This window comes from Emydura macquarii, unplaced genomic scaffold (assembly GCF_026122565.2).
Source record: "Emydura macquarii macquarii isolate MOO-44397 ecotype Brisbane River unplaced genomic scaffold, CSIRO-AGI_Emac_v2 contig_2676, whole genome shotgun sequence".
Lineage (NCBI taxonomy): Eukaryota > Metazoa > Chordata > Testudines > Chelidae > Emydura > Emydura macquarii.
In genome coordinates this window covers 14,152,847-14,297,025 of record NW_027132813.1, presented here as the reverse complement: position 1 = coordinate 14,297,025, position 144,179 = coordinate 14,152,847, and the positions used below count along the sequence as shown (strand labels likewise).

General features: G+C 40.5%; 1 long non-coding RNA gene across 2 annotated transcripts; it reads right to left on the bottom strand.

Moving 5' to 3' along the window:
- Positions 1-60,338: 60,338 nt before the first annotated feature.
- Positions 60,339-131,347, bottom strand: LOC137164511 (uncharacterized). 2 transcript variants are annotated; one of them, XR_010923064.1, is made up of 2 exons: positions 131,245-131,347; positions 60,339-60,996 (listed from the first exon to the last, which is right to left on the bottom strand). It is a non-coding gene; the product is annotated as an uncharacterized lncRNA (long non-coding RNA). The 2 variants fall into 2 exon arrangements; XR_010923065.1 differs by lacking the exon at positions 60,339-60,996 and adding an exon at positions 122,454-122,648 and having other exon boundaries at positions 131,245-131,346.
- Between the last annotated feature and the right edge of the window lie 12,832 nt (positions 131,348-144,179).

Below are 144,179 nucleotides of genomic sequence, written 5' to 3'. Positions count from 1 at the left end.
CTAGTCTACAAAGTTCAGATCAGGAACTGATCTTCTGTAAAGTACGGAAAGACTGAGGGAGACTCTGGCAAAAGCAGAGAGAGACCTAAGCCACAAAAGTTCAGATCCAAATGCTAATTTCCCCAAATGTTGAGAGTGTTCAGCTTAATGCCCATTTCTAGATAAATGACTCCAGTTTTGGCCCATCTTCATTAAAAATAATCATTTTTTCTGCTTTACTCCTCAAAAAAAAAAAATCAGCCTAATTATTCCGGTTGCTATGGCAGCATTAACAATATGTTAGCTGATGTTGTTTTGATAAACTGCTACTTGGCCTCATTTTGCATCTTTGCAGACTGCCAGGTCCGCACTGCACATCTTTTGCAATTATTGAGAGCATTGCCTTTCACCAGCAGGTGGGTAGGGTTTGATAGAATGACCGCTGTGAAAGACTTCCATTGATTTCAATGGCAATTGGACTAAGATCAGAAAATGTGCCTAGATCCATTAAAGGAAGATTTTTTTCCCTATTTAAAAAAAAAAAAAAAAAAAAAAAAAAATTTTTTTTTGTTTGTATTTTTTGTTCAAAAAGGAAGACAGAGGGAAACAAGTGAGGAAAGGGTTTATTGGAAATATAGCTATCTATAAACTATCTGCTACTTATGTCATATTTTACCATGTGTCTTATTACTGATTATATAATTTTATTGTCACACATTCAAATATCTCTAAGAAATAAGATAAATTTATCGCTATTGTACCTTCACTGAAGTAGGAGTAAAATAGGCCTTGTATTCCTAAATATATGTACCTTGTCATTTATTTGGAAAAATATTTCGCAAAATTAGCCAGATCACTATAATCCTCATACAGTACAAGTCAACAGTGTGATAAGGCCTTTCATATTTTTCCATTTTTTTCAATAGTCATGTTTATAGTCACCAGACTGTATATAAATCGGGTATGGGAGTTACATTCAATAGTCTTCCATAGAAGTTGCAAAGGTATAGTCGAAGATCTTATTTGAAGACAATGATGATGCACTGTTGTAAGTGAGGGAATCATTTGGCCTATAAAACCTCTATTGATGTTGATGCATGAGAAGAAAAGAATTCAGCTTGATTTTTAAGCCTAGCTTCTGTTTGCTGAGTTAGCAGTTAGAGAAAACTTCATATTAATTGGAAACACTGAAAATTTTATATGGAAACAATGACAATAAAGAGGTACCCTGCAATGCCATTTTTACAGTCACTTTTCAGAGCAGACTCACACCTTAGCAGTACCTAATAGTGGCTTTAGTGAATTATCAGAGCAAGAAGATTCCAAAGCCGAGGGCCCTCTACTGAGTGCTGAGATACTGGTTCTAGACAAATTCTGTCCTGGGGTGAATATGTGGGAAGTTAACGCCTCTGAATCTTTAATATATGTTGCCTGTTCATTCACCCATTCTGATCTTTCTATATAATACATATTCCAGAATCTGAATCCTCTTTTTACTCTCCGTTAATCTTAGTTTATTAATTTTTGTGCAAAAAAAAAAAAAATCTAGTTTTGTTAAATGTAAGTATTAACTTGTAATTTGGATTGTCTTCATAAAAAATATTCACAGACTCTCCTTTTTGATCAGCTCCTTTGGCTTTGTAAGCGGTTGGCAATAACCCTTCTGCCAACACACTGCCGGAAATGGGAAAAATAGAAGGGAAAAATAGTGCAATACTACTGACCAGGTAATAGGATCCAGCTGGCTACCTCAAAGCATAGATGGTTTCTAATATTTCCACAAATACAGACCACCCTAAAGAAAGATATATCCATCATTTAAACATGTTTTCCAAAAGTGTTGTGTACCTGTAGCTCTCACAGACATCAATAAGGTACTCAGCATGTCTGAAAATCAGTCCCAGGTGTGGTATTACCATTGGCTATAGTAATACAACAGGACAATTCGTTATGATTCTTTGGTTCATACATTTACATTTTGCATGGGGGACTCATGTTCTGCATGCAGGACACTCCAGGGTTTTTCTTGATTTTATTTCTTTTCTTAAATGTAATTAATTTTTCATGACTGTTTTCCACACTTCGTCTGTTTCTGCTCTTCAAACTGTTGTTCTGATCCTTGAATTTGGGGGTAGACTAAAATCCCTAAGACACGGAACTCTGGGTTTCATGAGGCTTATGTGAAATGAGCTGGTGGCGACATCCCAGTTCCTAGTGCCACTTATGATGTTTGTTGTGGTAGCAAGGGACTTATGTCAACACCACTTGGCATTGAATTCAGAGCACCACCTCTTTTCATATGGGCCACAGAACAGTGTCAATTGGTAATAACTCTGGGTGACCCAGGCTGGGTTTGAGCTGGTGATCTAGATGTGAAAAATCTCCTTATCCCTTTTACAGTTTCCTGAACTCTTCTTTATTTGAAGTGTACAGCTGCATCCCTTCTGTCTTGATGTCAGCTGGCATATGCTGTCCAAGAACTTGATCTGGGCAGAGAAAGCAAGACTCTGAATGAGGGAATAGTTACAGTGTGTTTCTGTTCGCTCAGACCAGAACAGCAGGCAGCCTGGGAGCTTTTAGACATGCAGTATGTGCTAAAATTCTGTTCGGGATTGGTTTGTTTGTAAGAAGGAGTTAGGAACGTGATAGAAGTTGGATGATATCAGAGGGAGGATAAGCTTACAGAAACTGGAAAAGTACCCAAAAATATAATTTCTCTCTCTCTATACAACAGCAAGAGTGCCACCCCAAGGCCAGAAGGATGCACATTAGCATCACTTCCCTTCCCTGCAGAAAATCACTTGTTCTCAAGCATGTTTTCAGAAGTTGGAAAGACCCAGGATACTGTCAAGTTCTTTAACTCACATATATCAGCATGCTCATCTTAACAATTATTGCGGAATGACTCTGTATTACTTATAGCAGGTCATGCATGTGCATAGTGCTTCATAAAACAAATAGAAATAAAGTCCCTGCTCCAAAGATCCTAAAAATTTCCCCACGCTGCATGGCCTGTACAAAGGCCTTTCCCAACTCCAGTCTTTGTGGTCCTCCTTGCGTGTCCCTCCCCTGTCACATAGCTTCCCAGTGGGGCAGAGATGGGCAAGAAGAAGTCAATACCCAGCAGCTTAGGCAGTTTTCCTGTGCATTTCAAGTGTAACTCCCCAAGGTACAGACATTGCAGTATGGGGTGGAACTTGCAGTATGGAACCAGTGATGTTCTTGAAGTCTGATTCTCCTCTCACACTGGTATAACTCCAGTGAAGCCAATGGAATTTTACTATGGTAAAATCAGCATAAGAGCATGTCTACACTGCAATAAGCAGTGTGACTGCAGCAGTGTGACTGAGCCAGCTTTGATTTAGATAGCAGCAGCCATAGGGACAGCATGGGCTAGCCAATCACTTGAGTGTATACCCAGGGTCCCAAGTGGGCTTATACAGTTAAGACACTCGGAAGCACCAGCCACTGTTGGAAATCTTGGCTAGGGTTTTAGTTTGTTCCATTATAGAGAAAAGGACAAGTTATGACTCTTGTAAGCTAAATCTAAATATTCTCAATGCTCAGGGATATCCAGTTCCAAGGGTTTCTGGACAATTTCTACTATAGATCAATGAATATTGACTCTAGAGGCCACATTAAATTATCATCCACAGTTGTTATAAATCCTACATGATCATACAGATAATAATGAGTATGTGTAACTGGTAGTTGCCCAGCTGGAAAACATAAAGGTTCAGTATATCTCTGCCAATCGGATTTTTAATGACAAAACCACAGAGGTTTGGACTATTTTAAATGGGCCAAATGGAATAAAAACACACTATCACTAAGAGAAACCATTTGATTTGTAAACTGCAGCATTGTAAAACTAATGTTCTATAAACAGACAAGAAAGTGGAAACAGTTATTGACCACACAAGGAAAAGGCTTTTTGGAGTTTTAGTACTTACTGCAATAACATTTATTAAAAATTTGAAGGCAGAAATATTTGTGTTGTTTTACTATTTTTTTTTTAATGTCCTTCCAAAAGAAATTCCAAGTTTTTTTGGGCAAATTTTTTCATTTTTGATCTAAACTGGTACCAAAGCTCTTTGAAAAAGCTCGGCCTAAGGGTGGTTCAAGCAGCTGCCTGAATTCCACACCAATATATATATATATATATATATATATATATATATATATATAAAATCCATTCTGAGTGCTATACTTTTCCATAATGGAATCCAGATGCTTTAGCCATTCAAACATTACCTTTTACAGTGTGAACAGAAGCATGGATAAGTGTTACGTTAAAAAGTAGTTAGATGCCAAATGTTGCTAAGCTTTTCTAGTGTAAGTCTAAGAGATGAGTTAGAAAAAGTCAGCAAAAAGTACATGTTATGGACCTCATAATATTTTAATCAGACAATCTCTCGAGAAGATTGAAATTAGATTAGGCTGTTGTATGTTGAAAATAATTGATATTAAAAAGAATGGAACAACACTAGGGAGAAGGAATGTGTTATAAAGGCCCAGTCATGCAGTCCTTACTCCAACGCCCATCATTTCCCACCTGCTTTCCCCTCCATAACCACTACCCTTTATTTTGTGTTGAGAAAAATCCAAGCTACTTACAATGCTAATGCATCTACCTTTGAATTTCAGGATACATGTTTATATTTTGTAAGGAGGTAATTATATTAAGGGAAGGATGATTTTATCTGTCCTCAGCACTAGCATTATTGTCTTATCATGCTTCCCTGAAACTGAGAGAGAATGTGGAGAGCAGCATGATTTGCAGTTCATACAGTTAAGGCGTGATCCAAAGCCTATGGTAGACTTTCCCTTGTCTTCAGTGGGCTTTGTATCAGGCCTAAAATTAAAGATGATCCAAAGAAGGGGTTTTTTCTTCCACGGAGGGGAGGGGGGGGGGGGGGGGGTTTGTCAAAACTTTCCTCAGAAAATTTCAACTTTTTTGTGAAAACCAAACATTGTAATTAGAAATTTCAACTGCAGTGCTTCATGGGAGTTTGGGGGCAAGAGATAAGCAAACTATTCTACCCTTTGGATTGGGCTTCCTGGCCAGATATGATGCCCGATGGATCGCCTCTCTGCTGAGCCATGCACTCTAGCCATGGTGCATCATGGGAGATGAAGTCTGACTGGGGAACCTGACCCACCAATGAGAATGAGGCATAAGGTTCCCAAACTACAACTACAAATCAAAATGTATTACATTTCTACCAAAATCTGAAAGCTTGTTGGGTTTTTGGGTATTGAGCTTTTTGATGAAAAGCTGAAATTTTCCACAGAAAGCAGACACTTTTCACCAAAAAGCTTGTTTACTTGAAACCCTAATTTTCTGTCAAACAACAGTTTAGATGGAAAAGCTTCAACCTACCCAAAGTGCTGCAGTTGCAGGCGAGAAATCTATTTTTGGGTGCCATTTACTATTTTAAGGTAGGGATGAGGGGTAGGGGGCACAAGGTGGGGAAGAAACAGGGTCATCCTCCACTAACAGAACTGGTCTGGAGGTCTGGGTATCATAGAAATAGTTCAGTTCAGGTCTTCTCAATACCACTCAGTTTCAATGAAACATCATGCTAGTGCAGACAGGTGGTTCTGCCCCAATTGGTTTAGGAATATTATTATGCTAACTCAAAGGGACGCTGTCAGGATAAGGGATCTCATATTAGATCCAATTTACTGCACAGTTCGAAGTTCCCTGGGATATACAGTATTACTTTATAAAAAAGAGCTACTATTCTATTTACAAAGAAATTAAAAGAAAACAACTGACCTCCTAGGCCTCCCAAAATACAAAAGGCCAGATCCTCAGTTGGTGTAAAATTGCCATAGCTGCATTGAAATCAACCTCCCCACCTGCCAGCCGTAGCACAGTGTCCCTTGAAGTGAATGGAGCTAAGATGACTCGCATCCTCTGAGGATCTGTCTGAGGATTTTATCTCTTGTTTCTCAATATTTGATATTTTTCTTAAAGCCCCAGCTGCTGAAATCAGACTATTACCAGAAAATCTCAGCTTTTATTTAAAAACAAGCAAGTTCCTACCCCTTATGGTTATGGAGGGAAGCTTGAAAATGTGAACTCTAAAGGTGCCAATACCAGAAGGCAAATAAAAAAGAATGTGAAATGTATTATCTTTCAAATGTAATGATTTTAACCAATGTGGTGATTTTTTGTTGTTGTCTGACTCATGATTTTTGAATACTGCAGGTTGGCAATACTGGTGGTGAATGCTTAAGCTGGTTTTGTGTTTGCATACACTGTTCCCGAGAACTACACATTAATATCAAATCGAGTACACAATAGTATGAAAACACAAAAGCACAATATGCAGTTCAATGAAATTGTTGCTCACTATTAAAACAATTGTGTTAATTGTAGCTCCATTCAAATCACAGGCAGGGAAAATAAAATCAATGAAAAGACAAATGGAAAGATACAACTTTAGTCAGAGGAGAAAAATACTTTGGCCAGCTGAAATATTTCAAAGCAAGAAAAGGAAATCCCCCAAATTAAAAAGTATAAAATGCTAATTAACAATAAAAATGCTGATCACTTATATACAACACTTCTTAACGATTGTTCTTAAAGTGCTTTACAAAGGTAGTGAAAAAATACTATCCGCATTTTAAGATGGGTATACTTAAGCACAGAGAGGTCAAGTGACTTTCCTATGACCCACAGAGGGGGAAGAAGTGGATCACTAATGCTCAGTAAAAGATGCTGTTCACTTAGAGGTAGAGGTCTTAGTGGAGATGGTCACAAAACACTTTATTTTTTATCTGGAAGGGGATCACCAACCGTGAAAGGCTGGGAAAGATTGGTCTATATATAATGCAGTACTGACCTCCCGCTGGTCATTTTTATGTTTTGGGGTTTTTTTTCACCCTACCTCATTGTCATGTATTTTTCCTAACGTTCTGATCCAGCAAAACACATCCGCTCATGATTAACTTTAAGCACATGGGTATTCCTATTGGAAATATACAAACACACACAAACCATTGGGATTAGTCACATGCTTAAAGTTATGCACATGCTAAAGGGCTTTGCTGGCATCTAGTTTGCATGCAGTGAAAATCATAGTGGTATAAACCCCAAGCATTCAAAAATCATGTCAGCCCTCCTCCCCCCCGAGTCGAGATTAGCTTTAAAATTATGAGATTTTAAAATAATACATTTGTTATATTTTAATCTTTTTTTGAGACTTTAAGGTTCACATTTTCAAGCTTTTGTCCGCAAGCATGAGGACTAGAAAATTACTTTTTGTTTTAAATAAAGCCTAAGATTCTCATGTAATCAAACTAAAAGAAGCAAGGGTTTTATGAAACAAAGCAAATGTCACAGACCCTGCAATAAAATCAGAAGTGTTAGCAACTGAAATCACTCCACCCACACACAACCCAAGTATTCAGACTCTGAAGACTCTGAGGTAAATTGCAGAGGGTCTGAGAGATGAAATCATCCCTTTCTAACCTGGGCTTAGAGTACAAGGATACTGTGCTGTCCCTAGTGGCTGCTATTCCAGCTGATGGCATTGGAGCACACCTATACCAAAAACAGTTTGGAGTCCCTCTGTGCCCCCTGCTTAGCCTCAGCCCACCACCTTCGTAATCTTGACTAATGCAGAGCCAATGTGGAGACCGTTTCCTTGGCATACAGTGGGTGTGCAGGCACCCTATGTGACTGCTCCACCCACATTTCATCCTATGCAAGGTTTAAGCGGTGCATGCAACCCCTTCATACCATGGATGGATTTTGTGTGCGTGTTTGTGTATTATATTTTGTTTTATTTTGTGTGTATTTATTATAGTTTCTAAGAGTCCCAACCCCATATATTTTTAAAGGAAAAAAACTGCAACTGTTGGCCTCTGTTATTTAACAGGGTGAATTTTACAGTACAGGGCATGCCTTACTCCACTGCTTTATGTATCTGGAAAGACGTGTCACACCAGCTGTGTAAAAACTTTATCTTCAAAGAACAGGCTGTACATCTTGTGCCATAAAAGTACTGCCTACTTGAGTCCCTTCAGTGCCTTCTTTCATGCAGTTCTTTATACCCAGAAAACCCTCTATGGGCCCCCTCTTCTTTCACGTCCCTTCTCAAAACTCTCTTTCTGAGGCAGCACTGAATCTATTATATTTAAAAATGAAGAAAATCATAAGGTGCAAACACTCCCCCAAACAACTGCATGGTCTCATTGCCTTCACCGACACTTAACTCCCCACTTGTGCTTTGTGGCATTTTGCTATTGGCCCAAGTATTAAGTGGGGTGGAACTTGCAGTATGGGGTGGAACTTACAGACTTGCAGTATGGAAAATCACTGGTCCATATTGTGGCTTAAAAGTATTTTGCTGAATCCAGGTCCCACGAAGGAGCAGGAGAGGATGCAGATGTTATAAGTCCCAATGAGCAGCTGGGTGGTTTAGGACCTTATTGCCCAGTCACTCTCCATCCTGACTGCAGTCCACCTCACACTTGTAAGGGCAAAATTTTGAGAAATATGATTGGATTATGATGATACTTTAATTATTTTAGATCATCAGTTTGCTTCCAGTTCAAATGTATTATCGTCCTTTAGGTCAATATACCGTAGTTTGTGTTCTCAACTCAGAAAAATGTACAAGACATTTCGGATGGAGTTCTTGGCAATTCTTTTGATTACCTTCCCTGATATTCAACAGATGTCTGCAGCCCACATGGCAAACAGATCCATCCAGTCAGTAGTTCACCATAACTTTTGATATGACGGAGCCATATATAATATTTAATAAAAATGAACTATTATGTACCTAGTACTCCCACCGCTTAGTGCTGTACAAAAATTGTCTCTTTGGGATAGCTTATAGTGCAATGACCAAGTCAATTTGTATTCCTCATCACTTTTCATCTCAATCTTTGGCATTTCAATTTCAGGGACCTTCAGAATTTATGGAAAGTGAAATGATTTAGAGGATCATTTTTGTTTGCAGATAGTTTAATCATGCTGTAGCAACAGCCCTCACCACAAGTGGAATTTTTAATCTTATCTTAAAACCAAGGTCCTGACCAGAACTGGGCGAGTAGTGGGAAATACTATCCACAAAGATTTCAGTGCCTTCTAAACAGATTTTTCACTTCAGCTCCATTTGCAGCCCTTTTTGTTGTTGACACCTAAGCTAGGCCAAGAAAGATTTTAAGGCTTGCTAGGAGCAAGACTCTGATGATTCTTCATAGTTAAGATGAAGCTAACTTTAGAGAAAGAAGAATTTTACCGAGCAGTAACCTTTAGCATACTTTGAAAATTGTTGTAGGAGGTATCTTAGCAATGCACTAACCGCAAGATATGAAATGACTTGCAGAGGAACAGGGAATCTTATAAATAGCCTAAGATAAGAAGTGTGTACCAAAAAGAGGAAATAGATAAGGACCAGAATGATGCACAATAAGCGTAACGATGGTATAATTGACCTTAAAACACAGGGGGAGTAAGTCCATCTGCAGGCTGGATGCAAACTGTCAGAAAACTACAGGGAAGGTCTTTTGCAGCTGTTGGTAACTGTATGCCCCTGTGCAAGGAGAGGTACCATGCAGCTCCATAGGAGCACACTGACCCATCCCCACCTCCCAAGGAAAGCCCCAGCATTTGGACTGCATCCTCACTCCCCACCACGTCCTCTCCCAGCCTGGGGTGCCAGGGCTGTGGTAGAGGTTCCCCCATTGGAAGGGGATGCTGGTGCCCCTGTTACCTCCTGTGTGGGCAGGGAGTCCCCGGGTGCAGACAATTTTGCAGGGCTGCAGCCAGGGAAGACTTGTCCTAGCACTTTCTTCCCTGGATGCACCCCGCAAATCTGCCTGCAGCCAGGGCCTTTCTTCCAAAAAAAAGTTCTGAATAAGCTGCATGCTGTTGCCAAGATCCGAATCCTATTAACATGAAGGTCAGTGGATAGGATTGGTTCCCAGCAAAATGTTGCTATTAACTGGACATTGTTAAGATTCGGAAAGCTATTAAGCAGAATTTCCTCTATGTGCCTAGTAGAGCTATGCAAACAAAGGTACTTCCATTTCACAGAGGATTTTAGTATTTCAAAATTTGTTCTTTCTGATTTGGAACAAACCCCCAAACTCTCAAAATTCTCTGCGAAAGGAAGAGAGCCCTCCTGCTGAAGCAGTCCACGTGATGGACTGCCTTGGAGCCATAGGCCCAGGAAGCCCTAAGGTCCCAGGTCAGGTGCAGTCCACGTGGCACTTGTATCAAAATTCATGGACCTTGGTAGCCCTGAGAGTCCGCCTTTCATCCTGCCTGGTGGGCTGAAGGAAAACTGTGAGCCAGGAACCCCTAAGTTCCTCACCCTGCAGCAACCCACACAGTAAGCTATGGAGGAGCCAAGGAGCCTGGAAGATTATGATCTTGGCAGCTAGTGCTCCCAGGACTTCACTAGGTGGGCTGCCAAAGAGCAGGGAGCCTGGAAGCTTGGGCTCCCAGGAAGCCCACTAGACAGATTGATGAGAAGCATGTTAGGTGAGCGGCCAGGAAATCAGGCAGGTTTCCGGAGTTCTGTCACAATTTCATCAAGATCAAACCATCTCTGCAAAATGTTTCAATTTCAATAAATCAGCCGTCTCCAACAGAAAACGTTCTGGTGTAGAATTTCTAACCAGCGCTATTGGCTAGACCTTGCATGCTAGGAAACATGGCTATCTGGACCTCACTATCCCCATAAGGTTTCCTCACAGTAGTTTTGTTGTGTAAAGAGCAAAAGACAACACAGGTCTCCAACCAGTATTTGCTGAATTGGGATAAAAAATTGTGCTTTTGAACAAGTGAAATTCATTTTGGGAAGAAACCGAAGTCATCTGTAAGGCCAAGTCATGGAATCAGGTACCAAAACACCACCATGTCACTTAGGTCCTAATCAAATAGCTCAGATATTGAATCACAAATACAAAATACTTGAAGTGATACTCTCAGCCAACAGTTTGTGAAAACCCCCAAAAAACGATATTGTTGACAATCGAATAAAACAAATTGTAGAACAATTATGAATACTGAATGAATTAATAATAACTGAAGTCTATTAACAGACAATTCATGAATATAAAAACAAATACTGTTGGCGCTGACTGATAAGGTCAACCAAATAGGCATGGAGCTAACTGCAAAAAAAAATTCCATCCTTGACCAGATTGTACTATCTGCCCCATCATGCATGCTGAAGTTCAAAACATCCTAGATCCACAGCTTGTGAAACAAATCCATGCCCCTTCAGACTGGTAAAAGCAAGTTAAGAACAATGACATCCACTTCTTATGGAACTATCAATAGCTTACTCCAAGCTACTCAATTCCTTAAAATGCAAATTGCCCAATTTTCAAGAAGCTAGCACTCGACCCTGAAGATATATCCAAATACCATCCTGTCTTCAACCTCCCATTCCTGGGCAAACTAACCAAGAAAGCAGTAACTGCCAAGCTCAAACATCATGGGACATCAGCCAGCATCCTGGATGCCTTACAATCAGGGTTTAGACCAGGACACAGCACAGAGATAGCTCTAGTGGCAGTAACAGACAACTTCCTCATGGCCATGGAGACAGGAAAGCTCTCCATGCTCATACTGTTGGACCTTTCTACAGCCTTTGACACAGTGAACTATAGATTCAACTAATGCACCTAAATGACGTAGCAGGAGTAAATGCTTCAGCACTACAATGGCTCCAATCATTCCTTTCAAGAAAGACTCAGAGAGTGGTGATGGGTAACTGCTTTCCTTCCCCTAAGGTCTTCATCTCCTCATTAAGCCAAATTCCAGTTAGTGCAATCACATCCTGACTACCAAAAATGTACAGTCACTAATATTTTTTTTTCATTTCCTGTCCTTACCAGTTGGTTCATATATAAGATTCAGTAGCAGCTGGAATTCCTGATGATTCTCAAATAACAATGATAGGGTAACTGTTGGCAAAAGGTACTTTTTTAATGACAACCTCTGTGTGGTTAGTTTTCTTATTTGACGGTTTTTTTATGACATACACTTGAATTGTGTATGTCATAAGCTGGCGCATATAATGATCCAGAACTGCTGAAGAAATTTCTAAAGCAATCTGACTTTGAAAATAAATCATAAAAAAGCAAGAAAGACTTGGAAGGCTGATGATTTCAATATGGCAGAACCCATGCCAAAAGGCTCCAGTTTTTCTGTCAACAAAATAATTCAAGAGCTCACCAAATATCTTTCTAACTTTTAGAAGTCAAAGATGAAAAATGTTACAATATTCGTAAGCAACTTTAGTGACAACTTTCCAAGCATACCTTAGAGTTTTCATTAATGGAGTAGAAGGCACACTGGAAAACATAGTCCAGGACTTGAGGAGATAAACAAATACGACTACAGTGTAGTGAACAGATAATTGAGAAATCACATCAATATTTGTAAATTTCAGAAAGACAGTAACACAGATCTACTAGCTACCTAAAATTGTAAGACATCTTTATTTATCATACATAATTTCTTACTAGATTCTGTCCTATTAGTGTGGTAGTTGTAGGCAATTGTTAGCTTTTTATTGGTGACCACATTAAAGCTCAATCAATATGTGTACCTATATACTTCTGTGATGTCAGATGGCAGTGCCCTTAAACTTGGCTAACTATTCTAAAGAAAAATAGCATTTTCTGAATCATTGTTTAATGCAGTGTTGATAAAAAATCAGAATTTGCAGTGAATTTTTTTTGTTAAAAATGTATCTTTCATTCAAAACATTTTGACTAGCTCTAGTGTAAATAAAACTTTTTTTCATTTTTCATTTGAACTTTATTTCTAACAGCCAATAGAATCAAATATAATTCTGATGCTAAACAAGATCGACAGACTGAAGAACTCTCAGGATCCATTAACATAATAAAGGGGTCGTATTGTAGGACTTTGAATTTATTCAGACTACATGCTAATAACTAACTCCATCATCTTTGACCTGCTCTTCTAGTCAAATCCATTTCAGTAAATTGGCAGAAGCTGAGTGGCAGAAACACAGGGCCGAATTTATTCCTGCTGTTACTTTATTTTCTTCACTCAATTAAGTTACATCAGTGATGGAATTTGGCCAATTATTTCAGAATGAACATTTGAAGAGATTCATATTTCTCCAATTTTGAGGGCTTAAGATGTAGATGTGTCTTGTGCCGGGCCTCTGCACATAATGAATTTCAATCTACTAAGAATGAATCTTTATGATGAGTGTATTTGACATGTATGGAAGTCAATTATAATTTGAATGTAGCTTTGTCCTTTCATTGGCATCCTACCTATCTGGTATCATGGACTATTTTTGAATCAGCATAGAGTCAGGACCTCAGTTTTCCTTTTTGTGTGAAAGAAGGCACTCCTAGATCCATACTTTTTATCAGCATGCACATAAGGCCTGATCCAAAGCCCACTGAAATCCAAGAAAAGAGTCTGTAACTGACTTCAAAGGGCTTTGGATGAGGTCCATACTATTAGGATATTGAATTTTAGTATATATTTGTGTTGGAAGACAAGCATAATTCATCTGAGTGTATTGAATCATAAAAATGTAGGGTTGGAAGGGATCTTGAGAAGTCATCAAGTCCAGTCCCCTGAGCTGTGGCAGGACCATGGAAACCTAGACCATCCCTGAGAGGTGGTTCAACTTGGTTTTAAAAACTTCCAATGATGGGGACCCCACAATGTTCCTTGGAAACCTATTTTAGATCCTAACTACCCTTATAGTTAGAAAACTTTTCCTAATATCTAACCAAAATCTGCCTTGCTGTAGATTAAGCCCAGATTAATATCTGTTGCTATTTATTCTTATTGAAGATTGTCTGTATAAAAGAATCAGTTTGCATGAAATATACCCAGCCATCTTAAAATGTACAGTAATCAGAAGTCTTAGACACGTTAGTTTCTGAGTCTATGTATTACCATGTGGGTACTGAATGTGATGTCTAGGAATGTTTCTATAGCCATCGCGAGGGAGGGTGCGGTGGGGAAGGGGGGGGAATGTAATAAGTATCTCTAGTTCATTCTTTATCAGTATTTTGGCTTCAGCTATCGTACTGGGGGAGAGTAATGGAACACTAACTACAGTTTCCTCTCTCCAGTCATTATAAAAAGTCTAATTCTGTAACCAGAACACTTTTATGGCCTGACAGTCATGTGAGCAATGATATACAGAGGCATTTGGTTCTTGACAGTCGCAACTTGAGACAGGCAACTTTTCCCCAGCTCTGCTTGCTATTGAAGATGACTGGTACATCCTGTGGGTAACATAATATAGCATTTGTATACATTTATTAAACACAGATATTTTAGGGATTAAATTTAGCACCTTTTGCCAGTCTTTGTCTTTGATAGTTATACCACTCCCCCCAATTTCTCAGCTCTAAACATGTTTGGCGACTTGTTTTTCCTTTTTTTTCTTGGGATCACACTTAGAATATTGTGAAAGGTCAAGACCAAATGTTTGAGGAGTTTGGTCATTACCAGCTGTGGTTCTCTATTAGCATTTCAAAAGCTTAAAATACGTAGGCATATTAATCAAATATCTTAACTGAAAGTACATAAGAAATTCTGTATGAATGAAACCATATTTCACTCCGATTTCTTCAAAATATACCAATCCTCTAGGGAGCTTTATGTAGGACTTTTGTTATCTAATCTTTTTACTACCTGTTTTCATTCCTGGTTGTAATTGGGACAGGATAACTCCAATTTGACCTCCTATAGTAAGATCTACATGTTACGCCCAGGACTTTTCAAATGCAATGTCAATTTTAAAAAGTAGTGATGTGGATCAGGTTAGAGAAGGTGAATCTGTGTTCAGATATGTTATACTGGTATGTAGTAAATTTGTGTGTCCCATTTATTATTATTAGTGAACTATAATACTATGTTTGAGCCTGATTCTGAGAATCCCCTATATGCTTAGATGTGTGAAGGGTCACCATGTACATCATAATATAAATAGACTTATTAAACACTGATAATGAAAAGATTTGAGCAATAGTATCTATCCCAGATCCTTGCTGCTTATATCGAGTTCAGATAGAGGTCTCACCTTACTGTTTATATTGTAGAAAGTTTGAATATTGGTGAGGAAGAGGGCAAGTTGTTGTAAACTCACCAGGTCACAGACCATGGGCCTGAACCTGGACTGTTGCCATTGATTTCAGTGGGAGCAGTATTGAGTTCCATTGACTCCTTTGTCTGACCTGTGTGTTTACACAGCACCTAGGACTTGATCTTGCACCAATGAAGTCAATGGGAAATTTTTCAATGATTTGAATGGGAGCAGGATCAAGCTCATGGTGCACTGAGGCCAAGATCCTGATATGAACCTCCAGGTGCTATCACAATACAAATAATAAATAATATGGAGCAAAGGGGTGGGAGTCTACGGACATCAAAGAGACTAACTTGTCTCCCTGAGATAACTACTCCTCTCAGAGCAAGACTCCTCATTGCCCCTGACACCTAGACTCATATAAAGGCAGAGAGAAAAATACCACCAGAACACAAGCAATATGATCTTCTCCAGAACTAGAGACCAAATCAAAAATAATACTGGTGGCTATTGCTATTCTTATTTATGTATAAATTAAAAGCAAGTCAGCCAGGTGTACTGACTGAAAACCCATTCATAGGGGCTTGCAGTAAACAAGCTCCCCCAGCAACACTAGCTCCTCAAAAGTGGATTATGCTCACCAGGAAAATGGATGGCCAATGAGTCCAGAAGATGAACTGATTTAACACATCCCTTGGGTATTTCTCTGGAGCCCCAGTTGCTAATTAGATTGTTCTCCCTAGCAGAACTGCTAACAGAGTAGTAGCACACATGCCCCCTACACTCCGCTTAGGGCGATCCGTCCCTCCCGAAGGAGACCTATCTGCACCTGCTAGCACAGTTGACCAAGAATGGTGAAGCTACTCCTATGTCTGTACAGTGTACTGGCAACATATCAGAATAAAATATTACTTAAAGACTGAATGGAATTCAATATGGGTTACATTTTAAATATGCAGTTGCTTATGAGGCACCATGAGGCATCAAGTTAACTGGAACATGGAGAACCCTTAAAGGAATATGTTTACTGTCAAAAATATTTCCACTCAATTCCACCTATTCTTTATAGTTGATAGACATGGCTTTAGGAACTGTAACGTGATCTTGTTACCCATGTTACATAGTTTGCCTTTAATTGTTATGATGCAGAAGTTTCCAAAAATCACACATATGAAACAAAGTTGTATTTTTCTCTCTCTCTCATAGGTTTTACAGATTTTTCTTCTGTGGTACAACCTTAAATTAAAAAAATATAATTTTCTTGCATTCACACTGAAATGATATGGTCTGTCCTGTGGCAGCAGTAGACATGAATGACTGAGTGGCGCTGTTAGCTATTAAAATACCACAGTGATAGGTGCAGAATAATAACCTACAGAGACAGACAATGGACATTTTATTTTATAGAAACCTGTCTAGGCAAACTCCTGAGCTGAAATCTAGCCCCTCTGTGTTGTTCTGGTGGTGAAAAGGGGCTAAAATGCAGCCAGATTTGCCAGGCTCTTTTGCACACAGATTACACCCATTGACTCCCTTTCATGCCAGGGAGAGGAACCTATGAATGCTAGCCATTAATCTGCATTAATCCAATTTCATTTGCCATATCAGGTGTTGTGCAGCTTTGCTACAAACTCAAACAGTTGCCATGTTTCACACCAGAAATGACTGCTCTTCACTGGTGGATGAAATGATGCCTTCCATATTTCATACACTAAGTAAAGTTGGTAAAGCACTTTGGGATTAATCAACGTGAAAGGTTAACTCTAATATTGTTATCATCACCACTTTTCTCATTGCTTCCTTGTCTTTAATCCAGAACAAGAGCACAGTGCTTCTTACAGAATAATCTTGCAACCTAACGTGAACAGCTTTGACTAAGGTCTTAGCAAATGCCTTAGAAAATTTACTATTTTGATTACTACTGCCCAGAGTTTGCTTTGGCAGATCCTAGACACGTGATATTGACAGATTACTAAAAGTCTGTTTATATTGATGGGGATCATATTAGTGCATTTTCCTTTGATACAGTCAAAGCAAAAAGTTTTTCTTAGTCCTTTACATTAAATAGATATAAACTTTGAGGCAATTTCTGCTCTTCATTTCACTGCTCTAAGTTTGTTGTATCCCCACTGATTAGAATGGAGTTTGAAGTGGGAGAAAAATAGATACATCTGTATGCTGTTTTCCTGCCAGTTAAGTTCAGAATTCAATTCAAGCTCCTGATGATGACCCATATCTCAGCAACTGACTCTTCATGTCTAGCATGACAGCTGCAATCTATGGGGTGGCTTCAAGGATAGTTCTCAGGATAGAACTGACAAGAATTTGGAGGCTCTTTGGTTATAAAATACATACCCCTACTGGAGATCAGGCTGACATCTTTGGTTCCCAGTGCAAGAACCATTTGGTCATGCATGGCTTTGCCTAATGAAGTTGAGATCTCCATGCAATGCTCTCCTGAGACGCACCATTTAGATTTGCACCTTCTGTCCTTACCATGGTCATCCCTGCTGGGAAGAGATGTGGCCCAGTGATAAGTGAAGATTGGGAGTCAGGTCTCTTCCACTGGCAGTGCGTATGTAGTTAGCAGAGAGGGGCTTTCTGAACAAGGGATACAGCTGTAGCCTTACTTTTTATATTGCTTATCTCCATCTGGATTTACGCAGAGCCTCTTTTTCCCACTTGGCTCTGTCTCTTACATTTACTTTTCTGAGTGGTGCCGGGCTTCTAAAACCATAATGTGCATTCATCTGGGTCCACAACTTCTATTGGCACATGAATGAAGGTGCCCGAAGTCCCTAAAACAAATTTTGCTTTTGATTATATTATAGTGGTATGAAAAATATTTAATATATTTACTGACAAATAAGTTGTACTGTACACACAAAATGGTCTACCAGCATTGTCACATTCAACAAATGAAGTGAGCAGGTGATGGGGTGTAATTTTTGTTGCAGGGAATACTGTGCCTTCCACACATTTAGTTTTTTAATCACTCAGCCTATGTCTATTATGCTTTGAGGCTGGGAAACAAATTTCTTTTTTTAATGGAAAGGAATAAAAATACAAAATTAGATCTTTTTCAGCTCTTTGAGTTTAACCTTTGTTCTGTGATTTCTATTTGGAAAATGTGAAATGCCAACCTTTTAGGCAGTGAGGTCACTGTTATAAAAATCATTGAAAAGTGTTTGAGTTTGGTTGGTTACTTGGGCATCTGAATCTGAGGACTAGCAGAAAGACCCCAGACTATCCATCACCTTTAACGCTAGCTGAAATTCTTTATCTTTCAGCAACAGACTGTTATGACATGATAGTTTTACTGTATATTTCAAGTCCTCAGAGGTCTGAGAATTTTACCTAAAAATAGGAGGAGATTTCTCTAAGTGTTGTGTGTTATTTACTCGCCTGAAAGTTTGGATTTTATCTAGGCTCACAAAGAATTTAACATGTACAGGAGATTCAAAGAAGGTTGAAACAGAAAACCCATCATCCTCCAACTATTTCCGCTCCTCTCAAAATGGATGCAAGTTGCAGAGGTTTGGACAAAGAGGGAGCATGTTCCAGAGCCAAAGGACACTCAAAGAGAACATGCGGTTTTCAGTTTCCTTACAAAAGAAAGGAAAAGAGCTCCTACTGGTGGCCACAGCTGTGGCAATATGGCACAGGGAGTGAGGTAGACTAGACTCTTGGGGAGGAAGGTCCCAAGTCATTTAGGATTAGAAGGATGGTTACAAAGCTGAACCCCTTCTAAGAGGAACTATTCTAGGGGAACCAATTGACTAATGATAAAACATTTTTTTTTTCCATTTTGGAAATTTCTAGGGAACTAGCTGTCTCATCACCAGCCTTTTATGAGTAGAGCTGTTTTCTGAAATATAACTGATGTGGCACAGGAACATATAAAACAAAACCACTTGTTCATTTCAGGTTCTTTTTAAAACAAAGGCAAAGATTCCAGTTTGTCTAGAGATGGGCCAGGATGCAGGGCAGTTTAAATCAGTTGGTCCAATACAGTGTTGAAAAAGGCATGAGTCACAGAATTCTGATTCAGATCGGGATTCAAACATCACAAGGCTTTGAGAGAGTTTTCAATTCCAGGGTTTTGTTTCAGACCCGTCTCTGTGCTTAGCACATTCATTATTTACAGGTGACCAAAATACAGAACAACACATCCAAACTACAATAAAATAAATAATAATAAAATAACAGAGAGACCGCGATCTCCTTTGTCCTCCGTTTGGTTTGTGCTATGATCCTTTAATACCTGGGAGAGGCCATTCCAGCTACTCCCTCTGCTAGGTCTTGCTCTCTCCCTTCACACACGGCATGAAGTCAGCTAATGCTCAGCTTCTTTATTTAATTCCTGCTCCTGGCTGGGAGATGGAGTGAGAAGCCGTGGGTGGCTGGGCCCAGCTCAGAGCTGGGAGCCATGGTGAGAAGCCCGGATGGCTTCTCTCAGGTTCCAAGCTGGGAATGTTGGCTGTTCTGTCAATTTCACAGCTCCAGCCCAGAGCTGTGAAATTGACAAGGCTGCCCCACTCCCTGCAGGGAACAGGCAGGGAGAGGGGCGAGAAGCCAGGGCAGCTAGAGCCCACTTGCCAGGAATGTGAGAAGCCTGGGCAGCTTCCCTCACTCCCTGTGGGGAACTGGGACCGGAGGGGGGTGGGTGCAGCCTGCTGCTAGCCCGTGAACCTGTGGGGCTGCCAGAAGAGCTGAGAAACTGGGCTCTCAGCTCCCCACACTGCCCCTTAGATCCTGGTGAGGAGGCACAGCAGCGTCCAAAGGAAGGTAGTGTGGATATCAGCCACTGCAGTAGTTACTGCCTAATACCTAATATAGGTTGACTTATGTTTCTAGTGTAGACATACCCAATGGAAAAGTTACAATCTATCAAGTACGATTATCCTGGATAAATCCAGGCATCACCTTTGTATCTAAAGTTATGAATATTGGCTATGTATTTGGATCTGAAACCTATGTTGTATTTCTGGGTGATGCCCACCAGATGGATTTACATCAAGCCTAGACAGCTATGTATTGATGGCCCATCAAGGACACTTAGCTCTCACAATGGACCACAGAAGAAACTCATCCCACCCACATAGCATTTCCTGCTGATGCCTCAGTCTCCAAGTGGCCCCTGTGCTTCAATAAACTATATAAGAACTTGTGATATGCTCATGTGATCCTGGACTCCATCTTAGGCCAGTGCAGCTAGGTTATGGGCTTTGTTTGAGACAGTAAAATTCCATGCACGTGGCAAAGGATATAAAAAAGGCACCTGAGACTTCTCCATTTTGTCTTCATTTCCTGCTTTGTTTCTCTAAACTGGATTTCTAACAAGGAAGCTTTAAACAAGGACTGATGACCCACAACCTGGTTGGGTAATTTCAGAGAGAGACTTTTGCAAGCTAGCAGTTTATCGCATTACTGTTATGATCCTGATCTATGAACACTGAAAAAATCGCCTGTATGTATACGATCTATTAACCAATATTAACTCTCTTCTTTTCTTTTATTATTAAACCTTTAGTTTTTAGTTACTAAAGGATTGGCATCAGTGTGATCACAGGGTACGATTTGAGTTATATTATTGACCTGGCCAAGTGGCTGATCCCTCAGGATTAGAAGGACCCTGTATTTGATTAAATTGGTTTTCAGTAACCACTCATCATGAAGTCTAGTGTCTGAATGGTGAGCCAAGGGCTGGAATGCCTAAGGAGACTGTGTTTCTAACTTCTTGCTAACTAGTGTGGTGAGACAGAAGTTCACTTTTGTTACTGCTTGGTATAATCTAAGGATAGAATAACCACCAGTTTGGGGTGAGTCTGCTCTATTTCTCAGCAGTTTGTCCTGAATTTGGCACTCTCAGTTGTGACCCACTGATGCAGGTGATATCTGGCATAATGAAACTCTCTTTTTCCCCAGTAAATGCCAGGTCATGGAAACAAACTTCCTGCAGGAACATGTCAGGCTTGACAATTTTTTTGTTTTGAAAAAAGAAGTGTCAAAAATGTCATAATGCCCCCTTTTAGCATTTTTGGAACAAAATATTTTCATTTTTCAGTTAGAAACAACTTTTTGTTTCAAAATATATGATACTTTATATTTTTAAAAAATTAAAGATGTCAAAATTTGAAGAAACATTTTGAATTTATCAAACCAAAATGATTATTTTTTTCAGCTCAAAAAATTGGTTGAGATTTTAGCTTTTTGGCCTGATTTTGGGGAGGATGGGAAATCTGTTTCCTGAACAACTTTTCGTCAATATCAGTATAAAACCACGCTCTCCAATGACATGCTTGACAGTTTTCCTTGGTTCATTGAAATAGTATCTGTTCTGCAAATCTTAATATCAAGGGTTTGTTATTCCTGAAAGGAAGACAAAATTTGATCTTTTTGAATATAAAAAGGTTTCAATATTGTTTCTACAAAAATAGTTGTTCTGCCGAAATATACCCAAACAGAGGCCATCAAAGATCTTTCCAAACAAAGCAATATACAGTGCACACCAATTATGATTGAATAGTCTAAGGATAGGTTTGTACGGGGATTTAAACCTTCATATCTGGGTTTGAAGGCAAGAACACTGCCCTTTGAGTTAATGAGGCGTTTTTTTTCAGGGTCTGCCTAGAAGAGGGTCTTTATATCTTTACATTCAGCTCCTTATACAGTGTTTCCTTTCACTTTTGTAACAGGAGAATTCTCAGTGGAGCTTTCTCTGAAACATTAACATTCTCCAAGAAGTTCCCGGAACAGCACATTACTATAACTTGACACCAAGTTAGAAGCTGCCCAATAAATGTTTGCAAGTCTGCAATAAACTGTATTTCTAATAGTGTGCTTCATGCTGTGCTAGCAAAGTGCAGAGGAAATGACCGAGCGGAAAGCTCATATACAGTACTCAAAAACTGCACCAACAGCATTCCAAGTATAGTACCTCTCGGTAGATTCTGACTCTCTGCTTATTCTTTTCCACACTGAATATTTTGCTCAGCTTACACGACTGTAAAGCACACAGAACTTGACTAGAATACTGAAACATTCCACAAGGCAAATTGGGAGCAGTTGTGCTATTTGTTGTAGTTTAGGATGGGTTTTAGGTGACTGAGTTGGTTTTAGGAGGTTAGATAACTTTAAGATCCTCAAAAGGCCATAAAAATTGTATAAAATAACTTTTTCCTAAGAACCAATTGAAAGTACTGTGCACCCCCTGTGAAGTGAGCCTAATCAGACTACTGGGCCATTCGGTCTCCCTGCCTACCCTGTCTATCTGCATTCTGATCCTGCAAAGAGAACCATGCAGCAAGACCCTCTCCCATTAAAGTCATCAGGGCGCTTGAGGGGCACAGGAGTCTTCCCACGCAAAGCCCAACTGACTAATAAGGTTCCTTAATGGCACTGGAATCATCTGCACATTTCTCTTTGCAGAACTGGAGCCTGATACGGTCCTCATCAACATGATACCTGAGCACCTCAAAATGATTAGTTAATTCATTATTTACCTGTTTAGATATATCAGACACTTACAAATTCCATAACAAAAGGCACCCCTCCAAAGCTCTAGGCACCCTTAGCATGCAAAATTAAAAAATAACGAAAGTAGCAGTACTCAGGGAGGGGGCAAAATGGGGCCCAGCCAGAGCCATCCCTCTCCCCAGCACCTGCAGGAGCCAGAATTGTGCAGGGGACATACCCTGAACTCAGGGTACTAGGACCCAGGTGGTGCCTCCTATCCCTGCCATGTAGGGACAAAATCAGAAAGGCTAAGGCACAAAACAAGTTACAACTGGCAAGATCCATAAAAGGCATTAAAAAGAGATTCTTTAAATGAATTAAGAGCAAGACAAAGACAAAGACAAAGGAAAGTGTAGGTCCTTCAGCTAGCGGAGAAGGAGAACTAATAACTGATGACAACAAAAAGACTGAGATGTTCAATGCCTATTTTGCTTTAGTCTTCACTGAAAGGTTAAGGTTGATCAAATACTTAACACAATAATACAACAACAAGAGAGAAGGAACTCAAGCCAAAATAGGGAAAGAACAGTTTAAAGAATATTTAGATAAATTAAACGTATTTAAGTCTGAAGAGTTTTGAAGAAATTCATCGCAGGATACTTAAAACTAGCTGAAACAATCTCAGAACCATTTGCAATTATCTTTATGATCTCCAAAGGAATGAAGAAGGGCAGACTTAGTATCTACCTTTAAAAAGGGGAGCAGAGAGGACCTGGGAAATTATAGACCAGTCAGTCTATACTTCAATACCTGGAAAGATGCTGGAATAAATTAGTAAACAATCAACTTGTAAACAAATAGGGTTATAAGGAATCAGCATGCATTGATCAAGAACAACTCATATCAAAACAACCTAATTTCCTTCTTTGATAGGGTTACTATCCTAGTGGATAGAAGGGAAGGAATAGACCTCATATCTTGATTTTAGTAAGGTTTTTGACATAGTCTCACATGACATTCTCATAAGTAAACTAGGGAAATGTGATCTATGTGAAAATATTATAATTGGGTCCACAAGTGATTGAAAACCCATATTGAAAGAGTATTTATCAATGGTTCACTGTCAAACCGGGCGGGCATATCTAGAGGTCCCCCATGTGCGTCCAGTGCTATTCACTGTCTTCATTAATGGCTTTGATAATGGAATGGAAAGTATGTTTATAAAATTTACAGATGACACCAAGCTTGGAGAAGTTGCTAGGACTTTGGAGGACAGGATTAGAATTAAAAACAACTTTGGCAAATTGGAAACTTAGATTGCATTCAAGAAGATGAAATCCAATACAAATAAGTGCAAAGGAAGGAAAAATCAAATGCACAACTACAAAATGGGCAATAATTAGCTAGGTGATAGCTCTGCTGAAAAGTATCTGGGGATTATAGTGAATCACAAGCTGAATATAAACCACCAATATGAGGCAGCTGCAAAAAGGTTAATATCATTTTGGGGTGTATTAACAGGAGTGTTTGGATGTGAGACACAGGAGGTAATTGTCCTGCTCTATTCACTGCTGGTGAGGCTCAGCTAGAGTACTGTCTCCAGTTCTGGGCACCACACTTCAGAAAAGATGTGGACAAATTGGAGAGAGTCCAGAGTAGAGCAACAAAAATGATAAAAGGTTTAGAAAAACTGATGTATGAGGAAAGGTTAAAGAACTGGGCATGTTTAGTCTTTGGAAAAGAAGACTAACGGAGGACCTGAGAATAGTCTTCAAAAGTGTTTAGGGCTGTTCTAAAGAGGACAGTGATCATTTGTTCTTATGTCCATTGAAGGTAGGACAAGAAGTAATTCAAAGTTTTAATCTGTAGCAAGGGAGATTTATGTTTGATATTAGGAAAAAATGTCAAACTACAAGGATAGTTGAGTTCTGGAACAGGCTTCTAAGGAAAGTTGTGGAATCCCCATCATGGAGGTGTATAAGAACAAGTTGGACAAACACCTGTGAGGGGTGGTCTAGATTTATTTGGTGCTGTCTCAATGCAGGAGGCTGGACTTCATGATTTCTCGCGTTCCCTCCAAGTTCTACATTTCTATGATTCTATAAGGCCTTATGGGAATGCTGTAGGGAGCAGCCAGCCAGAGACTCCAGCTGGTGGGAGCATATGCCAGATACAGGGACCTTTGGACATTCCGAGAACTTTCTACAGTTTTGATTGGACTTTTGCGCAGATAGGATGTTTGCTCCAACCCTACCCATTTCCGCTTCCCTTATCCCTCCCTCACAGTCTATTTACCTCAGCTTCACTCCCTTCTCAGCTTCACACTTGCCCTTCTTACACTCTTCTCATCTTCCCCCTTTTCTCTCCAATTAGTGGATACCCTCCTAACTAAAAAAAAAAAAATTGTGGGACTATCATCACATTTTCTGCTATTTCATTTTTCTTTCTGCTTGCGTGTTCTACCCTTTCCTCCAATCTGTGTCTGTCTTGTCTATTCAGATGATAAGAAGATCTTTGGGGCAGTGACCAATCACATACTAGTGTGTTTGTACACTGCCTAGCACAAGGGAGTCCCATTCTTAGTTGGACCTTAGACACTACCATAATAAATATGATTAATACTAATAATTCTCTCATACATCACCGGATCACCAGCCATGTGACAAGTAAAGCTTAACCAACCCATCCACCCCCTTGCACTTTCCCTTTAGAGAGAAATCCCACCCATCACTGCCTCAGCTCACCATGAATTCCCACCCAAATAGCTGGGCTTTGCAGCATGCCTAGAAGGTCCACAAATTTAGGCTATTTCAAACCTGGGGGAGCAGAGAACTCCAGAAGAAAAGAGCCATTAATTAATTTATCCTCACAGTGGCTCAACGAGGTAAGGGTGTATTATGCTCATTTTACTGAGCCACAATGTGGAGGGCAACACAGCATTTTAAAAAACACACGGCAGTGAGTCCCAGAGCCCAGGTCTACAGACTTGGGCTTGCGCCATGGCGCTAAAAGCAGCTGGGTTAACATTTGGCCTCAGGCTGGATCTCAGGCTCTGAAGTTCAGGGAAGAGGGTGAGTTTCAGAGCCTGAGCCCAAACATCTGCAGGCTATTTAGTGGTGTAGCACGAGCCTCAGTCTGTAGACCCAGGCCCTGAGCTGTGCTACTGTGGGGACAGGGGAGGTTACCCTAAAACTCACTGCAGTAGGGTTTGGAAATACAGTGTAGCCATACCCAATGAGCACAAACGGTCTCACAGGCAGCCTGTAGTCAAGCAAGAACTTGAACCCCACTTTCCAGAGTCAGGGAATAGTGTCTTAACAACCACACCATCCTTCCTTCTTCGCCCTCTCGTGCTCAGTTTCAAGCTATCCCCTTTCTTTAACTTTAATAAGCACACATCTACATCCTTAAAATAAAAAAGTAGTTACATAACATATATAGCCCTTCAGCTGAGGCCAGCACATTCAAATCAATTATAGTTGTTTAAAAAGTTTTTTAAAAATACAGCCTACCTTCTATTCGGGAAAATGAAGCTTTGAAATGGAGACAGAAATCTGATCTTGTTAGCATGGTTATAATGCTTAGAAAAACAAACTGCACCTGACTCAGTACAGTTTATCGCTGTGTTCAAAGGTATGCACCAGTCAAAGACAAATGACTCTGCTTCACATTCATGCATGAGAAGTTTCTGCTTCAGTAACCATGTTAAATAAGTTCAAGCAACAAGGCTACCATAGCCTATTGTCTAGCTTTCAAAAATACCCCACCAGTATGCTTTCAGATAAAACCAAAAAATACCTTTTTTTTTTTTTTTAAAAAAGGCCATTGATTTGAATTTGGCTAGAAGCATCATTCATTAACTGTTATTGGATATTTTAAATGAAAATAATGCTAACTGATTTCTTTACTTTAATCAATAAAATATACTTTTAAAGATTATTGTTGGTGTTTACAGAAGTGAATAATGGAGAACTAGTTAATAGGCCACATTTTCCAAAGTATTTAGGCACCTAAAGATGCAGATACGCAATCCCATTGAGAATCAGGCTCCTAACCTGTTTAGGTTTTTTTGAAAATCCCACTAGGTGCCTATCTGCATTTTTAGGTGACAATCTGTCTCAGTATGCTTACCAATGAAAAGTATTCCCAGGTTATGCATACCAATGCATATTCTGTTTAAGTCAGTGAAATCTAACTGGAAATTGCTTTCCTGATCAAGGCCTTTTTGCTTTAATTTCTTGGTAAATTTGCATTTCTTACTATGAGCAGGAGCACAGAATCAGCATGAAGAATAATCTGATTAATGTAATTATTGTAAAAATACCACACAGTTAGCAACTATTTACCCATTTAGAACAGTTCCAGAGGGGTAGCCGTGTTAGTCTGTATACAGCAAAAACGAGAGTTCTGTGGCACTTTAAAGACTAACAAATTTAATTTTTGTAGGCATAAGGTTGCACCTACAAAAATTAAATTTGTTAGTCTTTAAAGTGCCACAGAACTCTCGTTGTTTTTACTACTTACCCTTTGAGTATCACTGGGTCAAGAGATATGGTTAAGCAGTTGTTTCTGACCTGGTTACAATACAATTCTATTTTGTAGTACAGATGAGGCCTTAATCATATTTCATAACACAGACTATAATCTTCAACACCTCCTAGTTGGAACACTGTCCACTCTACAGCATTGCATCTATTGTAACCAGATCAGAGGACAACACTTGGTAACTGACCCTTGAAACTGTTGGATTTGCATTGTAGTTATACCATTACAGTATGTATTTCTAATACCTGAATAACTGTTCTTCCAAGTATTCAGAACTCCTCATATTAGATTATAAACTAAGACCCTACAATTTTCTTTTGAAATGAAGTCTTTTTAAGAGCACTAGAAAGCATCTTCATGTCCGCAAATGAACATATATGTTTTCCAGAATTCATCCTGGCACATTTGTATGGTTTAATTCAACATCCACCAGAATACTTTGTAGCCCACATTATCCCCCATGGAGGTAAACTACACATAGCAGACTGATCACTTACAAAAGATTCCACTTGCAGAGTTCCCTTATAGATTCTTCTGTATTAATGGCTCTGTTGCATCAGTATGTAATGCAATACATATGCAAAATGTTATATTAAGTAAATACATATTACGTATTAATAACTGCATTACCTGTGAAGTCAGCTTGGAAAACTACACATGAAATCCCAAGGCATTAGCCTAGTATTTGTAATATGTCTAGGCCACTATCTGGTATCTGACTGAGCTAAGAAAATTAAACTAGAGGAAATTTAGACAAAAATGTGAAAAGTGAATGCATTGCCACTTTTTCATTTTATAACTCAACCAGCTACGACACAACTGTTCATACAAGCTTTATTGTGATTAGAAGAATATTTTTCTTTCAATGAACTTTAAAATGTTCAATGTCTGAGTATTTTCACTTTTGCCGATTTCAAACTGGTCTCAGATTTGTGAATCTCCATGCTATAATGACAACATTGTTAGTGGAGATAGCTGTTCTTTACTGAAACATTGCTTTCAGTGGGCAAACATGGACAATGACAAGATTCCTCATGTTTTCACAATCAAATTTCCATTTTTTGCAAAATTTCCCAAAAATGTGACATTTGAGCCACTAAACTGAGGATTTACATTTTTAAAAAAGTCATGCAAAAAATCTGCATTTTCTGTGTGAACAGATTAAGTGTTTTGAGATTTCAGCACTGAACCAGGAAATCTCCTTAAAGCTACAGAATGCGATTCTGGTAGAATGCTATTTTGTCATTGGTTTGTTTCAGTTTGGCAGCAGGGAGGAGGGGTTGGAGAATAGGGATGGCTGGTTTCATTTTCCCTTTTAAAATGTTTGGATGTATTTGCATGAGAGGGATGATCCGGGCTGCAGCAATATGAATTCAGCTGCTAATATAGAATATTGAAGCTGCCACTTCAAACATATATGGAGTACTAGTAGTCCCCTCAAATCCTCCTAATAATCTCTTAGAATGAAATTCATCCCTGGGTAAAGGGCCAGCACAGGACCATGCACCTCTTAAGTCTCACACACATCCCTGGAGCTGGCCTTTAGTAAGGAGTGAATTTCACCCTGAGGGAGTTGTCAGGCTTTCCTCTTTTTAATACTCTCGGAGAATCTACTAGGGTAGGGACAGGAAACTTTCCACTGGATTGGGAAGTTCAGTCAGAATTCTATTCTCAACACCATTATTTATTTCACTTACTGTAAAATGAATCGATCATTAGATGACCATGACTGTGCAGAAGAGTTTACCAGAAATTCACAATGACTGTTAGATGTTGGAGATAATGATTACCAGACGTGGTCTGGCCTTGGCGGAGATCATTCGGGAGACTCCAGTGTAATTTATTTCAGAGTTTGGTTGGGTTTCACTCTTGGCCCTCCTGTCCTCTTGCTATGCATTCAACTGACATTTTGGTTACGACTGGGAAAAATGAATAATGAAAATACTGAACATGGATTTTATTGCTATTCAGGCAAGTGAACATTACTTAGTCATCACTTGGGTGATAGCCAGTAGGCAAATGTACACCTACTCCACTCCTACTCTCTCCGCAGGATATCCCTATAACAGATAACCCCTGAACCTAGTAGGCCTAGAACTAGAATCAAGTGAAATGGTCATGGCAAATAATTATCTTCACAAATTCCGCCTTTTTCTTTTGGCAGATGATCCAATACCATGTTACTCCATTTTAAAGGTTTGTTACTCTGTTCACAGTTCTCTTTATTCGCTTTTCCATGCACATTCACAAGAGTGATTTTATTTTGTTCATAGAGAACGAAAATCTCAAATATGTGTGTGCGCGTACATATACGCATAAATATTCACACTGGAGGTATTTGTGCAGCCATCTTGAAAATTCCTCCAATTTATCAAAGTAACAGTTATCCAATCGGGGATGTTGTGACTCAGGTGGCCAGTCTCATACCACAAATAATGAAAGGTGAGAAAGTGAATAAACAATAGTCTGAAATATTATTCAATAATTATATTTAGAATTTTTTTGATTTTCAGCTGAAAATGTTTTGATTTTCAGGTGTTCGGTTTTTCAACAAGAAACAAAACGTTCCTGCAGAAAACAGATACTTTTAATGAAAAATTCATTTTGTTAAAAACCAAATTTTCTTCAAAAACCAGTTTCCATGGAAAATTTTTCAGCCTACCCTAGTTGTGTTACAACAGCATTTAGAGACCCCATCAGATGTGTAACTGCATTGTGCTAACCCCTGTAATCCACATCATATTAGTAATATGCTCCCATAAACATGTTTGCTGAACAGTTTCACATAACAAATAAACACATACATGAAAATCAAAGGGCTTGACTCATCACTGCATAATTCCATGTTTATGATTGTGTAACTCTATTGATTTCAAGGAGGAGCACTGTGCATGTATGGGGGGTAGAGAGGAGGATGTAGCAGTAGTAGTGAAGAGACAGATTTGAGAGTAATCAGCACAGAGTGGATTCTTGAAGCTGTGTCATGGAAGCAATTGCCTGCAGGCAGGATGTAAAGTAAGAAGAGCAAATGAGCAACTAAGAACAGAGCCCTGGAAACCCCTCAGGCAGTGAGAAAGGGGAAGAGAAGGATGCACTGAAGGAAGTTTGGAAAAGTGATAGGAGAGTGTCTCAAAATCCCAGTGAGAATAAGATGTCAAGGAGAGGAAGGCCAACTTTGTCAGACAAAGTTGTGGAAGTTCTGATAGGCAGGTTTATAGAACATACGGAACATGGGAGGAGAAGGAAAGTTCCCTGTCAAGAATGATGCCAATACCACAGGCAGTGGAGGCCAAGGGCAGGTCTGAGTCAAAGGGGATTTATAAGGTAGAGTCCTGTTTGAGGATTTCCCTTCTGACCAACAGCAGCATCTCTGTCTTTGAGACATTTAGCTGAAGGAAGATAAAATGAAGACTCAAGTTCAATATATTCAGTCTAGGAGTGTGAACACCATTTAGCTGCATAAATAAATGTCTGAAACTAACAGCTTACTTACAAACAGCTCTTTATCATCCAGAAGCAGTAGTGGTTCCAAAACACCAGACAGCAAGGTATGAATGTGAAGCATTCACAATGTAGAAGCAGTTATTGGAGTGAAGCGATTCTAGCATGTCATCCTTTGACTCATTTGATCTCTGCGCAATGTTATTTTTAATGTCATTTTTTCTGTTGAATATGCATTACTGTTATGCAATGCTTATTGAGTTGGTTATGTAAAATTCTGGAGATGAAACCTCAATCCAAGGCCCCCGCTAAAGATTTCCAAATTTCCTGAGGGCTCTGGGAACACATCCAAGGATTTTTATTGTTCCCAGAAGATCTGTGGAGATTATTTGCCATTTGGAGAATGTGTGTATTGGGGAAGAAAGGGGAGCATAGTATTTTGTTCCTTTTCTCAATAGAAACTGGGATTCAAGGAAGTCCCAAAATGGATGTCAAGAAGGGAGGCAAAATAAAATAAATAAATGAGCAAACACAAACATACATACATATATACATAAAAGAAACCCCTGAGATATGCTGAAGGATTATTAACCATATTATGCATTTAGGGTGCCATCAATATTACTCATCCACAGTAAGTTTCCTTAGACCTTATAGGATTTCTTTTTGTTGCACATATTAACAATACAGCAACATGGAGCTGACATTCGTTTTCCATACCGAGCAAGGTTTTATAGCCTTTTTTTTTTTTTTCCTGGCTCTCACCTTTATCTAAGTTTTACACTAAATAGTAATTCCATTTTTATGGACACTATCAAATACTTTTTATAATCACACAAAATGTTAGGGCCTTTTATTTTTAGGACTTATTTTGTTTTTTGAACCCACAGAATTACAGATGCAAATAGTGAAAACCTGGCCCCACTGAAGTTTTGTCATTTTGTCATGAGTTTTGTCATTTACTTTAATGTGACCAGACATCTAAGTACCTATACGTGTCTACCACTGCCCCCAACAAGTAGTCTGTGCCTACAAACTGTGGGTGCAAAAAGGCAGCTATATTTTAAAAAATCCTTAACCACCACTTTTCGTGATACCCACTTAGGTGCTTATAAGTAACATTTATCTCTCTGGGGTTTTGTATGTTTTTATCTAGCAAACATTGATTTAATCTCATTGTTCTGCAGTACACACCAACACGACTTTTCCTCATTTACTACCTTGATGCAATGGATATAAATCCGCATCAGCATCACAACAGTTTGGAGTTAGGATTTGCTATTTAGGCTCCCCCTGTTAGCTAGATGGCTGCTTCTCTGACTGCCTATGAACAGATCAACATAATTAAAAAGAGGATGCAAGGCTTTAATAAATTTGTCAGTGGAACAGTGGTAATTTTTGTTCTGAACGAATATATTTAGAACCCGGAAGAACATGTGAAACAAATTCTCATCATTTCAAGACTTTTGGCCTGAACAACTTGACAGCATCCCTTTAAATCTAAGTTTACAGTGCAATTGTTGACTGAAATTATTATAATTTACTAATGTATTTAAAATAGTCATTTGGTTTCATTAAAAGGCCAGTTAGATCTCAGCATTGGCCCAGTCAGTCCACCCAGATTGTCTTTTTAAACGTCGGGTAAGGAACCCATTTAGTACAAAAGAGGAAATCATGGGAGAAATACAGAGAGGTAATAAGTCATAAATTCCTATTTCAGGATGTTTCCAGTAACAATATATTATTGTGGATCTGCAATAAGTTCCACAGTTGTACATCAGAACAGATGTAAATAGAGTCTGTACCACTTCAGTTTCTGAGCTATTTGAGGGTGAGCACCATGGAAATTATAAGTTTTTTGAATATGCTTTGTTTTTGGGTCATTGCTGCTAATCACTGTAAACACACACACACACACACACACACACACACACACACACACACACACACACACACTGTCAAGACATATACTGTAAAGTTACAGGTCCAAATCCCCTGTGGCCTGCTCATTTATAAAGCAGTGTCATCATTAGCATCAACATCAGGAGGCTGCAGAAAAGAAGGTTAAAACGTCTTCTTTTTTTGTTTTTGTATTATTGAAATTGAAGGTTAGGATTCTGGGAAAAATCACAATATTCAAAAACTAAGTTAGGATCCAAGAAAATCCTTGTCTCTGGGCTACAATTTCTAGGTTCAGGTTAATATTTCTAAAACATTGACCTTGTAAAAGTTTGCTCTTTATACATTTCACTGAAAAAAAAATCCCCACCATCTCAGTATCTGGCTGAGAATTTGCATTCATAGAGCTCACTAGGTTTAATCTTGTCCACAGCTGATAAATGAGGTTTGGTTCATATTGGAAACTATATACATCTCACAAATACTGTGTGTTCCCCATAATAAATGCACATAGTTTGCTCAGCACAGCATGGCATTTAAAAGAAAAGAGCTTCATTTACATGTACGTGTCCCATGGACATGATTTTGGCCAAAACATTTTTCTTTCTTTTGCAAAAGAATGGTATTTATCAGAGACACATCAGTGACAGCAAATGACCAATGCAGTACTGGAATAAATATTTGGCTCATTGCATTCCCCACTCTCACCCGAGTTGCTCCAAAAATGCTGATTCATCAACACCTTTTTTGCCTATAGCCCCTTCCAGTAGATTTTTTCTCCATGCAATCATTTGCTTTTCCTTAACCACACAAATTTCATTGTGTTCTGCATTCCTTTGGTTTTCAGGGATCATGATACCAAATTCTTCACAAGTGAATTTAAAAGATAATTTAAATTATAGTGTGCGGAAGGGAAAACACATGGCTGTAGATTTAAGCCACTTTCACAAAGATATTGTTTTATTCTATGGAGAATTTTTTAATCATGATATATTATTTGTATTGGGTAACCTCTACATTCCCCAGTCATGGACAAGGGCCCCATTGTTCTAGGTACTGTACAAATGCAGAACACAAAAAGCTTACACTCTAAGTCTGAGAAGAGAGAGAACAGGTGGAGACTGACAAGCAGAAACTGGAGTGCAAGGAAACAATGAGACAGTACTTGTTGGCATGGTAGGCTTTGGTCTTAGCACACCAGCTGCCTAATCGTCATGATGTTTTTTGTAAGCATCACAATAAAAGAGGGACTTGAAAGTAGATAATGAGTTAGCTTTGTGGATGTTTATATGGAGCTCCTTTTAAGCATGAGGGGCAGCATGGGAAAGCAAGACGGTGCTTGCTTGAAAATTTAACAAATGGGCCAAAAAGGCGGACATCACTGACACAGCGAGGGTAGGGGCTGACATCTCAATAGTGAATGAAAGATAAGTAGGGTAAGGGTAGGCCAGGAAGGTCCTTGAAAGAGATGAGACATAGTTTGTATTTGTTGAGATGAAGGAGGAGCCAGTGAAGAGATGCAGAGAGAGGAGCTGGCGCAGTCATCCATGAGCCAGGAAAATGGTCTTTGCAGCAGCATTCTGAATGGAAATAAGTGGCAAAGTCAGAGAAGAGGGTGGTGCAGTAGCTGATTTCACCTTCATACTTGAGAACTAGTGAAACCATTCCTTTGGATCCCCTTTTAGAACTGATACCATTCTGTGTAAGTACATACATTGGTTGCTGTGGTTGGTCTGATCCTTGCATGTCTTATAATAGTAGAGATTAGGCAGAACTGGAACTTCAACACCCCAAACTCCCAAAGTTTATTGATTTTATTTGGGTCGAAGTGGAGGAGACAAGGGGCATGAAGCAGCCAGTCACTTTGCCAGAGAAGTACTGAAAAGTGAATTGACTCTGATGCATCTCATGTCCACTGTTTCACTCCTTGCTTGTGTTACACCATCTGCACAGACAGCATGATACATTTTTAACAAAAGTGACTCTCTTTAACCTCAGTTCGCTCCTTACAGCACGTGTTACAGAAACTGATGGATTTTAAAACTGTGTCCTGCACAAATGTGCATGCAGATAAATGACAAACCAATCATTCCCTTTCCCTATATGTAGTACTACTGTAACAATGAAAATGTTTTTTCAAGATCTGAGCACAATGTTGACTCTCACTCTTTCACCACACCCTGTTAATGGGAATCTTTGCTTTTAAAATGTTTGGCCAAGATTTGGACTTGACAAAGCCCTGGCTGGGATGATTTAGTTGGGGTTGTCCTGCTTTGAGTAGGAGTTTGGACTAGCTGACCTCCTGAGGTCCATTCCAACCCTAATCTTCTCTGATTCTATTATTCTAATGGGAGCAAGCTGGTTGATGGAGCAAGATGGAGGTGATGCTCCTCGGTGAGATATGGATCTTTATGGTGTAATAAGGACCATTCCTGGTACCAAAATCAAGGGTTTGTCCACCATTTATTCAAGAAGTTAATAATTCAGGGTGTTTTTAAATTTCCTTCAATTACTGTAATCTTAGGGCACATCAGTGATCAAGAGCATCTTTTTCTGATCTGCCACTGGAAAGGATTTGTCACTCTCTCTCAGGCATGGACCTTGCTACACTAGTTCCGGCTTTTCTGCTCTCTTCTTTGGATTTATGCAATGTGCTCTACATGGGATTACCCTTTATTATCATGGGGAAGCTTCAACAAGGTAGGATGTGCCTGTCTGCCTGCTTAGCAGATACAACCACAAGCTCTTCACTGAAAGTGCTACCTTCTCAGTGTCATCCAGTGCAATTTGAGGTGTAGATTTGTCTCCTATAAAGCTCTATATGGCTCGTACATCAACAAGAGAAACCACCTTTGTCCTCCTGGCTGAGAGAAGCTTGAACAAATTAACAGTCCCAAGATTGAAACATTGAAACATCAGCTCTGGCAGTCACTTTTCTTGCTGGCTTGACAAAGCCTAAATTTGCTGATTGTTAGGGCATGGAACAAGGACAATCTCTCTGGTCAGGTCTTCGTGTGGCAAGTGTATATTGGTTGGGGAAATTCTTTAGATTTTTTTAAATCATTTTTTAGAAGTCCTTCATTGCATCATGCCCCCTGAGACTTTTTATATCAGGCACATTTTATACATTAAAATATAGTCAAAGAGATCGATATTATCATTGTTATGGTCAGACACACCAGATGGTGCTGTGACACACAGACTGACAAGTTCTTTTTCTAACCGGAAAGCAAATTTTTAGTCATTGAAAAAAATGCTGTATTCTTCGTTTTGTTACGCAGTGGTCCTTGGACAGTGGTGGTGGCAGATTGCAAACTCTTCTCTCTGCATTATTCTCTATATCTGGGACAATTTTGGGGACACAGAAGTTTCATGGGAACAGATATTGGTGCGTGAGCTATGATTTCTGAAAGGGGAACTGCCTGCATGCTGTTTATTTTCATATCTTTATCACTCCAAATAGACAAAGGAAGTTATAGTTAGAACACACAAAGACTTCAGTCAAATTCCAAGTCCCTGATTTCTCCTCTACTGAGAAGCTAGTGAACAAGGCTCCAGAGTCTGGCTGCTGCTCAGCAGAGAAGCAATGCTGGTGTCGGAAACAGAATGCTAGTGTTGAAAGAAAGAACACTGGTATTCATTTAAACATCCAATCCTACAAACATGATTGAACATTTATAGTATGATAAGACACACAATTTTACATACATGAGTTATTCCACTGACCTCATTGCAATTACTCATGTGCATAAAGTTGTTGACTGTTGATCCCTGACCTGATTCTGGAGGGTTGTCTGATGTAGTTTATCAGTATTCATGATTAAAGACATAGTTTTGGAAAACTGGAATGCCACATATGGATAATGGGCAGGTATTAATCTTGTTTCGGTCACAGAAATTGATCAAATATGGTTGTGTATCTGATAATTTACATATGAAGATGCATAAGTGTTTACAGGACTGGGACCTTATTTTGTATAAATGGTATCTAAATCTGTCCTCTGAAAGACAAAAAAGGCTATGCACTGCATATGTAAAGTGAATTTTCAAATAATCAAATACTGTTTAACTTTCAGAACACTGTAAACTGCTTTACAACATTTGGCTCTTACAAAACGACTCAAGAACGCTGGGTAACAATGGAGATTCCTGATTGGCTACCAGTGATGTAATACATGTGTCAATATTTCCCACTAAAAGTGAAGGTATGACCTTTTTACCTTGGAGTTTCCATATCATAATAGCTATAAGGCACTCGTGGTTAATAGATTTTTGAGGGATTACTGCACTTTTTGAGTAGCTGAAGTCACTTGACTTTTGGCTGGTGCCTCATGCTGCACCTGAGTTGTGTGATAATCCCTCAGAAATGCACTGCTTGTCAAGTCTTATGGCTTAATTATTAACATTAACTGAAGTCAGATATAGATTAGCTGGCGTGCCCAGGTGTTTTTGTGCTGGATGGATAGATGTGATGACTGATGAAAAGAAATCCAAATCATAGAGAAAGCCCAGTCCTGAGGAGTTCTTCTGCCACAGTGAGAAAGAAAGCGATAGCAACAGAGAGCGTGGAAAGTGACTGCACTTTCCATTAACAGGACAACAGAGATCTTTCCAATATGTACAGTGCAATAAACAGCCAATTTAACCTTGATTATTCCATTACTATGGGATTGTGAAGAGATTATACAAAATTCAATAGACCTTAGTAGTTTAAAAAGCATAGGGCCCAATCATGCTACTGTGGAAGCCACTTGCACACCAGAATCCCCTCTTAAAGCTCTTCTCCTGAGAACCTAAGATCTGTGGCAATGAAGCCCCCCTCCTGCACAACTTTTACTAGAGGCCAAAAATGCCCATGAAGGAAGTCCTTTTCCATAGATTCCTAAGGTCCTCAGGAGAGAAGTTTGCACCCCTTTTGCACACACTCGTGAAGACTGGAGCATGTTTGTGTTTTGCAGAGCTTGTAGCCCCAAAAGGCAGGAGCCTTCCTCTGTATTTGGCATACCTGTTCCCTAACTGTGCTTTAAAAGGGCCAATTTTCCAAAGCTCAGAGTAATTGTTGGCATAATTGATGGGGAACTCGATGCTACTGGATGCACAAAAGCCACAATTCCATAGATAAAAATCCAAAAAGAATAAAGTTACATTGGGTAACCATACTGGTTTAAAGGAGATATATAAAGGAGATAAAACAACAAAAAATAATATATAAAGGATGGGAAAAAGGAGGAGGAAAGGGCAATGAATGTAGGTTACAATTTTAAAACTGTAGGCAATTGATAAAGGAACCCAAAGGGATTAGTGAACTATCAATGGCCAATAGGATTAGAGATAAGATGTCATATTTAAAAACATATTAGGCACAAGAAATATCCTAACTAATTCAACAGAAATTTCTCTTCTGTATTTGGAATGAAGCAGAAGATTTGGAAGATGTATCTACAACGTTGTGGATAGAACAGAAAGTTTGCCAACTGCAAAAAAGAAAAATGTGAAGCAGCATGTGCTAAAATTAAACATTTTCAAATCAACAAATCCAGATAACTTACACCAAGAGTCTTATAGGAAGTAGCTGAGGAGCTGTCCAAACCACTAAATGTTAATTTTTAACAAATCTTGGAGGACAGCCAATGTGGTTCTAATATTTTAAAATGGTAAAAGGGATGACCCAGGGAACTCTAGATTGATTAGCCCATGTAAAATAATTGAATGGTTAATTCAGAACTCTATTAACAAAAAATTAGATGTTAAAAATATAATTCATGCCAGACAACATGGTTTCATGGAAAGTAGGTCTTGTCAAACAAACCTGATGGTGTTGTTTGTTTGTTTGTTTGAAAATTGGATTACATGTCTGGTTAATAAAGGCAACTGTATTAATATATAGTACTTGGATTTCACATGGAGCACCACATTTCTCCATACCTTATTACCACATGGTGTTTTGATTATAAAACCTGCATTATATGGACATAATAGGACACACATTAGATGGATTAAAAACCTCACACAACCTGAGTGTCCCTAGGCCTCTGACTGCCAGATGCTTGATCTGGATGACAGGGGATGGATCACTTGATGGTTGTCCTGTTCTGTTCATTCCCTTGGAAGCATCTGGCATTGACCACTGTCGAAAGACAGGTACTGGGCTAAATGGACCATTGGTCTGACCCAGGATGGCTATTCTTATGTTATATATAAGAGAAATTTCATGACCTGTGTTTGCAGGGCCTCAGGCTGCATTGATGTAATGATCCCTTCTGGCCTTGGAACAACCTGTATCTCTCTAAATCTCTGAGTGATCCTGTTCATTCCCTTCCTTCGTGGGCCATGGAGAGAATAGGATCACCTGCATTATCCTTAACGTGCTCATAACAGCAGGAACTCTGCATTAAGAGAATAACTATAATCAGAACTCATGCTTCAGGACTTTAGCCAGTCACCTGTAGGGGTCAGGAAGGAATACTTTTCCTGATGCAGAATTGGCTAGTTGCATTCTGTTTTTGGTTGCTTTGGTTATTTCCTTCTTCCGAAGTATCAGAGATTGGCCATAGCTGGAGACACAACACCAGATGGGGTGGACTGGTATTCTGAGATTCTATAGAGAATCCTCTTTCAGAATGCCTACTGGTGTGTGTTGCTCACATGCTCAGGATTATACTGGTCACTAGATTTGGGGTCAGGAAGGAATTTTTCCCCAGATCAAAATGTCTTGGGTCATGAGGGGTTTTTGTCTTCTTCTGTAGCATGAGGTGTGGTTTGTCTGCCAGGATCACTTGGACATCTCTCACCTAATCAGTTCCTTGCCATTGCAGGTGGCACTTTGGTTTCTCCCATTCTCTCCCTGTGGCACACAAATTTAGTTTCTAAGGACTGCAGTACTTTGGTCTAACTAATATTGGGCTTAATATTGGAGTATCTGGGTAAGCACTTGTCATTTGTGATATACAAGGCAGCCAGGTACTAACATTTTAGCATCTCTCCAGCTATCCCTGAAGCAGATCAGGTACCAGATGTATTGATTCTCTCTCTCCTCTGGACTTTACCGGAGATGCCAAGAGGGGGACCTGATGCTTAGGCAACTCAGGACCTCCATATTATTTGCCCAGGCTTGCGCTTTGGAGAGGTACCCCAGCTTCACCTTGAGCATCAACACATCATGGGAGGCAGCAGTCACTAGTTTTAAGCTCTTATTTAATTGGCATAGAGTTGAGCACCAGTGGCTATCTCTGACAGTGGGAGAGATCTTTGTATCTGACTGGACAGCTACTGCGCACAATAAAACTGGGCAACTCCCAGACAATAAGGTGTTGTCCCAACACAGTCTGCCTGCTTCAATGGGTGCTTGTAGCTTATAATTTTATAACTTAACAAGTGGACTGAAATCAAATGCACCAAGCAAATTAAGAAAATGAAAACATCTTTAAAGATAAGGTGCTGGAATGTTCTCACCATGACAACTGGATTATCTGAAATCCTCCAATTAATAAATGATGCACATAAAACTGCCATGATCAATGACAAGTTGAAACAACTCAATGTGGATAGTGTATTCCCCCAAGAAACATGGCTAGCATCAAGTGGATCTCTTAGGGAAAAAGACTACACATTTTTCTGGCAAGGGAAAATCATTGAAGAAACGCGAGAGCACAGAGTGGGATTTGCTACCAAGAACTAACTACTGGGGATGGTTGATCCACCTACAAATTGATCATAGAGAATTCTGGGACTATGCTTCTTCACATCTGTGGGCCCATTCAATCTTGTGAGTGTGTATGCTCCAACACTCTCCTCATCTTTTGATATCGAGGACCAGTTTTCCGACCAGTTGAATACCACTATCAGCAGGATTTCGAAACACCAATATGTTTTCCTGCTAGGGGACTTCAACACAAGTGTGGGAGCTGATCAGGATGCATGGACCAGCAGTCTTGGTCAATATGGAACTAATAAAATGAATGGAAATGGTCAGAGACTGCTAGAATTTTGTTCCTACCACGACCTCTGAGTAACAAACTCATTCTTCCAGACAAAGCCACAAAACAAAGTATCTTGGAAACATCCTGATCTGGCCACTGGCAACAACTGGATCTTTTCATCACAAGGCATATCAACCTTAATAGTGTCCTTATTAACCACACTTATCAAGGTGCTGCTTGACGTTGTGCCAATGACTATTGGATGCTTTCACATAGATGCAGCCAAGTAGCAGCCAACACAGGCAACATCAAGAGAATCTTGGGTCCAACTTAAAAGAAAACAGCTCCATTGAAATCAACAACAGAGGAAACAATTAACAACTGCACCAAGCAGACGACTCGCTGGTAGAACACTCTTCCAAGCTTTACTCGCGTGAAAATATTTTTACATATGCAGCCAATGCCATTGAAAGCTTGCCTGTTGGGAACCAACTCAATGATGAACCAACTGTTGGGGTGGTTAGCTTTGCCATAGATGGCCTTCCCAATGGAAAGGCCCCTGGAAAAGCCTGCATATCATCAAAGGTCATAAAATGTGGGAAATCTATCTTATTGCAGCATCTTTATGAATTGCTCTGTCTGTGCTGGAAAGAAGGCAAAGTGCCACTAGAAATGAGAGCTATCATCTTCATTCTCTATAAAAACACGGCAACAGGAGTGACTGTAACAAATATCATGGCATTTCCCTTCTTAGCATCATAGGAAAAGCTTTTGCCAGAGTTGTCCTGAATAAACTTCAGATCCTGGAGGACAGCATTTATCCTGAATCATAATGCGGCTTCAGAGCCGAAAGGTCTACTATGGACAGGAACTCCTCCCTGAAACAACTATAAGAGAAATGCAGAGAACAAAAAAAGCCCCTTTAAGTAGCCTTTATCGATATCACAAAGGCTTTTGACCTTGTCAGTAGAAGCAGAATATTTGTGCTTCTAGAAAAGATTGGATGTTTCCCAAGCTCCTAGGCATGATTTGGTGCTTCCATGAAAACATGTACGGCACAGTGCAATATGATGGCTCAGGTACCAAGGCTTTCCAGATTTGTAATGGGATCAAGCAAGGCTGTGTACTTGCCCCAACTTTGTTCTGGATATTCTTCTCCTTGCTCCTGAAAAAAGCTTTTGGTTTGGCAACTTGCACACAAGATCTGATGGAAATCTGTTCAATCTTGCAAGACTTAGATCTAAAACCAAGACTCGGGAAGCCCTTATCCAACATCTCCTTTTTACTGATGTGGCAACTGTGAAAACCCACATAGAAGTCCACCCTCAAAACCTCATGGACCATTTTTCCAAAGCCTGCCAAGACTTCGGGCTCATAAGAAGTCTAAAAAAGACTAAATGTGCCAAGGAGTTGAAGAAGCACCTTCCATCAACATCAATAATGATGAACTTGAAGTGGTGAATGAGTTCACATACTTGGGATCTACTATCACAGTCAGCCTTTCACTTGAGAAGGAATTCAACAGCTGCATCATAAAAGCTGCCACAGCAATATCTAGACTGAGCAAAAGAGCATGACAAAACAACAAACTGCATTTCAAGGATGTGCGCAAGTGAGACCTCAAAGAAATGGACATGGATATGGATAACTGGGAAGGTCACTTTCAGAACTGCAGCCATTGGAAACAAGAGCTCAATAAAAGGTCTTCAAAACTATGAGAGGAAGCAATCCAGCTTAGCTGAGGAAAAAAGAGTTCGCAGAAGGCAGAGCCCAAAAGATCAAAACACCACCTTTAAATGTGAGAAATGTGATAGAGATTGTCTCTTTTGAATGGGTCTCTTCAGCCACAGCTGCCATAAAACCAACTGGGCAAATTTTGTACCTCTCAGGGACGCATACCCATGGTCTCAAGACTGAAGGATGCCAAAGAAAAGAATTGGGGTATCTGGGTAAACACTAGTGGCCTGTGATATACAAGAAGTCAAATTAGATTATGTATGGTCCTTCGGGCCTCAAACAAACAGAAACAAGAGTTATTATCCCATTTCTTATTAATGCTTCTGCATCATAGTTTCATAGAGTAATATTTATATCTCAAGGCTAACCTATGCATAAGATTCTGGTTAACGCTACATTTTCCAAAAGTCTGAACTCTTAGAAAGCCAGGCAGGAGGGATCTGGAAAAAAGAAAAAGCTGTACAACAGCTCCTAATAGCAAGGGCCAAATTTTCAGCTGTGTTGAGTTCTAAGCCATCTTTCTGCCCCTTCAATTCTGGGGCTCACCGGGACCTAACAGCTGCTCTGAATTATGCTGGCTGCAGCAGTTCCATGGGGTCCACTTCACCAAATGAGGATTGGCCAGTGCTGTGCGTGCAGGCACTGATCTTACATCTGACCTGCCTCTGGGAGTTTTTCCAGATGCTTTGGTCTGCCTGAGAAGCACAAAGTAGTTGGAACAGGGGCTGAAGACCTAGCTCTAACTGTTAACTTTGGTTTCAAATTAATATTTGTTTTCATGCCTAATTAAACACAACCTTAATTATGGAGTTGCTATCAGTGCCTCTATAATAATAAATATGTATGATTATTCTACCTAAGATTAAACTTTTATTAAAGGATACAAATCCTCATGCTTCAAAGTATAAGCCAACCACTAACGGTCTCAGGTTAGGAAGAAATATTCCCCACAGGCATTTTATTGTATAGTTGCCCAAAAAAAGTGTACTTAAATCTTCTTCACAAGCATAGTTCCTTTTGAAACAGGATATGAACTAAATAAAACCACAAGTCCGAGCTGATATAGCAAATCTTATGCCTCTTTGGTCCTATAGCTCAGTCTCAATTGCACAAACTAGACCACAGTGTTTGGAAAACATTGCTATTGGGCACACATGAGATGTATTAGCTTTCTTATATTAACATAAACAGCAAGAACCAAATTCATACCTGGTAGACTGCCACTGACTTTAGTGGGGTTACACCAGGAATGAAATCTTCCCCCAAGGTTTTGAATAAAGGGAACATGCACTGTTTTGTTCTAAAGAGGCAGCACAAAGGCTATTTAGGAAGTTGAAGAGCTAGTTGTATTTCATATCATGAGAAGAATGCAGTAAAAATTCAGTAATTTTGCATAATATTCATAAAGACAAGGTGCTGGTGTGCCTTCTTCCCACGAATGGGATCAGATAGAATGGCCTGAGGCAGTGAACAGCAATGTAACTAGGGGTGCTGGAACAATTGTATAGTGACAGTACTGAGAGCCATTGAACCAAACAGTAAACCCTTTATATAATGGAAACCACTTCAAGTCAGAAGCACCCCACACACCCCCAGTTCCAGCACCTATGAATGTAGCTAGATTAAAAAACAGCAATTTGCATGTTTCTCTCTGCCTCTGCAGACAATCATAGGATTGCTGATACCTCCAAATGGAGAGATATTAAAGGAACTATGTCATTACCATAACCACAGGATGGGCATTTCTTTTATTGCAAGTTTCTTTGATGGATTTACAGTATGCTGTGGGTAGCTGATCTCATGAGCATGCAAAAAGATTCCACCCTCTCCGATGTTTATCTTTGAACTTGAATAGTGACACATACTTAGAGAAATTGTTATGCACTAAGTTACATTATCCAGGGCTGTTCAGCTCCCCGGTTTAGAAGTATTCATTTCGGTCACTACAGTTCCTTTCTTCTCACAGGGGGAAGAAATCTCTACAGGAGGTTCCTCCTGCATTGTTCCACGTGGGCAGAGGCAATCAGACCCATAGTACAGGCTGCAGGCCCAGGACTCAAACTTTACACATCCCAAGGGAACCATGTGGGGAGTCATTCACATAGATGCCCTTTGCCTTTGCACTGATTTTGGAGCTCACCCTTCCTGCGCTCAGCCAGTATGGCTCTATTCAAGGTGCATGAAGAGGACCACCACAAGGGGCAGCTGCCAATGGGAAACTGCTTCAAGATTTAATCACTGCTGGGTACACTCTGCAGGAAAATTAATACAGCTTAGGACTTCAATGCCCTTACCAGGGGAACTCCACAGGAGTAGTTGGTTGAAACATTCATCCATCCAGCATACCAATACCCAACTCCTCTCCTCTTATGTATCTTGGATCATGAGTCATCTGCACAGTGGATGAAAAGGGGCATGATTAGGTCCCCTGTAATTAACGGGCTAATGTGCATATGAATCATGACCCCCCAGAAGCTTCATACTGATCTATCCTGTGCCCCAACCATCACTTCAATTTCTATACGAAACCACATGAGAAGCAACCTGGGCTGCAGAAAAACAGAATGCAACAGCATGCCATTGACATATTTCTTTCTCAGCAGGTACAATGAATATAATCACAGAGATGTCCCAGTTCCTACGAGTATCTGGATGAAAAACAACTGGTTTAAACTGAATCCAGGCAAAACGTAAGCAATGTTAGCAGGAAAGAGGAACCTTTTAAAGAAATTAGTCAGGTCAGAACCTCTCCTGCCATTAAGGGCATCTGACCTCCTCCAGGTTCTGCTGCATTTATCGCTATTCCCAAATGCCCAGGTATTATCAATGGTCTTCTTCTTCTTCTTCTCCATTTTTCTGGAAGACTTTGTCCCTTCTGCTTAGGCAAATGTGTGGCTCAATGAATGACATATTCACCAGCCCCAGACTGGATTTTATAATTCACTCTATTTGGGAATGAATTTAGAAGCAACACTGAGGTTCCCACATGGCCAGAACCCAGTAGCTTGACTCCTCAGCAGGATGAGTTGACAAGAATAGATCATTACTTGCCCTGCACCCTCCACTGACTCCTAGTTATCTTCTAATGGCATTTCAATGGACTGATCATCATCTGCAAGGCAAGGAATGGATCTGGACCCACCTACACAAAAGACCATCCTATGAATTACCAAAATAGCTGTGTTTCTCTGGCACAATGCAGTTTACAAAAGCCAGGAGGAGGTAGGCAAGGCATGAAGATACAGCATTCTTGGTCAAGGCATCTTGTTTCACAAAGCAGAAGGGATAACACTAATCCAGTGTGGGTCCGTTGTTAGAGCAAACTGCAATACCCACCTACTTGATGCATATTTTTTCCCAGAATCACCAACATTATGAACAGACAAAAACCAAGTAGAGCTTCTTATAACCCATGTAGGGCAAAGAGCAGAAACTTGTATGAAGTCTACTATGGAGAGTGTCACACTTGAAGGCAACTGCACCTGTCTTCCCCTTCCATGGTCCAGCAAGGGCACCCATTTTTAGGTTCTCGGATTCTCAGCCATCTCCTTTCTTGGGTGGAGACCACATCTCTCCCCCTCCTGACTGGGCTTTTTCCAGACTGCCCAGTTCCCTGCCCCCACTTCACTGTGAATCTCCCAACATGCAACACTGCCTAAGCAGGCCTGCTTTGCTTTCTCCTCAGAAGCCATAAACAGCATAATCGCCCACAGTTACAAGTTACCACACAGCCCTTTCTAAGCAAGCAAATTTATTCTTAAGGTGAAAACATTACAGAGAAAGCATATTAAAAACCAATAAAAGAACCCACATGCATGATAATAAGCTTACCACCTCCCCGCAACTCTAGCAGGGTTTGTTGGTAGGAATTAGTCCTTCAAAACAACTGTGATGGGAGGATACAAACCCCACACTGGACAACAAAGGAGTTGCTCTGGGCTCAACCAGCCCCACTGTACTTGCGAGAGGAGTTAAAAGGGAACAGAACAGCTTAGTTATGAGCAAACTAGGGAAGAGACAGGATCTTTACCTTGCAGCTCCTGCGGAAAGGACTGAGGGAAGGCAGGATCTTTCCCCTCAACAACTGCCTGAAGGTTGGCTCTGCTTCTGATAGACCCTGAAAGGGAAGCATTTCCCCCCTCACATACTAACCCAGGTTCTTTGTGTAGATTCCCCATGTTTTGTTTATGGACTTCCCCTGAAGGGGAGAGATTTAGGAATGACCTGGCCCACGGGCCTAAGTATGAGAAGAGGCAGCCACTGCCCTGAGAGAGAGTGTGAACTACCATGCCACACCTGGCCATGAAGAGGCACCAGGTGGTGAGCTAATCCACTTAATACTTTCCTGATGCAGACTGCAAGCTATGGGCAATAGAGGGGTGGTAGGAAGTGACCAAGGGAGGGCATCTTTAAGGAGCTCCTGGTGTCAATCCTTTTTGTTCCCCTCCCAGGGCCCTGGGCTGGAGCCTGGTGGAGTGGGAGAGTCCAGGCTTCCCTATCAAAAACTCCCCTCTGCATGTTGAAGGGCCTAAGCCTCTGACCACTAAGAAATGTTCCTCCTGAGCAAAGACCATCATGCCCATCAAGGGAGTTTTCCATGGTCATGAGTTCATAACAGCTTTTGTTATGAATAAGAACCTCCATGAAACTAAGAGTCACCCCTTAATTCAGTTTGGGTCTTTGATCTTGGGACCATGGGAACAGATAATCAACAGATAAAAATCCCCTGCTCAGGGCAAAGTTTCTAAAGGCTGACTTCTTGCCTAACCAGAAGTAGTGCATTTGCATATACCTTCCCCCAAGCAATTTCCTGAGAAAAACCCTTGACTTTGTTTATCCCATGAGTTTGTTCTTGTCTAGCACATTGTTTCAAATAGTCTGGTGAAGCACATGACTTTTCCCAGGATTCACATTGGCCTCATCTCTCACCACAGAAGTGACATACAATTCCACAAAAATACATAAGCTTTGCATGTTTAATACAATGGACTCCAAAATTCATAGAATCATAGAGTTGGAAGGGACCTCAGGAGGTCATCTAGTCCAACCCCCTGCTCAGAGCAGGACTAACCTCAGCTATATCATCCCAACCAAGGCTTTGTCAAGCCTAAGCTTAAAAACCTCTAAGGATGGAGATTCCACCACCTCCCTAGGTAACCCATTCCAGTGCTTCACCATCCTGCTAGTAAAAAACTTTTTCCTAATGTCCAACCTAGACCTCTCGCCCTGCAACTTGAGACCGTTGCTCCTTGTTCTGTCAACTGCCACCACCGAGAACAACCTAGCCCCATCCTCCCTGGAACCCCCTTTCAGGTAGTTAAAGGCCGCTATCAAATCCCCCCCCACTCTTCTCTTTTGCAGACTAAACAAGCCCAGTTCCCTCAGTCTCTCCTCATAAGTCCTGTGCTCCAGCCCCCTAATCATTTTTGTTGCCCTCCACTGGACTCTCTCCAACTTGTCCACATCCCTTTTGTAGTGGGGGGCCCAAAACTGGACACAATATTCTAAATGCGGCCTCACCAATGCCGAATAGAGGGGAATAATCACTTCCCGTGACCTGCTGGCAATGCCCCTCCTAATGCAGCCCAATATGTTATTAGCCTTCTTGACAACCAGGGCACACTGCTGACTCATATCCAGCTTTTTATCCACTGTTACCCCCAGGTCCTTTTCTGCAGAGCTGCTGCCCAGCTCGTCGGTCCTCAGTCTATAGCTGTGCATGGGATTTTTCCTTCCTAAGTGGAGGACTCTGCACTTATCTTTGTTGAACCTCATTAGATTTCTTTTGGCCCAATCCTCCAGTTTGTTTAGGTCACTCTGTATCCTATCCCTACCTTGCAGGGTATCTACCACTCCCCCCAGCTTAGTGTCGTCCGCAAACTTGCTGAGGGTGCAATCTACCCCATCCTCCAGATCATTAATAAAGATGTTGAACAAAACCGGCCCCAGGACCCACCCCTGGGGCACTCCACTTGTGACCGGTTGCCAGCTAGACATGGAGCCATTGATCACTACTCATTGAGCCCTATGCTCTAGCCAGTTCTCTATCCATTTTATAGTCCATTCATCCAACCCATACTTCCTTAACTTGCTGATAAGAATACTGAGAGAGACAGTAACAAAAGCTTTGCTAAAGTCGAGGTATATCACATCCACCGCCTTCCCTACATCCACAGAGCCAGTCACCTCATCATAGAATTCCTTATATTTAATTTGACAAGGTTTTTCCAGGATGCTGCAGGAAATTGCCATATTTGTCACAGAGCTCACCACTGCAGATATAATGTACCTGTTCACTTGGATACTATGGTCATATTCGCCACAGAAAACCCTGGAGCTCTTACAAGATCTCTGATTTATTACACGAATAATAATTTAAAAAACAATTATATAGTGCTTATAGGGTGAGCTTTTCAAACGTGCTCAGTACTGGACCAAGCCAATGTGAGTTTTACATCTGATTTCATGGGGAGTAGAGCTAGGCCAATGCCGGAGCACACACGAAAATCTGACCCTGTATCTTCAGAGCACTTGACCAACATTAAACAATCAATGAGCTAAGTAAATATTACTGAAGCCGTGTAGACGAGTCACACAATGCAAAACTAAGTTTTACAAATTTCTTCACAGACCCGATCATGGGCCCATTTTCACAGAAGTCCATCTACAGCAAAAATGGACCCTTTTTCTAGGGATGAGACAACTTTTCATTAAAAAGATGCGTGTTTCTGAGTGAAACAGAATACTAGCTACCCACTGGGGCCTGAGGGTCATCAATCCTTTGTGGCAGAAAAAAGAAAATGCTTCCCAGCCTCAGCTTTGGAAAAACATCCAAACACCACTGAGGCAGCTTCCATGTCTCAGCTGAAATAAAGCAATTGGGAAGCAGCTTCCTTCCATCTTGTTCAAGTGTCCATGAGCAACAAACAAATAATTTTACTATAGCTTTTTAGTCTCCAGCAATAATGTGGTCCTCCTTAGTTCCAGCAGGCCATGAATTCACTAAATTACTCCTTGTCAAGCCTGGCCCACTCCAGGAGTCCCGAGTCAGAAGGTGACGGTGTAGGAGCAGACACAGCATCAACAGCTCTCCCTTCCTAGGAGCATCCCTCAGAACTGGCATTTCCTTTTTATTGGATTCTTCTATTCAGGAGGGAAAGCTGTAGATTCTTCCTTCCAACAGCTGAATAATCCACAGCTGCCACCTCTTCCCATCAGGACTGGCAGCTTACAAAGTCTCGAGGGCCAACCTCCTAATTTTGAGTCATGCAGGCAAGATGCACGAAAATCCCATAACAGCGGCAATGCACAAAAATGGGCCTGTTTTCCAAGGACAGAGAGCTTTGGCATCAAATGTGGGCTTTCACATTATCCGTTAGAAAAGTGCCATTTTGTTGATATTGCCCATAAATCTATATCTGGAAAGGGTGAATTGCAGGAAGCAAAATGGTGAATATTTTATGCAAAAATTAAAATTGTGAGAAACCCATAGTTCAAATTATTATCTCCATTTTACAATTGGGAAGTTGGGGTGGCTCCATTTTTGTTTGTCCAGTTTAAGATGTCAAGTGGGGAATTGAAAAATTGCAGCACCCAAAATTAATGGATAAAATTTGTGTCTAAGTTACTTGTCACAGCTATATAGCAAGTCCGTATCTGACTTGGGGTTATATGGTACCTCAGCATCGTCCAGTGCATACTCAGACAATGTTACCTCAACAGAGTTTCATTGTATTACTTTATTGTTGGACATTTGTAAAAGCTCTTTTATCAATCTATTTGGTTGAAATAAGAACAAAGCACTAAATAAATTCTTTATCACAGTGTAAAAAAAAAAAAAAAAAAAAAAAAAAAAAAAAAAAAGAGACCACCAGCCCTTTCAAGTTATCAAATGCATCAATGCGCTTCTCTCAACATTCTTAGCACCTGCTCATTATGTTGGGGTGGGAAAATAAACTAATCTGCTTACACAATGTTTGAAATAGTATTTTTCAAATAAATCCTCTATTTTGAAATTCGGCTTTTGGCACCCATTTATTTCCCAACCAGCTGCAGCATTTCACCGTCTGAAGAGCATAACTGACATCTGAAAGTCCAGTGTCCTTGTGCTAAAGACTCCATAAACAACCCCACCAAATCCTGTATGATAAATTTCCCTGTGATTAGTTAAACAGATATTGTAAAGCACCAGCAGGAGGAGGTTTTGTTGACACAGCATCTCTGGAGACATCTGTATGTTTTCTTTTAGTATTTTAGCATTCAACACTGGAGCAGTAAGAATGACAGAAAATCAGACAGTATTATTCACTCCTGATCATTTTTCTTTCTTTCTTTCTCTTTCTTTTTCTGGTTTTCATTACACTGCCAGATAAAATTCTATCTTGTGGAACTGAAATCGAGTTGAGCTTTTGAAAGGCAGAATGTGAAAATATTGTTTTCTCCAATCACAATATGGTTTTTAGACTATAATCCATAAAGTCACTTGTGTATTATGAATAAAAACAAAAAATATGTATTTAGCGATTCTTTTATGGTCCTTGATTTTACAGTTACTGCATCACTGAGTCACTTTTCTGCATTCTTTTAAAGTCTTTAGAGTACTACATGTTGGCTTTATTTTGGAGTTTCCACTTAAGGCTGTTCGTAAATCTTTCCACAGAATGGCAGCTTTTTGTAATTGGCCATTGTTAAAAAAACGTTACTAGCTATAATGGGCGTGACAATAAATGTGGGAAAGATCTGGCTTTTGGTTAAGGCTGTTGTATCAGCTTTCCCAGTCTGGAGGAAAGGGATAATTGTGTGTGTGTGTGTCCGTGCCACCTCTACACTTTCATTCAGACAGTGGTTATATGAGTGCTTTTCAGGGGGAAACAAATGAAGCATGGCTGAGTGTAATCACTGTGGCCTGTTCATACATAAAATATGGACTCATTGGATCAATTTTCAGCAGGGTATGACGTACTCCAGATTAACGGCAATTTACAGTAAAGTGTATGTGAATTCAGTATGAAATGTCTTTGGTTCCTTATATAGTAATTTTCCATTAGATGAAAGGAATATTTTTGTAGTTAGTTAACCAGAAAAAAGAAAGTCCATGTATGTGAGTGTGTGATCAACTGGATATTCTGCTACCATGTCATATGAGGTTCTAATTACCATGTTTTGAATACTAAATGAGAAGAATGCAACACTATTTTAATCAATCTCATGGGGTCTGCTATTTCCATTACTTAGTTTAAATCCCATTAAAAGACCAGTACAGAGAATTTGTTTCATATGCTTATGGAATCCTTAAGTTTGCTACCTCTGAAAGCAGGAGCTCGCATTGAATCTGGATAGTTTATGTCTATTCATAATGAAGACAGATGAACAATGGAACGATCATGAGAAATTACAACATACTGCTGATTCAATAGGTAATCAGACTTTTAGACTTCAGCTGTATCTTAAATTACAATATTTATTTATTTGCATTATTTATGATGGAGTGCATAGAATTCATACATCACCCTCTTTATGGGGGGAGGGAAAGCGACTTGAACACAATCTATGGGGTGAATCCTGCTCCCATACTGAAATCAATTGGTATGTATTCCCATATTTTATTGATCTGTTCTGTTGAAACAGATTGGAGCAGACCTTAAATCATATTAAACATGCTTTACTAGGTAGAGGGAAATGAAACAAGTGAAAGATTAAAATGCAGAAAGGGGCAGAACTGCCACTGGGGGAGTAGATGGGGGGCATTTCATCTGAGCACAAATTTGAGCAGCCTTAAGGCTGTTCTAAGTGTGCAAGGTGGTGTCCAGCCATTTTGCCCCCTCCCTTCCACCTCAGATCAAGAACCAAGCAGAACTTAACTGAACTCAAGGATCCAACTCTTTGTGTATTATGGTTAGGGCTCACTAGATGGTGTTGTTACACAGTTTTACAAACTTCTTTTTCTTAGGGTGCAATCAAGTTTTTAGTTTTGGAAGAAAATGCTGTCTTGTTTTTACTTTTCTAATGTGGTTCTTCGGGGACTGTTATAAATAGCAGAAGCATTTGTTCTCTGCCTTAATTTCTACAGTTTGAATCAATTCTTAAGGCACAGTTGTTCCCTGGGAATTGGACATTGGTGAGAGTCCTGAAAGAGGGGATTGCCCCACATGCTATTGGTGACCACGTCAGTTCAAGGACTGATTTATACAGTGTAAACAAAAAGTATCACTAAAAATATAACCAGTCACCACATCACTAATTTTTCCTCCAACGGGAAGCCAACCTGCAAGATGCTGGTGTCTGATACTGCTCAGGTAACAAAATAAAAATCAAAGAGTAGAAATGGCTGGTAGTGTGGAGAGATGCATTGGATAAGAGGCAGAAGGTCATGGTCTGCTTGTTTGTTCTTGTATTCCTGGTAGACAAGCAATGGCACTTGCCCTCTCTCTCACCCTCCATTGTATTTATGGTTCTAGCTGAAATACTCCAACTAAAGATTTAGAGAGCTCTCTGACAAAGTGGGCACATACAAATATGCTACTCTTCAGCATAAAAACACACCCTTTGACTGGTATTTCTGTCATTTAGCCTATGGTGTAAGTTGAGTCAATGTAACTGAAGCATCCATATACTGTACCACCTGGCCATTCTCCATTGTAAACCATATCTTAAAGTGATGAGCTATTGACAGTTAGTATGGAAAGTCCATCCTTAGTCCATCCATTGTGCTTTTGTTCTGAGGCACATAGGGAATTTTATAGCTCTTCATCCAGTAATCAGAGGCACTTGCAAAATCCAGGATATGCTTCATTTGTGGGGGGAGATGGAAGGAAGGAGTCATACATTTTTAAGTTAATGTCGTGCACAATGACTTCCTCAGAGGTAAAAGTCCTCTAATAATCCACAGAACAGGTACAGCATATGCAACTGCAACACAAGTACCCCCACTCCACCCTGCTGACATGCATTAATCTTGGTCTCAGTTACTATGGAGATGAGGATAGTGCAAGAACTTACATAGAACAGATCTGAAGCAATCATCTGTAAGGGAAAGAAAGTTGCCTGCATTCCGTACCCTTCCAAGTCTTGGACTTCTCTGTTAAGACTGACAGTTGCGGTAGTGACTCTTCTGATGTGAACACCTCTCCTTAAGGACATGGACTCAGGTCACCAAAGTTTTCACAGAGGCCCGTAAAAAATATGGGTTGGATTTGAACTAGTATCCTAAATATGAAAAGGTTAATTGTCTCTGATCAGTAGTCTGAACTAGCCAATCTCCAATGGTGAAAGTTGTCAGAGTTCAGGGCAACAGCCTCTGTATTCCTCCTCTATGGTCTAGCCACTCTCAGGCTTCTGGCTCCCTTTCCGTTGCCTCTCTTGGGCAGAGACATGCGTCACTCCTCCTCTTGACCAGGGTATTGCCAGGCTATGCAGTTTCCAGTCTATGCTGTGAATTCCCCAGCAAAGTCAGGCTGCCTAAGCAGGCCTGCTCTGCTTTTTCTCCTCAGAGAAAATTGTAATTGCCACAGTTAAGCTACCACACCATTCTTTCTAAGCACTCTACCTTATCGTGCACTAAGATGCTGTGTGGACACTGCTACTGCACAATAAAATTTCTGTAGTGCACTCTGACCTACTGCACTATGGAACTTTTATAGTGCAGTAGCAGGGTCCACATCGCATCTTGGTGAGAAGCACACTACAGCACTGTAGATTTATACCCCAACTTGCCGCACACTAATTCCCCATATAGACCTGCCCTAAGACTTTGCAACACACAATTGGCCAATTTGTGCACACCGTCAGAGTAGCTGTGCACACAGCTCCTCACCTAACTTCGAGAAACAAGTCTTATTGTCTGCTTGAGTTACTGAAGTCCTCAAACCATGATTTAAAGACTTCAAGTTACAAAGAATCCACCATTTGCACTAGTTTAAACCTGAAAATGATATACACTCAATCTGTAAATGGATACAATATGATGTTAATAATTGACGTGCTTAAAAATGTGAAAGTTATTGAGCATGCTTAATAGCTGGTTTCTTAAAAAACAATATTAAAGCAGCCATCTTGAACATGATTTCTAAATACTCCTAGCTGTTGTACATTGCACGTTTATTATTAATGCTGTATCTTGTGAAAAATGACATTATACTAGAGATAATGTGTAACCCCGTAAAGTCACTATTTTTTATATAAATAAGGTTCTATTTACATATAGTTTAATAAATTGTTAATAGTCGATTAATAGATGTTATTAAATTGTTAGTCAAATGTTCTATATTGTTATAGATTCCAAAAGATCAATAGTTTGCTTATTACCATGGCCTATAACTGTGTCTACCACCTTCCACTGATGTGTTTATAACCATCTCTCCATCTAGCACATTCTACTCATTTCAATTTCCTCAAAACACCAATTTTTGTCAATTAACTTTTGAAGAAAAATTTTTGAGCAGCCCTAGTCTTTAATTTTGTTATGAAGGGGCCATATCTTGTTGTCCCTGTACAGGCAAAACTTCCACTGATCTCTGTTTTGCACCTGTAAAAGTATCAGAGTCAGGCCCAAAATACAGTGTCATCAGTAATGAGCATAAGGGGCATCTTGGAGATGTCACCAGTACTAGCCTGCTTTTTGCTGTGCCCTAAATACCCCACAGCAACAAGCTATTACAGTCACGGGCCCCAATCCTACAAAAGCCCTACACATGTACTATATGCAGTATGAGCCTGATCCTACAATCATTGAAGTCATTGTCAAAACTCCCTTTGACCTCAGTGTTGCAGGATAAACCAGGGTGAGTAGTTCCATTGAAATGAAGAGAGACCACTACCAGAGTGTAAAGTTAAACATGTGTGTACATCTTTGAGGATTGGGGCCAGCAAGGTGCTCAGACCTTTACTGCCATTCATTTCAATGGGAGCTACAGGCTTTAGCACCTCAGACTTAGAATTCAGCACCTAACAGGACTGGGCCAGTGGACAGGAAGGCCAGGAACAATCACTTGGGTCATTTCTATCTGATCCCTTGTGTTCTCCAGGAACACTCACTACCTCACACTCATTGTCAAAAGGAGCTAGTGATACAGATGCCCAATTTGGAAGAACGTTGAAGCACAGCACTTTCTGAAAATCAAGCCAATTTAAGCTATCTCAGATTGGGCACTCAAAAACAATCACGCAAAACACCAGATTGCTAGTTTTTTTTACTTTAAAAAAAATAAACCTTGCAGGTTTTATAATGTGTGACAGACAGCTGGCTTCCCCCTAGTGGGTCTCACGCTTCTGCCCCTTGTAGTGGGCCAGGGAGTCGCCAGCTACCCTGTCTCCCCAGGGAGGTACCTTGCTGTGGCTCCCTCCTGCCAGCTGGGGCCAAGGGTTCTCCTCTTCTCAGTTCCTCTGGCTGCAGAGAAGCACTGTCTCCTAGCCCAGAGCACGTTTCTCCGCCAGTTGCCACAAACCTTATGGCTCTTCTCTCTCCCCCGCCCCCCCGCTTTAGGGAAGGCAGGGTTTAAGTACACCTGGAGTAGCCCTTCATTGGGTCCAGGTGTCTCTAATTGCAGGAAAAAGGCTTTTGGCATTCTTGGGCTCACAGCCCAGCCCTGGTATACCCTTTTGTGGCCATCTGGCCTGACTTTACCACAAATGGGAAAAACTCGCTTCATAATCCAAGCATCTGATTTGATGTAACTACACTCCTGGACTCTCAGATTCAAATCGTCTAGATATTACTTGACCATGCACCATCCTAAGGCAGATTAATTAAGTACAATGAGTGAAATCCTGGCTTCACTAAAATCAATGAGAGTTTTGCCACTGATATCCATGAAGCCTGGATGTTAACTACAACCCATAAAGTTAACTACACTTGTGCCTTTGGATGAGACCTTAAAAACTGAGGACCTGTTTGATCTGAATGGACATTAAAGTTCCTATGGCATCTTTCATAAGAGTTGGGGGTTTGTTTTGGTGTCCTTTTCCAAATTTTTCTTTCCTCCTATAAATGTGTTTCAGTTGACTGCTCTCCTCCAGCCCAGAGGTGGCTTCAGCTCAATGATACCGTATGTATATATTTTCCATGTATTAAAGTTGGAGTATGCTATACAAAAGGTGTAAAATGATCACATTTCTTCTTTGATATACAGAGTGAGGGTGCCTTAATCACCTTTCAGTCATGTTTTTCAAAATTCAGTTGCCTCTACTATTTGTTTCCTAATACCTAGTATAACCTTTATTTCTTTAGCAAATATCCTTCCTTAGGTGTGGTTGGAAAGAAGAAGAATTAGCATTACCACTACAGCCACAAATCTTACAATATCTCATCTCACTCAGAATCATCCTATCATCAAAACCCTTGACACGGTAAATCCAAAACTGGGTGCATGCCAAAAACTCTCTCAACAATTTTCTCCTGCTTTCTCTCTTCACAATATTTCAGTGTCTACCTTGGAAAGTACATGAAGGAGGAAAAAGCACATCAATTTTTTTGTGTTCCACTATTAGCTCATTCTAATTCAATTCCCGTTTTCTGGCTGAGATACCTTGCCGGAAACACATTTTAGTGGGCAGATTGCAAAATTAGAGGAGTATCTCAATCCAGATGTTTGTTTGTTGGTTTTGTTAATAATAGATGGCTATCTGTAGGAAGCATGTTATTTTGATTATCCAACCTTGTTTTCTTATGGAGGATGGATTCAGTTCCTATACATCTCTGATTCTGTCAAAGTCTGACTGGTTTTGAAAACATTAGACTTATTCATTTTATATAGAATGAGAACTGTACTCTAGTCTTTAGCCTTCCAATGGTATAATAGTCATGAATCTGTAACTATTGATGTTTTTTCCTAGAACTATGTATAGTGAAGTATAACAGCTGCAAACTTCTCCAACAGGATATTCCACTACAAAAGCCTGTCATACAATCTGCTTGTGTTTTCATTCAAATTTAGGACCTGATCCGAAGATCACCAAGTAAACAGAAAGGATTTAAATTAATTTTGGATCAGGTACTTATTGATCTTTGGTGAGAAAAAGATATACATCAGGCAAAGTGCAGACTAATCAATTTTTTCAGTTTTCTGGCAGAATACAACTGATTTTCTTTCTGCAGATACTGAGAAGTTTGATTTTGAAAAAGCAAATGTTGGAACATATTCTATAAACATTGTGTAAATTCTTGTATAATGTTACATTTTATAGGAAATTTTACTGGTCTTATATCCATCAGCCAAAAATCTCAGGTGCTTAAGTCTGTGGAAAAATAAGCTACTGTCTGTTGAAGTCTCAATAAAACAATCCAAAAAGCTGATGTTAAAGAAAAACTGACATACAAAACTAATATTATTTTAAAGACTCAAAGGGATTTTTTTTTTCTTTTTTAGTTTTTATTAAGTACATTAGAACTCTTCAAAAGTTTATTCCTCTTAAAGGTCTTAGTTTTTCTATAATGTTAATTCTTACTTTGAAGTTAAAGAGGAACAACAATTTAGATTAAAAATAATAATTGTAATATTAGTGAGACAAGGTGCATTAGGTAATATACTGAGGTAATATCTAAAGAGCAGCTCTGTGTAAGCTCGAAAGCTTGTATCCCTCACCAACAGAAGTTGATCCAATAAAAGATATTACCTCACTCACCTTGTCTTGCTAATATTCCAGACCAACACAGCTACAACAACACTGCATAAGTTATTTTAATATGTATTTTAATGTTTGGGGGTTTTTTAATTTGTTTTTACAATATTTTCACTTTAAGTGGTTTTAAAGGCTCCTAAAAACACTTAAACATTCCTGAGGCACACGAGCAAATCTACTACTCAAAATATGAATAGTGGGTAGGAAATAATTCATAATATGAGAAGAGAAGTGAACACAACCAATTTTCTAATATGACAGAATAAGAAGGATATAACCATGCCTTTCTAAGAGACTGACCAGAGAATGAATTCCAAATTACTGCTTTGGGGTTTCTAGAATGAATGATAACTTCTGAGTATTGACATCTAATCACTGATCTCACCTATCCAAATAAACCAGCTATAAGTCAGTCTGTTTTTCTTTAATTATAGTTCAACCCAGGAAAGAGCAAACCTAGCAACTGATCTCACATGGACAACTTAAACGTTTCTACTGTGAATTACCAAATATCCTTAAAAATACCCTTCTTTATTTTACTTTTGAACAAAAAGTAAATTGCGTTTCGTAATTATTTATATAGCATATTCTTGTTTTTGCTTACACTAAGATACAAAAATGGCATTTAAAAATGTTCTTCACAACATATTTATTTTATCATGCAGCTTTTGGGTCTGGGTCAAACTCCAGTTAAATCAACGGAAAGACTGCTGGGTGATTGGGTCCAGCCTAGCACATCTGTTTGCAGGATCACAGGCTAAGTTATTAAAACTAAAGGACGTTAAAATTTGTTTCCCCCACACCCCTCTCGGAGCCCCGCATGCTGTTTGTCCAAATGCATTTTATTCATTTGGACAATGAATAAAACGCTAAACTGAATCCCAGTCCTGCAAAGACTAACCACATGCCAAACGCACTGCAAGTGGTCCCATTGACTATGCTTTGGAAGTGAACTGCCTGCCCATTAAAGTAAATGGCAGTTTTGCCACTGACTTCACAGGGACCAAGATTTCACCCTGGGAGTACTCCTAATGAGTCCAGTCTTTGAATAATTGGACCCTGGTCTGTTTTCCTTTTGTGATTCTCATGCAATGCTGCTATTGCTAAATTCTCAACATTGCAAGAAAAAAGTTTATCCTTTTAAAAATTCCAATGAATTTTTTAAAAATTTATGAACAACATTTATAGTCGCATTGTCATTTTATTTTAATTTTTGCAGAGCCTAAATTTGAAGCCTAAACTACTTGATAGTTTCCATTTTTGTGTATTGATATAATTTTCTACCAAGTTACAGTTAGAGTGATATGAATAGAATAGTTATCAATGGTTCACTGTCAAACTAGGAGGGTGCATCTAGAGGGGTCCTGCAGGGGTCAGTCCTGAGTCCAGTACTGATCAATATTTCCATTAATGACTTAGATAATGTAGTGGAGAGCATGCTTATAAAATTTGCAAAATGACACAAAGCTGGGAAGGGGGAGAAAGTGAAAGCACTTTGGAGACAGGATTAGAATTCAAAACAACCTTGACAAATTGGAGAATTGGTCTGAAATCAACAAGATGAAATTCAATCAAGACAAATGCAAAGTACTACACTTAGAAAATAAAATATAAAAATGCACAAGTACAAAATGGAGAATAATGGGCTAGGGTAGTAGTGCTACTGAAAAGGCTCAGAGTTATAGTGCATCACAAATTGACTATGAATCAACAATGTGATGCAGTTGCAAAAAAAGCTAATATCATTCAAGGGGACATTAAAAGGAATGTTGTATGTAAGACAAGGGAGGTAATTGTCCCACTCTACTCAGCACTTGTGAAGCCTCAGCTGGAATCCTGTGTCCAGATCTGGATGACACACTGCACAAAAGATGTGGACAAACTGGAGAAAGTCCAGAGTAGAGCAATAAAAATGATACAAGGTTTAGAAAACCTAACCTATAAGGAAAGGCTACAAAAATTGGGCATGTTTAGTCTTGAGAAAAGGAGGCTGAGTAAGGGAACTGATAACAGTCTTCAAACATGTTAAGGCCTGTTATAAAGAGGACAATGATCAATTGTTCTCTATGTCCATTAAAGGTGGGACAAGAACTAATGAGCTTTAATCTGCAGCAAATATTTATACTTTTCACAAATATTTATACTTCAATAAAAAATTGAATTCACCTTACTTGCATACTTGCCCCTTGCTACAAAAACTATAGCAAAACATTTTATATTGTTCTGAAAGTGTCCACATGATGCTTTAAAATGTTTTTGTGATCCTCAGAGTTACACCCTTCTAATTAGGAAACAAAACCAATGCCTACTGGCCTATGTGTCCAAATTAAGCTAGACAACATAGCTGGAATTTGGAGTAGCAAATACTCCTAATAAATTTCTCACTCACAACCTAGAGACCAAATTCTGAATGACAAATCCATTTCTGAAAATCCTAAACTGTTTGTGGACAATTTAATAGAAAAAGTTGAATTTTATCATCTATTGTTCACTCCTAATTATTCTCTCAACTGTAGTGCTCCTCTCAATTCACAGGAGTTTCAATTAACCTTTCATCATTTTACTTTTGGCTCATGTAGTGTCGATACCCATTAATTTAGCTTTTTTTTTCCAGGCTCACTCAAGTTCGAAAGGTCAAAAGTGAGTTTCCTTCATCTCCATGCATTGCATATACCTTGATGAGAGTTTATTTTAGGACCCCAATCACATGTCAAGTTTTGTTACAAAATGAATACAAAACTCAGTCTTGAACAACTCTTGCCTCTCCAGAGGCAGCAAAAGTTTTCCCCTTGAGGTTTGACATGTTCACATGGCTAAGAAAGTTTTGCACCAAACACAGCTGGTTTTGTTTCCATTCTGAACCCCAAGCTGGCCACACTTTGCACAGTTGGCAGTTTATGGTGAAAGTTTCGCTGTCAGCTGTAGTTACAGTCATTTGAAATGTTCATATAGAGCATAGACAGCAGGTGTCATTCATTAATACTAACCTCTTGGCTCTGATATGCGACTTCTGGGGTTATTCACTGAGCTTTGACTTCAAAGGGTTCTAGTGCTGCATCTAAAAACACATGATGTTAGCTCAGCTGGCTAGGAGCATCTCCTCCCCCATACCTGCTTCTCTTCTCCACAGCTCTGCCTCCAGTATATGAACTTCCAGCCAGAGGCAGCTTTTCTTCCCTACAATACCATCCTTCCAGTCTGGTTCTCATCTCACTGTGGAAACGCCACCTACTTGCACTGCTTCTCTCTGCTGGTCAACACCTGCATCTCCACCAGTGTTCTGCTTGTATCTCCCTCTGATGATTGTGATGCATAAGTAAGCTGAAAACCTGTAATGAATCTAAGTATAATTAACTATTCCTGTTAATGCTCCTTTTAATAATACACTTTCCACTCCAATGTCCCTTTTTAATATAACTCTATATTCATTTATTATGGAGAAAACTTCAGAGGTTCATTGTGAATAAGCACCCAAAATTGTGAATGCATCTCTACTGCACATAAATATGTGATGAAAGACCCTTTCAGCAATGGGAAACAGTGAAAGTGCTGTTCTGGAAAGTGATTATATAAATGACATCCTGGGGTTACTTCTGCATCCAATGTGCTCAATGTACAACTAAAGAGATGTTTCCTCTAATTGCTGATGCTGCCAATCCAACCAAATCAAGCTGGGTTCTTTCCTTCTTGTGCATCACCAGCAAATAAAAATTATGTGGGCCAAAACAGACCTTCGCATACACTGTTCAATCCCATTGTGGTCAAATTACTTCAGCAGTTGAATGAGTGGCTGGAATATTGTAAACAATCTGCTGATAATGCCTAAGTAGTAATAGAATCTAGCGCACTCTCTGTGCTGGGAAAATAAAAAAATGGTATAAAATAAGAACTGTTCTACATGTTGAAAATGTACAAGTCAAACTGCAAGTTGCCACAAATAAAGTCTTCTCTTTACAATAAAGGCCTTTTCCAGGCAGTACAGTAACCAATGGGAAAGCTGGATGTTGGTCTCAGTGATTAATTAGCTACACCCTTAAACAATAACGTGTGATGGAGGGAAGGGGGTCATTTCCTGGAAGTTATTGATTAGGTGAAGGAGTTGAGGTCCCAAACCATTGACTGACAAGAAATATTGAACGTGGGGTTCATTTACTGCTATTTTACACTAGAAAAATGTAAAAAATGTGCTAAAAAAATTAATAGATGACCTGCATGTGGCCGCCAATGCAATGTTTTGTTTAGAAAAGGGACCTGTGTTTTCATAGCAGTTAGACATGCCAGTACAGTAGCCAAAACCAGTACAGAAATCTAAAGCCCAACTCTGAATCGTTGTGCACCAGAAGTCTCACTGAAGTGAAGGTGGGGGTGCTTTGGTCACTCCAGGAACACATACTGTAGAAACAGGATTTCATTTTCAGTGTTCTAGTGGGCTTATAATGTCGAGTTGTTTATGTTTATTTTAAATCTACACCTTATTACCACATAGCCTGATGAGCTGGGGTCACTGGGATCAGAGAAGCCAGTGCATGTAGAACATAAGTATCTATACATTGAACAGGCTAGGGGTTGACAGCCTCTTTCCTTAGAAGTTGAACCAATTAAAGGGACGACCAGGGTGTACCAACACTGGAATATACAAAGTCTGTGCCTGAATTTGCAAGAGATGTGCATGTTTCTACTGAAACATGAGGAATTCAACTCAAAAGGGCCATTTGATATTTAAAAAGAAGCATGCCCAAAGGTACCCAAAACATTTATAAACAAACTCAACTACCTCCTTTAAGAGCCATGTTTTCCACTACGAGATAAATGTTGCTCCAGCAACCTTGATGGAGCAATAATGACATCAGTGTCCTCTCCATTCAGTCAGATCCACCAGTGCTTGGTATTTTGTCCTCAACTAAACTGCTCCGGCACTAAAGCGAAGCTACTGGGGGATTATGCATCCTCTGCCATTCAGTTCTATACACATATTCAGATTGGGTTATGTACATATTATAACCCCTAAAACATAATTTGCAGACTTTTACTCATATGAGTGGTCTCACTGATTTCTGTAGGGAATGGGAGCAAAATCTGACCTGATGTTTGCAGGTGAAGAGCATTTTTTATTCTAGTCAGAACTTTCCTCTCCAAATATTGAATGTGACATTTATTTGTTTGCATTTCTACAAAGTTATGAAGTAGAATTTTCACATTTTTACAAAGATGTGAAATAGGATTTAATGCCCAATGTTTGAAGAGGCATTGTAAACACACAGCCATACTCAATGGGTACTCTCAGAGAGGCAAAGTTATGTATCACTGGAGGAATGACTTACTATAGTCAAAGCCTCAGATTTGAAATACTTCTGGCTCCATGGAAACTTAGGTTCAAATACTGACAAGACCGAATTAACCACAAGGTAGATTATTTGGGGTTCATACAGTGTGTGCGAATGGGGTGGTGTGTTTCAGATAAAATCTCAAAATCTGAGATTTGTCTCCTTTGCTTGGAGAACAAAGATGACATTGTTCTTTTTGTAAGAATTAGGGTTTGCCTTATTACCCTGAACAAAATTTCCCCCCTCATCCTACATGATTGACCCAGGAGTGGCTGTATGTCAGTAGTGCTGTATTTAAAACTTGTTAAGTTCATGGTATGAAAAGCACTGCATAAGTAAAAAACCATTATTCTACTTCTACAACACTTATTTAAAAAGACAATGAAGGTGTAAAGTGACTAGTTCTTATTCTTATATATATTCTTAAAATATATTAAGTCAGATTTCAGTGCAAGTCCCATCTATTTTTCATAACATACATTGGGCTTAATTCTCATTTACAGTAAGGCCACTTTACACCACTTTGGCAGTGAAAAGGGGGGTTCATGTAAATGAGAATCAGGCCCAGAAAGAACATTTCATTTCTACTGTATAAACTAAAAACTTAAACCAAGATTTCCAAGCTTTCTGCCTAACATTAGGTACCTTAACCCAGATCTTGTCACCCAGATAAATGCCTGATTATCAGAGGGGCAGACCACCCACAGTTTCTGTGGAGGCTCCTGCAAGTTAGATTTGGTTCTCCTTATGTACTCAGTCTTCTTTGTATCCAGTCCTGCAGTCACCCCACATGAAGTCATTACCCTCTAAGCACTCTTTGTCTTTGGTAGTGTCTCAGTTCAAATGCATGTGAATATCACATACATCACCAGCACAGATAGTCCTGCGTGGCAATCCAGTTGACAGTCTACTCACAGAACCGCAGATGGACATGAAGCTATGGATATATATTTAGTCAGATCTTAGGGATGGCGCACTTGGCTAGTGACAAGGCACGTTTGCTGGACAGCATCAGTAAACATTCACTGCTTTGCATGAGTTCTTTGGATAAAGAGAAGACTTCAGATATTAAAGTTATCAATTAAATTAACATAAATAAAACCTAACATAAAACAAAACAAGCAGGGCTGGATTGCTTCCAAAGGCATTAGAAAGCAATGATTTAAGGCCAAGCAGAGAACAATCAGGGATTTAAGACTATATATTCCCAAAATTGAAACTCCACCACTATTCCAAAGCAGCAAAGAAGCCCTATCTGAAATGCCATTATTCACATAAGTGTGATCACTAGGTGGGGGAGCCTGGATACACAAGCACAGAGAATATTATTTGTTTGGGACTTTGCCCCCAAAGTGTAGAATAGCTTTAGCATTAGGTATTCTTAATTTGTTATAACTCGTGAGGAATTGGCTAAATTGGCAACTGTGAAGAGGCCGGGACTGTATCATAGGCTAATAAAAATCCTAATAAAAATTTTAAACTAATTCACACATCTGCAGGCTGATGGGGGGCTATTACATAATATGTGCCATTACTGTTGCAATCTCACCCCCACCCCACTGCTTGCTTGCTGCAGGGAAAAAAGTGTTGGTCTGATGTTCCCTCGGCAGTTTTACGGCCTTCTCAGAGAACCACCACCATCTTCAGACAGCCCTTGAGGGAATTTATTAAAGGAATATGCGTAATTCTCTCAAGTGCCTATAATTCTCACTTTCCAAGGTTCTTTGAAAGTATTATAGCCTGCCCTCCGGTCCACAGATTCCTTCACAGGGAGATAAAAATCCACGTCTGGTATTTTTATGCCCGTCATAAAAATAATCAACATGGCTTTTTGGGCTCCTACAGGGTTTTAAAAAATGTATTCCTTCAAGCATTGGATTTCATGATTTCACATGTACAAAGTCTATGTTTCGAAAAGAAAGATAGAAGCTTAGGACCATATGCAAACAGGAAACACTGGGATTTTTAATAACATTTTCAAAACGTTGAAATAAACACAGCCTATACTGTCTCGTGGCATTCCTAATGTGGGCCAGCCCTGTCATGCCCTGTGTGTGTCTTTGTGATGCCATCCTGTGCACCAACAGTGCCTTGCATTTCATTAGGTGATACACATTTCTGCAAGGTGTCCAAACGTAGGCCAATGGAAGGTCGCATGGCAATTTGGCAGGGGCCAGAGTGTGCCCCATGAAGATTACATGTCATAATATGCAGTGACCATCTCAAACTATCACACAGCATGTACTTTCCATGGTACTATAGTCCAGTGCAGTTGAAAATGTCTAAAAAGCCACTCTGTCGAAGTCTCTGAATGCCCCTATATTACTGTGCTTGCAATATTTCAGGAGCATCAGAGATAGATTTTTATAGAGATACAAACCATCCCCATTCTTCTATTTTCTCCTTCTCATTAAGGCACTGTTCAGTACTATGCTGGAGGGAGCTGGTAGGGACTTACTGATTTCCCTGTCTCTGATGGAGTTCACCTCCTCACGGATTATTGCTAAATCAACTCTGACTGACATGGCCCTAGGCTCATAAAAATATTTCTGAAGAGTAAATATTTGCCTTTGGAACGGACCAGAGTTCACCAAGTGTCAGATATTTCCCAAAGAGATTCCTAGAGGAAGGTACCCCAGGAACTCCTATAAACCCATCCCCCACATCCGTTTCATGTTATACGTGTTCCATGCTTTGCTATCAATATAATCAGTATAGCTTTAGGGGAGGAAAACTCTATATTTGTTGGCCTCCTTATTATTGTTCTGAGAAAACACCGTTTCAGTGAGAAAACAAACTCCTCACCTCACCTCTCCTCTCAGAAAGCTCACATGACTTGGTACAAGAAGGCCTAATCAAAGAACCAGAGAGAAAATGTAAGTGCAAGTTCCTCATCAACATACTGGCCATACCTCAATAGTTTATTTTCTGTTAGTACATGAGCTCAGTTTTTCTGAGCTTTCTTGAGGTACACTTGACTACCAAGTCTATATTTTTAAAATAATTTTGGGGACTACAAAGAGCTTTTAAACACACTTGTTTCCAAAAGTGAACATTCGCTTATCCCACAAAATAGCCCCAAATCCCCCCCCCCCCCAAAAAAAAAAAAAAAAAAGTGGGGGAGGGAGTGAAGCTCCAAACTTTGCCTCCATTTCTTTCATTCATTATCTCACTCTGTTGTGGCAGAGGGCCCAAACTTGACAGATACTGAGAGTGTTCAACTCCCATATACTTCAGTGGCGGTTAAAGGCACATAGGTCCTGATTTGACAAACCAGGTCTGATTCTGCAAAACATTTAAACAGTGGTCAATTTTAATGGGACGTAAGCACATGCATAAAATCAAACATGGGTTTAAGTGGTTTGCTGAGTCAAGACCATTGCACATTGTAGGCGTGCATGGATAGTTGACACAGATGAGAATGTCCTTGACTGTGACTATGCAGTAAGGTGTAAAGTAATATAAAGTTGTCTAGGACATTGGTTTTCAATCTTCTTTCATTTGCAGATCCCTAAAAAATTTCAAATGGAGTGCAGACCCCTTTGGAAATTTAACCAGTGGTCCTCAGGCCTCTCCCATAGAAGTCTGAGAACAGAAATTAACTATAAATGTTGCATGTACTCAACATGGCATTTGATGCAGCTAAACTGCGGGCTTCCATGGTGACAACAACAACATTTCTGGGTTTTGACCTGTAGTTGGGGGTATTCATATACTTTTGATTGATCAGAAAAATGAATGCCTTTTCTGGGATCTAAAACTTTATTTTCATAGTCATCTTTTGTGGACCCCTTAGACGGAGTCTGCGGATCCCTGATGGTCCACAGACGACAGGTGGAAAACCACTGGACTTTTCTTATGCATGAGACTTATTCTTATTCACAAGACAACAAGGCTTGTTCATATTTATGAAGGCAGGATTATCACCTGAATAATAAAGATGAATTCTTATCTTCCCAGTTGAAGTTGTATCATTCCCACATGTTGGGACAAGTTCTTTGGAGGACTGTTTTATTCCAGCTGTTTTATTCTAGACCAAAGAAACAGTGAAACTAACACAAACCAAATTTTTCTAGAAACGTGGATTACTATAAGCAAGTTAACTGGATGACTGCAGAATAGGATGACAGATTCATATAAATGCCCCAGCTCTTCAATATTTCCTCATCATGGATATCTGATATTTTCTCTTTTGTTGTTTACAAAATAAAATAACTTGTACAATGAACAAGTACTGCTACTAAAGTAACACCCAAGTGAGGATCGGTCCCAATTATGCTAAGCACTGTACAAACATAAAACAAATGACAACACTGTCCCTTAAAATATATGTACTCTATATACGGACAAGATGCAAAAGATGCATTAAGAACTCAATGGAGCTGGAAGTGAGGGAAGGAAAGTATGATAATAATAGTAACTGTTGAATATAGTAACTAAGGGCCTGATCCAATACCTCACAATGTCCAATGGTTAATAATTGGGACTGGTTGAAAACTTTAACTTTCCATTAACTTGAATGGAGTTTGGATCAAATGTACAATTTGGAGGTTTATAGATTTTGTTTAACACAGAAAAAATGAATAGCTTATTTTTCATTCAAAATGGTTAACTAAATATAATTCTCTGTTATACCATGATTTTGCAAAGCTTGGGTTTTCAAGAGTTGTGGCTTTCTCATTTAAATCATACTGACTCAATATTTAGCAGTCAGAGAAGTCACATGTGATGGCCACTACCCTGGCTGATATTGAGGATTAAACTGGGGACCGCCCGAGTTAAAAACATGATCTAAAGAGGAACGTTTTGTAACTGATCAGACTGCATGTCCCATGATCCTCTCAGCACAAGGGAAGGTGGTTGCATCACCAGAATCTGTCCCACAAAAGACAAAGAAACTGAAATACCACTTCCACAAGGAGGATGTCTAAATCAAAATATTTTGGTGCTCAGACGTTTGGTTTGTCAACAATAACAAAATCAAAATTTTCTCCAGAAAGCAAACACTTCATGAAAACTTTGTTTCATTGAATACCCAATTTTCTGTTGAAAAACAGTTTAGATGGAAAATTTTCAACCAGTCCCAATTATTATCCCCATTTTACACAGGGGGAAACTGAGGCACAGATAGGTTAAGTGATTTGCCCAGCACCACTCGCCTAATCTATGACACAGCCAGGTATAGAATACACTTCTCCTTGCTTGTGCCTTAGCTGCAGGATCAAACTCCTTAATCTCTTTACTTAATTACTACTATCACTTAGGCCTCAGTCCTGCAAACACTTATGCATGTGCTTAATTTAATGTAAGTGAGTAGTAGTTCCAATGCTTAAAATTAAGCACGTAAAATTAGGCCAGATTAGGGCGTTACCTAGCTGTACATGTCTTTTTACTTACCGATGCACACAATCAAAACTACATATTTTCTTACTTTAAAAAAAAAAAAAAAAAATCTAGATCCACACCTTTTCTGTACTGTGGAATAGCATTAATTTTTTTCTTGCTAACACCACCATGAATTATGATGGGTAACAGAAATCTGTCATTTGTTTGTTTTTTTTAAATGGGGGAGAGAGAATAATCATCACTACATACTTGAGGATTAAAATAAACACAATATGAAAGCAACTACCGTTTACCTCATAGACCTATTTATTTGCAGGGTTATCCTTAAAGGAGAATGTGAAAGTAAGAATTCCAGTTGAGTGCCTAACTGTGAGTAGTGACTGAACTCTCCTCTCTAGATGTTTTCACTGGGCCCCTCCTTCTTCCTCTGATCTGGGTGTGATTTTTTTTCCTTTTCCTTATGTAAACCTCATTTTGCTCCTTCTGTTTTAGCTGCAGTGACTATACAGGGAGTAATAGGCCAGGCATGGCATCTCTTCCTGACAGGAAAAGCCACCAAGTGTGTTATCTTAACCTACAGCTGGAGAGATAACAGCACTGAACACTGAGCCTTTAAAAAAGAAATAGAAAATAATTCAAATAGCAACTTTGGCTGACAATAGCAGATTTAATTGAGCAGGATGTTGTGAAATAAAATTTGCCACTATTGCAACTTCATCTCTGGATCTGAACTCATTGACAATGTGATACCATTTTACTAACATGCAACAGAGGCAGGATGTGTAAACCACCTACAAAGAGACATATTGGTATCACTCATCTATATTTATATTCCTTTCAACTATGTTTGACCTACAGTTTCAGAGAGAATTGACTTTTCTTCTTACTATAGCAATTTCTGTGGAAGCTGCAGTTCCAGGAGGATGTGAAGTAAATACCCTCCAGCATCATTTGGGCTTCGATTCAGTACAGAACTTTAACACAGACTTAACTTTAATCACATGTTTAAATTCCACGCGTAAGTGATCTGTAGTGTAGGCATGAACTTAAGCATGTGCTTAAAAGTTAAGCACATACTTAAGCACTTTGAAGAATTGCTGATGGCCCATGGAAATTTTTGAGAAACATTCTATCTAGATTGAAAAGTTCCAGAGGGGTAGCCATGTTAGTCTGTATACAGCAAAAACGAGAGTCCTCTCATTGTTTTTATTCTATCTAGAAACATGCCTGTTTCCATCTTGCCTAGTTTTAGGGTGCAGGAGGAAATTTCCACTTATTCCTTAATGTTTGAGGGGATTTGTCTGAAAAAGAATTTTTTTGTGCTACCTTTCTTAAAGAGGCAAAACATAGAATGTGATGATTTCCAAAGGTCTGTGTATAATATTATTAAGCTCTTTTCTTATCTTTAGAGCTCAAACTGCTGTACATAGGAAAACCATTATCCTTGTTTTACAGAGATGAAAAATAAAACAGACTTAACCCAGGTCACACAAAATGCCAGTAACAGAGCTGAGACTAGACCCCAGTTCCTGTGGCTTTCACGCCAGTGCTCATTCCACCAGACCAGACTGCCACCTTACCCAGACTTTTCTCACATAAGTAGTAGGGAAATCTACAAGTTTCATTTTGTATTGTTTACTCATTCTATGATAGCAAATACAGACAGCAGATGATTCAGAGTCCAAGTCCTAACCCTGAGGTTGTCCCAAGATCTTCACAGTGCTCAAGACATTCACAGAGGCTTAATAATGCCACACACAGTGCCTCCCGGTTCCCTCTCTGATGGCAGCATTGCTCCTGAAGAATGTACATTATTTAAATAAATGACTGTTTGTGGAAAGGCATTTAGACAGAATTTAAATAAAGAGAAGGAAGTGGCTTGACAGATCAGAATTAGGAGCATGCTCCATGCATAATGAAGTGGCATAGAAAACAGTCCTAATTAGAAAAAGTAGTAAGCCCATTAACTACCCCAAAACCACTTTTGATCAAGATTCAGACTGAGCCATTATTGAAACCATTTTGCACGTCAGTAAATTGTTATTTTTGAATTTCAAGTGCCTATATTCTTCAAGTCCAGCTGGGACTAAAAGTAGATGTGCCAAAGTACTGGGAGAAAAATTATTGTCAATGTTTCTGGACCTAACAGAACCTGGACATAGAAGAAAACTTAGGACAAACCCATGTCATTTGGGATCTACAAGATGGTCAGGAAATCTCAAAAGGTTCTAATAGTTTGGGTAAGCTTCATTTGAAAATTTGTCCATCATTTTTCTTCATGGCCCACCGACCTGAAATGATACAGTCGGTCTCTTAGGCTTTGTCTACACTAGCACTTTGGTCGGTCAAGGGTGTGAAAAAACACACCTCAATCAACCGAAGTTTTACTGACAGAAGCACTGGGGTGGAGATGTTCTCCCACCATTATAGCTACCACCACTCATTCAGGGTGGTTTAATACCAATGGGAGAGCTCTCTCCCATCAGCACAGAGTGGCTACACAGAATACTTTACAGTGGCACAGCTGCAGCGGTATAGCTGTGCCACTGTAAGGTCTCTAGTGTGGACATTGCTTTTTTCGCCCAAATATTGAAACCATACAACTTAAGAGGCCAGAGGGAATCTATAGTGGGTTGGAACCGGCGATGCAGGGTTGCCCACTATGATCTACAAGGGAAAAGAAAAGCTCAAGTTTCACACACTGTATAAATTCAAAGCCAGATCCAGACTTTGGGGGATATTCAGATCCAGGATTTTGGTTTGGCCTATTATAGAGATGAAAGCTGATTACAGAATTGGGATCCAAATCCACAACTGAATCTGAACAATGTCTGTGGATATTTGAATCTAGAGTTTTGGCCTTCGCCCATCTATAATCTACTTTCCACTCCATTTTGCATCGCTGTGACACACTGTATATATCAGTAACCTTGGGACTCATTCCACATATATGGCAGCTGTACTCTGGATTATTTTCTTAAATGGGTAGCACAGTAGGAGAAAAATTGAAATATACTGGATGTTATTATCCAAGTCACTTTACCTCCTTTAAAAATGTGGAAATCTTTATTCTACTGGCAATACTATTAAATACTTCAAAGAACAAAATACGTTTAATATTTTGAATGGAGCGACTTCCATCAGACCTTGAGAGAAGTTAATAAATCAACAGAAACCACTTAAATGCAACATTTTCATGGGTCCGGTGGAATTCTAAACAAATAAGTTTGTAAGAATGAAAAGTCACTTATGAGAGAGACATAATCTAATGTTCAAAGGAGCATAAAAGATGCTTAAGTGTTAATATTTTATGTTGCCCCCACTCTCAGTAGTAATTGCAACCCATTAGAAAGAATATTAAGCCGTAGCTGTTAGCACTGGCACAGTCCCAAGTAAACACTGAACCCTCATGGAAGGGGTTAATTGCTACAAGAAGAGGTAATTTATTAAGGAACACTGAAACCCTGTATACACCCAAAGATCAGACTGAACTGCAAAAAGCTTGTGTGAATATTACATTTGATAATCAGAGCTTTTCCTCTAGTGGACTTTAGAGTCCAAACAGAGTCAGAAAGCTGAAAAACCAACAAAGTCTTTCTACATGACTCCTATAAACCTTTACCTGGTGCCCTCCAGTCTGCCATTTCCCCCAGTTCTCCTCCCCCCCCTGCTCCTGCCCAAGGAAAGTCTGCTGCTCCATAAACACATGCTGACAAGAAAAGCCTATATGACAATCAGGCTGAGTGTCTGGATCTCCCTCTGCTTTATTTTGCTAAGTTTGGCATACTATAATATAGCCTCAGTAATCTTGCACATGTCAAACTATATTTTCTTCAGTTGCTAGAACTAATGCTTTTATGAATCTTATCTAAGGGCCCAATTCATAAGGTCTCAACTCCACTTACGTAAATGGAAGTGGAGGGCACTCAGAACTTCTCAGGAGACTAATTACCTTGCAGGATTGGGCCCTACATTAGCAGCATTTTTAATCATGGTGTTTAGACAAACACAATTTAATCCATTAAACATCATGAGCTAAATTCTGCCTTCAAATCCCCAGGTACAACTGTAAGGCCGGGGGCCCTACCTGCCTTCCGACTAGCTTTCATAGTATTGTGGTTCTTAACAGCAGGACATTAAACAATACTAATAATAAAGTCAAATGGAATTGGATATGCATATCTGAGGGCAATATTTGGCTCCACGAGCTAAAATAAACATAATCAACTTTTATGTCTAACTCTGGCATAAATCTTCACTCAGTTTGCAATGCAAATGTCTACTATATAGGCTCTGTTTGATTCTTGCATGAAAGGTGTGCAAAATATCCAGCAGAACTATCTGCATTGCAGATTGGAAAGCAAAGCTTTATTGGCATCATCTTTTAGAAGATTTGCTTTTATAAAACTTGATTCAAAGCCCATTTGGAGGCATTGAAAAAACTCCCAATGCCTTCAGTGGGCTTTGGATGAATACCATACACTGCTTTGAAAAACAAGCACAGAGCTTTGAAAACCATCACATTCTATGTTTTGCCTCTTTAAGAAAGGTAGCACAAAAATAGGAACTGAGCGCTCCTGATTTAGATAAGGTCTTCTGTTACAGTAGTTGTCATCCATACATAGTCATCTTGATCTCTGGAAGATCTAAAACTCTCTAATACTCAAATATAATTTCATTTAAATTAATTTGTCCATCTCTATCTACTCTGATCTAAGCTGCCTCCAATTCCTAAATGCCACCAAAAGTGTCTTTTCTTTATTAATTATTTTTATTATTACAGGAGTGCCTATGAGTACCAGTCATGGACCAGGACCCCATTGTGCTAGGCCAGAGGTGGGCAAACTATGGCCTGCGGGCCGCATATGGTCCATCTGAACCAGTGGTCCGCGAGCTCCATTCAGATGGTCCATGGAAAGGTTGCGGAACAAGCTCTGTAGTGCGGCAGCAGCCGCTCCCCCCTCCCACCACGTGGGCCTAGCAGCACCCTGACCAGAGCACGGCGGCTGCACCCAGCCTTGCCCCTTCCCCCTATCCTTCTTCCACCACATGGGCCCAGTAGCACTGAGTGAAGCCACTCCCAGAACATCCATGGCCCGCCATACAATTTCTATACCCAGATGTGGTACTCAGGCCAAAATGTTTGCCCACCCGTGCTGGGCACTATACAAACACAGAACTAAAGACAGTCTCTGGCCCCCCAAAGCACTTACAAGTTGAAACAGGAGACAGCAAATTGAACAGACAGACAGAAGAGTACATGGAAACAAATTAGAAAATTTTGGTCACCAAGGTAGGTAGTGATCTCAGCATACCAGTGGTGTAGTTAAGTTTTTGTAGGGATCGCGCTAAAGAAAATTTTAAGAAAGAATGTGAAGGTGGATAGGTAGTTTTGCTGATGTCTACAGTGTGAGGGGCAACAAGGGAGAAAGTATGAAGGTGCTTGTTTGAAAATGTAACAAGTGGACAATAGAGATGTTCTTAAGGGCCGATCAGAGGTGGGAGTCTTCGCTTCTTTTTCCTTCTTATATTTTCAAAAATCTGTTTACGCTCAACTATCAAACTTATTTCACTATAATATATTTTAATGACTGCTGAACTTCAAATATTCATAGGTTTGGTTCAGATAAGTACCCCAAAATTATGAGACATGATTCTTCTCTCAGTTACACTGTATAAAGCAGGAGTAGCTCTCCACTGAAGTAGTGGCATAAAATTGGTGTAAATGAAAGGAGAACCAACCCTTGCTATTTAAGAGAAACTTATTCCAATTGTCTGACATTTAAGTCTGCTATATTGAGTTGTAAAGCAGCCTAATATCCTGAGAAAATGGGCCAGAAATACTGCAAGAAGAGGGAATTCTAGTGGTATTTCTTGACTTCTGCTTTCTGGTTCACAGGGAATAAAGAGGAAGTGCAGAGATGTGCAAAACTGGCAAATAGTTTTTTTAAGTGCTCAGTGAGTCTCTCTCTAACCTCAAAATGGTTCTGTTCAGGTTCAGAGAGAGTTTTGAATAAAGGTCCAAGGCATTACTAATTTTATATTATTGGTTCACTCATTTCTCAGGCTTTATTTTACTTTTTAATTTTTTGCAGTTGTATTGTTCAAACAAAGAGGCTGTAACAATCCTCCCTTGGGGTTTGGTAGGGAAGCGTGGTCTAGTAGTCAAGGCTGCAATCTGTGAGACCAGGAGGGGGTTGTGGAGAGATGATTACCACCAGCAGGAGAGAGGAAGAGATACTTCCCTTTCTCTGGTTCTCTCTGAGGTGGGTCCTCCTTCCCTCAAGGTGAGCCCTTTTGAGGCAGCTGTGCCAGCCTCTGCATCTGTGGCAGCAGCAGCTGCTGCTGAGGGCTGCAGGTCTGTTCTCTTCCAGCTCTGCTACCCAAATTAGCTGTTTCTCTCTCTCTTTTAGATGCTCCAACAGATGAAGCATTTGCTGCAGGTGTGGCAGGGTAGGGTTGGCTGGGCCCAAAATAATCCCTTAACGCCTTGTTGCCCAGTGTGGGGTTTGTAACCCCATCACATAGGCTAAGACTTTCAAAGCAGTGCAGGGAACTTAGCCATCCAACTTCCGTTAAAATTGTGTGGTTACATCCCCTGCACTGCTTTGAAAATCTCTAACAAAAGCATATTTTACATAATTCTATTCACACCCTGCCTATACTTTTTTTTTTTTTTTTGCGCTTAATTGTTACCTTTAGAAAGCTCTGGAAGTAAAAGCAGGTAACTAAATAGACAAAAGCTTTTAGACTATAACATAGTACATGACCTAAATACATCCACACACTTCCAAAATGAATCAGTATGCCAGAAAAGCACTAGGGACTTCTTTAGTAATCAAATATTGCTACACATGTTCAGCAACTAATTCCTAAAATGCAACAAAAGTCCTTAGTGCTGCTGTACAAAACACACACTACACATTTTCATGGGATTTTTGCAAAATCGCTCACAGAATTATATTGAAATTTCAAAATTTCTCAGAAAAAATTATATTGTCAACATTTTAAACTCAAAATTCACAGGTGATTATTAAACTGAAAATTAATCTTGACAAAATAAAGTCATGAAGACCTCAAAATTCAGACAGTTTGTGAAAAGGTGTTGCAGAACATCATGGAAATTGTAATTGGGTGCCTCATGCCTCACATTGCTCCCTGGTGGTGAGGTCCCATAGCTGGAGTATATTTCCCATGATGTATCATGGTCAGAAAACTCCCATGATGCACCACATGGCTCAGTCAGAGGGGAGACTGCAGTGCATCATGGAAGATGTAGTCCAGCCAAAAGAGATAGATCCATAGGAGAGAATGGAGGCATGTAGCACCCAACCTACACCTACCATGAAGCATCATCATACAATAGGCAGATGAAGTTTAATGTTGAACTGACTTGAAACAAATATTTTGGTTCAGTGAAACAAAAAACAAAACAAAACATTTTGATTCAATCTGACCTGACTGAATTATTTCATTTTCTTTTTCCAATGAAAAAATTCAGGAAAATCAACATTTCCCCACCCCCCAAAAAATCATTTTGGCAGAAATTTCCTTGTGAGTAAAGCTGGAATAAATCTTCCACTTGTGTTGCCCTGATCCTGATGCTGCTTTCTATGTGTCATGTACCTTGCACCAGTGCAGCCTAAAATGCACTCTGTGTTACATTCACCTGTAATGGCCACAGAGCACTGAACTGGGAGCCCAGGATCTGCATAGCATGGTGATGTCCAGACTAGTCTCCTTTTCAGTAACCACAGGCTCATTCTGCTGACAGCATGGAGGGCCTGTGATGTAGGGGAGGCAATGTCAGCTGTACACTACAGCAAGATCACATTTGCTCTAGAGAGAACTTCTCTGGGCCTCTTAGCAAGTTTCTGTGACCAAAGTATATCAGCAATGTGGTGTCAAGCTGATACAATTCACTCAAGGAAAGCACAGATTATAATATAGCACTCACGGTGTGCTAGGTGTTTTGCAGAAAGCTAGGAAGACAAAGATGCCAAAAGAGCTTATAATGTAATAATCACACAATGTATTGTTTAAAGAAGGCATAATGAATGAAAAACAACAAGCAGCTTAACTTACATGTGGACTGATCAACCTGAATCTGAAGTGCAACATAGTTGAGGTTTTCAGATTTGGAGTCTGGGTTTAGGTCTATCTCTGACCTTTCTGTCATACATGACAGGAGTTTCTTCATGACCTCACTTGAGCATGCCATTCCTGCATAACATGCTGCTTATATACACACAAATATATTTACTGTAATGGTGGTACAATCTTTAGGGAATTCAAATGGACTATATATGAACCTTAATCATTTAATACTAACACTGGCAGACTGATGAACTATTTTTCTAAAACTTAAGAAATCTGGAGGAAAAAGTGTACAGAATATACTGATGTAGAAAATTTTATAATGATATTTAAAGAGTTATTGCCATAACACTCTACAGAAATATTTTCTTCTGAATTTTTCTCTATTATGTACTCAATTTTCTCTTCATAGTTCATCTGTTCTGTATACTGAAGTGAAGCAATGTTTAACTGAGAGCATCATCTCTTGACATGCAATTGCACCAAGGTCACTATATGTCTTTTACAGTAAATACTATTCCATGCAAAAAAGAGATGTTTTTTTTTAAACTATAAAAGATTGCAAAATCAGTCATTCACAACTTAAGAAATAGATGGATCATGCAACTTTCATTCTGTCCTCTTATGTCAGTTTTTAGTTACCTCATCACATACTATTTTTCCACAGGAGTCCTGTCTCATTCATTGAGCATTTAAAGCAACAGTGCCAGCAAACTGTTTGTGACCACACATTAGGATGATCCATGTACACATAAACCAGTAATTCTCGAAAGAAAACAAGTTAATTGGAATCGAAATCTGTTCATTTCCAGGAAATGAAAAAAACATTGCTGTCATTGAATGACATTGCAAATAGTTCACCCAGATCTATAGAAAATGTATAATAATGTGTTGTAATATAATGATTCGTTTGGGAGGATGCCCATGGCTTTACCAATTGTAAATAAGTCATCCCAAACTCATGCCATGAAAACCTTTATTTCAGACCACACCTTCAAGTATTTATTCCGTATATACCACATATAGTATGTTACAGGGAAGAAAAGCTATTTTACAAATGTTTTTTTTTTTTTTTTTATTTGTTTTTTTTTTTTTTTTTTTTGAGTATTTTAACACTTTTACAAGGCCCTTTTTTTGCATCCCTTTGCTTAAAAAGCCATGTGCTTTAGTGGACCATGACTTGACCTGACTGATACTTAGAAGTAACCATAGAAACCTCTAAAAATGACAATGTGGGTGAGGTAATATCTTTTATCGTGCCAAAATCTGTAGGGGAAAGAGAAAAGCTTTCGAGCGTACACAGAGCTCTGACCTGACTTGACCTGAAGGAGTGTTCTTTGTAAACTCAAAAGCTTGTCTCTTTCATCAAAAGAATTTGGTCTAATAAAAGATATTAGTCACCCACCTTGTCTCTCAAATATCCTGGGACCAAAACAGCTACACCACCACTCTACAAAGGACTTCAAATAGCTGCCCTAAACATAAAAAGTCAGAATGTTAAGGTTCTGTCTCTCTGTACCCTCCATAGCTGGAGTCCTGCATGTCACATTGGAACGCTGGGAATACTCCCCTTCCAACAACATAAATCTCTCATTGTTAGCCTGGTAGGTTGCAAGATCAGGACCTTAAACCTGTCACTATTCCAAGATTGAATATTGTCCATCGTAGGCCTTGTGCCATTGTAATGGAGAATTCCCATTGGGAAAGAAAGAACATTTTTGTAGCAGGTTTTTTGGGAGTTTTTTTAATGGCAGTTATCTGAAGATGAGCCAAGGTTTGGAATATTAGAAATAAATATTCTCAGTGAATATTGATTAGTAGGCAGAAGGCAAGAAAGGTTGTTAAAGATGCAAAATTAGTGATATTTCTCACTTGATTGTACAGATGAGAAAGAGAATGGAGTTGTGTTTCAGGCACTGAACTGGAACTCAGGAGATCTGGGCTCTGTCCCCATCTCTGCCACAGACTTCCTGTGTGACCTTGGACAAGTCACTTAAAGGGAAATTTTGTCCTCACTAAAGTAAATTGAAATTTTGCACTGATTTCAATAGGTTCAGGATTTCACCCTTAATCTCTCTGTGTCCAAGTTTCCCATCTGTAAAATGGAAATAGGAAAATTTATCTGTTATTACCTCAGTATTTCCTTTCTTCAAGTAATGAGGTTCACAGACCTTTTGCAATGGAGTACTTCTGCCTGCTTGGGGGCAGAATCACACCTGTCGGTCACTGGTAACACGGGAATGACCTGCCTCCTGAAGTTCTCTCCTACCCAGATACCGTCCATAGACAAGTCATTCAGATCTACTTTTCTGAATTGCAGATTATATTAAACAGACTTTCACCATCATTTCTCAGAGTGCAAAGCATGCTAATTTCCACGTAACCTCAAGAAAGCCAAATCCTTAGATGCCAATTTTCATCTCTATTGTGGAGGATTCATTTGTTTACAGGATGGGCCATATCTGTGGACCTTATTCATCAAAGAAAGGAAGTTTTCAGGTAAGCACAGTTACATTTTCCTATTAGTGCTACTGTCCACAGATCTATTACAATGGGATTTTTATAGCAGTGTATCTCCAGGTGGGAAGCAGATCAGCCTTTAAATGTGGACATCCAAAATCAGATAATTGCAGAAATAAAGGAATGTATCACCTGGATCTCATCACCAGTTATGCGATACAAATATAAATTCTGCAGTATGGGTACAGTACAGCACATAGAACATGTTTTTAGAAATACACTGTAGCTTCATACTTTGATCTCTCTTTGTTGGGAGAATGCCTAAAGAAAGGTAATTCACTCTCTCATTTATTTCCTAATGACTTGAAAAAAAATTGAAAAAAACACTTTAAATGCCTCGACCCAAAACACCTTGGTTTGCAAAATCAATGGAAATACGCCATGTGTTCAAAGGTGAGAAAAAAGAAAAAAATACAGAAGATAAAAATAAATTGCTGAAAGAGAAAAGTTCCTGTAATTTTAGGTTTAAAATATGAGCCTGAGTAATCAAGGAAAGTATTTTTACTGCCCTGTCAATATTTTTTCTGGAATCTTTAGTAAATAGACTTTCTTTAGATCTGTAGTGTGCGTGCCTAATGATCTTAGGTGTCTCTTACCACAGAAAACTTTATCCTTAAGAAATACAGTAAACAGGAACTCTGTGGTTACGTAGTTCCTGAAAGAAAGAAAAAAAGAAAAAGAAAGAAAGGAACACATTCGCTGCCATGACAGACAGACTGATTTAAAAAGAAGTGGGTCTCTTCTGGTTAAATCTTTCAAGTCAGCCTTTGTTTCTATTGCACTTTAAAAAAAAAGCTATCAGTGAACTGGATCATATTTTCCCAATCTATTGCATTAACTTCCATATAATCCTAGGAGCCCGGCAGAAGTACTGGAAAGCAAAAGGGAGCTTATTCCGTCTCTAAAGCTCTTTTTATTTACCTTGCTGATGAAAACGATTGGCAGTCTTCTTTTCTGAATCAGCAGCTAATAGAAGCCATGAGCCATCCAAGGCTGAACTAAGCTAGAAAAAATTATCGAGTGCATTTAGATGCATATAATTCTCACAGCTTAGCATCACTACAGTTTTTTGGAGGTTTTTTTTTTTTTTTTTTTTAAAAAGGTTCTTCCCTCAAAAGCTGCCATTTAGGCAAACTAAATAGCACAATGTTTTGTTGGCTCCATATATTTTCCCCTCAGCTGTGGTGTGTCCCCATAATCTGATTGAGTATCACTGATCCTAAATTCAAGCCAAAATTCATCATTCTACTCATTGTCCCTTCCAAACAAATTTACTACTCAGTTGTCTAATGCAGGGAAGGTATGCAGTGTATTGCCAGTGGAAACAAATGTCAATTCAGTGCATTACCATGAAGGCCAAGGATAGTCTGGGTGTTTTATTATCATACATGACTAATACATATTTAGTCTGTTCTTGGACAAGTAATCTGGATGGTTCGTAGTTAGGAACTCTCTCTCTTTATCATAATCCCACTGAAAGCAATTGAAACGCTGTATAGCATGTTGGAAGATGTGAAGTTGTGGCACACAGAACTTATGCAAAAAAAAAACAGATATAGCACTGTGCAATAATACTGTTATCTGAAACCTGAATAAAAATCAACCCACCAACTAGAAACAGCGATGTTCAGTTTAGTTTCCCTGTACAAATTCTCCTCCTTAACCACACATTTCACTGCTTTGAAACTGCCGGATCATTAAAAATATGCCATTTACAAAGAGAGAGAGATGGCTCAAGAAGAATTCTCTACTGAGGTAACAGTGATCTGTTGGCATGGGTCTGTGTTTTATGAGCCTGTCCCAAAACAGAAAGGTAGAGCAAACAGAATTTCTGCAGTCTGTTAAAAAAATAGTAAGAATGCTGCTCCCAACAGCGCCCCTTTACTTTTAATTTCATTCCATTTAATACTAATTCTGTTCTTTCACTTCTAATTTAATCGGTTGTATTTCTAGCCTATTAGGAACTCTGGATCTGAATAAGGTCAATTATTTACTAGTTTCAGATCAAATATAAATGAAAGACATTCCCTTTCTGGCATAATGTCCCCATTCATCTCGTATATATTAAAAAATTACCATCCTAAATGTAGGTAATAGATATATTGGGTTACATTCATAACTCATTTGCAATGGTGTAAATGCAGCATAACTCCTTTGCAGCTAAGGAGATACTATGACTTAAATATTGATAGACTGGAATTAGACTCAGTGATTGCACATCCTCACTGGTATTGACAAGCAGTGGAGATCTCTCTGACAATCTCTAAGTAACTCACCTGTCCTACTCGCTAGTCATGTAAGTAGAGAGGTAACAGCAATTTTCCAAACCACTGATCAGTACTTATGCAGTTTGCTTGAACAGAGTAGTGAAGTAAACAATAGGATAACTAATCAGAAAGCCTTTCTTTCCCCAACTTCAGCCCTGATACTATTTATTTTTGTACAACAACAAAACAGATGTTTTCTAGTGCTTTTACTTCCCCAGATGCATCTTTTAAAAAGTTGTCAGCTGTACAGACACTGCTGCTTTTTGGAGAGCAGAGACGGGCTGGGGGAAGTTAACCACTTGGCTCTGGAAGCTGAATTTTCCGGGTGCACAGTCCATCCTTTGTAATGGACACTCTGTGATTAAAGATTCACTTAGGACTTCTTCAAAAAGGTCCCACTGAGGCTTAGGCCTGCAGTACAAACTGCATAACTCTTAGCAAATTGGACTTTTGAGAGAGCGTGCTATGTATTAATAGACACAGTAATCACAGCTGCCAAGACACACAAATTCTCTGCATGATCACTTGGATTTCTGGTCTCTCTCTTGTTGGAGAGGAAATGTAGTGATCACATGGAGGATTAGTAGAAGAGGCCACCATAAAAAACAAATATAGGGGAGCAGGAAACACAGAACATCCACCATCTGATTTCTATGGTATCTAAACTACAACTGTTACTTTAACTTTTAAATCCCCATATGTTTTTCATACAAAGGAGTAAATTCTACTTAATTTGTCTGTGATAAATAAAAACACAGGCAAGAGACAGCCTTATTTCACTTCTATATCTTAATCTAAATTTGGGGAACAGCCTCCTCAATGATCTCATGTTTAACTCACCACCCTATACCTCATTAAGTTGATATGATTGTAACAGTATGTGGATCATAATGTGCAGAAGAACCACTACAATTCATTGTTAGCGTGAGATTGTCATGCACATTTTCAGGCATTTGGCACTTGGAGTGACTGTGTTGGAGAGAATAATCCAGAAGACTAAAATGATATTCCTGGTAACCTGAAAAAAACAGACTCCAGTTATTTCCTCACTCTTGCCTGAGGATCTGAAATTCATATTTTTTTCCTTTAGAATTCAATGTAGGTTTCAAATTCAGATTTTTCCTTGGTAATCTACCAATTTGCCATCATATATATAGAAGGAACATTCTGCATTGTACTTGTTAGAAAACTTAAATACTGAATCCCAACACTCAGATCATTGAGTTATTTCACAACTATAGTATGCTGCATGTTGAAAATCTTTCTAAAGTTAAGAAAAATAATTTTGTGATTGATCCACAATGTGGATTTCGATTGCATTTTCTGCAGCCACATCCCCTATGAAGCTCCAGTTGGATTTAATGGGACTATGGCATGCAAAATAGGTCACTTGTGATCTGCAATACAAGTCCTAAGTTACTGGGTTCTACTTTAACAATAGCAATCCAAAAAAAGGACCTGGACATCATTGAGGACAGCTCAATAATGATCTGCACTCACTGTGCAGGAGAGGTCAAAACCAGGAACAAAATGGTGGCACGCCAAAGGAATGGGATAGAGAAATATACTGAAAATATGATGCTATTACTGATATCAATTCATCGCCCTTATCTAAAATGTTGTGCTTCATTCTGATCTTTTTTAAAAAAAAAAAAAAAAAAAAAAAAGGGAGATGGAGCAGCAGCAGGGTAGCAGGGGCTGGATGGATGATGCAAATAATTAGAGATGGAGCCAGTCAGAAAAATTTCAACAAAAAATATGTTTTTTGTTGAAATTTGACAATTCTTCAATTTGACATTCCGTGGAGATGTGTTGACTTTGACGAAATTCTGACGGAAGCCAGGCCAGGGTTCCAACAGAACAGTGCTGCCAGGCCGCTTTGCTGCCAGTTTTCTAGACTGGCTCTTCAGCAGCCTGCATGGTGGGCTGATGGGGAGCCAAGAACCTGGAAGCCATGGGAGCCCCAGTTCCCAGGCTCGGCTCCTCAGCAGCCACAGCTCCCACGTTCCCTGGCTCCAGGACAACCACCAGGCAGACTGCCCTGGAGCTGCCATTCCATTTCATGGAGAATTTCAAATTTTTTTTTAATTCTTGTTCCAACTCGGAACATGAATTGACTTACCCTTGTACTGGGTATTTCTTTATTAAGCTACTATAGGATATTGCTACAGATGGTTTCATTTAGGGTTTTCCTTCCCAAAAAAGGATACTAATTTTTATATATTAAATATTTTGTATGGGGAATAACTTCCAAATACTGCAAAAAGCCCACTGAAGTCAATGGAAAGACTTCCATTACCTTCATGGGGCTTTGGATCAGACCTGTCTCAAGGAAACATCTCTTTATCTAAGACAATTGAAATGTGTTTAGGGGAGACCATTCTTATGGCTGATCTCTTCTCCCCTCCCCACGTCCACCCCCATCAGTGCTTAGTATCTGCAACTTCCCAAGTTAAACACCTCATCAAGCACATCATTACCCAGGTTGCAAATGTTTATTTTAATAGTTTTGATTTATTGGACAAATGTATTCTTTAAACTGCCATTTTTTCTTGCAATGATCATTTTAGCAATATTGGCACGTAACTGACATTTATTACATCCCAGTGTTTTAAAATATTATGCAGTACCAAAAAAAGCAAATGTTTTGATGAGCTATTACACTAAATGAATGTTGTAACATTCCTGAGTTTATCAAAACATATTACAAATTAAGTAGCATCTCTTGTGGTTCCTTTCCTGGTGTGCTAGACATTGGAAAGAATGGTTTTAAAATGCGCTGTTCTTCAGTTTGAGGCTAGAGAGCCAAAAAACACAGTGCAGTTAGAACATAATTTTGATCACATCACTTGTCTTGTTAAATCCCATTTTTTCACCATCAATCTCTTTCAAATCATCCTCAGAGATCCACAGGAAGCCACAGTGCCATGCTTTAGACAACTCCAGATCTCTGCCATGAGCTACTGAACCATTCACATGAGCTATTAAAATGTAATACTCTCCAAAACTAGAAATGATTCAGAGACAAGGAAACTCCAGAGAGAATCCTCACTGACAAATATATACAGTAGAAGAAAGTGTTTGAGATTTTCAAAGGGGACTGGAGCTATTTGAAATGAATGGGAGTTATGTGGCTAATAAGTCCCCTAATCAGCTTTGAAAATTGCAAACTTTTTACTTTTTATTAAACTTCTTAACCCAGGAGATAGTGAGAGCGCACATGTACTCTCTTGTTCACCTCCCATTACTTAGTTTTGCTCATGCAGGCAGTCCTACTAAAACAGAAACTCAATGAGTTTCTATTGTTCTGTTTTAGGTATCTGTAATGCAAATATTAACTAGGCACCAAAGTTATAACTCACAGAAGAGTAGCATGTTATCCACAGTAATAGAAAAATATGAACACACTCATGTTTGAGTCCAATCCCAATGTAAACACAGAGATGTAAACAAAGGGGAAAGAACGTGTTGTTGATCTTTTCAATCATTATCATTTCAAATGTAACTTCATCCAGGGTTGTATGGGGCAGTTTCCTAAGCCGTGTAAGCACTTTTGAACATTTTTCCCCTACTTTTTTTTTTTCAAAACATTTTGAAAGGCAGTGGTCACTTTGAGAACAATGTGCACTGAATTTTTACCAAAGGGTCTCTTCCTCATTGTCACAATACTGTAAGATCAATAGTCTTGCCTCATGCCTGTTGCCTCCATCCCATCAAGTTGCTCCATGTGCAATTTAGTGAATAAGACAGAAATGCGATTATGGGAGGTCTAAGGCCTGCCTCAGTAGCTAATTTTCAGACAACATGGTCGGGCCTGATTCCTTCGGCTGCCCCTGTTGTTACAATATGATAACACTTCAGAATGCACAAAATAGCCGCATCTCTAATGTTAGTGAAATAAATGTTTTTCAGGGGTATGTTATGTCCCCAGTTTTGTGTGATACTCCTGTTGAGAGCCAAATGGTTTTGCAATATTAGTCTAGTACACTGGTTGGTTAGGATAGAAATTATTACAGTAATAAAAAAGCATCATTTGAAATAGACCTGGGTTCAGTCCACAAACTCTGATTTTCAAACACCTCAGTTTTCAGATGTAGGGCTTTGTTTGCGTCCATTATAGATACAAGAGCGAGCTGAAAAATTCACGGAGAGGCTGGCATTCCAAGCCCCCCGCCCTGTTTGGACCCAGAGTTTGGTTCAGCCCACACTTCTCATTTTAATGTTTTGCCAGATTTTAACATGATGGAAGCACTGCCAGCCACCAAGTTTTCTACATAGCCAAGTTCCATCATTACTATTTCCATATCACATATATCTATCTTAGGATTTCTATGGCCCTACTTATTTATCTGTCTGAGGTACTTATATGACATCTCATATATTTGGGCATCTAACAATTGTTTGACTGCATTTATCCTCATAACACACCTGTGAGGTAGGGAATTATTACTATCCCCCTTTTTCAGAAGGGGAACCAAGACACACAGAGGCTGAGTGACTTTTCCAAGGTCACATAGGAAGTTTGGGGCAGAGAAGGGATTTGAACACTGGACTCTAAGACTTAGGCTAATGCCCTTATCCTTCTTGTCATATAACTGATTGCATTCTTGGTCATAGCTTCTATGGTAAAGTTACATCATCTTATCTAGTTTTTTTTTATTATTATTATATACATATGCCTTCGCTACATTTTCTAAAAATACAAACTTTTAATGCACCCAGAGCCCTCACACAGCAGCCTCCCCTGGAGCAGACAACAGGCCACCCTGCCCACTAAAAGAACACTTTGTTTCAATCCTAGCCCCCAGCCCTCCAGCTTCTCCCTCAAACCATGCCCACCTGTAACCTACGGTAATGCAGTACAGAAAGGAAAGGTGACCATTTATATCACTGCTGCTACCACTGTTATGCAATTGCAATAAATCTTCTACAAAGTAGGTCTTGTAAGGTAACTTTTCCAGTGATATGAGCTGCTAAGTATTATTATCCTGTTTAAGTCCGTATATCGTCATTGTATCTGAAGTTATGAATAGCTGCTATATGTTTGTATCTCAAATGTGTTGTGTTCCTGGCTAACACCCTTAAATCAGATTTACATTGAGATTAGCCAGCCAGCCAATGATGGCCCATTAACGAGAATCAACTCTTCAGTGAATCCCTCCAGAAGACATGCTGGAAGGCACAGAGACAGTGGATGCCCCATGATCCAGAGATGGCAGATAAGGACATGTGATCCAAGACTCCATGTTTGTGCCCATAACTTTCCATGCACATAGGCTGAGTATATAAAAGTGGAGATTATCACTTCTTTGCCTCTGTCCCGCTCCACATCTCTGGATTATGATTTCTAACAAAGAAGAGTTTTGAATGATGGATTGAGGGCCCCAGTATTTGGAATGAACAAAGAGACGTTTAAGAAACTGGCAAATTTAACAACACAGCTGTTATCCTGATCTACAAACTCTGAAATCAACTTTAGTGTATATGATTCATTTTTTTAATCTGTTAATGACACTCTTCCATTTTTTTTTATATTAATAAACCTTTAGTTTTTAAGCTACTAAAAGACTGGCTACCAGTATTGTTTTCTGAAGTATGTATTTTGACCTGGGGTGTGTGTGTGGTTCTTTGGAATTGGAAGAACCTAACATATATGATTTTGGTGTTGTTAATCATTTATCACAGAAGTCTGGTTTGTCTGAGTGGTGCATGTGGAGTGAGAGGGCCTAATGGGGGCTCTCTGGGTGTGGCTTCATAATAACTAGGGAAGTATTTTGGAAGCACACATTTGTTACTGGTTTGGTGAAATATTATGACAGAGTATACCATCAGTCTGGGGTATATACCCTGTATTCTGGCAGTCTGACTTGAGATTGGCACTCTTAGCTGTGTCCCATAGCAGGCAGCATGACACTCAGCCAGTGCAGGAGGGATATACCATTACGATATGTTCCTAAAGAGCAATGCAGCATATGAAATCTGAATTGTGCAGTGATTGGTGCAAAAATACCAAGAGGGAACCATGAAGAAAGCGGCTATGAGTTGTCATCTTGTATGTGTCATCCTGGCACCTTGGATTTTACTGTATAGTTTTTAAGTACTTTGAATCCTGGGCCTGGAGAAAACACCTCTCTCCGCTACGCTGACTGTGATAACTAGTTGGTAGCCACATTCTTATTTAAATAGACAATCACATATGAAAAGCTGTCTGCAGTGGCACACATACTTAGTACAACACGGTCCAGATATATAAGTTGTATCTAACTACGAACCTTCACACAGCTCACGGGTGCCAGGATCTGGATGGTTGTTTGGTGGAGCCCCATATCAGATTTTTAAGGGAAAGGAATTGTCAGACCATTTCACAGACCTTCGATTACCTAACCTCATTGGACTCCCTCACCCAAATGAGCAGATGCTGGCCTGACACTTAAATGTTTCTGAGCATTATTATATCATATGGAGACAGCAAGTGAAGAACATAAAGATCAGCATGAGCTATTCCTTTGTGTACAGTGGTTTCATATTCACTCATCGTTCATACAAATGTAAGGAACACTGGGAACAAGAGAAGGTCAACTTAGCCCATTCTTGTCCAATAAACTGTTTCTCCTGGGGCAGTTTCTAATTGCTTCTGTATGTTACTCAGAAGTCTGTTCCAAACATTTGCTATTCTCTAAGAAAAGAAAAAAACACCAAAAATACAAAAAGAAACCAAACCTTACAATCAATCTCTTTGGAATTTGTTTTGCTAGGAAACCTTCTTGATACATTCTTTAAATATTAAAATTAGCTATAGTGCCAGTATATTATAATACTAATAGAGATACCAGTAATGTTACTGGAAATGAATTGGGTATGATAGTGATACCCAAGTTAATACATTATTACCCAAAAGCATTTTAAGCAGTTTATTGTATAAAGGAAAAGAGGAAGGGTCTGCGTTTATTCTCACTTATAACGGTGTAATTCAGTATTAACTGAATTAATTAATTCAATAAATGACAGTGATGTATAACCACTGTCAATGAGAAAGAGCCAGGCTCAAGAGGCACAGATCCTCAAAAGGTATGAGAGAGTCTGGGCCTCAGTCCCTGCCTAGAACACTTTACAGAGCCTTTCAGTTCATCAAGAATCTTCAACTTGGATTCAAATTCACAGTGGTAATGAGATGTTAGGTCATATTTTCATTAGTTATTATAGAGAATTATTTCTGAATTAGTGGCATGTTCCCACCTATTGGGACTCATCAGTTTGCTCTCCTGTTCTAGAAATCAGAATGATAGCACTTGCTACTTATTTAAGCTATTGTTAGATATTTTGAATTGGTTTGGTCATTTCTCCATCAGCTTTTTTAAACTTTAAGAAATGAACATTCCTACTAGTGAGAGGCAAATTTCAAGAGACTCAGAGGTTTGGTTTGCTTAAAATAAGTACCTAACTATTTAGATGCTTATTAAAAGCTTATCCAAATAAGTTGAACCTCTTTAATTGGAACCATTGGCTGGAAATCTCACAAGAACATGGAGGCGGTCTTGTTAGGTGTCAGTACTTCCTGCTTCTGGTTAATATTTGGCTTTGTTCTGTTCCTGTCTACGTTTTTTTTTTCTCCCTTTTATCAGTTCTTCTCTCTGTATTTTGGCTTCTTTTTGTTTCTGTCTAGGTATTTTGGCTTCTCTGACTTCTGTCTCAGCTGGAAACCAAAAGTGCAGATGCATGTGAAATTGAAAAATACAAAAAATAGTTAACTGAATATTTCAGATCCTAAAAGTTTGGTTCAAATTCTTATTTAAAAATGGGGCAAAGGTTTAAGTGAGCTTTTTTCTTTTCCCCCCCCTAGAATTGTATGCCCACCCATCCAAGAAAGGTATTCCATACCATATCACGCTGCTAATTTGTGACAGTCATGCTGCATTGTTAACTTGGTGATGACTTAACCTCAACAAAAGATGATTGGGGAAAAAAAAAAAAAAAATCTTTTCTAGGAAAGTAATGGATCCATGCATTCAAGGGAAAAAAGGGAACAGAAAAAAGTGGGTCAAGAGAGTTCCTACATGGGTGCTTGGTTTTTGTTGTTGTTTTTTTTATAATAAGTGGATTACCATTTGCTTGCAAGAAGCGGGTATTTTCCAGCCGGCCAAGGGCAGCAGAGATTTCAGATCTAGCATGTCTCATAATTTCTAATGAAATCTAAACTATGTCTGCCCTGGATTTTTGAAAGCAGAAAAGTCTGTGCTAAACCCTGGAAACCTAGAAGGAATGAATTCTTCCATGGAGATTTGCAAATGTTTAACAGGAGAAAATTCTGCAAAGTTCCATAGTAATGGCTCTCCCAGAACTGTTCATTCTACTCATCATACTTGGACATCTCCTCTCCAGAAACAATCACCCCATCTCAACCCGAAGACTACAGCAAAGATTCACAAGTAGGTACAATCCCTGATCATGAGAGATGTTGTAGATTTCCCCCAGATAAAGAAAGATTTGACTAGCATGGATCAAGTGTGACACATTTGGCAAATGATGGCCATAAAAGGTACACAGACCAAGATTATAAGAGCAGATCCTCAGATGTCCATTGGTTAGAAATTTTAAACAGTAAAAACTCAGCAAGGATCTTTGAACTCCTTAATTTATAGTATTTAGGATATAATCTCCTAAAATTAAAAAAACAAACTAAGTCTTTAAAGCAGGGCAAATTAACCAATAGAGTGAGCCTCAGTAGTAACATGGGATTGGCAAGGCCATAAAGTTTTGCAATTACCCAATACAAGAATCAGATACATGTCTGGGGGTCCTTCCTTGAAGAATTTCATCCCAAGAAAGGGGCTTTCACATAACAGGACTAATCATTTCTTCCTGCTCTACCAACTGTGTAATTTGGAAGAGCAGAAGGATGGTCCAGTGGTTAGTCTCTTGCCTAAGACTTGAGTGACCTGGCTTCAAGCCGCTGCTCTGCCAGAGGCATAAGAGAGATTGGAAGACAGAACCAATTGCACCGAAATAAAAGTATTCCATTCTACTCACTGTGATTCATGAGACCACATTATTCAGCTGTAAGCAGATGGCTGGCTAGGTATTCCTGAAAATGACTTTGGCTCTCAAGTTTCACAAATGAAAAGTCATACAAGAAAATGCTTTCTTTGATATTCACTACTCTTATTTTAAAGGTTCTAGTCAACCTAGGAGACAGTAGAAACAACACATGAAAGAAGCAAATAGCAAACAGTCCAAGTAACCAGTTCAGAAACACCCAAAGTTATTTCTCTCAAGTAACTGGAAAATATTTGCAAGTGATAATATATACAAAGGAAATCAGAGTTGATCTGTGAATTATTTACTATCCAAGAGATGGGTTAAATTCAAGTATCACAATGGAGGGATACACGCCAAATCCATTAATCAGCAATTGTATCCTGATCCAAACTTTGTGACTCAGACCCTTTTCTAAAGTGTCAATACCTGTGTGAGTTAGATACAGGTTACCCTTACTACTATTACACCCATCAGTGAAAGCAGCACCTCTGAGATACACAACACATTCACCTGGAACCTTTCATCCTAAAGGATCTGAAAACTGTCTTTCCTTTACAAGAAATGCTGGTGTGGAAAAGGACATCTACTGATTATTTAAGGTGCTTATTCTTTTAAAAAGTGCCATGGAATCTTTAATCTATTTAATGAATAGTGTTAGAGGAGGACACATAGATATGTTTCAGTTTAGTAATAAAAACCAAAAGTAAGTTTGATTCATGATTTTGAGTCAGAATATCACCATTATAATGGATCAGTATTAACACCAGTTAATGATGATGATTTTCCATCACTTCAGAAAAACACTTTGCTCCAATTTTCCCAGCAGATCTCACACGGCATATTCTGTACTTGTTCAGTCCATTGAATGCCTATTGTCATAACATGAAACTGACATGAAACAAACCTGTAGGGATTGCATGTGTGGACAGGGCACTGGCATGAGAGTTCTAAGAGCACTGTGTCAAATCCTGGTCTCTATTAAATTAACTGGAGTTTTTTCATTCACTTCAATAGGACCAAGAGGTGTTCCATAATATAGATAGGACAGAAGACTTTCCACACAGATCTCATGATCTTGGTCAACCCTCCTAAATCTCTAACATTTATTTTTTATCTAATTAACACTACACTCTGAGATTCAGAAAATATCTGTTTCTTATTATGGGCCTGAGCCAACGCCCACCGAAGTCAATGAAAAGCTTTTTCTTTGACTTTAACAGACATTGGATCAGGTCTTATTTATTTACTGTACTTGTATTTGGTTCACTACATGGCTTTTTGGAGCCACTGAATTCAGAAACTGTCCACGTAACATATGAGATTGAGCTGCTCTTTACTATCAAATAACTCCATGTTCCAGATACAGAGAAAATCTGCTTAGAAAGCTTGTAGCTTCTACCTAATGTTGGTGATAAGTAATCAGAGCCCGGGACCTGTCTTTACTATTTGAAAACATCACAAGAAAAGCCAGAAACTTAACATTTTTTAAGTGAAAACTTTTTATGAAGGGTTTAAAAACACAGTTAAGCCATTCAGATAGCACACGATGTGAGCTCAGCATATGCTGAGCTCACACTGACCAGTTATACTTACCTATTACTTATGTCTTTGGATCAGGCCCAGAATAGTTAACAGGTCTTTTCCACCTCTAATTTCTAGTGTTCTGCTAAGTCTGTTACAATAATATGGAGAGGCACTCGGATACCATGGAGTGAAATCCTGGCTCAACTGAAAACCGTGAGTGTTTAGTCACTCACTTCAGTGGGCCCAGGATTTCACTCTTGATAGACCAAGTGCAGAGTGCGATTCTGGTTATTATGTTCCTACTGTTGGGGCACGAAGGTTTTGGTGTTGGAAGACAGTTTTCTTGGACGAAAGCAGTGTCTCTTGGGAAGTAATCTGTATTGTGAATTATGTGTGGATTCATTTGCTACTAGTGTCAGTGAATAAAAACAATTAACTGTTCAAAAAGGTTGCATCTGGAGTCCTTACATTTATGACACACGGTTTCCTAAGTTGAGACGAATTCACTACCCCCTCACCGCTGTTTTCCTCCAAAGGCTTTCACATCTTTGAATCACCCCCTTAAAAAGAATTATGATTCAAATGAAAATCTGAATAAGCAAATGCATTTGGCTTTAAGATCTATTGAAAGTTTATCCTGGAGCCAGAGGTGGTTAGTCTACTCTGACCATAATTTTACACAGACCATAACAAACAGCTATCTTGGTGGGGTTCAAACCATTAGTGTGAATAATTTTAGAATTTTAAATTTTAGTTTTTCAATAAATACCGCCATTTAAACTCCAATGGTACATTCTGCCAGATACTTTACTAACTTCTCTTCACAAAGAAGAACTTATAATGATTAAAGATAAACTAATGTATTAGGTTGGAAGAAATATAGCTAAGTTTAAAAGTTCATTTTATGGGGTAGATAATCCTTGAAGATTTCTTTAATGCCCCATAAACATGATTTAATTTTTCTTGGTTCTTTAATTGTTAAATAGGTAGAAAGTTTAGAAATACTATTTAATTTATATTCATGGAGGAGCTTGATCATTAGACTATTTTGCAGGACCACAACATAACCTAAGACTATGTCTACACTGCCGCGGGAAGTCGACTTTGTTTAATTTGACTTTCAGCAGCCAAGTTTTAGAAATCGCAGCAGAGTGTACACACTGCGCTGTTTGCACTGGTCTCTTGTGTTTACACTAACCAGCTTTAATTCAAACTTGAAATCAGTGCAATGTGGGTAGCTATCCCACAGTGCAACTAGCCACAGTGGCTGTAGGGACAAGTGTCATCCTCCCAGGATGCAACGCTGCTTCCTCCCCCTGCTCCCCCCAAACAAACAGGAAAAGTATTTTCATGCCTTTTTTTACTCCCTGCGATTACCATTGCTGCAGAGATATGGAGCCAGCTCAACTCTGTACTATAATTGTGAGCATGACAAATACATTGTGGCTTATTATCGATTATTTTAGAAATCGAGAAAGAAGCCGAAGCAGAGACAACACCGATGCCACCGAGGCTGCTCTGCTATAAGACATCGAGCAGAACAATTCCCAATTGCTGCAGGCTGTAACGAGTCATCTGCAGTCCGTGGAGCACTGGTTCTGGTGCAGGGAAACAAGCACAGACTGGTGGGACCGCATCGTTATGCAGCTGGGGGATGATGATCAGTGGCTGCAAAACTTTCATATGCAAAAGGCAAATTTCCTTGAATTGTGCTCAGAGCTGGCCCCTCCCTGAAGTGAGTGAACACTCGCTTGAGACAAGCTAAGATGGCGGAGAAGAGAGTCGCCATCACTCTGTGGAAGCTGGCACCCCCTGACTGTTACCACTCGGTTAGGAATCAATTCGGAGTCGGTAAATCTACAGTGGGCATAGCCGTGAATCAAGTGTGCAGTGAGATAAATAGGCTTCTGCTATGAAGGCTAGTGACTTTGGGAAATGTGCAGGACATACTGGAGGTTTGCCACAATAGGCTTCCCAAATTGCAGGAGGAGGAGGGGGAACACTGATGAGTGAAGTACCTCCCTTCGGTTATACCTGCTTGCTGTGTTCTTCATAATGTGTGTGAAGCGAGGGATGGGCTGTGGAGGCAGAAAGACTGGCTGCCAATTATGAGCAACCAGATGCCAGCACTACGCTGAGAGCTAACTGTAGAGCGCTTTACATTAGGGAAGCTTTGAAAACCAGGTTCTGCAATGAGATGCAGGAGTGATTTCTGTTCCTGTATGTTGTTTGCCTTTGGTGAACCCCCAACTATATCTGTGCCCACCAAATCCCTCCTGAACAAGATATGATTTAATAAAGAAACATGTTGAAATGATACAAAACTTTATTTCTGAACATTCAATTCATGGGGGAAGTGGGGGGGGGGGGGAGAGCGCAGATACTTCTCACTCATGTCCAGCCTAGTGAGGAGACTCCTCCATCTAACCTTTAAACACCCAAAGGCACATTCTACAACCATTCTGCAACTGCTTAACCTGTTTTTAAAAACACTCCTTGTCGCTGTGAAGGTGCCCAGCGTACGGCTTCATTAGCCAAGGGAGCAAGGGGTAAGCAGGATCCCTCAGGAACACTATTGGCATTTCCATACCCCCGATGTGAATTTTTTGGTGAGGGAAGAAAGTGCCCGCCTGCATCTTCGAGAACAGCCCTGAGTTACGAAATACAAGAGTGTCAGACCACCCCACGTAGATGCCAGTGAAACAATCCCTGTGATCCACAAGCTCCTGCAGGACCATGGAAAAGTACCCTTGCTGGCCAGCAAGCTATCCGCATTGCCACCGTTGCTTTCTGCTCACCTGCAATACATACTGTAGCCTGGACAATCTCCTCCGAGACCTCTTGTGGGCGGAGGAGGGTGGCAAAGCCCTCGGTTGAGGAGCATTATGGAGGGGCTGAAGTAGGTCTCTGTCCTACCTCCGCACCTCCTGAAGCTCCACAAGTCACTGGAGCATGTCTACCTGGTCCTGCATGATTCGCAGAATTTTCTGCGTGGTACTGTGATCATGTTCCATCATTTCTTGGCGACTCTCCCGGTCCATGTCCATATTCTGTGACAAGGTCAGCCTCCATGCTCTGTGCTCTGTCTCTGCAGCTACTGAGGCATTCATGAGCTCACCAAACATGTCATCTCTGCTTTTTTATTTCCTCCCCTCCCTTTCCTCTTCCTAATCTGACACAGTCTGTCTGCAGCATTTCTTAAGGGTCGGTCCAGTGCCCAGGAGTCTACAGAATGAAAAAAAAAAAAACAAGGTAGCCACAGTTAACATAGTGAAGAAAAGAATACAAATGTAACAATTTAGATAATGATCCCCTGATACAATGTAGACAATGATTTCCTGAAAAAAAAATGTAGCAAATGATTCTCTCTCTCTGCTTGTATTTTAAACCCTTGCAGAGAGGAACTGTGGACGGTGTGATGGTGGGGGGGAAGCTATGCTTAAAACACAGATTTGCTGGACACAGCGGGGTACCAGCAGTGTCCCACCATGATGCTGGCTATCTTTATTGCACCGAAGAATCCTACCATCCAGGGAGGAACAAGGCAGCCCTCCCCTGAAAAGTTTTGCGAAGGATAACAGATTACATACATGACTGTTTCTATGAGATATCAACTGATAAATGTAGCACTTATCACATTAAAAAAAAATTGCTCCCTGGATAACCCCCCAGTACAGTCACCAAAACGCCTGAGATCCCCTTCATGCCCCCCCACCACCACCACCACCACTCAATGTAAAAGGACAGAAATGCTAACTCACCAGATGTGCCTTCCCCAGGATCATTTGTGCTGTCCTGTGTGCTGCTGGACTGCTCGGGGGTCAGGAATAAGTCCTGACTTTCCAGGAGAATGGACAGCCCGCTCTCCTGCACCCTGCTCTCCTCAGCTTCCTCCTCGTCCATGGAGTCCCCATCGTTGATCATGGACTGTGACCTAGCAGAGGTATCGATGATGTGGGGTGGCACCGTGGTGGAATCACCGCTGAGAATTGCATGCACCTCATCATAGAACTGGCATTTTTTGGGCGAGGAGCCAGAGCAGCTGTTAGCTTCCCTGGCTTTCTGATACGACTGGCACAGCTCCTTGATCTTCACGCGGCACTGCTGTGCGTGCCTGTTGCGTCCCTTCTCCAGCATGCCTTGGGATATCTTCATATAAAATGTCCAGATTCCTTTTGCTGGTTCTGAGCTGAGCCAGAACGGACTCCTCGCCCCTCTGGTCGACTCCATGCTGGAGCATGTTTGGGCTTTGCAGTTGCCATGCGGAGAACAGTGACAAAGCTCTCTCCACCCTGGCAGCACAGGAAATGAAAATTCAAATCTTCCCGGAGCTTGAAGGAAGGAGACTTTTCCTGCTAGCATGACCACTGAGCAGCACAGTGCAATTGTCCAGGGTGGTCAAAATGGGGCATTGTGGGATAAATTGAATTAATTGACCTCTGGAATGTAAGTTCCGTAGTGTCTACACTGACAGTAAATCAATTGAACAAATTCAAATTAGGCGCTACACCAGCAGTGGTCTTATTAAGTTGATTTTACAGGCACCTTAATTTGAATTAACAGTAGTGCCAGTGTAGACGCGGGTGTAATTAAGTCGACTTAAGTGACTAAGCCGACCTAAGTCGCCAGTGTAGACCAGGCCTTAGTATGCACTGACGATCTTTTACTGAATAATGGGATTTGACTAAAATAGAATACTGTAGCCCATCTCCGTCAAGAGACAATCTGCACATTTAGTAACCTTGCTCATTGCCTACAAAATATCTAAGCAGAAAGGGCACAACACCTGATTTGCTTTACATTTGTTATTACATTTTGTCACAAGAAGAAAGATGATCAATCATTGATTTTTCAAAGGAAAGGCACATATAAAAACTATGCCAAAATAATGCTCAAGTGATTGCAGGCAGTTCCTAAGCAGGCAAAGGGCAACATTATGCCCTTGGATACTTACATACAACTCCTACTGTCTTCTCTGGAAGGTGGGTGCATGAGAGTACATCTAAGGGCAAAATGTAGTGCTCAGTGATGCAATAAGCATAACATATGGCAGTCAAGGTTCTGATCTTGGTTACACCATTGTGAATCTGGTCTCCACTGACTTCAGTGGAGTTATTGCTGATTTACACTGCTATATAGGAGAGCAAAACTGAGCTGTGTGTATTTGTTTTGTAGTGTTTTCATCTCATGCAATAGGATATGGAGAATCCTTTTAATGATATTGTTCATCTGATTTCTAATATTCTTCCTTTGAATTTCTTATGTTTGTGTTGTAACTAAAAATTATTCACAAAGAAATAAGAATTTAGTTTCATGTAACTTTTTTTTTTTTTTTTTTTTTTTTTTTTTTGGAGTGACTTCACTTTTTTGTGATGGCCTCTTTCCTAGAGTTACTTATGAATACAAGGAGGACATGCAGAGTTCATCTTTATACAATAAGGAGTAAGATGCAACAATTTAATGAAGAAATCAAAAGCCCAGATCTTTAAAGTTTAACACACACCCCACCCAAAAATGATAAAACCCCATACTTTTAATAATAATTAAATATAAGAAATTCACCAGTTGTGATACATTCCAAGTCTGCACTTCTTGAAGTGTTTCTCTGTCTACTTAGAGGATAGAAAATAACCAAAAAAAACAAAACAAAACATTAGCTTTTATAGAGAGTTCATCAGGAGATCTCAAAGCACTTTACAAAGGAGATCAGTACCATTGTCCTTATTTTACAGGTGAGGAAACTGAGGCACAGTGAGGTTAAAGTGACCTGCCCATGGTCATCTAGCAGACTAAGCCAGGAATAGAACCCGGATCTCTGGCAGCCCGGTTCTCTATCCACTTGGCCACACAGCTATCAGCTGTGTATATTACTGCACTCACTGTAGAAAGATGGGGTGACTTTGTAGACTGGAATCTGATGCAAGTGTCCATTGGATTGGCCCCTGGCTTTGATGGAATAGCACTGGGTGTGAACTCTTTTTAAGTACTTCCCTGGGATAGATTTTCAGTTGGGTTAAATTGTTCTAGCTCTATTGAGGATCTGTCCTTTTGTTTCATGTGATCTCTCTCAAGACTGCCAGAAAAAACGTCATAAAACTCAAAATACATGATGGACTTGGATTCAGCTATTACAAAAGAACATGAGAGTGGCCATACTAGATCAGACCAGTGATCCATCTAACCCAGTACCCTAATCTTCTGATAACAGCCAGTGCCACAAGCTTCAGATTTAATTACAATTAAATCATAGTAGGTGTAGCACCTAAAAGCTCCAGTCAAGACTGTACAATCAGGGCCAGATAATCCAGGTGACTGGCTGGGGTGCTGCGCTGGGGGGGAGGGGCGCACCAGGCTTGGGGTGCTGTTTTTGTTGTTAGCAACAAAAGGGAAAAATAGAGTGTTCGAAGTAAAATGTTTCAGGTATTCTGTATGTTGGTTCATTTTTCATTAACCTCCTAGAATGTTCTGGACCTTTGTAGAATCTTGTGGAACCTTTCAGACTTTGAGAACTATATTTTCCTCAAACTCTTAGAATGTTGTCAGCCATGCCCTCACTAGTCAGTGAGATTTAAGAACAAACTGAAGTGAAGCGAGAGCCCAGCTGTGATATTGTGACTTGTTTTATTGTGTAATTGTGAAAATGTACTTGGGTTTTAAGACTTGAAGAGTGTAAGTTGCGACTAATAAAGGGCATATTTAATGAGATGTCAGAGATATCTATCGAACCCCTACCTACACAACAGTGTAAAAGAAATACTGTTACTTCTTTTGCCATGCTTAACACGTAATGTCTGATGACTTTCTAAGACTGCAGAATATAGACTTTTGCTCTCCCTGATGTGGTCTATTTTCCCCATAGAAAATAAAAGAAGAAAGCCTTCAAGAGTTCAGCATAGGAAGCAAAAAGCTCAGCTGCAATCTAGTCTGCAGCAAAGGGCAAATCTGATGGGAAAATATCAGAAACAGAACAACGCAGACCGGGATTTAGGCAGCAGTGATTCCTCATACGGCCATGCTTCGGACAATGTTCGGACGTCAATGTCTATGTCTAATTGGACAACATCTGTCACATTTTACCACATGGGAAGCACTCTCCACTCCAAGTTCTCCAATTCATTCATGATGCAGAGCTGAAGGTCCCTTTTCTTAATGTGTGGATAGCTTTGAGGATTCCGCTCACACTGCCGGTCACAGTCATGAGTGGTGAGCGCAGCTTTTTGAAGCTCAGGCTCATGGAAACACATCTTTGATCGACGATGGCCGAAGACAGACATCACTTGAAAATGCCATTGGCCAGTCTTTAGCTCTCTCTGACACTGTGCTTCCCTTCACAAGGGCAAAGGTGAGAAAAGCTAAAGGACTAAGGTTAACATTCTAGGGCCGTCACCTACTGTAACACTATTTAATACTGGTCCACCCAATATTGGTGCACAGTTCAATATTCTTTGCTTGTACATTTCAGTTATTCTTAAAATTAAAAAAGGTCTATAAGCTTAGAGGAAACAAATTTTTGTTTATATATGGCATGAATAAATACAGATTTACAGATCCTAGCATGCAAATTTATCTTCTTATATGACAGGAATAAATCATGCATGCAAATCAAAAGTCAAACTCATGAAATGGGCTACAAATTCAATATAAAATGGAGGGGAAGCCAAAAATGCTTCTCGCCTGGGGTGCCATTTGGTCTATGACTGGCCCTTTGTACAGTGCTTAGTCACAGTGGAACTTCAAACACATAGCAAGAGACAGCCCTAAAGAACTTACATCTTCAAAACTAAAAGGCAATGAACTGAGGATAGGGACAAAAACTGCCATTTCACTGCAATATACATGCAACCATGGTGAAATATGGCTGGAGAGCCAAATCAGAGCCTCTGTGATCTTGCCACAGAGAAGCAAAAAGCTGTGGTCAGAGAAGAAATATGATTGGAATTTCTCCCTAGAACAAGTTTGTCAATTTTGATGGATATTTATGATCTTGCATGTGAGTGCTTACAAAGTGCAAATGGATTATAGTTTAAAGATTATACGAAAGGTTTTTGTAGGAGGGACATGTTGGCAGGCTCCCCTTTTCAGGGAATTTTGTGTAGCAAGAAGGCATAGAAAGGCTCTAGATGAGTGTCTTAAGAGGAGAGGAGTTTCTTCAAATACCATTGTGATCTGACAGTTCATTCTGTCATCTTTGTTGTGGTATGTCTGACACCTCTATCTTTTAGACCAGTGGGCTCAATGAGCTGATCTAGGTACATCTCAGCTGAAATAGTACATTAGCAGACAGCACATCAGTGATTCAGTAACTGGCTATTCTATGTGCGCTCAAGTAGCATCATAGCAGCATCTGTGGCTATCTATTTCCAATTTTCAACCTAGCGCTGGAAACAGCATTGAGAGCCCAGAGACATGAGAGTAGCTCACTGCATTATGAGGAGGAATAAGAACCAATGGAGTTCCATCTCCCTTCATAAGCTGCAGGAATGCCATCTTTACAACCTCTAATGCTACTAATGGGCTACAAAGTGCAAAATTCTACTAATAGGCTTCAAAGAGAAAAATCAGATGCTTTTGTACACACTATGAACCACTGCTGAACCATCTCCACAACATGCCACATGCTAATCACTTCATGTTTGGGTTGCTACCTTAAGTTCACAGAGCAGCAAAACCGGCATCCCTCACCCCAAACTGCTTTCTTCCTATTTCAGTATTTGTTATTCTTGCCTTCATGTTTTGGCAGAGATTGGAGATGCTGATGAGCCAAAATAGTGCAACCCCAGAGTCATCTTGAGTCACTTCTTCACAGATTTCTGTGTGTGGCTGTAGAGAAAGGGAAGGAAGGATGGCGTGTGTGTATATATATATTTTATATAGATGTAAGAGAGAGAGAGAAAGGTGAGGGAGGTTATGAGGTTGCTCAAACCAACAGTTAGTGAGAAGCATTTGGGGTCACACAGATCAGTCAGGCATTGAAATACCTACCCATCTTCAATACTCAGAAATGCAAGGCATTCAGCATGTGATTTGGTAACAGTTGATCCTTTTCCAGAATTTTTTCAAATCCATGACCTCTATGAACCTGAGTAGGGGGTGGAGGGAAAGGGAGAGGACACTGGCGTGTTTTATTAAAAGAAATTGAATTGCTTCTTCATCTTCATGACCTGGGATTTATGAAGGAATTTCACTGGCTTTGTAGCAATGTAAAATAAATAGACATTAGATGACAGGGAAAACAGAATTGTTGCCAAAACTAAAAAGAGCTTGGCAAAGGAAGAAAGGACTACTACATAGTTAGTCATTATTTACTGTAAACCTTTTCATAAAGCACAGAAGAGAGATATATAGAAATAATGGACCCTTGCTAAAAGATGAAAAGGGCTTGCTATAGCTTACATTATTCACTGATGAGGTCTAGGAGTCTCAGTTGTTACAAAATCTTATTGTTCTAGTCAGCCATTCAGAAAACGGATTACAGCTTTTATGAAGCATTCACGGTTCTGAACTTTTTTAATATCTGAAATAAATAACTAAAATGACATGTAAAGAAGAGTCGTTATAGACACAAATACATTCAAGAGATGTCAGTCAGCCTCCATCTTCAGATATTTCTTTTATAATTAGACCAATCTATGTTGGGAGAGGGACATTTCACTTAACGATTTTCAAATAAAAAATAAAGTTTCCATGCTTAGGACCACTGAAAAAATAGACTTTAAAAATTTAAATATTTTAAATTATTTGAATAGCAAAACAAGTTGGAGATGGAGACCCTTTCCCAAATTTTCCAATGTGTTTTCAATTCACTAGTATTTGTCCAGTACACAGTCCTGATATGGGAGCTACCCCAATATAAATATTAAATAAAAACTGCTAGTAAGAGGGTCCTATTTCCACCCTTGCTTATATGGGTTTCTGCTGGCTTGAACCAGAGCACAGGATCCCCAGCAGTGGAAAATCCCACAAAAGGAGGAAATTGCAATGACAGAAAGTGGCTGCAACCTCCCCTTCCTGCTTGCAAGAGGCCAACACAGCCTGAAAGATGGGTGGAACAGGTCAGTCACTGGTGTGGCTAGGATAGCCAGAGCTGACTGATTCAGCACATCCCCGCAGCAGCCTCCTCTAGCAGGGCCCTTATAGAAATATCGCTTGCTCCCTAGAATAGGGTGACCAGATGTCCCCATTTTATAGGGACAGTCCCAAGGGGCTTTGTCTTCTATAGGTGCCTATTACCCCCCTCACTGTCCTGATTTTTCACACTTGCTATCTCATCACCCTACCTAGAATGAAGGAGACTAAGTCTCTTACTGACACGGAGGTGAAATTTGAATGTTCTTACACCAACCCAGGTGACTCTGGCCCAGTACTTTTAAAAGCTCTGTGTTACCATGGATTTTGCTTATTCCAGTAATAGAAAGTATTTACAACAGTAACCTAACCACTGACTAAATTTTCATAAAAATTTGAGGTTCAGAAAGATTTGATTACGTATTTTCTCCCATTATTTATTATTGCCACGTGGCTCTGTACCTGCACGATAATTGGTCAGGACAAAGCAAAATGTCGCTTGCATCATATTTTCAGCCAAACAGGAAGGAGGCAGTGCTAACAATCTGTCAATAGAGCTTGTTCTCGAACTATTATCAGTCCAATCTTTTCAAAACTAATAGGATTGGGTAGTTCAGACCCTACTAACAAGTACCTCTTAGATTTACAGACACTGTGCAGTCACCTAAGTCTCCCCTTGGACCATGAAGCACCCTCAGCAGCAATTACCAATGGAGGTAATTGACCCTCAGCAGTCAAACCATTAGGTAGGGCATAATAGCAACAAAGGAAGTTTTACTTTTTTTAAAAAAAATTAGAAGATGGAAAAGGTAAAAACCGCATGAGCAGGTGGTGAGTGCAAGGAGTTTATGGGTGGGATGGGATAAGAAGAACAGGACTGAAGAAAAAAGACTCTCTCTCTTCTCCCTTCAGCAATTTACCAGTTTCCTGACATTTTGGTTAAGATCCAGAATTATATCAATTTGATATTGATATTCCCCCCCTATTTGGGGAACTATACCCTTCATTTGCAAGAGAATGCACTAGATGACTGGTAAAATTTTTCCATTTCTAACTCCTACATCTGACATTTTCATCTCTGTAGTTTATAAATGAATGAATTAAATTGCTGGTTGAGATTAACTTGATTTTCCTTTGTGTTATTCTCAAAAACCAACTGCATGCACATGTTTAATTGCTTTTATCTTCAGGACTCTGAAAGGGGTTATGATAACCCTGTCCCCTTTGTGTGTAAAGCAGTGTCCAATGCCCTATAAAACACATGATCTCATTGTGGATACTTAAGTACCCAAGCTAAACATTAATTTTGTGCATGCATTAGTGAGAGTAAATCTTGACTGCTCAAACATTACTGGAAAGCAAATACAAATGAGAGAGAGGGGCCACAGTGATAGGTGCAGTACAAGGACTAGAAGAGAAGAGAATAGTTCAGACATCATGGGAGAGAGGGTAAGCACTGGCATGCTCTGCAAGAGATAAGTATTTTTAAAAAGAGATCTGAATGATAATTATACACACAGGGCCTAAACTAAAGCGTATTGAAGTAAATGGGTGTCTTTCCGTTGGCTTCAATGGACTTTGAACAGGCCCCAAATGAGATAATATTTTCCAAACATTTTTGTGGGAAAGGGGGTTTAAACTTTGATTGAAAAAGCAGCATATTGTTCACAGAGAAAACTTCTTGATGAAAATTTCTGACTTACTCTAGTTCTGGCTTCCATGCTTGTGGTTTTATTTACTTTTCCTACTTTCTTTCTAAGGATTCATTTGTAGTGGCAATGTTTTCATTAGTATCCAGTGTCCAGTTTCAAGTTTTAATGGTCTATGTGGGTGATATAAAGTAGGGATTAAGAAAATAGACAGAGGATCATTTAAGTTTTCAGAGATGGCAAAGTAAATGCAACACTAAAAATGATGGATAAAGTTTTGCTGTTTATAACTGTGGGTCTGACACACTAAAAGTTTTCCTGTAAACTGTATGGATAAAATCTTGGCCCCACTGAAGTCAATGAGGTCAGGATTTCACTCTATGCATTTCAACAGCAGGTCAGAGAATTCATGGCATCTTAGAGGTGAAATAATATTGTGCACAGGCTAGCTTGAATACCTGGAAGGAAATATGTACTCTGGCTCTCACTTCAAGGATACTCAATTCATTGGGGGGGGGGGGGGGGGAACGACACGACCTAAAAATGATAAAAGCTCTTCTCACATAAAAATACAGGATTATGTGGCTTGTTTTTCAAAACAAGGACAAGTGTTCAGAGCAGCCTCCAACTGCTGTTAATACAGAAGAACTATTAAAGGGGATCTCCTAGTATTATATTGCAAGCTGCCATTTTAAGTAGTACTGGATGTATCTATTGATATAATGGTCTCGGGAGACAGGAGGACTTAAGTAGTTTTTTGAGAAGTGAGGGTATTGACCTGACCTATGCACAGTAGTTGAATTGTTTGGAACATTGATTCATGATTTTACAAAGGCCTCACTATTCTTATTCTCCAGGGTGATTATACACCTGACAAATGGTAAAAGCAACATTACTGGACCTTAGAGAGTTATTTTACTTTTAATGCATGCCAATATTAAGCCTGATAGCCTCTCTTATTGCTGTTTTGATAGCTGCCTGCTGTTTAAATGAAAGCACCACGTTTCCTGACAGCTCATGCACAGGTGGCCAAGGTCTCAATCTAAACAAGTTGAGAAGAAATCAATCTGAGGGGGCAAGCAGGGGGGAGGGGAGATGTCACTTCATGTCACCCCCAGTTTAAACAGAGAATTTCATTTTACCACAGAGAGAATCCTTTCATCATGAGGGAAAGGAGAATGCAGGTGGGGGGCATGCCGACAGGTATCCCAGCCTCACTGATTTGTTTGGCCTTGAACCATTTCTGATGGGCATCAAAATAGCAGGATCAAACGTGATAGCAGATTTACCCTTCTGTCTTAATTGCTGGAGTTGCTTATATATTCATAGATGTTAAGGTCAGAAGGGATAATTTTGATGACTTCTTGTGTAACAGGCCATAGAACTGCACCCAGTGATTTCTGTAATTAAAATTCCCTACTATATGAGTGAAAGTAATATTCAAGACAATCCTACTTGGTGCTTTTTTTTTTTTTTATTTTTTTTTTTAAACTTCCTGAAATGTGATATTTCAAAGATATAAATACGAAGGGGAAGATAGAGAGACAGTTCCAGTGACTTCAATGGAGCTACCAAAATTTATACCAGCTGAGGATCTGCCCTCTATATTTGTAAATTTGTACATCTAGGGTCTTGACACTTTGAGCTTGATTTTGAGCCACAAAGCCAGCTTACTTACCTTGCGAGGACTCCCCTCGTTGAAAGGGGGCATTTCCAGGAGAAAAATGAGTGGGTGGCTGCCAAATTCTCCAGCTGCCATTGAGCCCATAGGAAGTTGGACAAAAATTAAGCTCTGAAGCCAGAGACCAGCTAGTCTCCAGTAACTCCAGGATCAGGGGAGCATAAGAGAGGCTTATATCTACCATTTCCCGCATATTCCTGATCTGTGCTGAGCACATATCAACTGGACCAGATAAACTGGCTGTTTACCTAGATTTAGATAATAAAGCAACAGGCCAATTGCAAAAGGGCATTCAGGTAGTCTGTTGTGGTGACTGACAGATACTAAGACTAGTCTGAGGCACAAGGTTTGAATCTGGAGACAAACTTCCCTCAAGTTCAGGGGTGTTCAGAGCTGGGATTTTGGTTTAACCAGAACTTCAGATATATACAGATGGCAACACAAGAACATGGTCATTTTAAAAATACCAATCACCACAAAGGCTCCCAATACAATTCCCAAACTAGGAAGAGTACATACCACACTTTTGAAATATTGCAGCAGCCTTAGATTGGAAGGGAGTGTAGTTGCCAGCCAACAAACAGAACACTAATTGTGGGATGCATCCTAGACACTGGGACAAACCTCAATCTTATTAAGAGAGCCATGGATTCTTTAATGCCCATATAGCATACCGTACTTGTTGCTTATGTGGTTGACTCCAAAAAGATACCTCCATCTCTCTCACACACATGCACACAGAATGAGCTGCATATGATTGCACTGAACTTACCTATCAAAGATGGAAGAAAGACAAACATGGAACAAGAAAATGTCTCAGTTCAGAGTGTGAAGTCCGTGCTCCACACACCCACAACAGCAGTGCACAAGGGCCAGCCTTTACCCTTCCCCCCCAAGCCCTGATTCATTACAGGCCAAGTAGAGACAGGAGCTGGCTTAAGAGGACTGGAGGAAATCCCACCATTGTCTTCCCGCTGCCAGCCCATACCATCATTGAAGTAAAGAATTGCCACTCAAGAACAGGAGGTCCTCCCTGGCCAGGTGAGAACAAAGCCTTGGTTGCAGACCATTTGGTTGGTTCTGGGCCAACTGGCTGATACAAGGCTCGGGCTGCCGAGAGGGGCCACATGACTGAGGCAAAGCCATATGTGGTTGCTGTGAGGAGCAGGCCAAAATGCATCTGACCTGGGGTTAGGGGATTGGCCCAGAGAGCACAACAAGGGCATGTCTGTAGCCAGACTGGGGGAGTGGCCCAGACCTAGTGGAGAAGTCTTGACCAGCAAGGCAGCAATGGGGATTGACACCAGATGATGCTGCAGAAACTGGGACTTACCCGTCTGAGCTCACTCTACACCCAAGCACCAGTGACACCACTTTGGTCCTAGGGCCCTGGGGCTGTTTGGACTCTTAGTTGGGTTAAAGAGCATCCTTCTGTATATAGATATTGGAAATTCAGTGCATAGGGGTGTTTTTTTATGAGGCCTTATATGATGAGGTTTTTGTCTCTGCCCAAATGTTGGTTTATAGCTGAATGCAGCATTTATTTCTGGGGTTGATTCCTCTCTCCTCAAAGGCTGCAGAAGGGAACTAAGGGATTTGGGCCTAGGAGGAGGCCAGCAAGGTTCTCTCAGCCACATGGCTTGCCATTTGGGATTCACTTAACGTGCTCCCACCACAACGGAGATTCTGACCTTCCCAAATGTCAGTGTTCAAAATAAACTGACTAATATGTATTACAGTTAGAGCTAAGCCTAAGCCACAAAGTCCTCCAAAGTTTAGGGGTTTGGCCAAATTCTAATTACAGTTATGGGTCATGTTGGCACATTACAATATTGTCGAACTCAAGAGAGCAAAATTCATGAATCAGCCCTCAAAGAATTTGTCAGACCCAAACAAATATGGGGGTGAGGAGGGCATCCTCATCTGTTGCTTCCCAGGCCGGTACTTCAGGGAGGGAGAGGGGAGCAGCAGAGGTGGTCTCTCATCCCCTTGCTCACAAAAGGAGAGGGAGGAAAAGGGAGCAGAGCTACCCTGGGCCAGGCACTGCTGAGCTCCTGATACTCCCTTCCCCTATCCCCTGTGAGAATGGCTTCTGGTTGCCGGGGGGAGGGAAGAGCTTTGCCTGCAGCAGGCCTGTTTGGTTGTTCGGCCCCAGGAAGTGGGGTGAGCAGCCAATTAGAGGACTCAAATTTTCTACAAGGCTGGAGCTTCTTGTGTCATCACAAGATTGGCTCTAGACCTAATCAAAATCATTAATTTTGCAGCTCAGTAATTAATTACTATGGATCTCTGCACTTCCTGGTTTCAAGCAGAAGTTGTAAAAAGCCACAGGGAAGGTAGATCTCTCAGAATATTTGGTCTGGAAGAAGTCTGTAAGCATTGAAAGCCATGTGCATAAGCTTGAGATAGCAGGTTTCTCCTGGGTTTATTAGGATGCCTGGATAAAATTTTAATCTTCATTAAAATGGTGTAAATCTGGAGTAATTTATCTGAATTCATGGAATTAATCCAGATTTACAATTTTGTAATCAAGATAAACATCTTGCACATATATATTTTATTTGATAATTGGTAAGAGACCGATGTGCCATTATCTGCTTGGTCATTTTAAACTATTTCCATAAATACTCATAGGCATGCTAAATGGTTGGCTAGTTACAAAGTATTTGAAAGGCCCTTTGCAAGTCTGCCCTTCCTTGCTTATCTGCTCTTATCTGTTACTCCCTTCACATATCAGCCATGAAAGCCCATTTCTGCTTCTCTAATAAATATCTCCACTTTCTTTTACACAATGTCATGAAATACCCTCCTCAAATGAATTCATAATGTCTTTACCCTCTCCTCCTTCAAATCACTCCTTACTGAGGCACAGGGAGATTAAATGGCCTGATGTTCAGAGGTGTGGAGCACATTCAGCCCCCACCAGCTTCAGATGAATGGTGCTCCATCATTTCTGAAAAGTCAGGCCTTCAATGATTTGCCCACCTAGGACTATGATTGTCACCTAGGACTTTGGCAAAGCCAGGAATTCAGCGCAGTTTTCCAGAGTTTTATTAAGTCTTTTAATCACAAAACCATTCTTCCAATACCTACTTCCTGCAATCTCAGGAATTTGATCAAGTGGGATCCACTGATTTGATCCCCGTGGAGCTTGCTCAATGCCCCAGGAAGACTCAGGAAAACTCCCAAAACTCCTATCAATTTGCTATTATCCCTATTATTTATATTACTGGAACACCTAGAGACCTCAACCAAAAATTGCAGCCCCATTGTGCTGGGCACTGTACAAACATGAGAGAGAGTTCTTGCCCTGAAGAGCTTACACACTAAATAGGTAAGACAAATTGTAACAGGGGAAAAAGACGGGGAGAGAGTTCTCATTCAGCAGGTCAATGGCAAAGCTGGGAATAGAATACAGAGCTCCTGGGCCCACTTCATTGCCCTAGTTCAGGGGTGGCCAACCCGCAGCTCGCGAGCCGCATGCAGCTCTTTGCTCAGACAAATGTGGAGAAGAGGGGGAGTAAAACTGACACGCTGCCTGAGGGCAAGGTAACTACGGCTCTCACTGGTTGGCCACCCTTGCCCTAGTTGTTACCCATCCAGTAGTGCACCCTGCCCCTAGTTGGTGTTGTTTGGTTCTCCACACATTTTTCAGTAAATATGAACATATAGAAAGTGATCAACAATGACTGTAATTCATCCTCTAACCCCATTTATACACCAAGATATTCTTGCTGACAAAGTCCCTTTCCATCATCTTCATTCATGAATCCTCATAAAATGGGGGCTGCCACCACCTTTGAAGGCAGATGGATTCTAGTCTCCAGCAGCTGAAGAAAAGCCCCTTCCTATGTTTAACCAAAATGTTGGCAGTTTCCACAAGTGCCCAGGTGTATCCCTTTTGTTTAGTTTGAATGGATCCTTCCTGCAGTCACTTTGTTCCTATTTTAGATACATAGACACCACAATTATCCCTGTAGCTCACTCCTCTTCAAACTATGTAGGTTTCATCATCCTAACCAAAAGGATCCCACTGGGATCAGTTTAGCTGCTTTTCTTGGGACTTTTTCCAGAGTTTGACTTGCATTGAGAGTTGGACATCTAACTGCCTTTTGTGCATTTGAAGAGACCAATGGCCTTATTCTGATCTCACTCAGACTGAAGTAAATCATGAGCCATTCCAGGGACATCAACTGAGTTGGTGCACCAGTAACAATACAAATGGGTTTGGAATCAGACTCTGACATTGAATATTGAAGAATCAGATTTTCTTAAAGCTAAACATTTGTTTCAAATCAAGAAAAAAGATTCCAAGTTTAAAAAAAAAAAAAAAAAAAAAAAAAAAAAAGGTAAAATACACCCCACCCCCACACACAGTTTTTGGAAGAGACAGTCAAAGCAGCAGAAGCAAGTTAATTAGGCACAACTTCAGACTAGCACAAGTTGCAACAATGTAGTGTGTTTTATAAGAGACATTCCTAGACACAGAGGGCCCCTTGCATGGGTATTCTCAGATTGGTGTGAAGGGGTTTGTGGCCCCTATGCAGTCCCTTTGTACCAACATAGCTGATGCAAAGGGCCACAGCACAAAAGTGGACTTCCCTCAGAAATTTGCTCCACACTTCAATGCTATTCCAGTCAGTGCCACCAGGGGAAGCAGACAGGGGTATCAAGGTATGGAGAATAGGGCCTGATCTATACTGCTGGCTGCCAGTGATGGGAGATGCGCAAGTTTCAGTATGTAGCTTGCATATCTCCTGTCGACTTACTTACGCTCCCTTACTGCTGCGTCTCCACTGCACTGCGTCAACAGGAAAGGACTTCTGGTCGACACAGCGTTACTCTTTTTGGAGGGGTGGATTTACCGTATCGGCCAGAGAGCACTTCTGGGATGGACTGTGATGGTCTCCACTGACTGCCCAATCCATCCTGCTCCATCAATCCATGGAGCCCGACACAGCCCCGGCAGTGTAGACATACCTTAGAGGAGCAGGGCAAAGCTGGGGAGTAGAGAGGACTGCTACATGGAGCACTTGTGTTCCACAGGAACTTCGCTGTCCTGCCTCCTCACAGCTACCAGTGACCTGCAGAGATCCCTGCTGCCTGGTTTCACCAGGCCCAATCTCTTTTGGGGATTTAAAGCCATTCAAGGTGTGCTCTTCCTGCTTCCCACAGCTCCCAGCCTCCATCAGAAACGTTTCAAACATGTAATAATTCATCATCATCATCCCCCCTAAGGACATTTCCAGAAATTTTTTTGTTAAACTGGAGTTAAGGTTAAGAGTAGTTATTGGTAACTTAAGAGGAAAAACAAAAACAAAAAAACCCCAAAAACCTCAGAGAGAAACGGGAACAATAACTTTTGGAAAGCCATGAAAGTCAAAGGGAAAGGTAAATTTAGAAGAACCCTCCTTGAATTTTTTTCCTAGAGGCTTAAATAAAGGTTAAGCATTAGCTTCTTTTTTGAAGATGTAGAAATCCACAATTAAGGCTCTCAAAACAACTTTACATTTCCCTATAGTGCTTTTGTTGGGTTTTTTAAACCCCTAATAGCAAAACTAACTGGGAGACGACCGCATTCATCCATCACCAACAGTTTCATCTTATCAGTGACTACAACAGTCTCTTCCTCCTAAACTTACAGTGGCTGCTCTGAATCTGGCCTTCTTCAATAACATATTGTGAATGAGGAATGATTAGCTTCAAACAGTGAAGAGTCACTAGGCACTAAGCTATTGTACGTACATACAGATAGTACTTACATGAAAGCTTTATTTTGGGGATGAAGTGTAAATAATCATCAGGGGAAACAACTCTATATAGAGTGATTGTCAAGTGCTCTGTGATGTAGTGCTTTACCAGCAAACTTTACAAAATATAGTGGGCCAGATGCTATGATGTAGACTCTTCACTGTTTGAAGCTAATCATTCCTCATTCACAATATGTTATTGAAGAAGGCCAGATTCAGAGCAGCCACTGTAAGTTTAGGAGGAAGAGACTGTTCCACACCACAGACATAATCTGGCCATTAATTATCATCTATTTAAAAATTGGGTTGCTTTGTTTATGCAAGAATTTTGAATTTTCTCCTGGGCTGTATTAAAAACCCATTGCCAGTAGCTTAGCACCTTTTTTAAGCATGCAGTGGTTTAAGTTGTTAGGCCTAAATTTGGGGATTATCACTTCTATTTCTGATTAAAATATTTACACGGTAATGTAACGGAGATGATGTTCCAAAGTAAATGTGTTGGTTGTGGTTTTCATTATCAGTGTAATCTTCCTTTCTCCCTCACGCCCAAAGCAGAGTAATCCTTCCCTCTCTGACCATATAAGACATCCATGTGCACGGCAGATTTCAAACTGTTTATTGCTCACTACCCATTAAACTATTTTACAAACAACAATGAAACAGGAAATAAAGCAAGCTCTTTGAATTAATACTTATCTTAAAATACTCAGTTTTTCTGCAGTTCATAAACTGCTCCAGCTGTTTGTTCATGGTTTATGACATCGAGAGAAGCGTACTCCTTGGCCAAATTAAAACCTGGTATTCATTTGGGGGAGTGTACTGTAGCACAATATGCTCTATCAGAGGTCATCAAACTGCGGGGCATGCCCCCCTAGGGGGATGCAAAGGAACATTTGGGGGGGCACGACCAGGCTAAGGGCCAGCCCCCATGGGTGGCAGGGAGGGAGCACCACTCAGCCCCGAGCTCTGCTTCAGGCCTGGCTATGACTCCCAGCTTGGCCTCCACAGCCAACCCCTGGCTCAGCCCCAGCCCCTGGTTGCAGCGCATGTGCGCAGCTTTAGCACCCAGCCCCTGGTTCTGCCTTGGGCCCTGGTCATAGTGCATGGCCTCAGTGTCCAGCCCCCGCCTCAGCCCTTGGTCACAGCACACAGCCATGGTCTTGACACCCAACTCGGCCCCCAACCCCTGACCACAGGCCCCCCCAACTGTGGTCCCGCTCCCAGCCGCAGCTCTTGGCCATGGGTCCCTCTCCCAACTCCAGCTAGAGTGGGGGGGGGGTGTCATGGACAGGCATAAGGGGGGGCACAGGATAAAAAGTTTGGGGACCACTGTGCTATATTGCATAGCAGAGACTGTAGAAGTGTACTGTGTTGCCAGAATGTGCCTGAAATCCAGGTAACCCACACTATTAATGCACATTGTCTGCAGAGGTGAAACAACAGAACAGAAATGTGGAAAATGTACACTAGCTGTTGTAAATAAAACTATTTTGTGGAGGAGCAGATGATATTGCAAACAAACAGGTGAATATCACAATAATATTAGGAACACTATGGGAAATGAATAGTGGATGAGTATTGCCACCTTTTGGCTATATGGTGCCATGACGGTGTTGGATCAAAAGCTTTGTAATTCAAATCAGAAATATTGCTAAGAGTTGTCTACTAATAGTTTTGAATGGAACAACTCCATAATAGAAGCCTAATTTTCCCCCATGTTTAGACTACTGAATACTACTTGCATGTGAACATTTGTAGATGACTAATTTGGTTCTCCATCTTACTCTATCTGAAGGCAGAATCCGAACCAGGATGCTAGAAAAGCCAGATAGTTTTAGAGTCACTGCCTTGTAGAGAGAGCAAACAGAAATCTATCCAGCCTTAACCCATTGCAATGACATTTGTGAAGAAACTTGTGAAGAATTTTTTTCCAAAAGACTAAATTACACATCAGTACAGACACCATGCAGGTAACAATAGTCTCACTGGGGACTCAGCAACATCTTGCAAACATCTGATCGTCCATATTAGTGCCAATTAAGTTGTGGTGAATGGAAAATGAAGGCTGTATCTTTATCATTAAGAGATATGTAAGCAACAGGAAGGGTCTTCAGACACAGATGGATTAATTCTGTGCTTTATAGTCATGAAGTACACCATGGCACACTGTTGCACCTTGGTAAGTTGGAACTGTCAAGTCATATTTACATAAGGAAGCCCAAATGTTCAACATAATAAAGACCACCACTAGATAAGGCATTTACTTAGGAATCAAGAGAAAATGGATTTTATTATTTTCTCTGCCATTGACTCATTATGTAACCTTGAGGTGGTCACTTCACTGTCTGTGCTTCCAGTTTTCACATTTGGGAAAATAAAACTTATTCAGCTATGTAGACAGGTTTAAGATCTATGAACAAAAGTTCTGTAACACGTGCTAAGTATTAGTAGTAGGCTGCACATGGACAGCTCTGTGCCTCAGTTTCTTGAAATCTGTACAGAGCCTACATCTCAAAGAGAAGAATTTAGAGGAAACCCAATGAAAGGAATTTTGCCAAGTCTTTCTCCCCACCACTTGTGTTCTTCTATGGGATGTGTGGGGCTTTCTGGGCTAGTAAATTGTAAGGTAAATATCAAGGGAAATTTCCTGATAGTTAGAACTAAAGGTGATGAGTAGTATCCTAAAGTAAATGGTGGAAACTTCATCCCTGGAGCCATTTACAACCCAACTAGACAAAAGCATTGAAATATATACTGCTGGACACAATCTTCCACTGGGAGGAAGACCCTAGAAGATGACTTAATAGGTCTGAAGATCTCTAGGCCAACATTTTTAAAGATGTGTGTTTAAAGCTAGGCTCCTAGGACTAGATCCACAAAGGGACTCTGGTGCATGTGCAGATGACACAAAGTTGGGAGGTATTGCCAATACAGAGAAGGATTGGGATATCATACAGGAAGATCTGGATGACCTTGTAAACTGGAGTAATAGAAATAGGATGAATAATAGTGGTAATAGTGGAAAGTGCAAGGTCATGCATTTAGGGACTAATAAGAATTTCTGCTATAAGCTGGGGATGCAATCAGTTGGAAGTGGCAGAAGAAGAGAAGGACCTTGGTGTATTGGTTGATCACAGGAAGATTATGAGCTGTCAATGTGATGTGGCCGTGAAAAAAGCTAATGCGATCCTTGGATGCATCAGATGAGGTATTTCCAATAGAGATAGGGAGGTGTTAGTACCGTTATACAAAGCGCTCGTGAGACTTCATCTAGAATACTGTGTGCAGTTCTGGTCCTCCATGTTTAAGAAAGAAATTCAAACTGGAACAGGTGCAAAGGAGGGCTACTAGGATGATCTGCAGAATGGAAAACCTGCCTTATGAGAGGAGACTCAAGGAGCTTGGCTTGTTTAGCCTAACATAAAGAAGGTTGAGGGGAGATATGATTGCTCTCTATAGATACGTCGGAGGGATAAATATGAGGGAGGGAGAAGAATTATTTAAGTTCAGTGTCAATGTGGACACAAGAACTAATGAATCTAAAATGGCCATCAGGAAGTTTAGACTTGAAATTAAACAGGTTTCTAACCATCAGAGGAGAGAAGCTCTGGAATAGCCTTCCAAGGGGAGCAGTGGGGACCAAAAAAAAAAAAAAAAAACCACCACACCCTATCTGGCTTCAAAACTGAGGTTGATAAATTTATGGAGCGGATGGTATGATGGGACAGCCTAGTTTGGCAGTTGACTGATCTTTGGCTACTGGTCAGCTAACTTATCAGCAAGTTAAAGAAGTATGGGTTGGATGAATGGACTATAAAATGGATAGTGAACTGGCTAGAGCATAGGGCTCAACGAGTAGTGATCAATGGCTCCATGTCTAGCTGGCAACCGGTCACAAGCGGAGTTCCCCAGGGGTCGGTCCTGGGGCCGGTTTTGTTCAACATCTTTATTAATGATCTGGAGGATGGGGTAGATTGCACCCTCAGCAAGTTTGCGGACGACACTAAGCTGGGGGGAGTGGTAGATACCCTGCAAGGTAGGGATAGGATACAGAGTGACCTAAACAAACTGGAGGATTGGGCCAAAAGAAATCTAATGAGGTTCAACAAAGAAAAGTGCAGAGTCCTCCACTTAGGAAGAAAGAATCCCATGCACAGCTATAGACTGGGGACCGACGAGCTGGGCAGCAGCTCTGCAGAAAAGGACCTGGGGGTAACGGTGGATAAAAAGCTGGATATGAGTCAGCAGCGTGCCCTGGTTGTCAAGAAGGCCAATGGCATATTGGGCTGCATTAGGAGGGGCATTGCTAGCAGGTCACGGGAAGTGATTATTCCCCTCTATTCGGCATTGGTGAGGCCGCATTTAGAATATTGTGTCCAGTTTTGGGCCCCCCAATACAAAAAGGATGTGGACAAGTTGGAGAGAGTCCAGCGGAGGGCAACAAAAATGATTAGGGGGCTGGAGCACAGGACTTATGAGGAGAGGCTGAGGGAACTGGGCTTGTTTAGTCTGCAAAAGAGAAGAGTGAGGGGGGATTTGATAGCGGCCTTTAACTACCTGAAAGGGGGTTCTAGGGAGGATGGGGCTAGGCTGTTCTTGGTGGTGGCAGATGACAGAACAAGGAGCAACGGTCTCAAGTTGCAGGGAGGGAGGTCTAGGTTGGACATTAGGAAAAAGTTTTTTACTAGGAGGGTGGTGAAGCACTGGAATGGGTTACCTAGGGAGGTGGTGGAATCTCCATCCTTAGAGGTTTTTAAGCTGCGGCTTGACAAAGCCCTGGTTGGGATGATATAGCAGAGGTTAGTCCTGCTTTGAGCAAGGGGTTGGACTAGATGACCTCCTGAGGTCCCTTCCAACTCTAATATTCTATGATTCTATGATTCTATGCCAATGGCCTGTGAAGGAATGTTAGATAGAATTTTCTGTAGTGGCTCAGAACCCACCCTTTCTTGGGTGTCTGGCTGGTGAGTCTTGCTCACATGCTCAGGGTTTAACAGATAGCCATACTTGGGGTGGGGAAGGAATTTTCCCCCAGGGCAGATTAGCAAAGGCTCTAGGGGGTTTTCGCCTTCCTCTATAGCATGGGGCACAGCTCACTTGCTGGTGGATTCTCTGTATCTTGAAGTCTTTAAACCATGATTTGAGGACTTCAGTAGCTCAGTCACAGGTTAGAGCTGTGGTTCCCAACCTTTTTGGCTCAAGGTTCACAGATATTGTTACAACCCTGAAGGGCCACCAGTCTTCACCAGCAACCCTCCTCCTGTCCCCTCCTTCTGTCTGGCTGGCTGAAGTGGGGAGTTCAGCAAGGAGGCTCCCTCCCTCCTCACTGATCTTCCCATCCCCCTGGCTGCAGCAGGGAAACAGCACTTGTCCTGTAGCTCCCATGCACTCCACCTTGGTCCCTAGGTAGTGACTCCCTTCTGCAGCCAGGGGGATGGGAGATCAGTGCTTCCCTCCCTCTGGCTCCAGCAGGGAGATCAGTGTCTAGGGACCCAGGTGGAGCGCTTTGCCGTGCTCCCTGCTCCCATCCCCTTGGCTTCAACAAGGAGCCTGCACTGGTCTTTTAGCCACACGACACCGCACTCCGCCTGGGTGCTTATGCAGCAGCTCTTTTCTGCAGCCAGTGGGAGGGCAGTGGTGGGCCACTTTGAAAGCTCCTGTGGGCCACTTTGGCCCCCAGATCACAGGCTGGGAGCCATTGGGTTAGAGGTTTGTTACAGGAGTGGGTGGGATAGATTCCGTGACCTGCATTGTGCAGGAGGTCAGACCAGATAATCATATTTGTCCCTTCTGACCTTAGAGTCTATTACTGCCCTGTGAGTAACCAGACCACTAAGCTATTGGCTATAATGGGATGGGGATCTCTGGTTTTTCATAAGAAAGGTGCCTCACCCAGCTCAAACCTAACTCCAGAAGATGTTCATAGCTGTGAATCCCGAGCAGAGTTAGGCTCCCTCTGGCCTGGAATTAGTCACTTAACTACCTTTGAGGGTCAGGACCTAAGTCCCACCCCCCTCTCCTCAGCATTTCCTACTGTTTAGTTTACAGTTTGCTGGCTTCTGGGAATACCCATTCTTAGGCACCTATTTCTCCTCATGCCTTGCACAGGGAACCTGAGCACCTAACTCAGAGCTAAGGACTGGGTGGAAGTTAGGCACCTAAAAGTTAGACATTGCAATGCTGAGCATTGCAACATCTAAGTTTCTTTGTGAATCTAGGCCTTAAAGCTTTATTTATGTACCTATATAAGAGGATTAATATACATGGGGAGAAAGAACAGGGAATAGGGACTGTACTGGAACTCACAGGACCTGAGTTCAATTCCCATTTTAGCCATAGATTTCCTGTACCACCCCGGGCAAGTCACTCTAATCCACCGTATGCCTCAGATTCCCATTGTATAGAAGTGTTATTCCCTCTAAAGATGTTGTAAGGTTAAAATCCATTAAAGTTTATGTGGCACTTGGACACTACCAAGATGAGGGCCATATAAGTAAACAGAAAAATGGGATCTGTTCTGTGCTTCTTTAGATGTTTAAATATGGATTTAGGAGCCTGAATTTAGTCACCCACTACAATACTGATTCTAGTTTCTATGATAACTTGGCAAAACTCTCAAGAGAAATGTTAGTTCTTTAGAGTACAGTACCAGATGATTAGCTCTTTAGGATAACATTACCCATGAGGAACCAAAGAACTAATGCTTCTAACTCTGTAGAAAGAAAGAAAAAAAAAACTTGACTGTCAGGAAATACAATAACTTGATCCATTTGGTTAAAAAATAAATAAATAAATGCCATCTTTAGATCCAAGAGGTAGGGATGGAGGGGAGTACACCTCAAGAATTGATATAAAAATGTAACTTCCCAGGCACAAAAGTCTTCACCAGAATGTTGGATTAAAATGAAAAACAATGAATATTTTGCTTACCTGCTGAAAGAGTCACCCCAGGTGAATGAATGAATACAGTTTTGAATGGCTGATTTTACACTGTACACCACTTTGGATTGCAAAGAGCTCCCTTCCTCCAATAATTTCCATTCATTTCTGATATTTATTAACCTAGCTGGATTTAAGGAGAGGTTTTCCTGTTTTTTTCATAAGCGTGTATAAATAGAACATACAAGCAGAAATATTTTATTAACTCTTGTATGTCTTAGTCCAACCTACAGAATCATTATTACATGGGGGTGAAAAACTGAACTCTCGAAAAAAGCTTTCTGGTACATCGAAGAATGACTTGGCTTTTGAGTTGCTCTTTGGAACCTTCTTAGTCTCCCAAGATAAAGCATGTGTATAACCAATTATTACAATATGAATGCCTTGACCGAGAGCATATTTATTCCATTAGACACAGTTCCCAATGCATCCTAATAAAAAAAGCTGTAAAAAAAACCTTAATTTTACAGCATTTATGTCTATCTATTTCCCATTTGCTACAGAAAACACCTCAGGAGCCAGCTTATTATAGCATTGATGCGATGAGTGAGACTGTATTGTATGGTATTTAGGAGACAAAGTGTCACAAACATAAAAATAATCTAACTGTGAAAAACCTCAGTAGATCTAACCTACTTGGATTTCAGTAAAGCTTTTGATACAGTTTTGCATGGGAAGTTAATTAAATTGGAGAAGATGATTAATCGAAAGGTGGATAAGGAACTGGTTAAAGGGAAGACTACAACGGGTCATACTGAAAGATGACCTGTCAGACTGGAGGGAGGTTACTAGTGGAGTTCCTCAGGGATCAGTCTTGGGACCAATCTTATTTAACATTTTCATTAACAACCTTGGCATAAAAAGTGAGTGCGCGCTAATAAAATTTGTGGATGACACAGTTGGGAGGTATTGCCAATACGAAGAGGATAGAATAGCATACGAGAAGATTTGGATGTCCTTGAAAACTGGAGTAATAGAAATGAGTGAAATTTACTAGTGAAAAATGAAACACTATGCACATAGGAACTAAGAACAAGAATTTGCTATAAGAATGGGGCCACATCAGTTTGAAGCGACAGAGGAGGAGAAAGACTTGGGCGTATTAGCCAGTCACAGGATGATTATGAGCAGCCAATGTGATGCAGCCATGAAAAAGGCTAATGCAGTCCTCAGATGCATCAGGCAAGATATTTCTAGTAGATATAGGGAAGTGTTAGTACCATTAAGAAAGATGAATTCAAACTGGAACAGATGCAGAGAAGGGCTACTAAGATGATCAGAGGAATGACAGACCTATTTTATGAGAAGAGATTTAAGGAACTTGGCTTGTTTAGCCTAACAAAACGAAGGTTGAGGGAAGATAATGATTGCTCTCTAAATACATCATAGGGATAAACACCAAGGATAGAGAGGAGTTAAAGGGGCAGTGTTGGCACAAGAACAAATGGATATAAACTGACCCCCAGATAAGTTTAGGCTTGAAATTAGATGATGGTTTCTAACCATCAGAGGAGTGAAGCTCTGGAATAGCCTTCCAAGGGGAGCAGTGGGGGCAAAAACCCAACTCTAGACTGAGCTTGATAAATTTATGGAGGAGATAGTATGATGAGATTGCCTGCAATGGGTTATGGCCCAGCTGCAACTGCTATTTGTAAATAGCTCCAACAGCAGATATGGGACACTAGATAAGGAGGGCTTTGAATTACCACAGAATTCTTTCCCAGGTGTCTGGCTGGTGGGTCTCACACATGCTCAGGCTCTAACAGATTGCCATATTTGGGGTTGGGATGTTTCCCCCAGGTCAGATTGGCAGAAACCCTAAGGTTTTTGGCCTTCCTCTGAAGCATGGGGCACAGGTCACTTGCTGGTTTGAGCCAAAGTAAATGGTGGCTCCTCTGTAACTTGAAGTCTTTAAATCAAGATTTGAGGACATCAGTAGCTCAGCCAGAGGTTATGGGCCTGTTAGAGGAGTGGGTGAGTGAGGTTCTGTGGCCTGCGATATGCAGGAGAATCAGACTAAATGATCATGATGGCCCCTTCTGGCCTTAAAGACTATGAGTAAAAAGTTTGTCACGTTTCTTTGTGCTCTTAACACTCGTTGTTAGTAAAATATGAATTGTGATGTGACTAGCAAAATGACAATATGATCTGATATTTTTAGATGAGATCTTGAATGAATGCATAGATCTGTGCCACGGCAGATTAAAGTGCTGATTGGTGCAATATACTTTTCAAGTTTTTGTGCATCATATGAAAAGGAAGAATTACTAAGAACTTTAGCAGCACTGAATAATAAAGAACAGGTTCTAATAGAGTTTAGATGATTCTAGTGATTTCTAACCACAAAAAGAAACCATCTCTCTTTACTTTTAAAAAGTAAAGACTGCATGAATGCACTGTGTTCCAATAAACAGTGTAAAGAGGTTGCCTGCAAACAGCAGAGAAATCAATTTGTTTAATTAAATACTGAATTAAAGGAAAACTGTCAACATAAAACTCAAAGTCTTTACCTGTGACTAATGACAACTTGGATTATTCAAACCAAAGGAATTTGTAAAACCTATTTTAGTTTTCACCCTTTCTGCTGGTTGTTTTGCTTGTTGTTGTTGCATTTCACTCAGCTTCATCCTCAAAACCAGACTGGTCGGTTTCTCTTTGTTTTATAGTCAGTGTCTTGTTCTCATGCATTTATAGGATGTTTCTCAAAAGAATCAGAAGGCAGATCAGGGATTTTCCACCAATGCACTCCCTGCCCTCCCCCTTTGCCTTGCCTGGGAAGTCAGAAATCCTCAGGTTTGTGAAAGCAGGAGAAAAAAAAGTTACAGGGAGGGATGGTTACTTTCCTCGGTGCAGTGTTACCACCTGCCCCTCTCCTGCACAGGCTGCAGAAACCACTTAATTAAGGGCCTGATTCTGCCACCTTTACTTTTACCTTTTTACCTTTGAAATCCCTGAAATCAGTGCCCCTCTGTTAACAGTACTTAGGTTTATAAAATGTCACTGCAAGGTAAGTACTCTTACCATTACCACCCGTTTCACAGACGAGACACCTCTATCATCTAGTGGATTCAGAATCAAACTGAGTCAGGCCCCCCATGTTCTTAACTTGGCTCTAACCCTCACTCACTGGGTGACTTTGGGCAAGTCACGTAGGGTGAGTCTACAATACAGTTGGGAGTGAGCCTCCCAGTCCTGGTAGACAGACTTGAGCTAACATGCTGAACATAGCAATCTGAGCATTGCGGCCCCTGCGGAAACTGGGGTTAGTTACTCTGCCCTAGGGGCAGAGCGCTTGAGAGCCTGAACCATGGCCCAAGCTACAATGTGAACACTGCTATTTCTAGCACACTAGCCCAAGTCCCTCTACCGCAAATGCTTGCTCCCAGCTGCAGTAGAGACACACCCTTCGGCCCAAGTCCTCAAAAGGTATTTAGGCTCCAAACATCCATAGAAATCAAAGGAAGTCAGGAACCTAAATACCTCTGAGGATCTGACCTTTAGCCTCATGTAAGAAATCATGTTCCCCTACCTTCAAATACACTCCAGTGCTTTGTGGTCTGAGCTGGTTGCTTGTGGTATTCTGTGTGGAGTAAGTTACTGGTTTTGACCTAGAACATCCTAAAGACCTGCCTGCTTGAGAATCAACCTTTCTTCCTAGGTCATACTGCTCAAATTCATATCAGTGCCCAACCTGGAGCGCCTTCTTCAGTATAAAAGAGCTGCGAGCAGGACCCCTCGGCTTGGCACTCATGTCGCACTCCTTTCTCCAGCCTGAATTTGTTGATCCTCAGCATGGCAAAGCTCGTCTTTTTATAGGTCTCCAGGGGTGAGGTTGTTGCTTGAGAAACAATATTTAGTGAAGGGAGACACTTTTCCTCATTTGCTTTTACTGTAAACTCAGATTAGTTATTGACAGATATGGAGAAGGTTGCTGTTGCCATTGTTTGTACAGCTGTGGTTTTCCAATAATTGCTAGTGTCACCTACATCTTACCCTAGGAACCTTTTCTCTTCTGGTCTTATTAACCCCTAAATAAATACCTGTGCTGTTTGGCAGAACTCTTTGTAAAGAGCTATAACACCACTGGGAAAAGAGGAGACATAAGACAGTTAGTGAAAACAGAACTCCGAAGGGGTTCCTAGCTCTCCTGCTTCTGTATCAACTACTTGCAGCTTCTACACCAACAACATGCCATCAGAACCAAAATAAAAACTCATTTCACTTCAGTTGAAAAATACAAAAGATCACATTTTCCCAGCAACGGTGGCTGGGCAGAAGTCTAGACTAGACTAGATCACAACTGTCCCTTTTGGCCTTGTAATCTATTAATCTTTGAGGTTTTTTTCACGTGTCAAATCTTCTGAAATTCTGCAATATTTATCTATATTAATTATTTCCTACCATCCTTCTCCCCCTCCTCCAAAGCAAAATCCTGCAAAATGAAATGAGAAAATTCCCATCATTTCTCAAGAAAATTTGTCACCACCACCTACTTCTCCTACTGTATCAATTTGAGTGTGAGACTGACAGTTTTATAGTAAGTGTAGCCTTTTCATTATATTTATTTATTTTACAGACGATAAGGACACAGTTTTATACAGTTTAATTTTGGTTGCTGTAATATACAGCAGTTAACATTTAATACTGCTGAAACCAGCTCTTCCATCAGCAGGTGAAGTCAATTTCATTTCTGAAGATAGTAGAAACTCTAGGTTGACTCATTTCCTGAGACATATTTTCTACAGTCTTCATGTTATTTAGCTTCATCGTATATTTTCAGCTCCTTAATTAAAGTGGAAATTGAATGCACTTGTTTTAAAAAGTGAACAAAGTGGAAATGATTGATGAAAAGCAGTTGCAAGAATTGCCACTTTCTGAAACCACTTGATTTGGCTGTCGAAGAGGACTTTCCAAAGGCTAAATTAGAAGAGCATAACAAAGAAGTGTTGTATGCTGAGACTACATATGATAGTCTGAAACCAGAGGTTGAGGCAGATTAATTTCAGTATGAATTTATATTGCTTTAAAGGTATACTGTTGCCATATTGATAGCCTAATTAAAGAATCACTGAATTGATTTAAAAATAGTAAAAACAAAACCTTACAGGAGAGACTAAACATATAAAAGAAAAAGTCCTTGTTTCATAGATTTCTCTAAAAACCCTTGTTGACTTGCTACTTCAGGAGCTTTGATACTTGGCCAGTCCTGAGTACAGAGCAAGGAAAACAAGAAGTCTAAAATTCTCAGCCATATTTCTGCAAATGCCTTTGAAACATTTTAAGGAAGCAGTGCCACTATAGCAAGACAAATGCCTCTCTTCTTGGAGGTTCTTTTATTTAAAAGTGTGTACGTTGCCAGGTTGGCCATTACTCAGTTAAATAATATTTTCTGATGCAATTTAAGGAATAGGGAGATACATTAGCCAGAGGAGGATGCATTGCATATTACAGTTTACTATGCATTTTATTTGAATAAAAAAGGGAAGCCAAGATTATTATTATTATTAAAGAATCCACCCCCCACCCCAAGGTTAGAGGTAAAGCCAGACTGACCAAAAAATAGTGAGCTGGACATTAGCTTTCTGTACTACTGCCAATATCATGGCCGGACATAGACATGTAGAAAAATACTATGCATCCTTCTGCTACAATACTTACATACAAGGTAGAATGAATAGAATCTGAATGACAAGGCTAATGTAATAATATTGTGTAGGTGGGGCATTTTCTTATGGGATTGGGTGTGGGGTTTTGTTTTTTTAAGGTCCAGACCTGCTCCCTTGCACAGGGACTAGTTTATGCCCGCATTCTCTGCCAAATTAGTAACTGGGCTGTGTCAGCAGCACTCCTTTGTGTGGCCCACCAGGGCACTATGGGTCTGCAACATTCAGGTGTCATCCCTCAAGTCTAGTGTCATTCCTTTGCCTCCAGCTATGGCACACTTTAATCCTGTCCCTTCTAAAACAAAAACCGAAAAAACAGTGACCCTACAAATCAGGATCCTCTGTGGTATCCCACTCTACTGCTCTGGGCTAGGCTTGTCTCCATGAGGCTAGCTCTTTTTTGATCAGCCTTCCTGCATCTGTTCATCCCCATCTACCAAATGGCTTGTATACACAGCTCATTGCTTCAGATGCTAGGCTAGGCTGGGCTGGAACCAGGCTTCCCTCACAGAGGAAGTAGCAGAGCCCAGCTCTTCCTCCTGATCAGCCCTGAGCTAGAATAGGCCTCCTCCTTTTAACTCTCTTTTCTATCCCTGTTATTGGTTGCAGGTGTAGCGGGGCAGGGTCAGCTGGGTCTCCAAGCTCTCCTCAACCCTCATTGCCAGCAGGGAACCCATCTGCCTCATTAACCCCCTTGTTGCCAGTGAGAGGCCTAGTGGCTTCATCAGACCTAGTTACACAAATATCACAGTACAGTGCATGTTGGTTACAGGGCAACTAAAGGTCATGGCTAATACACACACCTAAACTGTGGATTGGAAGTATCTATTTTCTCTCTGCAAGAGGGTAGGAACAGTAAGCAGAAGTTGGGGTATTGGTCCCCAGATCCAACTTCCACGTTGCTCTAAACACAGCTGGAAAACAGTCTGTTCTCTAAAAAAGCAAGAAACCAACAGGAGGGACCTCTTCAGTCAGTAAATGTGGCAGGTTCTAAGATTTTTAAAGGAACCACAGAAGACTTCTGAACTGTCCATGTTCCAAGTGCCTTAAACACCTCTTAGGGCCACATTGTGATGGCTGTTGAGCAGATGTCCAGTGAGGAGACCCACTCAAGAAACTTCCCCCTCTTGCGCAGATATCCAGAGGCCACCCACAGCAGCAGTCCCTGCACCCTAGGGACAGCAGGGAATTCTCATTCCTGTTCCCCCATAGGGAGCAAAGAAAATAAAAGGCACCCAGAGGAGGCAGTATCCCAGCTCCATTTCCCCTGTAACAGCCCACAAAGCAGGGCCCCAGAGGAGCAAAGCGCACTACCCGAATGGCACTTTGCACCAGTCAATCACACACATGCATGGAGCAGACCTGGGAGAAATGGGGCCCGCTGCACCACTTCCCACATGCTCCACCTCGGATGTTACAGCTTTGCACTGCTCCCTGGCCCAGGGCTATGGCATAAGTGCCATGACTTCACCCAGAGCAGATCTGTAACACTTTTCAACGTCACAGAATTGTACAACATTAACCTATTATTCTACTGATCGATTAATTTAGTAGAGCTTAGCCCATGGGTATAATTTCTGAAAATCCATGACATGGAGACTTTCCATAGATATAATCTACTCAGTCATTTAAAATAGACCTAAAAGGAGCTTAGTGCACTGCGTGATATACAGAACAATAAATGAGTGATTTTTTTGTCCAGTCAGGAGGGTGCAGCAAGGTAATATAAACTCCTACCTGTTCCTGTGGATGGAATACAACTGTAGACATGCCAGCATAAAAGCAAGTGATGAAAAAGGCTTACCATGAGGAGGATTTGACCATAAGGAACACAGGAAATATTTATTTAGATTTAGAATTAGCAGCAGCTACTTCAGTGGCGTAGTTACAATTGTTGAAAGATATCATTAAGGAAACTGGTGGGTGGCAGTCTGGAAGGGAGCCAGGAGCTATGTGAGCCCATAAGAAGTTGTTTACTAAGGTTTGGTTTGTATTTGTGGAAGCATTTGAGAAAGGAAAGCACCCAAACATACAGTGTTTATATGGGTCTTCATTTGATTTAGGCACAGAAGAGAGAGAACTCACTAGCACTATAGGTTTAATATCTGAGGTGTGCATAGCACAGCACAGCACAGGCCAGGATTTTGGGAGTCCCTGGACTGGAAATTCAGTTGAGTCAAGCTCAAGTTCAGGGAGGACTGAAGTGGCTTTAAGCCTCTTTCATGCCTCCCCTTAATTCCAGGGCTGGCTGTGGAATGAATTCCCTTGGCACAAAACCTCCCATCTGTCCTAGTTTATGCCATATGGAACAGACCATGAGACCTTTCCCAAGATTGTTTGATTGTACACTGCTCCAGATCCACCAGTCCCCCACTCCAATATGCTTCCGCCCTCCTCCAACACACACCTTACATTGGAGCTGCAGAGTACATGATAGGAAGTTCCACACTTGAGGAATCCTAAATCACCCACTGAGGTATGGCTCAAGGGCCCTTTCCACTACTCTATAGCTTCAGAGAGAATTTAGCAGAGGACCACAGTATGGTGACGCTAGGCATCTATGCAGGTTTAGTGGGTCGGCAAGCCAAGAAGAACTTGAGGGTCAGTCCATATGCATAGACCTCAGTAAAGAATCCCCTTGGTATTCATTACAACAGCATCCTGTCTTCTCTACTGCAAGGGTCACTACAAAGCTGAAGCCATGGTACCTCATGATTTTCATTAGTACAATGTAATCTCTAAAAAATTAGGAGGCACAAAAAGATTGATTTTTCAATCGCCAAGAACAGAGTGAGGTGAAATACTGATAGGACTGGAGGATGCATATCACTTGATCTGAAGACGTGAGAAAGGAGTTAGAACCCCATTTTAAGAGCCTCTGTTCCCCCCCCCCCACCTCCCTCCCACCAACATGCCTGCCAGCAAAGCTGAACTGATTTGGCGAGGGAAGTAAGTTGCACTGGGGAAAGGCTGGCACATCTTACTCCTCCCATGGAGCAAGGGAGAAGCAGAGACCAAACTGACTCTCACAGCTGCCGCTCTGCTCCAGGAGTCGTACAACCACATGCTGCCCCCTACTCATAGCAGAACACAAAAAGCTGCCAATTTGCCCATTTTGTTTTGGCAAGTTCAGTTTCTCGAAGCAAAGGACAGCCGCTTTCCTGGTATTTCACACATTGTGAAACGAACTTTCACAGGCTTTATTTACCAAGAAACAAATACTAGAAACAAAAGAAATCACATTTTGCAGAATGTGTTGAAGTGTTTTATAAAATCCATCTGTGGGCTTTGATTTTTCCACAAGCATGTGGTAGTGACATGTTTGAGTGCTGCCTATGCACAAATGAAAGTGGAGTTTATCCCAATGCAGTTCTGTTCTCGTTTATCTTTTGGACAGAGTTGGGAGAATACTGTACTCAAGTATTTGTTCTGAGGATATTCACATCCTTTTTAAGTGCTTTCTGTGAACAGTCAGACTAGAGGATTTCTATCTGCAAGAATGTTCAGCAAGAGGGAGTGTTACACAGTCATGCAAATTTACAAGATGAGTCAAAGAGTACTTTTTGACGAGACCCTCTTGAAAGCGCTTTCTAAACTGGGAGTCAGCCAATCAGGCAGCCAAAATGATACCCTGTGATTTAGATGACCAAATCACACATGGTGAAATTTACACCAGTGCAGAGCGCCAGCAAAAGGCCAGTGCACTTAAATTCAACTTAAGCCCTATTTTGAATTCTTATATGGGATTTAAGTGGCACACACTTTGTTAGCCATCTGCACAGGGGTGAAATTCACCCTAAAGATAGTTTGCCTAGTCCTACTTTTGAATTAAAAGTTAGACCACAGAAGTACTACATTCAGCATCTATTTTATAGATGCTGTTTCTTCTCTCTACCAGCCAGTAGCGGATTTCAGGACCTTGCAGTTCCATTTCCATTTAAGACAAAAGCAGTGATGCAGAGTATCATTTTCCTAATGGGTCTTCTTATTTATACTATATACACCTGTCCTTAAAACATAGATAAGACAGCATGCAGGCAATCCTCTCTTAAAAATCTCAGGCAAAGAACTGACTAACTAGAGAGAGTAAAGTAAAGAACACACGTTTCTGTTGCTTGTTACAGCTCTCCACAAAGAACACATCACAAAATTAACACTAATACACCATTTCTTCAAAGACTAAACAGTGAACTCACACAAAGAAAGTACTTGTAAAAACTATGTATGTCAGCACCAGCTGGAGACTCCCCCACCATAATAATGCAATAAAATATACTTTCAGTTTATAATTGGGATATTGGTACTTTGTGCTTATTATAAATTTAGTTCTTTCAACAAATGAATAAACCAACGATTTTCCTTATGTTAAATATTCCCCACAGAAAAGCAAATGGACCTTTCCAGTGATTTGCTGGGGATCATAGAAAAGTCCTTTCTCTATCAGTTTTCCACTATTGTACCTACAGCAAGTGATACTATTTCTTTCAGCCTTAGCGTTTCAACATGTGCATTATTTATAGTCACATATCTAAGTTTATTTGATGCTGTTATTTTGAGACCAGCACAGTGTTTCAGAGATAAAAGGAAAAATAGAAATGGAATCAGACAACATTAATTTAACTTGTGAGAAACTACAACTAGACTCTAATTTAGCATGATTGTAAATGAGTGTCTAACTTCCAGATCATCAGTGGAGTGTAAGTTGTAGGCCCACAGGGCTAGCTTGCCTTTATTATATTCACAGCTTTTCATTATGCTTAGGAATAATGCAAGGAACCTACAGGCCTGTATCCTGCAGATTAGCATGAGGCTTGAGGCCTATGAACTTTGAACAGATAAATGGCCCAGAGGAAAACTTCAAGTACTGGTGAGCTGAAAATAGAGTGTTTCATGATCAATATGATCCAACCACAAGTGTCATGGCAATGAATTGACATACATAACAGGTACGTGAGTCAGGGACGTGCAAGTATAATCAATGTGCAAGTGTACAATCTCTATCTACCTTACTGAGCTGGGGTGTTTGTGACTCTGCATAATATATTAATAAACCATGTAGAATTATAAACGAGTTCTTATAGTGCGAGTTTTGTAACAGTTGGAAACCTAATGTGTACAATCTAGTAATTTGACTAATATTGGGCCTGATCTTGGGACAAAAACTTGTCAACCCTCAAAGTGATAACTGGGGATCTTAAGTAATCAATATAATCTATAGATCAGGCTATAAAGTTCTCGCAGATGAGCATAATAAAAAAATTTCACAGTGGAGTATTCATATAATCTGATAACTTTCCAACGTTTGTTTTCACTTGGAGCTGGGGAGCGATTCTCAGCTGGAGGAACCATACTCACACTAGCATCATCAAGCTAGCATGCTAAAAATAGTAGTGGAGCCATGGTAGCATAGACAACAGCTCAGGGTAGCTGAGCAAGTTCACACCCAGAAGATCCAGGTGAGTTTGTGTTCAGGATAGCTACCCCGTGTCCCTGTCTCCAACAAACAGTACATGCTGTGCATCATGACACTTGGCCTTGTTAGCTCTCCTCAGTCAGGCAAAACTCACTGAGATCAGCAGCAGCTTTGCATAAGTAAGGAGAAGTGAATAGGGTCCTCTGAAAGTATCTTAGTGATTTTAGAGCCCAATTTGGAATAAAAGAGGCTCCTGCATATTGTACCTGCATAGGTAATTGTATATGGTATCAGGGTACAGCTGCACCTCCATAGAATATGTTTATGCCTAATAAGCAATTTTCTGTTCACAAGTACGGGTTTTCTAGCTGAAGTGACCTCTGCATGTATTTTATGGTCCCAAGTTGTTTGAAAATTGAGTTAAATGGGTTCAGTTGGTAAGATGGCTAAGAACTGCTACCAACAGCTTACAGAATGCTCTGGAGAAAGAAAATAAATGCTACACTTTAGGACTTCATTTTAGGAACTAGTCTATTTTTGGCTTGTTGGCCAAACCAAAACATAGAAAAAAAATGTTTCAGATCAACCCTAACATGAAATGAAAAACAAAAACAAAACCCCAAGTCAAAATAAGAACAAAGTTTCAATTTTGTTGAAACTAAATATTTTGATCAACTGAAACTTTTAAGTTTTGGTTTGCAGGAAATTTTGTAATTTAAAATTTGTGTTTCATTCCAGAATGAATGAAGTTTCAAAATTGTGAAATTCCCTCCTCCCCCTAAAAAAGGCTCCCACACAGCATTAGTTTTGATCACTAATATTAAGACCGAACAGTAATATTTTTGTTGCTTTTGTTATTACTTTTTGCATTATCAACAACTATCCCTACTGTATATCACCGTGTATACAGATAAATCCTTATTTTCTGATTAGATTAAGTCTTCATGTCATCTGAAATTCATACCTAATGAGAATGCTTGTAATAAAACTTCCATTTTATGAAAATGTTGGCTGTTCCCTCAAATCTTAATGAGATTAGTATTCACATGTATTTTGGTCATGACCATGAATCAAAATCAACAGAACTTCATGCCTGAATTAGGGACTAACACTCTGCAGTGCCCTGTCTCCATTTCCCTCTTGGACTATTCAAATAAGTGTCATGCTGGCTTTTTCTTGGTCAAAAATTACCACTCTTTGAGGACTGGGTTTCTAAACATAATGTGATGGATCTGCAAAGCAGGGGACTGTATCTCCTTCCTCCTGCCTAAAGAGGGACTATGTCTCCCCATGCTTCCCCTGGCCTGGCAAGTGGAAAGGTGCAGAACTAGGAAGTGATGCAGCTCTGTTTGGGAGTGGGAGCTGCACAGCAGCAGTTATCTGGAGAGAAGCCCCAGGAACCACGGACACGGCCTTCTGTGGAACAAGCAGAGATGCTGGACATCATAGCTAGGTGCAGGTCTGTGGAGGTTTTATGGGGGGGGGGTCAAAAGCTGGGCAGGGAACCCATGCAAAGGGGCCCCATGCAAAGGGGCCCCAATGAGAGGCCCTAACTGAGCCTGACTTGGAAACTCATGAATGCTTATTTGCTTGAATAGAAACTGGACTGGACAGGGCATCCCTGACACTAGGTCTGAATAGCCCTGACTCTCACTTGGACTGTCCTAGGGACCCAAACAAGAACTGTTATTGATCAGTTTGGACTGTAATTGTTTTAGTCTCTATACCTAAGATATTTACAACTTCTCCCTTGCCCTGCCAGCCCTAATAAAAACCTGTCTTGTAGCCATGGGTCTGAGGACCTCTCTCTACTCCAATAAAAGACCTGCAGCATGGCTGTGGCTGGCTCAGCATCAGCTGACTGGGGCTCAAGCTTTAGGGCTAAAAGTTGCAATGTAGACATTTGGTCTCAGGGTGGAGTACAGCATTTAAGATCCCCCCCCCCCCCCCGGGGGGGGGGGGGAGAAGAGGCTGGGCTCTAGCCCAAACTCAAATGTCTACATTGTAAATATCAGTCAATTGACCCAGGCTCAGAGACTCACTGCAGTAGGTGTTTTGATGCAGCATAGACAAACCCTGACCAGTTATTAAGACAACCAAGGCCAACACCTACAAGGCCTAGCTCTTGAAGCCTCTGTCTACAGGGTTTTCCTCAGAGACTTGATCTATTGGGCACACTACTAGCACCCTCAGGGGTGGGTTATAAGTAACTCCCATAATTACACCAAAATAAACAATGTAAAACTAAAAATCTTAAAGAGCCTATTCAAAACTCCACACAACACAAAGGTTTCCCTTCCTACCTGAGTATGGTCTCTCCCTGCTTACAGCCATTCCCCAGATCTCAGGGTCATCCCTACAGAAGCCTTTCTTCGTGCTACAAACTGTACCACAGGTTCCTGAATTTATCCTTAATAGCCCAGCTGCAGCTTCCTACTGCCCTTTATAGGGTGAAAAAAAATCACCTGATTACACTCAGGTGTAGCTCCTTCACTAATTAAGGTTATCTGGGCCCAGGCCCTCCAGCCATTAAGGGCAGGCAGGGGAGTACAGCTTTGTGTATAATCAGTATCACTCCTCCTTCTCACTTCTTCTGGCTGGAATATGGTAGTGATTCTCAATATTTTTCATTTCCAGGACCACCTTTTCCATAGTGGGATTGCCCAGAAGCTCCTTCTCATCTAGACCTCTCCTCTGGATTACCCTCCCATTTAGCAATATGGGAAGGGCAGGATGATTGAAACTACAGCTGTGTGGGTGACAGTTCTGTTGCACAAATAATTATGAGGGTTTGAAATTTGGCTTTGTTCCAAATGGGAACAAAACCCAAAAATTTCAAAAGTTCTCCATGAAGGAAAATTCTGAAAAACTTTCATTTCAGGTCAAAGAACACCCCCCACAAATTTTGACAGTTGATGGAAAAACTTTTTTTAAATGAAAAGAATATCAAAACATTTTACCAAAGTGTGAAAAAAGAAGTTGTACATCACTGGAAACTTTCCCCCTTGATTTTCTGCCAAAACAAAATTCCAGCCAAATTAATCTGATTTTGCAAATATTTCAATTTCCAGCATCTCTAGCTATGACCCCCCATACCTTTCTGGAAGCCCCAGGTTGGAGTGTAGGAATGGGGGAGGAATAATAAATTGGTGTCAATATTCCATCCCTTTTTCTTCCAGTTCAAGCACTAATAGATCTGTAAATTTAAAAAGTGAATTCATCTGTGTATTTGACACCAAAAGCTTTTTAAATCATGATTTTGAAGCTTGTCTAATTAAATGAAGCCAATGATTTAATTGTTCTAGCTAATCTTCCTCTATAAATGCAGAGGGTGTTTTAAACAATGTTCTTGAAATTAGCCTGAAAGTAGCTGCACATTTGATCCTTAGCAGCAACAAAAGATACACAGCAGCACTGAGATGCTATGGGACTGAGTAGATCATTTTAAAGGGCCTGGAAGTGATTAAATGTGGGTGCTGCTGCATGCAGTCTTTAATTGATTGATTTGAGTTTGCGGTCAGAAAATGACAGTCAGCTACAGCTTATCTATAATTATCAGTAATCAAAACCAGACTTCTCTCTTCTTAATGTTGTAATGCTTCTTCAGTGCTCTTGACATGTGTGTGACTCAAGCATTCATCTGAAGTTGCCTAAAAGCTTTAGTTTGAACAAGATGCAATGATACATACTTAACAAAAACCAAGTTACCTTTGCAGAAATAATTGGAAGTATGTGAGCGAGGACTTGTCTAAAGATTTTATTTATTGTTTTCATGCTAAATTAATTGAAAAAGTTAAACCTCTGTCTCTCCCTTGCACATTTTTTGTCTACCTCCCATAGCTCCCCCCTCACCTCCCATGGTCCACTGAGAGACAGAGGGATCAAAGTGCTTCTTCTGGAACAGTAGCAAATTGCATACCATATAACTGCCAGTGAATGGGTAAAAACATTTCTTTGCTTATGTGCGTCCATTATGGAGTAAGTGAAAAGACTTGCTTTCTTCTTTCATGACATAATTTGAAAATTGTTGAACAGAGCTGTGTGAAGTTTATTGGCAGATAGAAACGTGCAAATTCACGTTCAGTTTGGCAAGGTGCTTCGACCCCCCAAAAAATCTGAACACAAACATTTTGGAAATGTCAAAATGGTTCATTTATAAAATGTTCTGTTCCAAAAATGGTTTCAAATGGACATTTTTTAAACAAATCTTGGGTTTTCTACAGAGTCAGAATTTTCTATGGAAAAAAACCCTTATTTTTCAATCAGCTCTAAGGCCTTGGCTACTCTAGGCATTCTTTCTTTGAGTGGCACAAGTCCAGTGACCTGACACACCTGACCTATTGTGTCATCTAGACCAACACTGAACAGGATTTTTAATTTCTAGATACATATTTAAGTATCACAGCCTCCCACCCCTCTTTACACCTGTGTCTGAACTAAGTGGACTGTGCATCCAGGCACATAGGAGTGAGTGCAGCTCCCCCAGCCAGGAAAGGGCAGAGGATGAGCAGAGCCTTGGCTGAGCAGGTTCAGGATACTGCAATAGTTTGCAGTTAGTAATTTCCTGCTGGTATAATCCATCTCCTGGAACAAGGGGGGTGAAATGTGTTTTGGGGCTACTTCTGGGGCACTGCCCACTTGCACATCACCCATTGCTCAGGTTGTGCATAATGGCAAAACCTAGCCCCTACTAGGTAGTATGTTTAAACTACAGGACCCTAGCCCTTTATATACAAGAATTCTGTTCTATATAAAAGGTCTTCCAAACACTGAAAGCTACTGGCTGAGGAATAATCTGTAAATACTTGAAAGTCCCAATCTGATCTCTTCCTGATGTGGATCACAGTGGGATTAATTTTAATATCATCTGAAAAGAACACCAAAGAGCTGAGAAATCTATAACAGACAAATTGGGAAATCCAGTCCTAGTTTTCTAATAGATTTCTCAGTGGATGGCATAGGAGAACAATTACAACTGTGAGGGGAAGCTGTCCACTTTCCCTGAGAGAAAAGGGAGTCGGGGAAGTAGGCAGCAATGTGAGGGAAAGAAATAGGTATACTATATCAACTATATTAACAGAACATAAAATATCTGCTCATATGAGGCAGCTAAAGTAATTACTTGAAACATGACAGTTTCTGATATCAAAACAGTTGTTTAAAGCAACATCTTCAACTGTTGCCTTTCCCTTTTTGCTTCCCCCCACCCTCCAGCTCTCTGTATGGAAACAGTTTTTTTAATGTATACAGATCTTAACTAGTAATATAGATAAGCAAGAAAAAAATTGATCCTCTTTTCCTCAGAGGAGTCATAAGAACATGCGGTGTTCCCTTTCTGGCTGTGCCTGTGTAGAAGTATGGGAAAAGGAGACAAGTTACATGCTAAAACATATTTAATTAAGAAAAAAAGAAATGGGGAGACTGAAACCTCATGTGACCTACAGAAAAAAGCATAGGAGTGTGGAATCTGAAGACCTGGGGTGAAATCCTAGCCCCACTGAGGTCAATGGCAAAATTCCCATTAGCTTTAATGTAGACAGGATTTCACCTCTGGATTCTAACTGTGACTTACTCTGTAATCCTAGGCAAGACAAACTCTCCAGCTCAGTTTACCCACCTGCGAAATTGTGATAATAAACCCGAATTATCTACCACACAGGAGTGTGGTGAGAATTAATTACACATATTTGAATACAGGTTGATATAAAGTGCTATATTATTGCTAACTATTTTATTTTAACCATTAAATATAAAGAAGCCTGATCCTGCTTCCATTGTAGTGAAGGGAGATGCGGGGGGGGGGGGGGAGGAGAGGGGAAGAAAGAGATCGCCACTCATGTCCATCAGAGGTTTGGCAATAAAGGCTCGGAGATATTCACATTGCAAATAAGTAAACCATAGACAAAATTTTCAAAATAAATGTTGCCTGCCGCTGCTACTTTTTGGCAAGCCCGCCTATGCCCTAAAGCCCCTCCCTTAGCCTAAGGGGAGGAGCTACTGAGCCCAGGACTCAACTGATTAGGGGGGACAACAAATGAAAAAACAGGAACAGGCCTGAAGGTCAAAGGGCTAAACAGAGGGAACCTGAAGAGGACACTGACCAGAGAACCCCAGACAGTGTCCACTGGCTCCTCAAAAGTGGGTGAGGAGTCAGCAGCCGCAGCTTTGAGGAACTCTGCCCGGCTATGTGATCAAACAGAGGAATGGAAATAGGCCACACGGGCACAGAGCACCACCTCAGCCAACATCCTCTCCCTGGTGCTGTAAATGGCCAGCTTGGAGGAGGAGGTTGATGAGGAGGCCCCGTGACTTTGTGGGGCCACGGATGGGGCGTGCATAGATGAGGTGATGTGGGGAAAAGTGCAGCCAGAACCTCAGGAAGAGGTTCCTGATGAGCCAGAATAGGGGCTGCAACCTGGCACACTCCAGCTCTACGTGCGCCAGGGTCCCCCTCACGCTGCAAAAGGGTCAGGTGTCGGGACGAGGGGTGAACCACACCAGGTACACGCCCGTGCTGCCGGCTCTATGAAGGAGCCGCTAGCTAATATCCCCGGCAGGCTGTGGAACCAAGGTGGAATACAGACTGGCTCACCGGGGTTCCTCGCCCTCTAGAGGTGGTAAGAGGTCGCACCCTGCCTTCCCTTGTTAGCAATAAAGCCAGATGAGCAATAATCCCTCCTACCCCAAACTGAGACTGACTGCTATTCATGCTCTCTGACTTATGCCCCAGTCCTGCACAGCATTTAAATAATGCTTATCTTTCAGCAAATGAATGGTCTCTGAGAAGCCTATGGGACTACTTGTGCTTAAAATTAAGCCTGTACTTTGCTGAACTAGGGCCTGTGTAGCCTGAACTAAACTCTGGTGCGGAACACCTCTCAATTTTAGAGATTCAAAATCCATATTAGAATTTTGGGGATCTGGCTCATCTCTGGGATTCATACTAATTTTAATCTCATAGTAATCAAAGCATAAGTACCCAACTGTGAAATCTCCATCTGATCCTACGGTTCTTATAGCTACACACAGAAATGAAAAGACAAGCCAAAGCATAAAGAAATAGAGTTGTATGTTTGCATCCCTTTGTCCTGCTCATAACAACACTGATAATTTTAAAAATTTTGGTTGTATTTTTTTTTTTTTTTTAAATAATTAAACTTTTTTCTTTTAAGAAAAAAAGGAATAGAAAAAAAAATCAAGCCATAGAAGTACTTTTGTGTGTGGTACAAGAGCGCTCCCTACTTTTATAGCAATTTCGAGACAACTCTCCATTTATCAACAAAGGCTTATTCTGCATTATTCAGATGGAGTGCGTATCCCAACCATTGTTAAAACGTTTCAAGACCGTGCCAATGGAAAAAAAAATCTGTTTTGTTCTTTGAATTTCCCTGACAAGAACTTACTAAGACTAGAATTGACAGGATGATAAATTTGTGGCGTGATTTCATGATTGAAGGAGCAAGTTGGCACATAACGATTCACTTTGTAAATCAATTCAAGATGGGGTTGGAGGGTGCCTTGTGTCTTGGTCTTTCACATGTACACTGGAAAAGGTGTGAAGCATTAAGCTAAAGTTTCTCTTGACTTTCTCAGCTGGATGTTGTTCAAGATGGGCAGCTTAAAAATTACATTACCTGAATGAAACATTGGTCTGTTTGCTAAGTAACACAACCATATTCTGGGTGAAAGCCTCACAGCGTTATGCATGAGGATATGAGGTCAAGTACAATCCTACTGCAATATAAATGGAAGAAAAAGCAAACATATGAGCAACTAGAACATGCACCCATCATGGCACTGTCTGAGACTTTAGAATGGATGTTCTGCAGCAGGTGACTGGAGTCATAGAGGGAACAGTCAGTACAATTTAGCTTGGACTATCACAGACCCAGCTGTCCCACACCAGACACAGATCACTTGCTCTCCTGGAAGAAAAAAAAAACTACATGGAGGATTTGTATGGGGCTAGGTGTAGTGACAATATAGTATGTGATAATGCTGTTTTCTCACCAATTTCCACGGACATACATGGAAAGACACTCATTGATTTCATTAGAAGTTAGAGAGGGGAGAGGAGGCCAGCTGAGAAATTCAGGGGCTGACTTAAATCTGGAGGTTGGTTCAGACCCATTTCCAACTATCAATATGGAGCGTCCCACCTCAGATGACTGGTATGAATCCAATTTAAAATCAGTCATGTCTGAAAATTGTTCCTAGAACATAGCGAGTGGGCTGGAACTGGTGGCCTTATTCCAGTTCCCAGGACAAAACTACCTCACAAAAAATAGCCACCACCACACTGAGCACTAACCTTGCCCACAGTCTCAGAAAGGTTGAAAACTGAATGCACACACTGTAGTATGCCTATTCCAAAGGGGATTAAGCTGAATCAGGAAAGAAAAGAACAAAACAAAACAAAACACCCACCTCTCATTCTGTGAGCAACAGTCAAAATTTGGCCAAATGATAAGCCCTTGAGGAATCTCAATTTCCACATGCTCAGCAGAGACTTGAGTTTGGCAGCTACATTCTCCAAAGGTTCTGTTTATAGAGGGCAGGTTCCACAATTGGGCCTATGTGAGCTGATCAGAACTTTCCCTCCAATTACAGCTATGGCAGCAGCCTGTCTTTCCTGCGCTCACACTGGTATCCCTGCTGGAACCTAGGCAGTGTGGAAGAAGGTGCCTGACTCAAGTACAGTAGGGACAAGAGCCTGACCTAGGGGAAGGAGGCAGAGAAAACAGGAGGTTGCGGGGAGAGTGACAGGACAAAGACTGGGCAGGGAGGCATGAGAGGGATAGGATTGGGGGGTGGGGGGAAAGCTTTGGGTAACAGACAGATGGGTTTGTGACCACTAAACCACCCTCCCTTCTAGAACCTGAAATTGAATGCAAGATTCCTAAGTCTCACTATTCCTCTGCTTTCAGCACATATCTGAGAGACCAAACTGGCAAAATGTGTTTCTTTCCTCTCTAGTACTGGTCCACCCAAAGGATGACAAGCTACTATTGTTATCACTTTCTCCATTAGCTACAGTGGTTGAGGTCCATGCAATGGCTCTAAAGGTTCCAACCCTGCTGTTGACCCATGTGAATATAGAATAGGATGCCACAAGATGGAATCTTTCCTCCCCTATTTCTCCCCCCCCCCCTCCATTTGATTTTACAAAAGTCAAGGAAATTACACACAAAATTGCATTAAAAAGAATATTAAGGTTGCAAAATCAAACAGTCAAAAGTTAGGAAATGCCAGACTTAAGGGTGTCTGTGCAACCTTAATTCAGCCCCCTTATTCATATACTTATGCTAGTCTTCAATTATCTGATCAAATAATGTTTTTTCTCAAGAGGACTCCTGCCTCATTCAGTGCAAAGAACTGATGGGTCTCACTTAATAAGCAGCTATTTAATATTGTGTTTTATCCTTATTGCTCATTGAACAGCCCAGGCCTTATTTATTGCACACTGCTCTACTCCTGCTCTGAATATAGTTATTCATTTCCTCACAGGCTTTACTGTGATGCTCATGATTACAGTATCCCATCTTTAATATTTGCTTCACACGAATTAATTTTCATAAAGCTGCTGTGAGGGCTCGTGGTATTATCTCCATTTTACAGATGGGAAATTGAGGCACAAAAGTGTCACATAGTTGGGGTGTCCAATTCAAAACTTAGTGCCTGATATTTCAGAGCTCTCTATATATTTAGCTTCCATACTATTGCTGATGAATGTTGCCAAGAATTCACAGGATTTCATAAGACTCCCACAATACAGCAGGTGTTATTTGTGTCTTGCTGAAGGTTGCTTTCCTATGTGTGTATGAAGATGTCAACTCCTACACAAAAAACCTTCAGACCACAGTAACCTCTCAGAATAGGAATAAGTCTACTGTTACAAAAGTTGACATAACATGGAGTTGAACAGTCAGTTCTGAAATCATCAAATATATTTCAAAAATAGTTTTGGTCAGCATTTTGGGCTCAGTAACATTTTTGCTCCACCGTGAAGGTCACAGAACTTGACCATTATAGTAGGATGCTTTCAAAAATAATCAGGAAGTTTACATGTGAACTTGTGTACTTATTAAACTGGTGAGAATATACTGAGAAATCCCTCCATCCCCAAGAGCACCCCCAGGATATTGTATATTCCAAGTCCTACCACTTAGTGAAATACTCTGCCAATTTTCTTTATCCTTCTTCATACATCAGTCCTTGAGCTGCTGTGATTCCAGAGGGGAGTTACACTGGCATGAGACCAGAAGCTATTTCCAGTAGTGGGTTTCATTCTTTAGAAGAGAAATGAATGAAGATACACTCAGGATAGGCTTTCCTAATCTATCTTTATTTATAATGTGCATTTCAGCCCCAATCCTGATCCCACTGAAGTCAATGGTAAAGCTCTCATTGGTTTTAAAGGTTCAGTATAGAGGCCCATAGTCCTTATATATTATCTTTGAAGGTTGGATTAAAGAAACAAAAAAGACCAGTCAAATCCTCAGCAAAGATTATACTAGTGCACCATTACTTTCAGAGCTCCAACAAAATAGCTCTGTCTTCACACCTTCAGCTAGCCTGCAGTTTTTCCTCAAACTGTCCCCCAAATGTCGCACCAGACCTCACTGCCATCACTATCCAATGGACATCTTTTGTTTACAATACGTGTTTTGGTTACATGGTTCTGATTATTGCCTACCTGATTTGAGATGCTCACTTAAGTTCAATCAGTGGTTGTCACTTGCATTTTTTAATTTACATATTCCACTCATGGCCTTGTCACACTAGATATTTTTCCAAATCCGTGCACAAGCGATGGGCTCTGTCATTGCAGCGAGGTCCTCCTTTGTATAGGTGTCCCCAAAAAGTCAAGAAACAAGCAGGTGCATGGTCTTTCATTCCATAATCTCAGTCGTGCCCTGGCAGCTGTCGTATCTAAAAGCACAACACTGGTTATAAAACTCTTTCACAATTTAAAGGCATTTGATTAATCCTATGTAACCATATAATGGATGCCTTGGATCTTCCCCTTTGGCTTGCTATTTTCCTCCTGGTAGCAGATGGTGCAATGCCAGCCAATAAGTATAGGTTATCTTTTGGTGTTGGCTTTAGGCAGCCTGTTGTTCCATGATAATTTTTGTTTAAAACAGGGTCTAATTTCTTAGCATGGATGGATCGTTCCCACATTGGACATGCATATTCTGCTATGAAATAGCAGAAGGCGCTAGCAGTGGTTCACAAAGTAGCTGGACTGGCTCCCCACTTTGAGGTGGCAAACATTCATAGGTTTTTGTTGTGGATGCTAACTTTCCCTTTTGTCTTCTCTACATGTGCTTTAAAATAAAGAGTCCAGTCCAATTTCACCCCCAGGTAGACAAGGTTTGGCTTATTAGCTAGTGGGATTCCATCCCAGTTGATGTCTAGCTTCCACTTGGGTTCTCAGGGGCATAAATGAAAGGCCATCACCTGTGTGTGTCTTGGTTGGGATGGCACAAAGCTGGTTCTTACTGTAATAAATTGAGAGGTTGTTCAGTGCACTTCAGCCTATTCTCAGTGGCAAAGTCCTAATTCTGTAACATGATGCATAGATCAGCATATATAAAGCTCCACATATTGCTCTGTAGGGGCTCATACTTGGTATATACATTTAAGAGGATTAGTGTTAACACACTGTCCTGGGTAAGGTCATTTCATGATCATCTCCAGTGGTAGTTTTTTTGCATGGTTCTGGAGAACAGACATTTTTATACAGAAGAGATCGGTTGAGCTACAGTAGATGGTAGTCGTGTCATATCGTTGACTTTAGCAAGCAATTTTTGGTGGTTGACTGTACTGTATACCACTGAGATCTACAACCACCACCTGTTATCATCCCTCTCTCAAATCCCTCTTCTATATGCAGGGTGATACTTAATATTTGGTCAGTACTGGACTTGCCTGGTCTAAATCCAGCTTGTTCCAGTATTACAGGCTGTTCGATATGAGATGAGCGGCAACTGAGGATGAGGCATTCATAAAATTTATAAAAGGTGGCATAGAAGTGATATTGGCCTGAAGTTCTTTGGGGCAGAGGCATCCTTCCTTGGTTTCAGTAGAGCTACTACACGAGTTCGTTGCCATAATTAGGTATTCTAAGGGTTGATGAGCAATTGTTAAAAAGGCATAATACCCACAACTTGGTTGCAGGATGAAAATGCTTAATCTGCTCCATGAATATGTCATCAAGTCCAGCTGCTTTGTCATTCTTCAAGTGACTTATTCCAGCACTGAGTTCACTTATTGCGTATGGCATGCTGAAGTGATTTCTCCAGATCAGTTTGCTGTTTAATATTTTAGGCTGCTAGTTTACAGCTTTCCCACTGAGCAGAAGCTGGTGTGCCCCATCTGACTGGCTGTAATGTTGCTCTACATATTCCATTGACTTGCATGATGAAGTCATTTTTGCTACAGAACTTCACTATAAGAATCATTGGCAAAATTACTGACCCTGCTATAGTGGGTCTTGCCCTTTTCCCTTGTGGTGGGTCAGGGCATCACCTTTTGTCCCTGTTTCTGGCATTGGCTGCACCGGTAGGGCCCAGTGCTTGAGACTGTGGTTCTTTCCTCTGAGCTCCTTCCCACTCAGCCCCTTCAGCTTCTTGGGCTTCCTACCTTACTTCCACTTGCGTCAGGGTGCTGGGATGCAAGCCTCCCTCCCAACATTCCCCTTCACCTGGTTTTCTGGTCCTCCAGTCAGTTTCAGCACTCCATCAGCTCTACTACCAGTGTGATACGACCCATGCCCAGGATAGCCAACTGGTAATGCCAAGGTCAGGGCAGGCTGCAAAAGGAGAGCAGATTCTTCCCACACTGGTGGGTGACACTGAAGCCTGGTTTCCCAACCAGCCACGAACTGCTTCTGATTACCCCACACTGGATATCACGAAGCCAGTCCACAAATGCCCACAGCCCTCTTCACTGCATTTCAGCTCCAGGCTCCCAAATCAGCACCAGGTCCAGCAAAGAGACCAGTTACTTAAACTCTCTGCTCTTTGCTAAAAAGATTCCCTCTGACCCCAAGGGGTCAGCCACAGCACCAGATCAATATAAGCTTGGATCTTGCCTAAAATACCACGCTGCCAGCCAATCCTTTAGTGTATAAACTAAAGGTTTATTGTAAAAGGAAAGAAATAAGCCATGAGAGAAATGTTAAAGGGTTAAAGTAATCACAGATATACAAATGATTAAAAAAGTCCATATACTTCAGGTTTCTGGAAGAATTGTGGAGTTGCAGGCTTGTATAGTCCCCTCTGGTTCACATCCAGTACCTGGATGGGTCTAGGTCCTTTGGTTCAGTTGCAAGATGAATAGATCCAGAGGTAGGTGTATGTCTGCAGACTGGACAGGAGCAAAGACAAAGATGGATCCTGTGGTTTGATCTTATAAACCCCCTCCTCCAGCCAAAATGGAGTCCAGAGTCACATGGGCCAATCCTGGTGACTCTTCAGGTGTGCCTGGGGTCCAGTCACGTAAACAGGTTCTGGTGACTCAGTGGTGATGCTGGCTTCTCTCTCTGGGCCCCTTGCACCTGGGAATGCCTTAATGGGCCATTAAGTTAGCCATTGTTCTGCAGCCATCCTATCTGGGGTGTTGCCCAGGCAGCACAATTTGAAACACAGATATCTCAAATACATCTATAACTTCCATTTCACATATTACACATGAACATAAGTATTATCTTACTTAGCACGTTATAACCTTCCGAACAGTACCTGACACGGCATATCCCACATGGATTATTATGATTCTGCCATACTGATGTCACACCATATACTAAATGCCCCCCACTCAAGCCAGCCCGCATGACACCCCCTACGCGAGACTAGTGTAGAAAGGAGTAATCGGAGCTCCTGAATACACCTCAGGGGCCCCCCTTACCCAGACAGCATGACACCCCCCACGCAAAACTGATGCAGAAAGGGGTGTCCCTAGACACAACTGAATGCATCATAGGAACCTTCCCTCTTCAGGTTTTAACACGTTTCAAGGCCTTTACACAATATCAGGCACATGGTACATTTTTACAGTTCTTGCACTAACAACAAATTAACTACAAGACTTAATAATGGCACACAGATCATTAGCAAAATCATGTTTAGCTAAACCAGACTTTCTCCTTGCAAGGTTCACTAAGGAGTTAACAATGTTATACAATTTTTTACAAAACAGTTGTAAGGGTTTAGTTAGCTCAGTGGTGACACATACTTTACCACTGGTTGTTCTGTTACCTTTACATTACCCTCCTGCTGGGGCTAGGCTTTGGAACCCCACTCTGGCCCCCTCTAAGGAAACATTCCTTCGTTGAGCCCTAACAAACTCATTCTGCATGTGACTCCAAGTCAGAGCCGTCCCAAGCATGCCCAACCCACTCTCAGCTGGCCACACGCAAGAGGAATTCTTCTTGTTTACAGCCATGGGTGGATCTTTTCTCCCCCTGTCCGGCATGTCATCTGCATTAATACATACACTAGCTAGTTTACTAGTTTCCAGATGCTTAACTGTTATCCCTTTTAAGTCTGGATTAGGTTTTAAAAAGACATCCACCATTTTCACTAGCATCTCACAAACAGGGTTCTGATGTTCCTTCATTGCCAATCTCTGACCCCACATAGCATCAGATGTACCTGAGTCCACTAAGAGACTGCAAGATATACCCAAAGTCTTCAGAGGTGAGAGTTTGTCTACCACCCCCTCTTTGTCCCAGCCCACATGGCTGTCCTCAGACAAACTTTCAGGGACCGGGGCAGCCTCCCCCATGGGCAAGCTACTACCCCCACAGACACAGGTTTAGGACCACTTCCTTCCTGGGGCTCAGTTGGAATCCAGAACCACCTCTGGTCCAACTGATATAACACTGGAGATTTTCTCTCTCTCAGCAGATAAACTGCTCTCCTGGACATACAAGCTGCTATTTTCCACAATCCCAAGGCTAGAGACACTTTCTTCCTTGTCACAGCCTACCTGGCCAGTCTCTGTACTTAAAGCGACAGCGTTGGAATTAATTGCGGGCCGGGGGGTTGCTGGCCTCGGATTATTCCTGCCCCTATAGTTTGGGCAATTTGGCCTTATATGGCCTGTCTGTCTACACTGGAAGCATGTGGCAGGTTTTCCCCCAGGGTGGGCGCTTTTGATCTTTGGGCTGGTATAAGACTTCCTGGCCAAGTTGGGGCTAGTCTTATTTCTGGACCCATCCTCCCTTCTA